The sequence below is a fragment of the Vitis riparia genome, chromosome 14 (assembly GCF_004353265.1).
Source record: "Vitis riparia cultivar Riparia Gloire de Montpellier isolate 1030 chromosome 14, EGFV_Vit.rip_1.0, whole genome shotgun sequence".
In the NCBI taxonomy this organism is placed as follows: domain Eukaryota; kingdom Viridiplantae; phylum Streptophyta; class Magnoliopsida; order Vitales; family Vitaceae; genus Vitis; species Vitis riparia.
In genome coordinates, this window is record NC_048444.1 from 7,453,005 (window position 1) to 7,597,183 (window position 144,179).

The 144,179-nt window shown below is 36.0% G+C and overlaps 10 protein-coding genes and 2 pseudogenes across 12 annotated transcripts in view; 5 read left to right on the top strand and 7 right to left on the bottom strand.

The window, feature by feature from the left end:
* LOC117930094 overlaps nt 1–2,808 on the top strand; it is a 2,999-nt pseudogene extending 191 nt beyond the window's left edge.
* A 10,525-nt stretch (nt 2,809–13,333) lies between these two features.
* LOC117930409 lies at nt 13,334–15,159 on the bottom strand. Of its 2 annotated transcripts, none has more exons than XM_034851053.1 (5): nt 14,942–15,159; nt 14,787–14,848; nt 14,570–14,702; nt 14,078–14,139; nt 13,334–13,852 (listed from the first exon to the last, which is right to left on the bottom strand). In XM_034851053.1, the coding sequence occupies exons 1-5, from the start codon at nt 15,027–15,029 to the stop codon at nt 13,595–13,597; spliced, it is 603 nt and encodes a 200-aa protein (XP_034706944.1). In that variant the 5' UTR covers nt 15,030–15,159; the 3' UTR covers nt 13,334–13,594. The 2 variants fall into 2 exon arrangements, with proteins under 2 accessions (XP_034706944.1, XP_034706945.1); XM_034851054.1 differs by having other exon boundaries at nt 13,334–13,825; nt 14,942–15,154.
* Nucleotides 15,160–20,537: 5,378 nt separating this feature from the next.
* On the top strand, nt 20,538–24,687 carry LOC117930407 (GDSL esterase/lipase 7-like). The gene is made up of 5 exons (XM_034851051.1): nt 20,538–20,842; nt 20,929–21,056; nt 22,251–22,499; nt 23,636–23,888; nt 24,285–24,687. The coding sequence occupies exons 1-5, from the start codon at nt 20,575–20,577 to the stop codon at nt 24,503–24,505; spliced, it is 1,119 nt and encodes a 372-aa protein (XP_034706942.1). The 5' UTR covers nt 20,538–20,574; the 3' UTR covers nt 24,506–24,687.
* A 2,321-nt stretch (nt 24,688–27,008) lies between these two features.
* LOC117930405 (F-box/kelch-repeat protein At5g15710) lies at nt 27,009–29,466 on the bottom strand. The gene is made up of 2 exons (XM_034851049.1): nt 29,144–29,466; nt 27,009–28,821 (listed from the first exon to the last, which is right to left on the bottom strand). The coding sequence occupies exons 1-2, from the start codon at nt 29,160–29,162 to the stop codon at nt 27,506–27,508; spliced, it is 1,335 nt and encodes a 444-aa protein (XP_034706940.1). The 5' UTR covers nt 29,163–29,466; the 3' UTR covers nt 27,009–27,505.
* A 3,157-nt stretch (nt 29,467–32,623) lies between these two features.
* LOC117930095 lies at nt 32,624–33,289 on the bottom strand (annotated as a pseudogene).
* A 164-nt stretch (nt 33,290–33,453) lies between these two features.
* On the bottom strand, nt 33,454–36,338 carry LOC117930098 (cyclin-B2-2-like). The gene is made up of 4 exons (XM_034850551.1): nt 35,988–36,338; nt 34,744–34,854; nt 34,345–34,593; nt 33,454–33,675 (listed from the first exon to the last, which is right to left on the bottom strand). Exons 1-4 carry the CDS (start codon nt 36,336–36,338, stop codon nt 33,454–33,456), a joined length of 933 nt encoding a protein of 310 aa, XP_034706442.1.
* Nucleotides 36,339–53,148: 16,810 nt separating this feature from the next.
* Nucleotides 53,149–56,032, bottom strand: LOC117930104 (cyclin-B2-2-like). The gene is made up of 4 exons (XM_034850565.1): nt 55,682–56,032; nt 54,438–54,548; nt 54,040–54,288; nt 53,149–53,370 (listed from the first exon to the last, which is right to left on the bottom strand). Exons 1-4 carry the CDS (start codon nt 56,030–56,032, stop codon nt 53,149–53,151), a joined length of 933 nt encoding a protein of 310 aa, XP_034706456.1.
* An 11,537-nt stretch (nt 56,033–67,569) lies between these two features.
* On the top strand, nt 67,570–72,167 carry LOC117931371 (alpha/beta hydrolase domain-containing protein 17B-like). The gene is made up of 6 exons (XM_034852339.1): nt 67,570–68,029; nt 68,141–68,177; nt 68,879–69,115; nt 69,195–69,242; nt 71,094–71,719; nt 71,881–72,167. The coding sequence occupies exons 1-6, from the start codon at nt 67,728–67,730 to the stop codon at nt 71,951–71,953; spliced, it is 1,323 nt and encodes a 440-aa protein (XP_034708230.1). The 5' UTR covers nt 67,570–67,727; the 3' UTR covers nt 71,954–72,167.
* An 8,439-nt stretch (nt 72,168–80,606) lies between these two features.
* On the top strand, nt 80,607–97,496 carry LOC117930770 (DNA-directed RNA polymerase 2B, chloroplastic/mitochondrial-like). 2 transcript variants are annotated; one of them, XM_034851479.1, is made up of 19 exons: nt 80,607–81,758; nt 82,712–82,927; nt 83,022–83,158; nt 83,255–83,321; nt 83,650–83,708; nt 85,808–85,925; nt 86,128–86,241; nt 86,407–86,538; nt 86,622–87,038; nt 87,867–87,917; nt 88,414–88,484; nt 89,635–89,719; nt 89,927–90,079; nt 90,237–90,311; nt 95,188–95,277; nt 95,397–95,444; nt 96,059–96,173; nt 96,257–96,360; nt 96,794–97,496. In XM_034851479.1, exons 1-19 carry the CDS (start codon nt 80,814–80,816, stop codon nt 96,902–96,904), a joined length of 3,108 nt encoding a protein of 1,035 aa, XP_034707370.1. In that variant the 5' UTR covers nt 80,607–80,813; the 3' UTR covers nt 96,905–97,496. The 2 variants fall into 2 exon arrangements, with proteins under 2 accessions (XP_034707370.1, XP_034707371.1); XM_034851480.1 differs by lacking the exons at nt 82,712–82,927; nt 83,022–83,158; nt 83,255–83,321.
* A 490-nt stretch (nt 97,497–97,986) lies between these two features.
* On the bottom strand, nt 97,987–113,596 carry LOC117930424 (kanadaptin). Its single transcript, XM_034851086.1, has 12 exons — nt 112,938–113,596; nt 112,278–112,363; nt 111,812–111,891; nt 108,769–108,824; nt 107,667–107,715; nt 104,627–104,776; nt 103,894–103,989; nt 101,018–101,131; nt 100,674–100,804; nt 99,961–100,193; nt 98,585–99,412; nt 97,987–98,497 (listed from the first exon to the last, which is right to left on the bottom strand). The coding sequence occupies exons 1-12, from the start codon at nt 113,522–113,524 to the stop codon at nt 98,448–98,450; spliced, it is 2,460 nt and encodes an 819-aa protein (XP_034706977.1). The 5' UTR covers nt 113,525–113,596; the 3' UTR covers nt 97,987–98,447.
* A 1,027-nt stretch (nt 113,597–114,623) lies between these two features.
* Nucleotides 114,624–116,251, bottom strand: LOC117929746 (biogenesis of lysosome-related organelles complex 1 subunit 2). Its single transcript, XM_034850142.1, has 2 exons — nt 116,109–116,251; nt 114,624–115,075 (listed from the first exon to the last, which is right to left on the bottom strand). Exons 1-2 carry the CDS (start codon nt 116,205–116,207, stop codon nt 114,809–114,811), a joined length of 366 nt encoding a protein of 121 aa, XP_034706033.1. The 5' UTR covers nt 116,208–116,251; the 3' UTR covers nt 114,624–114,808.
* Nucleotides 116,252–120,841: 4,590 nt separating this feature from the next.
* LOC117931458 overlaps nt 120,842–144,179 on the top strand; it is a 25,827-nt gene continuing 2,489 nt past the window's right edge. The window contains exons 1-4 of the mRNA XM_034852472.1: nt 120,842–121,030; nt 121,765–121,924; nt 126,199–126,317; nt 139,563–139,608. Of these exons, the coding sequence (XP_034708363.1) occupies nt 121,829–121,924; nt 126,199–126,317; nt 139,563–139,608 (261 nt within the window). The 5' untranslated portion in view covers nt 120,842–121,030; nt 121,765–121,828. The remainder of the gene's footprint in view (nt 121,031–121,764; nt 121,925–126,198; nt 126,318–139,562; nt 139,609–144,179) is intronic.

A 144,179-nucleotide genomic window follows, 5' to 3' on the forward strand; every position in this document is an offset into this window, starting at 1 on the left:
TTCACTAATGGTAGAACTGTCGCAGATTTTATAGGTACTAATTAATTCGTGTACATAATGTTGTCATGTGATCATCCTCACCATAGAAATCTGAGCTGTATATTTTGATATTTTTTTTTCTTTCATGATCTGCAGCTGAATATCTTGGGCTGCCATTTCCTCCAACCTCCAATAGTATTCACGGGACAGTTCTAACGGGTTTGAATTATGCTTCCGGATCATGCGGCATTCTCCCGGAAACTGGAAATCATCTCGTAAGTAATTCTATCGCTAAACAATGCTCCATTTTTGGGGCTGGATAAGTGTTCTGAACTTTGAGTAAATGCTCTCCTCCCTTAGTGTTTGAAGACTAAAAAAAATAATAATTATGTTTATTATAATGGTTGAGCATTTAAGACAATAATGCGCTCCAACTACGTTCCCATGTGGGATGTGGATCATAAAATACAATCCCACGATGTTTCCACTTAGATTTGAAGAAAATTAAGAGGAGATCATCTTAGCTTTCACGTATCCATTTACTAGTAGTGCTTTGGTTTTTGCTCAAAGCAAACCATATATAATAAAGGGGGGTGTTGCAAGTGATCAGCTAGGAAAACTCTGATTGCTTTACAGGGTGGAATGCACCATTGCTAGCTGCACGATCGTGTTCATTTTCCCGGTCAATGCATGCACGTCTAATTACTATTTTTTTTTTCTTTTAAATTTTCAGGAACCAAACATAGCCTGAATTAAAATCTTAAGTAAACTAATAGGCACTTCGGTCAGGAACATGCAGTTTCGCTTTTGTTTTATTTTTATTTATGATAATTTTATTACTAATTGGGGTATAAAGGTCAGAGCTCTGCACTGATACACATCTAAACCTAATTTTGCCTTTCTGAAGCTAGACGGAATTTCGAAGAAGAAATGGTCCATCTTTCACGTTGCCATTTGTGGGTTAGCATACCATGAAGCCATTACTCATTTAGCCAAAAACAGGAGTGTGTGCGTGTGTTTTCTAGATATCATGGCTATTTGTATTCTGAAAGAATAGTTGTTTTTTTCTTGAGGAAAAAAATTATTTTGAAGAATCATTCCCACACCCTAACGATGGATATCTATACATTTGTTTTGGAGTTTGTGTTGGGTCCTATGCATAGCAAATACTCCTGAGAATAGTAGTCTTCTTTTGGGCTAATTCTACGTTTACTTTAACATGAAGAGAAGTATTCTAATTGATAGATGATACATATTTGCAGGGAAAATGCTTGAATCTGGATGACCAGATTGAGTTGTTTAAAATGACAGTTAAACAGAATTTGGCAAAAGAATATGGAAGCAAAAAAGAGCTTTCAGCATACTTGTCAAAGTCCATATTCGTGTTCTCAATAGGCAGCAATGACTACTTGAACAACTACCTCCAACCCCATCAATACAATTCAAGCCATCGCTACACTCCTCAACAATTTGCTCAGCTACTAGTAGATAAACTCTCTCAGGGTCTTAAGGTACAACGCTCTTATTGAATTATGAAGCTTGAATCACTTTTGCTATGTCCGAATCACAAACCTGAATCAGTCCTGTTTTGTATTTAGAGAGAAAAAAATCAAAGTAGAGAAAATTAAGGGTCACTACATTTCTTTTTCATTTAATTAGTGGATTTTTTAATATTGGTACACTCGTGGATCACGTATAAGATTACATTGATCTTTGAACCATGTTAAATTTGTGTCTTTCTTTATTTCTACTCATGTACATGGTTAGCTTAACACACTGTATTGGTTTGAAAGACAAGGTTGATCTAAGATTAGGTTTATTCATCATTTTGAATTAGGTTTTGCTTGAGTTAAGAAGAAGAAGGAAATGATTTAGAGATTAATTTAAGCAGGGTTCATTTACTTGGTCGTGATGTGGTAGACTGGGTATTTTTAAACTGACCTTCTACTTTCAAATAAATACATGTAGTCATCTAATCTAACATCATATAAATGGAGGGGTAGAGAAGGACGATGTGATCAAGAAAAAACCTTAAAGAAGGATCTCACTACTTTTCAAAGTACCGGAAAAGGTCGGCATGATTGTCAAACCCTTCACAGAACATTAGTGTAAACTTCCTTGGACCAACCATATTGCTATAGATATATATATATATATATATATATATATTTGATTCATTTGACTGCATGCAGAGTTTATATAACCTTGGAGCCAGGAAGGTGGTTGTATTTGAATTGGGTCCTCTCGGCTGTCTGCCATCGACCATAAGGAAATCCAGAAACGGTGGAAAATGCTCTGAAGAAACAAATGCTCTCATATCATATTTCAACAATGGGGTGGGTGCAATGCTCAAAAATTTGACATCCACTCTAAGTGGCTCAACATTCATATTTAGTCAAGTGAATTGGCTGGCTTATGATGCAATAGTGAATCCCTCAAAATATGGTAACTTCCAAACCATTAATTTAATTTTGTTTTAGGCCTCTATATCACAATGAATTAGTCACAGTAACTTCACTTATATTTCATTGCTATATTTTCATTTTTCACAGGCTTAAAGGACACAAGGAATCCATGCTGCACTACATGGTTAAATGGGACTCTCTCATGCATTCCTTTCCTAGAGCCTTGTCCTAACAGATCCGAATACTTCTTTTGGGACGCATTTCACATTACTGAAGCTGCATGTTCACTGATAGCAGCCAGGTGTACTACTGGTTCTTCCGTTTGTTTACCAATGAATATCAAGGCGCTGGTGCAGATATAAGGATGATATATAATGTCGTGTATGTATGAAGATTTCTATCAGCATGCATCAAATTTATTAATCTTAGGGAGATGAAAGATTTGTATGTTATAAATCTTTTAGTAGATTCTAAACTTGAGTAGATATAAATCACAAGGTAGAAAATTCCACAGATTGGGCATTTATACTTAAAATTAGATGATTCTTCACTTGATTGTAAAAATCCATAATGAAAAAAACAGATTAACTAACCATTTTTCTTAGGTTTATTTGAATTTCGCTTCTGTTCATACTCAAAAAATAAATGGTATTGGATGAGATCCAACTAGTCTGGGCCATGGATTTGATTCTCTTTGGGAACAGAAGGCACTAGGCTTAATCAAACGCATGCAGCCCAAGGCATTCCTGAGGGGCTGACCAAACTAGTTTGAGTTGTTGGGTAGTCCTTTTTTAGCTATGGGCCTTATATTTATATATAAAAATATTTGAAAACATATTTAATTAAATGATGATGTATATAGTTTAGATATATTTAAAAATATAGAAGATAAAATGATATATGTATATTTATTTTTTATTTTAAAATGTTCTTAATTTATTTACAATTTCATGTTTCTCTTGTAATTAGTTCCATATAAGGATATTTAAAAATCTCCTTAAAAAGATTATCATATTTAAAAATATTTGAAAACATATTTAATAAAATGATGATGTATATAGTTTAGATATATTTAAAAATATAGAAGATAAAATGATATATGTATATTTATTTTTTATTTTAAAATGTTCTTAATTTATTTACAATTTCATGTTTCTCTTGTAATTAGTTCCATATAAGGATATTTAAAAATCTCCTTAAAAAGATTATCATTCGGTTTAATAGAATTTAAAAATAAAAAAATTTAAATTTATTTATTTATTGAATTTTCATTTTTAAAAATTTTATATATTTAATATAATTTTTAAGTGTATATATCTTATGTGGAGTAATAATATGTAAATAAGTCAGACCTCCTCCGGATGCAGCTCCACAACCAAGCAAATCAGTAGCTCACCATTAGAGACGAATATGGCAATGTGCAAGGCTATTCTAATGGGTCTTCCCTCTACCATATTATGCATGCAAGGAGCTAGCCGCTAATTCATCTTCACAAAATCCTTCAACTACTGATTTGGTTTATGAAATAAGAAACTAATTCGATCTATTCTTTTCATTTGTATCAACACAGCTCAATTGATTAGCTAAGCTCAAGCTAAATCAATTGACTTGTCTTTCATTTGCTACTCATCTTTGTATATATATTTTTACACAACAATGTTAATTGAAGAAGGCATGCTATGATTTTATTCTCGTGCATAAACTATTCCTCAAACTTCCAAATGGTACCAAAGCCACATTGCCTTAGTTTCAGAACCTAGTTTCACTATTCAATCTTTTCACCAGTGTGCAAGTTTGGTATCTGTTAAGCTATCTTCTACCGATTATCTTCTTTGGAGATCTCACATTCCACCTTAATCAAGAGTCTTAGGCTTAAAAATAACTCTAGAGATGTTGGCTTGGGCTTCACCAGAAGAAATAGAGAAGAAAGATGGCAAGAAGGAAGTGAATCTGAGGTATGCAATTTGGGTGAACGATTATGGCCTCTTGATGTCTTAGCTTATGGGGCTGATGACAGAAGATATCTTGAGTATTACCATTGAAGGATAGTCTGCTCAATAGATTTGGATTTCTATTAAAGAATAACTATTACCCACAACCAAATAAAAAGAATCATGGTTGAAGGACAACTTCTATGCAATTTTGAAAGGATCAATGGAACTTGATGAATATGATAAAAAAGTTCAAAGGCATTTATGATAGCTTGGCTACCATTGGCAAAATCATTTCTTGAAGAAGACAAAAGTATTTCTATTAGTGTAAGGTATTGGTCCCAAGTATGCTGATTTCAAAACTATAATGCTCACTAAACCATCATAACTCTCATCCAATTCATTCTCGCCCTTCAAAATCATGAACAAGTAAATATTATACTTGAAGAAGAAGAAAAATATGTTTTAAACCACAATCAAGCCTTCTTTAGCCAAGAAAGGGGTGGGGTACTAGAAGAGGTGGCAGGTTCGATGGTCAAAGTACAGGTTTCTCCCATAATAAGGAAGGCAAAGGTGTTCAACAAAATAATTCTCTAGGATTCAACATTCAACATCATAATCATCCTCATCATAAGGAATGTATATTGTAGGGTAACTCACAACACGAAGGAAAAAACAACTTTAATTAAAAACAAAGATCAAATTAGAATGCTATTATGACATTTTAAATCTCTAGCAAACCAAATCACACAACTACAATATTGGAAATAATAAGATCACTAACTTTTAGAGAAAAATCTATCTTTGTGTATTTATTGGCTATAGCCCTTTACACAAGGGTTATAAATGCCTTAAACCTCAAAAAAAATGATGTCTACATCTCTAGACACGTTATCTTTGACAAGCATGAATTCCCTTTTGCTATTCAAGCTACTCATATTGTCTTTTTTGCGCAAGAACCAAGTTACATTACTTCCTCCCCTGATGCTAATGAATGGCTACACGCAAGTCATATACCATTTGATCAAGCACCTCAACACTAGTTCCTCCAGCTATCATTCCTATCAAAATAGCCTACAATTACTATCACTGCACCTCCCATCATAGATGCATCTTCTTCTTCCCTAATGAAATCCATTCTAGCCACCCTTACACTTGATCCTTCCTCTCCACCATCTCTGCACTCCACATTGGATTTAACAGCAAACCAACTATTTGTTGATATCCCAATTCTTCTTCCTTCCCTATCAACAAAACCTATGCCTATTGATCTTACACTAGTAGTTGATCCTATTGATCCACCCCCCTATAGTTATTTTAATTTTAGTTTATGTGGATGATTTTATTGTAACAAGTATCAACCTTACTATAGTCCAATAGATCAACACCAGTCTTAACACCTTGCTCTAAAAGACCTTGGCCAATTTACTCATAATTAAAGATACATAGTTTTGTGGTAGTTTATACCTTCCCAAGCAAATTATACCGAAGACCTCCTTCAGAAAGCACACATGTTAAATTGTTCTATCATAGCCACAACTATATCTGTCAGAGATTCACTAACTATAGACGATTTACAACATGTAAATCTAATTGAGTATTGCACCTTGGTTGGTAGTCTCTAATATTTGACATTCACTAGACTAGATATCACTAATGGTGTCAACAAAGTGTTCCGACACCTCCAATAGCCAACTAAGACAAATCTCAAGGCTATGAAATAAGTCTTACACTATTTAAAAGGTACCTTAAATTACGTTATTTGCTTATTGGCTAAAGTTCAATATAATTATATGTTTTTTTTGTTGATTATGATTGGGCGGGGCATATGATAACACGAAACACTACTAGTTTTTGCGTTTATCTTGGTACTAATTGTATTTCCTAATCTTCTAAGAAACTATAAAATTTGATAATTTGGCAATGGAAGCTATATTTTCTATTACTTCCTTTGGAAATTTGTACAAAAATATAGATGAGTTGTACAAAAAAAGAAATAAACAATATTCTTAGAACTTAGCTACGAAGAAGGTCAAAGAGCAATACTCGGCCTTGGTGCTCAAGCAAGTAATAGGTGCTCAAGCAAGCAATATTTGCTTGTTTCTTTAAAGGCCAAAAGATGTAATTTGCTCTAAGAAAAACACAATAACCCATGGTGATCCTTCTTGTAGTGGGGCAACCTGCACAATCAGCACCATTAAACCCGTAAAGAGATTTCGAACTAGTGGATAAGTAACAAAAACCAAAGTATTGGGTTTCGTTAAGATATCTCAAGATACGCTTTACAGCCATCAAGTGAGCCATAATAGAGTTACTAAAATATTGACAAACCTGATTAACTACATGAATAATATCTAGCCTTTTGAAAGTTAAGTATTAGAGGGCTCCGACAATACTTCATAAAGTAGTAGCATTAGTTAAAACATTGTCCAAAAGAGAAAGTTTAGTAGTTAGAACCTAAGGTGTGGTAATATGATTGCCGTGAAACATCTTAGTCCTTGAAAGTAGGTCATGTATATACTTTTGTTGAGAAAGAAAGTTTTAGAAAATAATTATACAAGCTAGCATATAGAATGATTAAAAATAAAGTATTAGATATAAAAATTATTTTTAAAACATATTTAAAAATATTAAAAACAAGTTAGAAACATTTCAAGTTCCTAAATAGACTTTTGTTCTATAAAACATCATAGAACAATTTTCAAAAACTATTTTTTAGAATTATTTTCAAAAATAGTTACTAAATAAGGCCTTAATCTCTACACCAAGAAATAATGTAAAGGGTCAAGATCTTTAATCGCAAATTCATGGTCAAGTTGTACAAAAAGACTTACAATAGATTGGTTATTATTACCTGCAATAAGAACATCATCCATATAAATGAGAATTATGATTATGTCATGAGTGCGATAAATAAACAATGATGAGTCTGATTTGTTGCAATAGAAACCAAGTTGGAGCAAAAATTGTGAGAGGCGATTGAACCAAGCATTAGGCACTTGTTTCATACCATATAATGATTTCTTTAATAGACACACATAATCAAGAAAAAAAGAATCAATAAATCCCGGAGGCTACTCCATGTAGACCATCTTCTTTAGATGCCCATGCAAGAACACATTCTTTACATCCAATTGGTGCATGCTCCAATTTAAAGAGTGAGATAGAGCTATGACAAGATGAATGGTGGTTGGTTTAACCACAGGGCTAAAAGTTTCATCATAGTCCACTCCTGATAGTACTTGTGTGAAACCTTTTGCAACCAAGCGAGCCTTAAAACGATCAATAAAACCATCTTCTTTATACTTAATACGATATACCCATTTGGAGTTGAGAACATTGATTCCAAATAGTCGAGGAACAAACTCCACGTGTTATTATCACGAAGAGCTTGAAGTTCATCTTTCATGGCATTAATCCAATGTAAATCCTTAAGAACAATCTTCAAGGTATTTGGCTTAGATGGAATGAGATCATGTACATGAGAAGAGGTTAGTGATGAAGTGGCAAGAGCAACATAATCACTGAGGTAAGAAGGTGACTTTTTGGCTCGAACGGGTCAAGTTTATGGCACTAACTCAGTTGGAGAGACTTGTTAAATGTTATTGTGTTCAAGTTGAGCTTCAATTGAAGGAAAAGAATGTGCAAGACCTTCATCCACAGTTGGAATTGAATTCTCTAAAGTTGCAGTAGATTGAACCATTGGAACAATGATAGAAATTATAAGAGAATTTGAGGTAGTTGCACCATTCAAGCTAGGTTGATTTTCTTTATTATTTCCTACAATATTTGGAATAAAATCTGCAATAAAATCAAGGTTACAACAATAAGGGAAAATATTATAACTTTCTTCTTTAGAATTTGTCAAACTTTTTGGATTTTGTGAATCAACCAATGAGGTAGTTTCCTTAATAGCTGAATTAAGCCATTTATATATCCAAATGAGGAACATCAGACATTTCCAAATTTGTAGAATTAGGGACCACATGTGAGGACTTGTAAGAAAAGGTGCCTTCATCAAAGATAACATGTCTAGAAATATAAACTTGCCTTATTTGAGGCTCCAAGCTTCTATAACCCTTGTGAATCAGGCTATATCTAAGAAAGACACACAGATAAGTCTTCTTGGTAAACTTTGAACTACTTTGATGATGTAATGATGGAAAACATTAACATCCTTGCACTCACAAGCCACTGTAGTCAAAATGCCTTCCATAGAACTTAAAGTAAGGGTTAACATTGTTAAGAGTTGAGGAGGGCAACTTGTTTGTAAGATACACAACTATAAGAAAGACTTCAACCCAAAGAGATGATGGCAAGTTGGCATGAAAAAACATGATCAATTTGGTTTCAACAATATGCCGGTGTTTTTGCTCAACTACTTTTTGTTGAGAAGTCCTATGCAAGGATGAAAATATCGGTAATCACGGATATATCGGTAATTTGATTTTACGGATATATCGAATATATCGGAGATATTTTTGGATATATCGGAGATATATCGGTGGATATTATTGGTAGGCTTAAAATTGTTAAAAACTCATGGAAATGCAAGAAAAACCTCATAATAATATAATTAGAAGTATAATAGACATTTTAAAGTTATTTTATTGAAAATTTTGATATATGTATAACATGATTTATTATATTTGATAATAATATCGTATACATCGATAAAAATATGAATTTTATAAGTGTACATTTATTATTAAATTACACCTAATATTATGATATTTGATTATAATATGTCTAATTTTAAAATATATATTAGTATTAAAATATGATCCATTTAATTCAATTGTATTAAACAATATAAAATGAATAATGATATATATATAATTTTTTAATATTTAATTAATTATTAATGATATTAAAAACATTATGAAGAAAATTATATAATTTTTATATTTTTGGTAATTAATTAAAAGACTTTGCATTTAATTATAAAATAATTATAATTAATTTGCTCTTTAAAATATTCTTATATTTTCTTTATATAATGAATTTAAGTATATATATAGTTGTTGCATAGTATATATCAAGAGAGGGCTTAGCCCAGGTGGTAAGTGGGTGAACCCCAAACCTTTTGGTTTGGGGTTCAAATCCCCTCGGCAGCACAAAATGGAGAGCTACTGTAGCGGCGTTGACCGACACTGTAGCGGAGTTGACCCGCGTTGACCGCGCGATAAATCGGCGATTTATCGTGTGTCGGCGATATTTCGCCGATTTTGGACGATTTTGGGCGATTTTTCGCCCGGCCGACTTATCTCCTAGCTGTGTCGTGTCGGCGGGCGGCGACACGCTATATATCGGCGATATTTCGCCGATTTTTACCGATTTTTTCCTCCCTGGTCCTATGACATGAAACATGTAGTTTTATTCCATTATTTCGAAGATGCTCAAAAAAAATATTAAAGCTAAATTCTCCTCCACCATTACATTGAAATGCTTTAATTTTTCGATCAAATTGGTTTTCTACCAAATTTTGAAACTTATGAAAACAAACAAAAAAAACAGATTTTCATTTCAAAGGATAAAGTCATGTGAATCCTAAATAATCATTGACAAATATCACATAAAAATGAAAATGTTGATTTTTAGTCACAATAGTCGGGCCCTAAATATCACAATGTATTTTATCAAAAGGAAATTTAGAAAGCTAATTTGAATAATGGAAAGATAAATTTGCAACTCTTCCCCATTTGACAATTAACACAAGTAGAAGGTTTAGTTACTCAATGGGTTATATCAATAACTTTCTTTTCAAGAAATAATCTTCAAATTTGGATGTTTAAATTGTTGATGCCAAATTGATGAAGTTTATTTATTGTACTAAATGTCTCTTGCTAGTTTCCATTTAAAGTATACAGTTGTCCTTTCTTATGTCCTCTTGCTATCGTCCTTTGATTTTGGTCCTTAACAACGAAACTAGATGAGGTGAATTCAAAGGTACATAAATTATTCGTAGTAAATTTTCCAACAATTAACAATTTTATTTTATTTTTTAAATCAAGAACACTAACACATCTTTTAAATCCAATTTTCCTTCATTTGTAAGAACATAAACATCCCTAATATGAGAAATAAGTAGACTATTTCCATCTCCAACATAAATAAAATTATTTTCATTATATGATTTAATATAAAAAAGTTTACCTACATCGTTTGTCATATGTGAGGTAGCATCGGAATCAACAATAAAGGACTGATTATTTGAGTCATTCATGGCAAGAAAAGTAAGAGGTTGTGGAAAATCTTCATATTGGTAGGAATAATCAAGCCTATACCAATAATTAATAGCAAAATGATTTGGTTTTCCATAAATTTGACAAGTTACTTTACTACCATTACTTAAGCTAGTAGGACGTTGTTGGTGGTGTATTTCTTTCGGTTAAGTTGTGTTGTTAGTTGACCATTTGAGAATGTTAAAATTACATTGAGGACCATGGTTTCCATTATAGCGCCCAACAAGTGTGAATCCTCTTCCATTTGAGTTGAAATTTCCTCTACCCCGACCATTTCGATCACAATTTTGTTTTCCAAAGAAATTTGGTACATGCTCTAAGAACATTTTCTCCTCCTCCTTTTGGGTGGTGAGTGATTATTCATGTCCTTAAAGAGCTAGCATAAATTGGATAAAGGAATGATAAGGTGGTTTAGTAAGCATAGCAAGTTGAAAATTTTTGTACTTTTGTCCTAAGCCATGGGCAAATTGGAAAACTTTGTCTTGGTCTGAAATTAGCTTTTTAATTGGGATAAGATTGTCACTTATATTTTTTAAGTCCCTTAAATATTCTTCAAGAGACTGTGACCCCTTTTGAGAGTCATCAACATATTTTTCAAATTCATTTCTTTTTCTACTGTAGCGAGAAGCAGTTGCTCTTTAAGAGATGTTCATACTTCATATGTCATTTCAACACTGAAGAACATGTTGAAAACATCTTCTTTCATGGTTCCAATAAACCATGAAGTGAGAAGTCCATTATTGATCCACAGTTGGTATTATGGGTTAGGACTTTTGTTTCCCTTATCATCTTTCATTTCCTCAACAAGTTTTTTTCCATTTTATAGATGATGGAGAACACCAAGGCTACGAACTAAGGGAGTGATTTGACTTCACCACAGTAAGAAATTTGTAGAGTTTAACTTGATAGAGATGAAATTAGAACATTGGTGAAATGACTTAAGATTGAGTTCAAGTTTTGTGTTTGGATTGCAAATTTATGCCTATGATACCATGTAAAATTTGATAATTTGGCAATAGCTATATTTTCTATTACTTCCTTTGGAATTTTATACAAAAATATAGATGAGTGGTACAAGGAAAGAAATAAACAATATTCCTAACATATTGGAAAGTATCCTAAAATGAAGAGAATCAAATATTGTTAATATTTGATTTCCAAATATTGTGAGAATCAAATACTATTAATATTTTATTTCCAAATATTGTAAAAATTAAATACTATTAATATTTTATTTCCAAATATTGTAAAAATTAAATACTATTAATATTTGATTTCTTTGATTTCTCTAGATTTATGAAAATATTGATGGGAGTGTTTTCCTGCTGTGCCTAGTGTCGTGTATCTCCTTGAATACTTCCTTTAACATAAACAAGGGGCAATAACACACTCTATAGCAGAGGCAAAGTACCTTTCCATGGCTGCAACTACTGTCGTTCTCTTACATGACGTTGGCCTACCACTTCCCCAACTTCCAGTTCTATGTGATAACAATAGTGCAATGCATATGGTGAAAAATCTAGTGATTCATGCAGGACAAAGCACATAGAATTAAATTATCATATTGTTGGCGAAAAAGTTGTCATGCTAAATATGTTTGTAGTCATCTTCAAATACCCGATAGTCTTACCAAACCTCTAGCCAAAAGGGCTTTCACTATGTTCCATGGGGGAGGGGGGGCTGATAGAAGTCAAACCTCCTCCAGATTTAGTTCCATAATCAGCTTCACAACCAACCAAATCAGCAGCTCACCATTAGAGATGAATATAACAGTGTGCAAGGCTATTCCAATGGGTCTTCCCTCTATCATATTATGCATCCAAGGAGCCAACGGCTGTTCATCTTGACAAAATCATTCACCTACTGATTTGGTTTATAAAATTAGAAACGAATTCTATTATTTCCATTTACATTAGCATTACTCAATTGATTAGCTAAACTCAAGCCAAATCAATTGACTTTGTCTTCCATTTTCTACTCATCTTTGTATATGTTTTTTGCACAACAATGTTGATTGAATAAGTCTTGCGATCATTTTATTCTTGTGCATAAACTATTCTTCAAACATCTATAAAGCTCTCTGCCTTGACCAATGGAGGCCAATGTTTGAGCTCCTATCACCTTATTCGACACTTAGACCTGAAATCTCCAAAAATGAGGAAATTTTCGCTGGCATGTAATTAATAGAATGGTTTCATTTTTAAATCTCTGAATTGATCTAAGACTAGAAGCAGTTCCATGCTTCGACTTTCTCCTTCAGGTTAATTTTGTCTCATTTGTTTTACCTTCTCTCACTTGGATTTTGTTTCCATTTTTTTTTTCTTTTTTTTAGACAATAAGTAATTTTGCCTAATTAACCACATAAATGTGGTATTTCCCACATATATTTGCTGGTTGCAATTCGTTTTCTTATGATTTTGCAACAATGAATAATGTGAAAAACATTATTGTGCTTCTTCAATACTATGACAAAGATAATAAAAAGGAAAAGGGAACAAGAAGAAATTAAAGCTCCAATAAATGCTCAATTTTTTCTGCAAGCTGTGTGATTATATTACCGTTTAATTCGAAACATCAGCAATCTAAGCAATGAAATGGTGCCTAATAAAGCAAGAACCCATTAAAAGTTGAATCCTCACTGCTAGATCATTTTTCGCCATACATGGACAATTGAAGCTTAAAGTACTATAATTAAGAGTGCACTAGGGACTTAGTCCCTGAACTAAAAAACACCCAACTTCATGCAGAGAAGACATTTCTCAGAGTCTTAATATAGTGGCAAATAACATTATGATATATATAATCACCTCACTTAACTAGTGTAACTTCACAGAAGAAATTAGAAGTTCCCTGAAGGCACATGTAATATACAGGATCCTATGTGTAGAAGTGTCATGTTAGAAAAAGAAACAAAGTATCCTATGCTTCATTGCCTAAACGAGAGAAACTAATATATTTTAAGTAGGTTAAAGGACTTCACATCTAAGGGAGCAAAACTGTGAGCCTAAACCTAACAAGGGCTATCAGCATTTTCTTAGTCTGAAGGTTCATGGTTGTTGATTGGTGGCTTGCGCTTAGGCTTATCAGTTCCCTTGTAGTCCTTGTGAATCAGGTTCACCATCTCATTCACGGCCTTAAGAAGCCTTTCTTCTTCATCCCTCTGAGTAGTATCAGGAGGTTCTTGAGAGACTGGTATTTTGGATTTTGAAGTACAGCCCAAGCTGGAACATTTCCATGTCTTCGGCTCCAACGTGTTGAGATTGTCCTGAGGTTGAGAGAAGCTGGAGTTAGGCTGGAAAAATAAACATGATTTAAGATAACATGAGGAAGAAAGGATACTGATATTTTGGGAAGAAAGCCCTAAAAACAAACACACACACCCAGCACTTCATCAAAAGTGGTATTTTTCCATATTTGGTTGTAAAATCCTCCCTTGCAGCATAAAGATATTATATTTCATCAAATGCTATATATGTTCATGGAACTTCGTGTGAGGTTTGGGGCTGGAGAGAGAAACCTGATCGTTCGGGGGATACCGTGATTTTCTGGCAAACTTCTCCCAAGCATAATTGTCTTTTCCTGCATTCAAGCAAATCTAAAATGAACTCTATAATTAATCCAGCCTCCTTTCCCAAAACTAATTCATAGAAATTAGAATCATATTAAGATGTGAATCACTAAAAGTACCAGCACTTCAAGCATCTTACGATAATTCCTTTTTATACATCAAAACTTTCTGCATACATACAAGTATGGATTCCTCAAAATGTTTTCACTAGGACATATACTAATCCTAAAGAGGAAAAACAGATCTTAATTGGGTTTCCACTGCTTTTTACTCAGTTGTTCTTAGGAGGGTGGCGTTTTACCAATGTATAATCAGCACTAAATGCGACAAAACTGACTACATGGAGCGTGCTAGGAATATTACTTTCATCACCAATTTTACATTTTACATCCAAACCCCCTTTCCCTTCAAGCTCACAATTTCCAACAGAATGGTTTGCACCTGAAATCTTTGAGTTTTCTTGGTTCAGTCCTTGTTCCTCGATCCCTTTTCTCGACACTCTATCCACCACCATTTTCCTTCCTCCAAGGCCTCTTGTCCTAGTGACGGCGTTGGGTTTACCATCAAGAAGTCCCTGTTAAATTTTTTATTTGGGAAATCAAAATAGGATATATGTATTACTGAAATTAATGGGCAATTGAATAACAAAGTAGGCTACCTTTTTCACCAACAGCACATTTTCTCCAGTCATTGCAAGCCCATTTCCATTCATTGCCCTATCTGCAAAGAAATATTTGAAAAATATTATCCGAAATTCCCATGGTTAACTTGCTTAGTTTTATTCAAAAACTAGTGGAAAAGAAAGCTGTTTACCTTGATGAGCTTGTGTCAGAGAGACCCTTAGAGCTTGCAAAACAAGGAGAAGTCCAAGCACTAAGCTTGTAAACTTTATGGGCACCATTTCTTGTGTTCCTTTGCTTTTCTTGGGGGTATGTTTGTCGCTCAACACAACAAAAGAGAAGAAAAATGCAAACCGCAACCAAGATTTTATAGAGAGTTCAACCCAAGTCAAAGCAATCTAGGGTTCCAACACCACCAGCTTAATAAAATAAGACACCTGGGTATATGCAGGACTTTGGAAAACTCAAATAAATAAATATTAAAAAAAAAGGACAAATGTTAGAAGATAAAATATTACTGTTCTTCATTTCAAAGTTTGAATGTGGTTTGGTGTGCTGAACTGAATTCAAATCTCAGAAAACAAGTCATACGACAGTGTTTGGAAAATCATAAGAAAGAGATATATGGGTGTTCTCCTCCTGCTTGTTCCATGCATGCAAATTTCTATGGCAGTGGTGGATGGATCATGACCAGTCACCGAGGGTCTGCACTTGATAACATATAAACAATACTTGTAGGGAACAATCTAGGGCTTTCTTTGCTGATACCATGAGATATACAAAAGTAAGTGCAGGATCACAAAGCATATATTCTGCAGGCTTTTAGAGGTTTCTCTCCTTTTGTAAGTCCATCCAGGCAGCAAGATCGAGCTTAGTTTGGCTTGACTCTAAGCTCAAGTGTCATACATATGGTTGGAAAATATAAAATTGAATAATTAAGATAAATAAACTATGGTATTTTTTCAGGTTTGTGTTCAAATATTGCGGTAAAGAAATCATACTTTTTCGATACTAATTGCAGTATTTAACCAGACATGAGCTGTAATCTTTAATCTATTACCCAAAGTAATAACTAAAACATGCTAGAGATTGAAAATTAATGAAATCAAAGGGTCAATACTCACAAAGGTCTGAGAGTCAGAGATTCGGTCCTTGTCCAAATAAGTAAAAGAATGTGGTAAAACAAAGGGCTCATCATCCCTAGGATACCATCTAGGGTTTAGGCATTTTTCTTTAAATAATTTATTGTGGAATCTTTCAGTTTGAAATCATATATATTAATCAGTATGTCTATTTGGGATTGGTTCTGAATCATTTGAGACACATTTTTCTTAAGCAGGTGTAGAAAACTTTCTTGTTAAGCTATTCCCTACATCAAGTGATGAGCCTGTGATATCATATTAAAGATGAAGAAGGAGATGAGCAATCCTGATCATTAGCTATATAGAGCTCCTGATACACATTGATGCTACATAGAATTCAGTACTTAATGAGAAATATAAACTGATACACATTGAAATTTAGTGTTGGAACAAGCTAGCTACTTTCTTTTGAAGCAAATAAAAACAAATTTTGAAGCAACTTGCCAAGTTAATCTTTTTCTTTTGGGATAAGTGCCAGGCTTATTTAAATATATTATTAGTGAGGGACAGAAAGGAAAATTTCAGTGAAAATATTGTATAGTCACATGTGAGCCATGGACAATCAGTGATAAACCAGTAGAAGTAGAAAATTAAACAATCAGCGAAATTTCTCAACTTAGTTTACTGAGGAAATTAATGGTAGAATATTGTACACTAATGACGGTTTGAGGAGGCGGTGTGGTGATTAGGGTGGCATAGTTCCCAAAGAAGCATGAGCATCAAATTAAGAGCTTGAGGAACATGGGCAAGTGATTATTGCATAGAATTACTAAACCCCTCTCAGCATTTTAATCTTACCATAATAAACTAAAGCTTAGAACTGTTAAGATTTTAGAGCACGAGGCCGTGTCCTCCAACTGGATCCCTAGTGGTGGCCCCTTGAGAACTGTGTGACATGAAACCAAGTCGGTTCCACGCTCATTCATATGGCAAATACCTAAATCCACAGGCCTGCAACACTATCAATGAGATGGTTACCGGAAACTCTTTTCTTTCAATAGGGAAACCGACCATGCAGGTGGAGTGTAGAAATGATCCAGGCAGCCCAAAAACTTTTTCATAAAGAACAAATTATACATATAAACAGCCCTATACCCTATTCATAGGAATTGAACTATATCACATGCAAAGCAAAAAACTCTCTTCTACTTTTATTTCAATCGTTTATTAAATAAGTTGAGGGAAGAATTTCCCTCTCTTCAATTACCTATATGGTACATCTTCCACTACTAGTTTAGTGAGGCGCATTTGTTGGTGAAGTACGGATTAAAGCAAGATCCTCGAGCCATGCCACCTTGATTGAGGTTGTCCAAGCATTTCGACCAAGAAAATCAATCAATATCAAGCCTTAGAGATATGTTAGGATTCCCTGGATCTTGTCAAGGATCCTCATGATTATCAAGGTGTGTACATACAAAGATAAAAAGATTGCTAAACATTTCGGGCATGGTAGTCCATGGACCCACTTCAATAGCTTAGCTAAGTTCATATTTTTCTATCTCGTGCCATTTCCTCCTATCGCCATGCGTCAGGTAGCAGCGAGCGCCACTGTTCATATCATCGTGAATTAGCAGTCAACTAATACTAATACGTGTCCCCCTGTCTTATTAATTTATCACCTCTCCATTACCAAGCTCGAAGATAAGATCATTCAGAACCCCACAGAAAGAAGCAGACACCTACATACAAACAGTGTTGTTGCGGCTCCAGTCACCAATGTTGTGCCCTTAACATAAAATTTTTTAGTAGTAATCTTCTACTAAGGAGATAACTGTGGACAGACTTTTGAGTTAGCAAACCCAAAACCCTAGTTTGTTAGAAAATTAAGCAGAAGCTTTCTCAAAGAAGAGGGTCTAGTCTAGGGTTTGTACCCCATGTGTACGGGTAATGTTGATTTCGAGGCTTTTAGACGCTCCAAAGTTTGTATGCATATGAATATTGTCATTGAGTTGGGAGCTGTTATCGTGGGAGTTTGATGTTCAATTTTCAAAGAAATCGATTTATATGTCTGCCTTTTGAGGACCACTGTCACATGTTGGCCATTGCCATTTGCCACCAACATATGATCTGCATTCTCACGAGCCCTACTTAATTCAGAATTAATATATGTGCATGATACTACCTAGAAGATAACATATTGAGAGAACCCAAGAAAAAATCCCCACATTGATGACAAGTATTTAGCTATTTAATGATAAGTAACTCAAACCTTCCCTTGGCAATATCGCCTGTGCTACAGGTGTGTTCATCTTGCTGGGCCAAAATATATTGAACTTTTGGCACAGGTTGCTAAATACCCTTTTGCCCAAACAGAATTTTCAGGGGGGTATCAATAAATATTAGTTAATCCTGCATGATATAAAAAAATTATTAAGCTTAAGCCTACATTTTCCCCTTTTACTTCTCATATTATCCAAAGGTTAAGACTTGAAATTGGCCTATCATTCTCATTTCTTTTTTCACTTCTTTCAAAAAGTGTGTATTTATAACGCAACCATCCTCGTTGAGCATCTTCTGAAGACTGGCGAAGCATTAATCGGTGGAAATTTCAGGCCCTGCTGGTGGTTGGTGTATGTTGAAACACATCATGTGGGCTGCAATATGGGACCCCTGGATGGGCCTTCTGCTCCTGCTTCAAATTTACCCTTGTGCACCCACTCCTGCATTTACACCCCAAACTGGCAGATATTTAAAATATATATATATTTTTTTAAAATATTATTGAAAAAGATTACTTGGAAAATAAATACAAAAATATGAATATTTTTTAGCATGTGCTCTCTTTCCCACGTATATATTATGCTCGCACACTAAACTTATCTTTTGAAGATATATTATAGATAGTGTTATGAGAGATTGAGAAGGTGGGCAACATGAAATTCATGGAGAGAGTCCGAGAGTGTGTGGGGTTTAAGGTTATAGATAGTGTTGTGGGAGATTGAGAGGGTGAGAAACATAAAATTGATGGAGAGTCCAAGAGATTGTGGAAGTTTTCTGTATATACTTCAAGAATGCTTGTGAATTGTGAATTTAGAAATATTGAAGTTGATAGTGTGCAAATGACATTTATTTAGGTTGTTTTGAAGTTCAAAATGACATGTACTGACTCTCCCTTTTTTGTATAGAAACATGAGAACTCTTTTATTAAAACTGTGAAATAAAATTTCTAATTATTCTTCTTCTCTAATTCTTTATATGGTATCAAAGCATTCAAACAGATTGAAATCCAACAGTGGCGTCCAACAAATAGTCCTGAAGATGATAATGATAGTAATCGAGTTGCTTAACCTATTGCAATGAAGCTCACTGACAATATTTATCTCTTATGGAAGCAACAAATCTTTGTTGATATAGAAGGATTAGGTCTAGAGGGATTCACATTAGATCTATAGTGTGTTCACCTGAATTTGCCTCAACCACTCCTGGCAACAGCTCTCAACTCAAATGCAACCTAGATTAGAGGAAAATACTCATTGATTCACTAGCTTCTGTTGGAAACATCATCTCCAAATGTGATCAAATTCTAGTTGTTGCTACAGGGTTTGATAAAGAACATGAATCCGTAGTTGTTCATATCACTTCACATCCAGATTCATACAGTCTCTCTAATGCCTCTATTCTTTTATTGGCTCATGAAAAGATAATTGAACAATATAACACTATTACTGTTAGATCTGTTATGATTACTAACTAGGCATATTAGGGAAAACAAAAGAAATTATATCCCAACTCAACAATGTTGGACAATTTGGTGGTGGCTTTAAACCTCGATGCCAACTCTATGGAAAATTTGGTCATACAGTGATAAATTGTTATCAGCATTTTAATCCCTTTTTCACTAGACTCGGCAATTCCTCGTAGAACATTGTTGGTGATGGCTCAAACGCTATGGAGGGTAAAGACCATATGATGAGAGCCATGGTTGTTGCAACTAGTATGACCAGTGACATGTCTGATGGAGCATAGTTCCCTAATGTTGGAGCTACAAACCATTTCATCAATGATTTCAACAATCTCAATGTGGGCAGTGGAGCAAGTTTAAACATTCTTCACATTAGCCTAATCTGCTTATTCTTCACCCATATCTTCCAAAACACTCAATTCTTAGGAATCCCTTACATGTTCCAAAACACACTTCTACCTGCATATATTAATGATAATAATAATGATGATGATGAATAGAATTTCTAGTTACTCTTCTTTTCCTCTGATTCTCTGTCGGAAATTTCTTTTCAAGAACTCAACTGGATGCAAGGTAAAAGGTAAAGGGGGTGATGTTAAAGTGAAAATGAGAATAGGAAGACCTCACAGACAAACCCAGCTTGACAAACCTACTTGTCAGTCTTAGCTCTGCAACAGCTTGATTGAAAAACTACTGCTCTGAACAGAAATTAAATTTCCCAACTATATGCATTTAATACCAAGGTGAAAATACAGAGTACAACCTTATGATCCACTAAAATTGGAATCAAACTTCACTCAGCAGTTACCACAATCAGAATTACACTTGGACTCACAGTCAGATACTAAGATGTAAAACGGACAGTCACTGGTGAATTCCTGGGCTGCTACTGAGGTGTGATTATGAGGCCCGTACTACATGCGTGACCACTCCCCTTCTCAAGCTCTTCTTATTATAATAAGCTCCTTGATTTGAAAGCCAAAGATAGAGGCAAAAGACAGCATGGAAATGGAGAAAGTGTGTGTGAGAGCCCATGCTGCATTCTTCCCATTACTCTCAATTCTGCTTGTGAAGCTGTCTCTGCTTGCTCATGGTCAAGCCACTGCTCCTCTCACCCCTGCAATGTTCATCTTCGGGGACTCTCTGATCGATAATGGAAATAACAACTTCTTCCCCACCATGGCACGCGCAAACTACTTTCCTTACGGGATTGATTTTGGCCTTCCAACTGGGCGGTTCAGCAACGGCCTTACAGTCGTTGATTATGGAGGTACGTATGGATTACTTGCATGCACTGACTACTCTTTGTTGTGAACAAGATTGGCTCTTGAATTCACCTTCAATTTTGAATTGCAGCGCACCATCTTGGGTTGCCGTTGATACCACCCTTTTTGAGTCCACTGTCGAAAGGAAAAAAGATCTTGAGGGGACTCAACTATGCCTCAGCGGCTGCCGGAATTCTGGACGAGACTGGCCAGCATTATGTAAGTAGTACACACTACAACCCTTTGTAAGGGGCTGGCTTCTTTTCTTTCATCTTTCTTCAAATGGTGAAGAAAACGAGGGAAAAGAAAAGCTGTTCTAGGTCGAGTAATAGTGAAATTATGGGTTTTCACTTTTCATACTTGATGAATTTGTTTCACTAGCAAGTTTCAGGAAATAGCATACATTTTTTCAACCAGTAAAGCTGGTATTGTATTCGTGATTTTGTTGCCTTTAGAGTCCGATTATTTAAATAAAAAAAAAAAAACACCTAGACTTTCTAGGCTTTAAAGCTTCCTAGAATCACTGCCAAATTTGATGGGTGTCCCAAATCTCAACCCATATATATACAGTAATTTGTTCACTGGTGTCCTTCAAGGACTAAGTGATGAGCATTTGACTACTGCAAAAGTGGCTGACAGCAACAGGAAGTTTGGAAAGACTATTTTTGGTATGTTTCAGACCCTAAAGCCTTATTCAGGGAGAAAACAATTCTGAAAAATTAGTTTTTGAAAACTATTTTTTGATATTTTATAAAACAAAAGTCTATTTGAGAATTTGAAATTGTTTTTAGTCTATTTTTAATAATTTTAAATATGTTTTAAAAATATTTTTTATGTTCATATTTTTACTTTTAATCATTATATATGTTTGTATAATTATTTTTTAAAACAGCTTTCAAAAAATAATTGAAAATAAGTTAAAACAATTAAAAGAATTTTTCTAAAAACTTTTTATTTTCTGATATTTTTATAATAGAAAACAGAAACAAAAAAAAAAGCAATTTGAAAACTTCTTATTTTCTATTTTCTAATAATAGAAAACATAAGAAAAAGTTTTTTAATTTTTTTGTTCTAAAAAATAGAAAACTATTCTTGAAAACATTTGTCAAGACCTAAACCCTTGTTAATTAGTTCTTTTTGTACCACAATGTATGACATTTATTGATGGTGAGGAGACATGATATATGTCTAAGACCGTTGAATGAATCAATGTGACCAAACCTGTCCAACAGATGCATAAAAATAGTACCATAATAAAGGGTGTAATGTAAAGCTAGGCAAATAATTTCTCATCCAAAAACAGAGGGACTTGTCTATAGTATTATACAGATTCATGACAATTGTAATGTTTCCATTTTGAGCCTAACCTTCCGAAATCATAACTGGAATATGAATTTGACTGATTCTTTTCAGGGAGGAAGGACACCATTCAATGGACAGATATCACAGTTTGCGATCACCACCTCACAGCAACTACCACCACTTTTTGGAACCCCCGGCGAGCTGACAAACTACCTTGCAAAATCAGTTTTCTTGATTAACATTGGCAGCAATGACTATATCAATAACTATCTCCTACCCAGAAGATATATCAGCAGCTACGTCTACAGTGGAGAAGCCTATGCAGATCTCCTCATTAATAACCTATCAAACCAGTTGTCGGTAAGTTCTCCCCCACATAGACCCAGTTATCCTGTTCTTCTACCCTCTTTTTGTGCTTTTTTCATTTATGGTTGGGGTGGGGGCAAAAGTGTTTTCTAGTAACAATGCAGTTGAAGAATACTGATCCATCAAAATAGGCTTTCACGAAAGTGTCTTCAGGGAGATTTAAGGATGAAGCATCTTTGCCACCAGTAAACTTGGTTTTAACATAGTTTTAGCACTGAAATTCATGGATTCCAAGCAGGCAACTCTTGGTTCAACTTGAAGTCAAAGTTCAAGAAAATGGGTCCATATATATGGCAGTAGATCGAGCCAGTGGTTAGATCAGAAATTTAAACAATTTCAGAACAATTAAGTGGGTGGGGACCCTCAAGAGTGCTAGGGGACATAGATGGTGCCACTGCAAACCTCTGCCAAGAGATTAGCCCCACCATCGGGTATATATACGTTGTCAGGGGGTGAGATTGATTTGAAAATAACATTGCCTTCTTGGTGGTGGTCCAAACCACAGAAGAAATAGGCAGTAGCGAATGGAAGCTGAACCAACCCATTCCTGAAAGTCTACAAGTAACCTTTGGAGTGTCTTGAAATGGAGGCCCAGCTGTTCATTGTTGGAGCACTTTCATTCAATTGCCCAACAACCTTTGGAGGGGGGAGGGAGGGAGAGAGGGAGAGAGGGAGAGAGGGAGACCCCTTTAGAAAAAGGAACCCAAGACATTCAAGCAACATCACACACAATAGTCCCAAACTAGGAGGCTAAATTATCACCTATCAACCAAGTGAAAGAGCCTAGAGACCCTTGTAGAAAAAGGAACACCAGATATTCAAACATCACCTACATGCAACATTCCCAAACCATGAGGTTAAACCATCACCTATCAACTGAGTGAAGGAGTCTAGCATGACTTGATCCAAAAATATTCAATAGCCGTGCATGTTGACTAGTGAGCATAGTAATATACCACAGGCAAAAAATAACATAATAAGATTCCAAAAACATGCTCTTCATTTTTATAAGAATCATCAAATACTCAAAAATAGATCAAGCAAAGGAGAGGCAATGGTGAGACAAGTTATAGATACAAAGCATTATTCAAATGTAACTCCATAATTTTAGTGGTCTCCTGTGTTTCCAGAAACTCTACAGGTTGGGTGCCAGGAAAATGGTGCTGGTTGGGATTGGTCCACTTGGTTGCATACCTAGTCAACTATCCATGGCAAGCAGCAACAATGGTTGTGTTGACCGAGTCAACAATTTAGTCACTCTGTTCAACAGCCGTCTCATTCAACTGACGAGCACTCTTAATGCAAGCCTCCCAGGATCTTTCTTCGTCTACCAGAACAGCTATAATATCTTCTCTAACATGATCAGAGATCCTTCGAAATATGGTCAGTATCAGCCTCAACTTTATCACACAATCAAGTATGGTTTAAGATAACTGTCTTTTATGGTCAGTAACCATGAGTGACTTTATTAGCTGAAATTTAATTAAACAAGTTTCAAAATTTGATGTCAAAGAAATGATTAATTAGTCTTCTGCCTTCCCAGTGATGCTAAAATGTTTTCCAAAGTTTAAACAATGAAGTCCTACTAGTATAACTGTACAAAAACATCCACAGGTTTTAACAACCAAGTTCCATATTCTTGTATCACATACCTGTCTGGGAAGCTAAATGTTAATAGATATTATAACAGCCATTAAAAAACCCTAATTACCTAAGGCAGCCAAAGTGTAACACCCTTTGTAGGGACTCTATCTAATGGCTTTCCAAATTTTGTTGCAGGGTTTACTGTACCAAACAGTGCCTGTTGTGGGAACGGAAGGTACGGAGGGGATCTAACCTGCCTTCCACTGGAGCAACCATGTAAGAATAGAGATCAGTACATCTTCTGGGATTCTTTCCATCCAACCCAAGCTGTCAATGCCATGATAGCTGAAAGCTGCTACACACAGTCTGGAACTGAGTGCTATCCTATCAGCATCTACCAGCTGGCACAACTTTAGAGAAACAAAATCTACTGTGAAACAAACCCCGGCTGTTAATGGTAGTGTATTTTCCCATAAGCGCCCATCGTTTGGAACTGAAAAGGCTATCATTGTAATTGGAAATCTATTTTTCCATAAATGGGCATTGTTGCTAAGGACTAAGTCATAATGGATACTCCTAGTATTTACTAAAAGCTTCACCAATCCAGATCCAAAGGTTGAAATCTGTTCAACACATTTGTCTATTTTTTAACAACAGCTAGCATTCTGAAAGCTTAAGAGACTGAAAACAGTATAAATTGATTTATAGACAAGTCTGAATGGACCTGTCCCATGAGACAGACTATTGGCCTTGGTGAACATTGTAGGCAAGGTCTAGCGTCATAGTTTACTAGAGGAAAACTGATGGTATAAAAGACAAAATCAATACATTTTCTTGAAAGATACAAAGAGCACCTGGACAGCCAAAAGAAATTGGGCAACTTGGGAGATTTTTAGAATGACCATTAGACCACTTTAAGCACCACATATCAGAATTAAGCAAATTCTTCCACCATAATAATTGTAAGGCCTAAAATCAGACAAGTTCCAGTATTTCCTAAGGCAAACTTGAAATCATATTTCCAGGGCTGGACAATACAGCTTCTGGACAATCTCACTACGAATTTGGCCCACTCTCCTAATCTTTTCCTGTCAAGCTTCCTAGTTAGGAGCTCAGAAAAAGCAGTAAGATCTAATCATATGATTTCATGATTTCATCTGAATATTACAATTCAGCCTAAATCCGATTTTTGAATTTTTCTGTTTTTTTCCTCTAATTAAAAGTTTCTACACCTCTTTACAGACCATATATCAGAATATTCATGATGCTTTTATGAACTAGTTTGTTGTGTAATAAAATGGATGTGCCTCCTTAATGTCATGGAACAAACTACATAGGACACAAAGAAAGCACTATCTCATGCATCAGATTAGCTGCTAGGATTCTGACTCTTAAATATGCAACTAACACATAGCTTGTAAATGGGTTATGACCACTAATATTAAATATTTCTCAGATTAAGGAAACATCTAGTACATGTGCTTTGAAAACCAGATTGACCTTTCAACACATACAATGCTACATGAACATAGGTATTCTAGCCAGGTTCACCTAGGATTGGAAGAGTGCTCAGGCCCTGTTTGCCACAGTTCTTTTACTGCCTAAAGGCTCTCTCTGACTGTTTAAGTGATCCACAGTATACTGGGTTACACTCTAAAGCACTTCAATTAGGAGATGTTCGAGGTGTAAAAGTTTTTAATATAGAAGAATCTATTTAAAGAAGCACTTCCTAAAGCTAAGCTGCTAAGCCAAACAGGCCCTCAAGCATGAAAGAAGGCCTATCTCAGGATTCTCCTAAGTAATCTGATTTCATTCCAAGATCTACAAATTGCAGCCATCATGAAACTGCACAACCCTACAAGTGGGTGATCAGAATGCAGGACATAAGCCATCTACAAGTGGGTGATCTAGATGTAGGACAAGAAGAGCCATCTAAAAATTGATGACCAAAATGCAGGATAAAAAGAGCCATTTTGTTATTGCACCAACCAGGAAAAGAAATATTCAATGCTTGCAGTTGTGAAGCATCTTTACTGGACTTCTGAAAACAGGTCAAGCAATCAAAGAGAAATCAATTGATTAAGAAACAATGGTAGGAGAGGGGGAACTAGAAGACCTTGGGGAAAGCTAGCCACTGAAGTCTGATAGTACATCTATATTTTCATACAGCTGTGATTCTTTTTCTTTGATAAAAACAGCTGTGATGTTCATAAAGAACCATTAAATTCTAGAAGACGCCAACTGTAAATCATCCACAATTTACCGATTTTTTAAAGGGAGGTAAAATCCATTTTAAGTATCACACATCCAACTACCAGATAAGTAGGTACTAGTGTTTTCCCCCTATTGAGGCTGGTTGTGGGATCAAGTCCCTGTAAAGAATGTGGTCATCAAGTAGAAGGTGATTCCCTTGTTCGGTACATTGCGCCCCTTGAACCATGTTGTATGACACTGCCAAATAAATCTAACTATTCAGCAAGTATTACCCTTTGGGTAGAACCATAAAAGTGACAGAACCCCTTTCCTATTTAGTCAGTGCTTAGATGCTACATGGTTAGACAAGCATCAAAGATCTGTGATCCCATATGTTATTGAGTAGGGGCAAGTAAGCTAAACTTTAATACTACATGCAAAGATGAAAGTATAAAATTTGTGGACCAAATTCTTGTAATACGCTACACTAAGTTACACAAATACTGATAATGGGTAAAACAGAAGTGGCAAATCAAGAACATAAACATGACAATGATAACAGAAGACATACTAGCAACAACAGCAATCAAACCTTTGCCAATCATCATGCACTGACATACAAAGTTTAAACTAACCCAAACATAAATCAAATGAGTGATGACAACACTGAGAAACTACAACTCAAGTAACAAAATTACGGTATATAATCACGTAAACAGAATCATGGAATGGCAATAAATAGATAGGCAATGAAGTAACAATTAACATAGGAAACTTGCACGTTCTAAACATTTTAAACTAGTGTACATGAATTGGAAACAAGAAACGTCTTCTTACAATTCTTTAAAGCATCAACAACAATGTAGAAAATTCTTTCATAAGCCCAACCATTATCCAATAATTGAACTACAATAGCACTCAATTTATCTACTCCAAAGAGCCTTAGTAGCAGGTGACATCACCAGTTACATGATAGAAAATCTGGCTGATGACACCAATTTTCTATGCTGCTCCCATGGTGCTGGTTCCAGAATGCAAAGCTTGAGAAACTTGAGACATTAACCAAATCAGCAGCACAAATTGCTTATAGTCCAATTATACTCGTAGATGTTTCCAAGGGGGAGTGAAGAGAATGACAGGAAAAAAAAGGATGCCAAATGGAGATGACAACCCTCATAACCCCATAATGAATAAATTAGAAACTGTAAAGCAATAGTCCCTGCTCAGTAGATGGAAGCATCAAACCTTGGCTCATAGAAACAAACCTGGCTGTTATATGACTGAAGAGCACAGCCAGCAATCCAAGACCAAACTTTCTTATCCACATCATAAAGAAGGCCCTTCCCTTGGTTCCAAGATGTAAAGCAGATCAAATTGTCCTGCCCAAAACACTCAAATCTCTCAGCCGATAACCGCAAAAGAGCTCGAAAATACTTCGGGGGCATCCTACTCATCTCCACCCACATAAATTTTGCATGATCCAACTCCCAAATTCTCATACTTTGAAGGGTGCTATAAAGACCGATCCTTCCAACCAGAAACAGCCTCTTCTGTGTACCTGCCACCAGATACCCATCCAACAAAGACCGCGGAAACTTAGCCGGTATGTGTTCCCAATAGCCTGTATCCAGCCGATACATCATCAGACCAAGCGGTGAAAGAGTTTCCAAATACAATCTAGAGTCACAAAATGCCATCTTTGAGGAGCAAAGGTTAACAGCAGGCATTATCTGATGAAGTGACCAACTGTTAAGCTTTGAATCATACACTTCAGTGGGCAATGACTTGTCACCATAAATATCACTGGTGGCTATTACTTTGAATGATCGGTCTGTCCGATCAACAACCATAATCAACTGTCTTTGCTGATTATGATGCATACTTGGTAATGTCCGCCATCTTTGTGTAAGGGGGTTACAAACTAATGTTTTGAAGGTCAATCCATCAAGCCCTGAAAAGCAAACAAGACCCCCTGAAGAACCAACCAGCCAAAATGCCCATGGAGGTAAAAACGTAAATGGAATTCTATAACACGTTTTCAATGGCAAGCTAAAAACCGAGCATTGCAGCGTCTGTGAGTTCTTCCAAAATGTGAGAAGACATGGCCCGTGAGATGGGACTTGTGAGTGAAATTTAAGAAAACTACTATCTAGAAGAATTGAATTCCACCGTTTACAAACAGAACGAAGCCTAAATATCATAAAGGGTGGAACCCTAGCCAATATTTCAATCAACAAATCCTCAGGTAACATTGCCCAAATATTATCTTCCATTTGAACATCAGGTTGAACAGCCTTACCAAATGTGGTAACAGTCTCCTCATCTAACCCTCGTGGGGTCTTAATCACCTTTTGCCTAGAAGGGCTCGTATTCCTCGATCCTACTCGACCCAGCGGGCTTGTATTCCTCGACCCACCGCCCCCAAGAGCAGAGACATGCTTAACACAACTCTCCTCTTCACGATAAAACCCATTTCTCGACAACTGGGGACCGATTTCACCAGACCCAGATTCAGAAGATCCGCCAATTGCATCCATTCCTATCAACACTCAAAATCCCAATCAACCCAGTACAATAATAAACCTTAATTCATGACTCCACAACCCAAAAGATCCAAACTTCAAGTTGATTACAGCTACCAATCACGCAAAACCCCAAATTTATAACACTATAAAATCAAAGAATCAATGAAGAGAAGCAGCATTACACTTGAGATCAAAAACCCTAACCCTTATCGGATCCAAAATTGAGAACATTGGAGATGATCAAATGACAAAAGGAAAGATCAAAATTTGAATTCGTACAACTACTCTGAGAAGACAAAATTCAAACTTGGTGGCGTAGAATGGGTTGGTGTTTACCTTGGATTCTAAACATCATCTGGTTTCCCCAAAAAAAAGAACTTGTCAGAGCGAGAGCTCAGACAAGCAGAGATAAGCCCAATACCAAACCATATGAGTCAGGCCTCTCTCTTCCCTTCCTTGACATTTGTATATTTTCTTCTTTTTTTCATCTTTCCTTTTTCATCCCCTTCAATTATTTTGTCCAGTGGTTAGAAATTTAAATCTGAAAAATGAAAATGTTTCGGGAGGGATAATCTGGTGCAACTGGAATGTCAGAAATCGATGGAGGGCTTTCGAAATTTGGAGTTGGGATGTGATTTTGGGTCAGTATGGACCATCCGATATTGGGTCCATGAAAGTTATCATGTAAGGTGCACCACTGGATTGATGAACAAGTTTGGTAAGAAAGAAAGTGGGGTATTGGTTTAATAGGTTGTTCTTGAGTTCTATTCAGCCTATATGAAATGCTTGGGCGCGTATTTGGTCGGTCCCATCTATATTTGGTCGTGGAATCTTAATCTTTAATTTTCAAAATGCAATTAATTTGAATTTTTTGTCAAATGATTAGATGATTTAATATTTTTAATAATTTATTTTGAATTAGTTATTATGAAAGTATGTTCGTAAAGGTTATTTCAAATAATGATAAAATTTTAAATTTTTCTCATTTGTTTAAATCATATGAAAGATTTTTCAATTAGCTCCGAATGAGTGTGTTTGGGAATGTTTTTATTTAAAAAGATAATAAAAATATTTTTTTTATACGCTTTTTATTTTTAAGAATCATCGTTGAGTGTTTTTTAATAAAACATTATAAATTATTTTCCACCAGTGATTTTTGTTAAATCGCTTTCACTATAATGTTTTTTAAAAAAAAATCATTTAGTATTTAAATATAATAATAATAAAAAAACTGTTTCCATAGAGTTGTTGGTAATATATTATATAACAAAAAAGTAATTTTTAAAATTTTATCAAAACAATGTTTTTTTTTAAGGAAAATGCAATTTAACTACTAAAAACAACTTTTAATTCATTTCATTATCATTCCAAATTGGCTCCAAACCTACAAATCCAATTAAAAAGAGAGCACAATGAGATTTGATAAGAGTACCTATTTGGGTGAATGCTACGGTAACAGGTCGGGGCCTTGATCACAGCAGGGAGGTAGTATTTCAAAAGGCTGATTGCTAATAACCGAAGGGTTTCATAACTTAATTCGTCCGCTCAATGAGTGGACCAATCTCCCTCCTATTAGTAGGAGTGATATCCTTTTACTAAAAGAAATAGTATATGAGCCTTACGTGATAGAGAGTAAAGTTCGATTTAAGTAATGCATGAAACTTACACTATATGTTAGATGATCAAATTACACCTCAAATGGTCAAACTACACCTAAGATAACCTTATTTACTTATAAATATTGGTTTATACTCAAGCTCCATTAATGATTCATCAATATGACTCAAACCCAACATCACTCGAACTCAACACATTCTTTACAGGTTTGGGTTAAGTATAATTAGGTTTGGATCAAATTCATGTCAACTTGCATAACCCGTTTAATAAAAAAGTAATTTTTTTCTTAACCTGCATAATATGAATTTAACCTAATTGACTCATTTGATAATCTTGTTAAATAACCTAATTATAATTTTAAATTATTTTATTTATTTTTTAAAATAAATAGGTCAATTGTCAACATTAATTAAGAAGACATAATTATTATTTGTGTTAAATTCGGAGTAATCCATGTAATAGAATGTTTAATCTTTAATATGATACAAACACAATCCACAAACACAAATTATCACCGGACCTAGACTTATACTATTTGGGCCTAATCAAACCCAACTAGGTGGGCTCAACCTTAAACAAGCGTGTTTGGCAACTTTCCTTGAGCCAGCAGAAAAATCAGCAAGGAAGGCTCCTAAAAATGGATGCTTGTAAATGGAGCTAGATTGTACTGACCGTGACCCATGCACATGTATTCACAGTAAATAGTTAATGTATTTTAATAACCTTTGGCTGCAAGCTGCAAGTGTTTATTGCCAAATTAATAATAAATAAATAAAAATCATATTTACTCATGACCAAAAGCTTATATTTAATCATAAAATATTTATATCAAATGGGTTTTCAAGGTAATCCTACTATTTTTTTTATTTATTAAAAGTTCAATATTTAAGTGGGTGTTTGGTAAACTAATTTAATAATTTAAAATAATTTAATAATTTAATTTAAGTCATTAAATATATTTGATAAAATAATTTAATAATGTGATTTAAAGGAAAAAAAATAATTTTAAATAATAAGCAGAAACAATTAACTTATTATTAAATCAATATTTTTATTTTACTTTTTTTACTTTCATTTATCTTAATTACTTTCACCATCTATTTACTATTCCACGACCTTTATTATTATTTGACCTGTTGTGGACCCCGCATTTCGGCTCAATGCGTTTCCCACTCGATGGCGAAACTCGCTTTTATTTTGAAAAATTGATTTTTATTGATTATTTAAAAATGACTTGGAGTCGCCACTTATTTTTGTTTTATTTTTAAAGGGTAAACAAAATAAGAAAGAAAACCCTAAGTGTGACTCCTTATTTTCGGAAAATGTGGTCTGCGAAAAAACCGGATCGGGTCCGGGGGTCAGGTTACTTATTGGGAAGGTACGGTAAAGACCGTAGCACCCCTCTAAGTCCCTAAAGTCGGGTCTCTACTAATAAAGTGAAGCTGACATGGCAATCAATAGGAAAAATCAATGAATATCAACATGATTACACACCAAGAATCAAAGCATGCATGAGAGATGGACAAAGTGAGGGAAAATGCGTACCTTAGCAGCAAACAACAACGCGCTATCATGAAAAAGAGATTAGTACAAAACAATGATCGCAAGATATAGCATATACGTCGCTAAACTGAATACAAAATCATTAATAGCACATATGTCATTTCACTCAATTTTATTTTAAAGAAAATTTATTTGATGTTGGGCCCCCACCAAAGCCCGTTTATTTTTAGCATGAATTAATTTCGTAAATCCCATTAATTGGAATTACAGAATTTAAATTCATGTTTATTTTAAATCATTTTAAAATCGTGAAAAATTCGAAAGTGGCTCGCCAAAAAGAAAATGGCGGCCAAATTTTATTGAAGATGGAATTTTGGTACCTAAAGCTCTAAGGATGAATATTTTGGAGTTGAGATTTATTAGAAAAGAAAGTTAGAAATTGGAGGATCATTTAAAGAATAGGATTTAGAAAGCTATTTTTAAAACCAGGAGGAAAGTGGCACGTGGTCAAAGGTGGCCATGCAAAAGGTGGCTATGCAGTGGGTGTCTTCTCCTGTAGCTCCTCTTTGCATCTTTGTAATGCACAAGAACAATATGTACTAGCTGCTCGTTAAGCGTCCAATAACCTTGTCACTGGAAATCTCATTGTTCTCCTCGTTAGCATAATTGCGATGTAGAACATCACTCTTCTAACCCTCAAACCTTGTAATGATGACCATCCTTAAAAAAAATATCTAAAAGCTTTTCAGGTGATACCGGTGCTGGCACTGAATGACTGCCTTGGGTGCAAGCATGCTTTCCTCGGTATATGATCTCGAACATGGAGGGATCTTCATCCGAACGCTGAACTTGCTTTGTTGCCCAACAGTCGTGGAGGTTTCTGTAGGTGCATCTGTAGTAGCTTCTGGGGTATTTAGCTCCAAGAATATCTTTCTGCCCATATTTTCTCCAGTTGTAGCCATCATCATGGGCCCTTCAAGCCCGGTCTCAGAACAGACTCTCACTTGATCGGTCCATGTGGGCGTTGTCTTTCTCTTCTTTGAGAAATCTTTGTGTTCCTGATGATGGTCCTTACAACCCTTGTCAAAATCCTCGCCCACAGTCCGGGGGCTTCCATTGACAGAAAGGGGAGACTGGGGGAGCATATGAAGGTGCCACTGGCTGAGGGTTTTCCACTGGCCCACTCCGTTTGACTATCAAAAGAGCCTCCTCAAATGATGCTACTATCTTATGTACCAAGAATTCTCGGGTCTAGCTCATTGAAGATGGGCTCAAATGGATCTTCAACTGCTTTGCCAGCTCCATCCCTTGAGTAAGCTCATTGACCAGAATCTTCTGCTGCCATTTCAAACCAGTGTCCATTGATTAAAGGAATTACATCCATTGATCACTGCTCTCTTCAATTGCATTTGCTTCTACAGAGCAGCGGAAGGCCCATAGAAATAATTAATTGAATTTTCGCCTTCCATCAACAGAAAAACAATGAACCAGATTGCACAATTTGCTGAGACTTCTCAAATGGATCTTCAGTGTTCACTTACCATCACAATCTTGTCATTTGCATACCCCGGATCAGCCATAAGATGAGCATCACAGTCAACTGCAACTCCCAAGTACACAACGACAACTGGAGCTCTTCGTTTCATGGCCCGTTCTAAACTCTTCATTACCAATACCCCAGCACCCATGACAGAACCATATCGATCCTTTTCCCATAGCCTTGAAACAGTTTGGAGATCATCATTTCTCTGAGATAAAACTCATGGCGGAAGTGATTTAACAGCAGCATAGTGGCGATAGTTAGAGGTAGCACAAGCAGTTGGAATTGGGTAGTTATGGGGTAGGGACTGCCACTTTCCTTTATCTAAAGCTCTGGTGATCTTTCCCTTCAAACAGATGGCACTAACCTGTATCAAAGGATGCTTTTGACAACAAATTAACAAATTCCAGCATTGAGAATAGGCTCCAAGCACTATCTGACGTTATAATGAGAACATAGGAAAGTTGTAAAATAACAAACAGCCACCACGATAGGTTCAACATGATTGTAGCCCCACTAAACCATATCCCAGTTCCAACCTCTACAATCAGCTAGGTACTGCATGTATCATCAACACCACTATCGAGGTTCAGGCTATCACAAGTGTTTTCCTCTGCGCTTGAAGGAATTTTTATATCAGAAAATTTAGCGCATGAGTGAGCAATTATGTGTTCACCAGGATAGCGTTGGGCCAATCCGTCAGGTCTTCGATTGCCCATACAGAACAGCCTTCACCTTATCCATGCCATGCTAGGGAATTCATTTTCTCCAGAAACTCCCAATGCGAGCGAGTCTTCAATCCAAGCTTCCTTATAATGTGATAAAAAAACGGAGCTGGGGTCACTGGATTCATCTTCCACTGAAGAGTAGAAAGCACCAGAAGTTCCATCCTCAGAATCGTCTTCACTTCAGGCACATATTTTGTCTCCTCAACCTGCAGGTCCAAGAGAAGAGGAACATCGGTTTTACTGGAGCTTAACTTTCTCTTCTCACGGGTATTCTCCTCATGGGGACTCTCTATCTGATATGTGGATGCAGCTGCACTTTCTCCCTCATTCTCATGGTATTCCAATCTCAAGTCTCCTTCTAAGCATTTCAGTTTGACTGCCAGATAAGGATTGAGGTTCTGATTTATCACCAGAGGCAAGACATTGTCTTGATACATTAAAAACGTTGGGAATAAACTCTCGAAATTTGACCACCTCAGCCTCATCTTGAGTGAACTCCAAAAAAAAAAAAAAAAAGGCCCAATAGCCGTGAGAGCAGCAACTCTAACATGATTGTTGGTCTCTTCCTGTAAGCACTTGAGGATCTCGGCTGCGCCCTTAGCGGTTAGAAGGCAGTAACGCATGACATAGAAGGCCTCCGTCTGCCTGTACTGAAAGAACTTCCACATAAATAACCCAACCATGATCAGAACCCATAAGCAAATAACCCCAAATTCTCCTCCGGTCCTCTTGTAGATAATACAACAGCTTCATGCTCATTCTTTGTATTAAGCCTCTTTTTCTCAACCCCTTTGAACAATGATAAACAATTTTCACTATAGCACCATCCATGTCCCGTTGTAAGCACAAAGCTCTGCATGCGAATACTCCAACTGCTGGTGCATTTTCTATATTTCACTTGGCGCCAAATCAAGATCATAAACAGGCTCATGCTGAATATTGCAAACGCGATTAGCATGCATGCGAATACTAAGAGTTTCCTCAACTTGGATAACAACAAGACTGTTACAAAGTCTTATAGCAGCTTAAGTATCTCCACCAAATGAAATCTCCAATGCCCTGATGCCATAAAACCAGTTGACCGAATCTGAATCGCTCATCCCGACCCACAATCGCGATGCTGAGACTTCATGCAGGAGAATCAATGTGTATGAAGGAGTGGATATTATTTGTGGAATGGGTATGGAAAGAGAAACGGGTAGATGAGTGATGGGTTTAATGATTTCGATGGGTTAAGGTGAGAGATATGGTAAGAAGGGGTGATGGGAAGGTTGCATTCAGTGGCAGACTGGGTGAATAAGAGGAGGTAATGAGATATGCAGCTTGGTGGGCATGAAAATGAAGTGATTAGCATGACCGGTGATGGATACGGTGATTGTGAACGGCAGCCATGGGTGCATTAAGTGAGGGATGGGTACGTGAAGATGGTGAGTTTGCATGGGATGGATTGTGGGGTGATGGATATGTAGAGATGAGAGGAGGTTCGGAGACATGGGTATGGGCTGTGGGCAATCATGCGTGTGGAGATAATGGGGATAAGTTGATGGATTAGGTAGGGGTAGGTTTGATGGGAGGTGATGTAGGGGATGGATGATGAATGGTGGATAGGATGGGTACCTGGTGGGGGATGCCATCAATGAAAAGAACAGTGGGAGATAATGGGATAGGTGTGAACGGGTTGGTCTAGGTGGGATGAGAGATAGAAGGTGATGAGATGGTGATGCTTCTTGGAATTAAAACAACTAGGATTTCTCCAACTGTTTCTAACCCAAGAGAGAAATGGATGAGATACAATTGCAGCAACAACTGGAACAGGAACCTCTTCATATTTGCACGCTAAGAGAACAACAACCAAACCAACTAATTGAAGCTTCTTTCTTGCCAACGTCTGCTGAGATAGAAATCTGTCCACGAGTGTAACAATAAGAAACAATGTCTCTTCCGTGAGTTCAAACCTATTATGCACCTCGATAAGCCCGTCAATCAGCATAGCTTTCATCTTATGGTTAATGTCAAATTGTCGAACCATATAGTCCAGAGAGACAAAGCTAGAGCTCTCCATCCTTCCATAGCTGGCATACAGCTCTTCAACATACTCAACAACTGTAAGTGGATTCCTGGTATCCGGGCCATCAATATCCATGATAAGCTTAACTTTGAAATACCAATATCAAAATCCAACCCCATTCCTCCTCCACTGCCAAAGAGATCATCTTCCAAATTTTCCAATGGGGTAGGCAACCCACTAAGATCAAAATCGTCCATGATGCCAGCTAAAAGCTCATCCCCATCATCAGTTCCATGTGGGATCCCTGCTGATCATGAGTCCATAAAAACGACTCCTCAAAATCAGGTTCTCCTGCTGATTGTTCAAATGCCATCAAATGAACCAGAAGTTGGAGATTCTCAACAACCAGATCATCTTGAGTCTGAATGAACTAAGGAAACTCACTGAGAGCCCTCACATAGCTTGTCCAGGCCAGGATGAGAAACCAGGTGCATGCCAAGAATGAGTACCAGAAAACAGAGGAAGATGGAGAAACAGAGCATAAAAGAAAAAAAGTAAATGAAGAAAATCTCAGAAAATCCACTTCATGAATCATCCATGGATTTTCCGGGCAGGTGAGTAAGCCACATCAAATGTAGACATAGGCATGAATCTTAAACATCTCATCATCACAAATGGAGGCAAAGCAAGTTAAAATCATTAATGACAAACATAAAGGCAGGATTATCTCTCAACAAACAAACCGGTGGCCTCCAATATCCACCCCAAACAACATAATATCAAAGAAAATGATAGCAATCTGAGGAAAAACAATGAACGAGGAGAAATGAAAAGATTGCAGAGTTTATACCTGCGTCCTTCAAGCAACAAAAAATGCCTACCCAAAACAGAGAATCTCTTCTTTAAAGCTCTCCTGGAATCCTTTTCCTCAGGCAAAAATCCCTCCTGCTCACCCCCTACCTAGCTTCCTGCTCCTCAATAACAGCTCTCCTTCCTCCTTCTCTGCTTCTCCCCCTTCCTTTTTTTCTTTCTCTCTCACAGCTTCTTTTTCTCTCAAAATCTCTATCTCCCTTTTTCCTGCAACTCTCTCACCCTCTTTACTTTCCCAAAGAAACTCCCCCAGAAAATCCCTCTCCTCAGAAAATCTCCTCCCCCTCTATCGGCTCCCTCTCTCTGCTCCAAACGAATTTCTTTTCCCCCCTTTCTCCCTGATTTGCCCCTCTCTCTAACTACCTGCAGCAAACCATCACAAAAAAAAAGCACCCTCCTCAGCTGCCAGCCTCCACTCTATTTCTCTCTCATCCGCTCCCATGCAGCTGGCAGGAACCTTCTAGAAGACACCCCCACGTGTCAGCCTCTGATTTGCTTCCCAAAAAGCAAGGCTGATTCCCTTGTAGCCACTAAGGAAACGACACGTGGCTCGCTGGGGCTCTTCCACGTGGCAAAACCAGCTGCAGCAAAAAAAGGCCTAAATGGGGGTCTACAAATATGCCCCTCTTCGGTAGAGTTCACGAGTGTAAGGAACATGAACAATGGAGTGAAAAGCAAGTGTGAATAGTGAGTGGAAGGAAGTGAACTCTACCGAAGAATCAAAGAGACCCCCATAGGGACATTGGTGAAACGCAAAGTCACCCAGGCTAGCAGACAAATACAAAGGCTCTAATCCTAAGAGAAAAGATGTCACAAAATGCCTCTGAAGCTACACTAAGGATCCAGACCCCCTCTAAGACGTCTCCAAAAGTGACTCGAAGAACCAAATGCTAAAGCTGAGTAATGGTCGAACCGCCCTGGAGTACAAGAAAGAATGCTCAACGGAAACTACCCTATGTGAACTACATGACGAATAGGCGATAAGCACCGGGTAACGAGGTGAGGAGGGTGAGAATAAGTGCAAATCCATGAAGGTGAGACGTGTACGCTAAACCGAGAAAGACGACGGCTCTGGAAGCCAAGCCAAAAACTAACTTTAAAAGCTAAACTAGAAAAACAACAGCTCTGAAAGCCAAACTAAAAACTAACTCTAAAAACTAAACTGAGCAAAACGACGACTCTGGAAGCCAAATCAAAAAGCTAACTCTAAACGCTAAACTAGAAAATAACAGCTCTGGAAGCCAAAACAAAAACTAACCCTAAAAGCTAAACTAGAAAACAACAGCTCTGGAAGCCAAACCAAAAACTAACTCTAAAAGCTAAACTAGAAAGCAATGGCTCTGGAAGCCAAACCAAAAACTAACCCTAAAAGCTAAACTGCTAAACTAGAAAGCAATAGCTCTGGAAGCCTAAACAAAACGATAGTAACGGCTCTGAAAGCCTAAACAAGATGGGAGAAATGGCTCTGGAAGCCTAAACAGGACAACGGTAATGGCTCTGGACGCCTAAACGAGACGACAGAAATGGCTCTGGAAGCCTACACGAGATGAGAGAAGTGACTCTGGAAGCCTAAACAAGATGACGACAATGGCTCTGGAAGCCGACACGAGATGAGAGAAATGACTCTGGAAGCCTAAACAAGGTGACGACAATGGCTCTGGAAGCCGACACGAGATGAGAGAAATGACTCTGGAAGCCTAAACAAGGTGACGACAATGGCTCTGGAAGCCGACACGAGATGAGAGAAGTGACTCTGGAAGCCTAAACAAGGTGACGACAATGGCTCTGGAAGCCGACACGAGACGAGAGAAATGACTCTGGAAGCCTAAACAAGGTGACGCCAATGGCTCTGGAAGCCGACACGAGACGAGAGAAATGACTCTGGAAGCCTAAACAAGGTGACGCCAATGGCTCTGGAAGCCAACACGAGATGAGAGAAATGCCTCTGGAAGCCTAAACAAGGTGACGCCAATGGCTCTGGAAGCCAACACGAGATGAGAGAAATGGCTCTGGAAGCCTAAACAAAGTGACAACAATGGCTCTGGAAGCCTGAATGAAGACGTAGTGACTCTGAACACTAAAACCAAGCAGTGGATGGTGGCTCTGAACGCCGAAATCGAGAATGCGACTCTGAATGTCAATCTAGGAAGTGATGACGACTCTGAACGCCGAAACCGAGAATGCGACTCTGAACGTCGATCTAGGGAATGGTGATGACTCTGAACGCCGAACTGAAAACACGGTGATGGCCCAGTGATGGTGGCTCTGAACGCCGAGAACTGAGAAGCGACAATGATGGCTCTGAACGCCAAAGCTGGGAAGTAATGATGGCTCTGAATGCCGAAGCTGAGAAGTGATGATGATGACTCTGAACGTCAAACTGAGAAGTGATAACAACTCTGAACGCCGAAACCAAGAATGCAACTCTGAACGTCTATCTGAAAACCGATGATGGCTCTGAATGCCGAAGCTGAGAAGTGATGAGGATGACTCTGAACGTCAAACTGAGAAGTGATAACAACTCTGAACGTCGAAACCGAGAATGCAACTCTGAACGTCTATCTGAAAACCGATGATGGCTCTGAATGCCGAAGCTGAGAAGTGATGATGATGACTCTGAACGTCAAAACTGAGAAGTGATGATGATGACTCTGAACGTCAAAACTGAGAAGTGATAACAACTCTGAACGTCGAAACCGAGAATACAACTCTGAACGTCTATCTGAAAACCGATGATGGCTCTGAATGCCGTAGCTGAGAAGTGATGATGATGACTCTGAACGTCAAAACTGAGAAGTGATAACAACTCTGAACGTCGAAACCGAGAATGCAACTCTGAACGTCTATCTGAAAACCGATGATGGCTCTGAATGCCGAAGCTGAGAAGTGATGATGATGACTCTGAACGTCAAAACTGAGAAGCGATAACAACTCTGAACGTCGAAACCGAGAATGCAACTCTGAACGTCTATCTGAAAGCCGATGATGGCTCTGAATGCCGAAGCTGAGAAGTGACGATGACGACTCTGAAAGTCAAACTGAGAAGTGATAACAGCTCTGAACGCCGAGAACTGAGAATGCAACTCTGAACGTCTATCTGAAAACTGATGATGGCTCTGAATGTCGAAACTGAGAAGCGATGATGATGGCTCTGAACGCCGAACTGAGAAGTGATAACAGCTCTGAACGCCGTAAACCGTGAATGATCGGTGACTCTGAGCGCCAAACTGGAAGGAAATGATGAGGGGGAAATATGCCCCAGTGTGGCAGGACGCTGCGAATCTCAAACCGCTGGAAATAATTGAACGGGACTCTACGAGTCTCGAACAACGCTCCACTGAGAGCTCATATCAATGAAGGGCTCAGGAATAATGGTCAATGAGGCGAATACAATATAACTCGGCCGAGTGATGGAAACTGTGATGGACATGTGAGAGAACGATCAACTCCATGGCTAAACGAGGGAAATATGCCCCAGTATGGCATCAGATGTATCCGATCTGCCCTGATGACCTGAGAATAACATCATGGGAATGCGTAACAAATCTGATACGTACCCCACTGAAATGATGACGCGGGAAATCTAGGTACATAAGATAACTCCGCCCAGGAATCACGTCTATATCAAAGAGTACGAATCTGGCAGAACAACTCAAGAGAGACTCCTCGGAGTATCAGGACAAAATGAAATCAACCATCAACCTGGCGTGTAGCTCATATCCGTGGATGATCATGCAAACCAATGGGGATCTATAAATCTCGATCAAGATGGGGAATATGCCCCAGTGTGGCATCAGGTCGGAAAACTAGATGTGCTCGAACCATCTGTCATCGAATGTGTGATCCAAGTCAACCATATCTACAACTGAATCAAACCCACAAAGTAAAAGGGGCGTCTCTCGGAAGGAAGCATGACGTCATCCAAGCGTCTAAAAGCGCGGGCCAGGCTAGATGGCTCTCGATAGGCCCCACTAAGGAATCATCGCGAGGATAGCGAATATATCATCAACTCTGCATATATCTCGCGAATAAGGATAAACACGCAACTCCCTCATGATCCGTAAATCTCATCCGAACGGAAATATGCCCCTGTATGGCATCGAAATGTATGATACGTCTGAGATCAGATAGCATGGAATCATCTATCCTCGAACATGTGACCTCCGTGAATATCCGTAAATCTCAATCGAAACGGAAATATGCCCCAGTACGGGCATCAGATGCGCGACAGGTCAGAAATCGAGCGACATGAAATCATCTGTCATCGAACATGTGACCTCCATGAATATCCATAAACATCATCTGAAACGGAATATGCCCCAGTATGGCATCAGACGTGCGACAAATCAGGAAAAACAGGTGACATCGAATCATCCCTCATCAAACACGTGATCCTGGTAATCCAAACACGGTCGAAACGAATCTAAACATCTGAGAAGTGTCTCCCCAGAAGAAGATGCATGGAAAATATCCAAATGTCAACCAAATCTCAAACACCTGTCCACATAGAAGCTGTAGAAGACGATATCCGATCCCATGGCCTCAGGGTGGTCTTAAGACACGGGACGTAACGTAGGCTAGGGTGATGGGGTGATAGAAACGAAAGGAAACTAAGCTCAAATACCCGATGATCAAAACCCATGCCCTCATGTATGAGATGCAACAAGTATAGTGAATCCCGTGAGCCATGGACCCAATGGTGCCTAATGTGAACATAGTGTCGATAAAGAAACAAATGGAACAGAACAACCTGATAATGAGATATACAATGGTGATGTGAAGAGAATATCAAACCCGAAAATGGGTCACTGTAAGAAAAACTAAAATGTGGAATGAAAACGATGAATCAGGAGTGAAAACAAGGGTGATGATGATGAAGCACTAAACATGAGAATGAGTGCTAATCCGCTCAAATCAAATATGCAGGGAAGTCATGTTAATAACGAACGCAATGATGGAATGGACGATGACCCAGAGCTCCTAAGAGAACGTCACTCATCTCACTCTCAAAACATATGACAAAAATAAATACAAAGAATGAAGGATCCCGGGAAGCTCACATACGAACTCTCGCCAACAAACATGATCAATCAGATGACCCTCGAACATCAACATACACAATGATAGAAAATGAATACACATAAGCGTTTTTTTTTTTTTTTTTTTTTTTTTTTTTTTACAGAAGTATACGTGCTCTGAATGCGAACCAAGAAATCCCAAAGATGACATCAGAAAAGGAGAACATACTCTCAAATGTCAATGTAACATGAACTCTCTCTGATGATGTGACTTTCTCAAACTAAGGATCCCTGGACCAACGTCCGTAGAATAGATAGTGGAAATGACATGACTACCCTCCATGTAGTGAACTGAGGAGGATCAACACTCGGGGTGGAAGAAAATGATGTAAATGAGAAGTGGATAGGATAAACAAAATGAGATGAACAACACAACCAATGAGGTGAGATGAAAGTGAAGTGATGCGATCATACGGAGAATATAATGAGGAGAATGCGCCCCTAGGTCCAAGGCTCATGAAACTCCTAAACAATGATGCATGCATACACTAAAGGGCCCCTAACCCGGTGAGAAAGTGTGAGCAAGGCAATAAGAAAGAAAGGCTATAATGCGCGTGCGAGGCTCAATGGGCTAGCAATAGTCTATATATATCAGAAGGGGAATAAAGGGATATAGCTAACCGAAATGATGGCCACCCATCCTGCGACCATGGACTCAAACATAGTACCTCTTTAGCTGATCCACATTGGTCGGCTCTGAGAACTGGTTTCCATCTAAATCCATCAGCCATGCAGCGCCCTCTGGAGTCAACTCCCTGATGAAATAGGGTCCGCTCCAACTGGGTCTGAACTTCCCTCTCGGATCTCTGATCAATCCTCTGATGACTCTCAAGACTAAGTCACCTACATGTAGTGGTCTCGGCTTGACCCGCTTTTTGAAAGCGCGGGCCATCTTCCTCTGATATGCACGAACGTGATCTGCTGCTCTCAATCTCCTCTCATCTAAGAGATTGAGCTGATCAAATCTAGCCTGAGCCCAATCCGTCTCGGGAATCTGCTGCTCTAGTGCTACTCTCAATGATCCCATCTCGATCTCAACTGGTAGCACTGCCTCCATGCCGTATACCAAAGAGTATGGTGTGGCTCCTGTAGAGGTGCGAAAAGAAGTCCGATATGCCCACAGCGCGAAGGGGAGCTTCTCTGACCAATCCCGAGAAGTCTCAACCATCTTCCGCAATATCCTCTTGATATTCTTATTCGCGGCCTGTACGCAGACGATCTATGATGCCGAATGCCGTATCTCTGTACTAAGGTGTCAACCTCTCCTCTGAAATGTACCCCTCTATCTGAAATCAACTCATGAGGAACTCCATAGCGACAGATGATGTGTGATCTAATGAAACTAGCAACTCCGGATGATGTCAATCTCGCATAGGAGGCGGCCTCCACCCACTTGGTGAAGTAATCGATGGCGACCAGGATGAACTCATGACCACTGGAAGATTTCGGCGAAATCTTCCCGATGATGTCAATACCCCATACGGAAAATGGCCATGGCGAAGTGAGTGCATGCAACTCGGAGGGCGGCACGTGAATGAGATCTCCGTGTATCTGACACTCGGGACATCTCTGGACGAACTGGCAACAATCTGTCTCTATAGTCAACCAGAAATAACCAGTCCTCATGATCTTACGGGCCAACATATGCCCTCCCATATGTGGTCCGCAGACTCCCGCATGAACCTCTCGCATCACTCTGTCGGCAGAGGCCCGATCCAAACATAATAGCAGCATCCCGTCAGGTGATCGCCTATATAGCGTCTCGCCACAAATCACGAATCGGGCGGCCAACTGTCTCAATGCCCTCCTATCCTTGGCCGTGGCGGCCTCAGGATATACGCCGAGTCTCAAAAAGTGATATATGTCATGGTACCAAGGCAAACCATCGTCTATCTCCATATCATCAATCAAACAACAGTACGCAGGAGCGGATCTCGACTCGATCAACAATGGGCGAACAGTGGCATCAATAGGTACGGCAATCATGGAAGCTAGAGTAGCTAAGGCATCAGCAAACTGGTTCTGCGCTCTAGGCAGATGGGTATATCTCAAATCGTCAAATCTCCCGACCAGTAGCTCCAAATATGCGTGATAAGGCCTAAGCTTCACATCTCTAGTCTTCCACTCGCCCTGAATCTGTCTCAATACCAGATTGGAGTCACCAAACACCTCCATCTGTCTAATGCCGAGCTCTAGAGCTGTCTCTAATCCCAAAATGCAAGCCTCATACTCAACAATGTTGTTCGTGGCCGGATGATGATCCGAGAATGCCAAACGAACAGATCTGGGAATGTGATCACCATGAGGGGATATCAACAAGACGCCTATCCCGTATCCAGAATGGTTGGCCGCACCATCAAAGTACATGCGCCAACCCGATAGACTCGTCACAGCAGCAACATCCTCATCTGGGAATCATCATCAATGGCTCTGCCATCAGAAACTGGTAAAGAAGCTAGATGATCCGCGACAATGCTCCCTCTAATGGACTTCTGAGTGACATAATGGATGTCAAACTCAGTCAGAAGTACCAACCATCTCATGAGGCGACCGACCAGGGCGGGCCTGTCAAACAAATATCTCAGAGGATCTAGACGGGATATCAAATGCACTGAATACTCGGTCATGTAATGTCTCAGTCGGCGAGTGGCCCAAACCAATGCCAAGCAGTAACGCTCAATCATGACATATCTCGTCTCATAGTCTAGCATCCTCTTACTCAGATAATAAATGGCCCGATCCTTGCCCGAATCATCGAGCTGAGCCAACATGCATCCCAAAGCAACGTCTGAGACGGATAAGTATAGGAGCAGAGGACGGCCTGGTGTAGGAGGCGCCAAGACTGGAGGTGACAACAAGTACTCTCGGATCCTCTCAAATGCGCGCTGACACTGATCATCCCAAACTGTAGGCTGACTCTTCCTCAAGAGTCGGAAAATGGGCTCACAAATGTCTGTCAATCTGGCAATGAACCTGCTGATGTACTGAAGTCTGCCCAGGAAGCCTCTGACCTCTCTCTCTGTCCTCGGTGCAGGCATGTCAAGAATGGCTCTAATCTTGTCCGGATCTACCTCTATGCCTCTCTCACTGACCATATATCCCAAGAGTTTCCCAGAAGTCACTCCAAAAGTGCACTTCTTGGGATTCAGTCTCAATCTGAACTGCCTGATCCTCTCAAAGAATCTCTCTAGAGCTGCTAGATGATCTGATCTATCTCGGGATTTCACTATCATGTCGTCTACATAAACCTCGACATCCCGATGCATCATGTCATGGAAAAGCGTGGTCGCTGCTCTCTGATAAGTGGCTCCTGCGTTCTTCAATCCGAATGGCATGACTCTGTAGCAATAAGTACCCCACTCGGTAATGAAGGACGTCTTCTCCATATCCTCTGGAGCCATCAAGATCTGACTGTACCCGGAAAATCCGTCCATAAAGGACAACATCGAATGACCTGCCGTACTGTCAACTAGCATGTCGATGTGTGGAAGAGGAAAATCATCCTTAGGACTGGCCTTGTTGAGGTCTCGGAAATCAACACAGACTCTCACCTTGCCGTCCTTTTTGGGAACAGGGACGACATTGGCCAGCCACTCCGGGTACTCAACCACTGACAAAAATCCTACACTGAGCTGCTTCTGAATCTCCTCTTTCACCTGCAAGCTCCAACGAGGATGCAATCGTCTCAACTTCTGCTTAACCGGTCTGACATGGGGCAGAAGTGGCAAACGATGCTGGACGATAGATGGGTCAAGGCCCGGCATGTCCTCATAGGACCATGCGAAAACGTCCAAGTAGGATCTGAGCAACTGGATGAGGCTGTCCCTCTCATCAACAGATAAATCCGATCCGATCCTCAACTCCCTAGGCTGACCTGCTGTGCCGAAATCAACAATCTCTGCGTCCCCTACAGCAGGTGAAACTCTCTGATCAACGGGATCCGAATCGGGATCGGGAGATGAGTCATCATCTGAATCATGCTGTGCAATCTCATCATCAATATCAAAAATCTGTGATGTGGGTGAAGGTGGTGCAGATAAAGCAATATCACGAGACGCAGGCAAATACTCAAAAATGCTCAAATCCATAGATGAATCATGGGAAACAATGTCAGAACGGGAGACGAACCCCGACAGAACGTCAAATGAAAGAGGTGAGTCCACAAAGTCGGACACTCCCTCAACAATGCCAACATGGCTATCAATCAAATCAACAACAGATATAGCATCCTCAGCAATCTCGGAGCAAGGGCAGTCTGGATCTCCTCAACGATCTCGACGAAGGATACCCCGAAAAGGTCAAAGGATGAAGCAAGCCCAGGCTGAATAGTCTCCTCAATCTGGCTCAGGCTCAGGGCGAGCATCTCGTCGGTATACTCGTCATGTGGCACAGCTCCGTCCACTCTGTCGGTGATCTCGGCAAATGCCCCATAATCATCGATCTCATCAGGGAAGCAAAGTGTCATGAGGCTCGTGCGATCTGGAGATGAAGGAGCAATCAACACAGAAGTCGAAGAACCAGGGGCTCCATCTCTCAATCGTAGCTGCTGGACAAGGCGCTGAAGCTCGGCCTCCTGAGTGGTGCTAAGTCCTCCAATGATCCCACCAGATGGTGCATGCGGCTCCGATGCCCTCACAAAATAATCTGCCAGGCTCCTGGTGTACGGGCGCACAGGGTAATAGAAAGGCGTATGAGTCAGTCGAGCCCTCACCCTCTCCTTGCGCAATCGCGCCATATAGAGATAATCGGCCTCAGTGGGGATGAACCCGAGCCCGAACGGTACATCATGATCAGGCATGGCTATGAACTCGCTCGGTCCATGCTGACGCCGACCCAATCCCATGCCAGGAAAATAGGACATGCCTCTCATCATATCAAGCACTACAGTGCTGCCATGCTGGTCAAAGGACATAGCGACGAAGTCCCGGCAAAAGTCCTCTAGCTCCACGGTCTGTACCTCATCGAAGGTGAATCCAGTCAGGAAAAGATCGTCATCGCTATGGCTGATCTGGAGCACGGGCTCAGCGGAAATGAACATGTCCCCTGCCGACTGTACGACGACTACCTGGCCCTCATGGATGAACTTCACTTTCTGATGAAGTGAAGAAGGAATGGCTCCAGCTCGGTGAATCCACGGGCGGCCCAAAAGTAGGTTAAAGGATGTAGGAATCCTCAAAACCTGGAATACGGCAACAAAAGTGGCCGGACCGATCAGCAGCTCAATCTCCAATGTACCCATGACCTCCCTCCTAGTGTTGTCATAAGCTCGGACGGTCTGAGTGGATGGGCCAAAATCGGATGGTGCGTACCCAAGAGCGATGGCGGTGGCCAGAGGACATACATTCAGGGCCGAGCCATTGTCCAGAAGGACAGATGGAACTCGGCGACCTGAGCAGCCAACAGATATATAGAGAGGACGAGTGTGGTCCGAGCCCTCAGGTGGCAAGTCGTCATCAGAAAAGACGATACAAGTGGCTCTGCCAGCCGTCATCATATGAATGAGTCCCTCGGGAGTAGTCGTGGTATCAACTCTGATCTGGCTCAGAGCTCGAGTCAGTGCATCCCGATGAGTACTGGAGGACGCTAAGAGGCTCCAAATAGAAATACGAGCCTGAGTGCTCTGCAACTGCCTCAGAATCTCATCATCCTCTGCTCTGACCTCCTCCTGGGATGCAGAGGTACCCTCGACTGGTCTAGCTGCCGCGGCTGGAGGTGGCTGTCGCATCACTCTACCCCCTCGGAGAATATACTGGACATCCGGAGTCTGAGAAATATCAATATGTGGGGCCTGAACCTCCTCGATATCAGGGATCAGAATGTACGGCGCCTGAACACTATAGCGTGTGAATGTCAGAGGCTCAGAAATAGTAGTCACATGTACTGAGGATGTCTCAGGAAATAATCGGAAAGGAGTGGGCACCTGAGGCCCCAAAGACATGCCGCTCATCTCGTAAATATCCCCCAACTCTATGGGCTCTGGATCTATGTCATCCCAGCTCATCATGCAGACATGGTCATCAGAATCAGCAAAATCCAGGAAATGAATACCTCCGTCTGGTGGAGGAACTGCATGCGTGGTATGGGCCGGTAGTGGGTTTTGGGTTACACTTGGCTGACCCAAGTGAACCAAACCCTGATCAATCAGATCCTGAATAGCGTGCCTCAAAGCGGTGCATCGATCGGTCTCATGTCCAGGCCCCTGATGATAAGCACAGTGTAAATCCATCCTGAACTGAGCTGGAATAGGCTGAGGTAGTGGCCGAGGGGTGAGTGCAGTCAACAAACCGGCCTCTATGAGCTTCCGAAGAGCCTGGCTCAACGGCATGCCAATCTGTGAAAACTGTCTCTGCGTCCTCAAAGCAAAAGGTGCAGAGGTCTGCTGAGCTCGAGGTCTAGGGTATGAAGGTGCGGGCCTCGGAGCGAACTGTGCAGCGTAGCATGGCTGTCCAGTGGCAGTATATGAAACAGGAGGCCTCTCAATGCCCTGAGCGGCATAGTAAGGCAGAGTCAATGGCTGAGCCTGATATGTCTGATCAAAAACCGGGGAAGGTGCCCGTGGCCTGAACTGCTGAGATGCATAAGAAGGATGAGGCTCGGAAAACTGTGGAATCGGCTGATGACGCCTAGGAGGCCTCTGACTGGATGAACTGATAGCACTAACATCTGTCGACCTCGGTCCTATGAATGGTTTCTTCCCCTTAACGTCACTAGGGGAAGAATCTGTCCATAAACCTCTCGAGATGCCGTCCTCGACATCATACAAAGCCATAACCAGAGACCCAAAGTCTGCGAACGGGACCCCAACCACATGTCTGGCGATCCTCGGCTGTAGGCTCCTCAAAACCATCTGAATCTGGTCTCTCTCTGATGGTCTATCCACTATCTCAGCTATCTTCCCGCGCCAGCGGGAAATGAAGGAAGAAACTGACTCCTCTGTCCTCTGCCTCAGAGCCTCGAGCTCTCTCCTCGATACGTCTACGACAGTGTTAAACGAAAACTGTCGTAGAAACTCCTGGGCCAAGTCATCCCATGTACGGCGCCTCGAAGACTCCAGAGACGCAAACCAGCGCTGAGCCGCCCCACTCAGAGATAGGGGGAAAAGAGTGATCATCTGAAGCTCGTCCAGTCCATGAGCCCTCATCACGGTGCTATACAGTCGGAGATGGATGCGTGGACAACCGATACCAGTGTACCTCTCAATATCTGGCATCCTGAACTTAGCCGGCAAACTGGCTACCGGCATACCCTCCAAATCATCCCAAACCGCGGCTCCATCAGACACTCTCAGCTGTCTCACGCGCTGCTCGATGCGGTCCATGCGTGCATGTGTGTCATCAGCAACAACGGCCTGGGCGACTACAGGTGGAGCAATCTCAGAATGGCCATGTAATACATATGGTGATGCCTGATGCACTGAAGGAATGGGTAGGGGTGGTGGAGGTGGATGCGGGTCATATGGCGTCTCATCCTGAACTGCCGGTGGTCTACCCTGCTGACCACCGATCTCCTGTCTGAGGCTAGCCAAAGCCTCCTGGATAGAAGCCATGGCGGCCGTGAACTGATCGATCGTGACGAGCTGCTGATCCATATCTGGTGTATCTGAAACCCGAACTAATCTGCCCTCAACTCTGATCCACGAAACTATACCCAGACTGAGAGTAAAAACCCTGATCCTGAAAGTACTCCTCCTCTGCTCTGATCCACAAAGGTATATCAAGACGAGAAACGAAAGTCCGATCCTGGAAAGCACGAAGAACGGAATAAGGATATGACTCGGGGAATGTATAGAAGAGAAGATAATCTGAACAGGAACAAGCAAAACATCCAAGTGAAGATGAGCGGTCCGACCGTACTCAAACTCGTCCTGATCTCAATACACTCTCAACTGGAGACTAAACAGAGGGGAAATCGGATCCAAAACTGCGGCTACAGAGGCACGGAAAGCCCTCAGATGCACCCACGTGTAGGGAGGGAATCCTAATCGAGGGATCTACGGCTCAACCTACGAGGTCAAGGTGGCTCTAAATGGATAAAGGTGGACTTTAAAATATCCCTAGCAGAAGCGATCATACCCTCCAGCGGTACGCAACCCTCTGCACGCCTCCGAAGAGACGGGGCGCTTCCATGCAAGGTGGTCATCACTTCCACACATGCACTACCTCGACATCCCAGGGGGTTTCCTATGGTGAAACCTCTCAAACCCTCAATGCTCAATAGTCAACTAGAGTGCACAGTGATGATGTGGGTGCATCCGAAAACCCTATGAAGCTAAAACGGGAAAGGAAACACACTGGCCACACAAATATCCATGAAACGTAGCTCCGGGCTATACAGGTCTTCAATGATCGGACTCCAATCGACATCAAAGTGTCGCTCTCCTCCAGAATGCTCCCGTACATCGATATAGCCCGTCGCTAGACCCTACTCCTAATCTCCGGCTCGGTCAGAGAGCAAACACACAGAAGGCCTCACACTTGCAATAGTGAGAACCGAGATGAAAGGAATGACCGAAACCAAGAGAGTTGGAGGTAGGGGGATAAAAGTGCGACCCACATAGAAAAGCAACATGCAATCAAGCAGAAGGAGGGCAGTCATGCAATCACGCAATCAGGCAAAGCTCAGATATATCATCATGTACACACAAGAAGCTGTGACTATCAGGATGAAAAGCAATACGAACATCATGCTCAACAGACAATCAAAATGATATACAAAACCATGGATCAGCATGTCGAGCCGAGTGATATACAGTGGTGAGTGTATGCATGTGAAGTGATCAGAACAAGCATGGCAAAAATCAGAATCAATGTGCTAATCGATGCGATAAGATCAATCATCAATAATACAATATGTCAATGTCTCAAACGAATATATCAATGAAACACAGAAGAAATCATGACATCAGAATCCTCAATCAAGATAAATCAATCAACAAAATAGACATGTCGAAGTCTCAAGTGGATATAAAATCCGAGCATGCATCAAAAAAACTCCCAATGTGCAATCATAAGACAGGTACTCACTGATCGACTCATCAAATGCCATGTTTGCTTCACTTTAAGTTCAAGCTTGACCCTCTAAAAATCCCCAGTGGAGTCGCCATTTTGTGGACCCCGCATTTCGGCTCAATGCGTTTCCCACTCGATGGCGAAACTCGCTTTTATTTTGAAAAATTGATTTTTATTGATTATTTAAAAATGACTTGGAGTCGCCACTTATTTTTGTTTTATTTTTAAAGGGTAAACAAAATAAGAAAGAAAACCCTAAGTGTGACTCCTTATTTTCGGAAAAGGTGGTCTGCGAAAAAACCGGATCGGGTCCGGAGGTCAGGTTACTTATTGGGAAGGTACGGTAAAGACCGTAGCACCCCTCTAAGTCCCTAAAGTCGGGTCTCTACTAATAAAGTGAAGCTGACATGGCAATCAATAGGAAAAATCAATGAATATCAACATGATTACACACCAAGAATCAAAGCATGCATGAGAGATGGACAAAGTGAGGGAAAATGCGTACCTTAGCAGCAAACAACAACGCGCTATCATGAAAAAGAGATTAGTACAAAACAATGATCGCAAGATATAGCATATACGTCGCTAAACTGAATACAAAATCATTAATAGCACATATGTCATTTCACTCAATTTTATTTTAAAGAAAATTTATTTGATGTTGGGCCCCCACCAAAGCCCGTTTATTTTTAGCATGAATTAATTTCGTAAATCCCATTAATTGGAATTACAGAATTTAAATTCATGTTTATTTTAAATCATTTTAAAATCGTGAAAAATTCGAAAGTGGCTCGCCAAAAAGAAAATGGCGGCCAAATTTTATTGAAGATGGAATTTTGGTACCTAAAGCTCTAAGGATGAATATTTTGGAGTTGAGATTTATTAGAAAAGAAAGTTAGAAATTGGAGGATCATTTAAAGAATAGGATTTAGAAAGCTATTTTTAAAACCAGGAGGAAAGTGGCACGTGGTCAAAGGTGGCCATGCAAAAGGTGGCTATGCAGTGGGTGTCTTCTCCTGTAGCTCCTCTTTACATCTTTGTAATGCACAAGAACAATATGTACTAGCTGCTCGTTAAGCGTCCAATAACCTTGTCACTGGAAATCTCATTGTTCTCCTCGTTAGCATAATTGCGATGTAGAACATCACTCTTCTAACCCTCAAATCTTGTAATGATGACCATCCTTAAAAAAATATCTAAAAGCTTTTCAGGTGATACCGGTGCTGGCACTGAATGACTGCCTTGGGTGCAAGCATGCTTTCCTCGGTATATGATCTCGAACATGGAGGGATCTTCATCCGAACGCTGAACTTGCTTTGTTGCCCAACAGTCGTGGAGGTTTCTGTAGGTGCATCTATAGTAGCTTCTGGGGTATTTAGCTCCAAGAATATCTTTCTGCCCATATTTTCTCCAGTTGTAGCCATCATCATGGGGCCCTTCAAGCCCGGTCTCAGAGCAGACTCTCACTTGATCGGTCCATGTGGGCGTTGTCTTTCTCTTCTTTGAGAAATCTTTGTGTTCCTGATGATGGTCCTTACAACCCTTGTCAAAATCCTCGCCCACAGTCCGGGGGCTTCCATTGACAGAAAGGGGAGACTGGGGGAGCATATGAAGGTGCCACTGGCTGAGGGTTTTCCACTGGCCCACTCCGTTTGACTATCAAAAGAGCCTCCTCAAATGATGCTACTATCTTATGTACCAAGAATTCTCGGGTCTAGCTCATTGAAGATGGGCTCAAATGGATCTTCAACTGCTTTGCCAGCTCCATCCCTTGAGTAAGCTCATTGACCAGAATCTTCTGCTGCCATTTCAAACCAGTGTCCATTGATTAAAGGAATTACATCCATTGATCACTGCTCTCTTCAATTGCATTTGCTTCTACAGAGCAGCGGAAGGCCCATAGAAATAATTAATTGAATTTTCGCCTTCCATCAACAGAAAAACAATGAACCAGATTGCACAATTTGCTGAGACTTCTCAAATGGATCTTCAGTGTTCACTTACCATCACAATCTTGTCATTTGCATACCCCGGATCAGCCATAAGATGAGCATCACAGTCAACTGCAACTCCCAAGTACACAACGACAACTGGAGCTCTTCGTTTCATGGCCCGTTCTAAACTCTTCATTACCAATACCCCAGCACCCATGACAGAACCATATCGATCCTTTTCCCATAGCCTTGAAACAGTTTGGAGATCATCATTTCTCTGAGATAAAACTCATGGCGGAAGTGATTTAACAGCAGCATAGTGGCGATAGTTAGAGGTAGCACAAGCAGTTGGAATTGGGTAGTTATGGGGTAGGGACTGCCACTTTCCTTTATCTAAAGCTCTGGTGATCTTTCCCTTCAAACAGATGGCACTAACCTGTATCAAAGGATGCTTTTGACAACAAATTAACAAATTCCAGCATTGAGAATAGGCTCCAAGCACTATCTGACGTTATAATGAGAACATAGGAAAGTTGTAAAATAACAAACAGCCACCACGATAGGTTCAACATGATTGTAGCCCCACTAAACCATATCCCAGTTCCAACCTCTACAATCAGCTAGGTACTGCATGTATCATCAACACCACTATCGAGGTTCAGGCTATCACAAGTGTTTTCCTCTGCGCTTGAAGGAATTTTTATATCAGAAAATTTAGCGCATGAGTGAGCAATTATGTGTTCACCAGGATAGCGTTGGGCCAATCCGTCAGGTCTTCGATTGCCCATACAGAGCAGCCTTCACCTTATCCATGCCATGCTAGGGAATTCATTTTCTCCAGAAACTCCCAATGCGAGCGAGTCTTCAATCCAAGCTTCCTTATAATGTGATAAAAAAACGGAGCTGGGGTCACTGGATTCATCTTCCACTGAAGAGTAGAAAGCACCAGAAGTTCCATCCTCAGAATCGTCTTCACTTCAGGCACATATTTTGTCTCCTCAACCTGCAGGTCCAAGAGAAGAGGAACATCGGTTTTACTGGAGCTTAACTTTCTCTTCTCACGGGTATTCTCCTCATGGGGACTCTCTATCTGATATGTGGATGCAGCTGCACTTTCTCCCTCATTCTCATGGTATTCCAATCTCAAGTCTCCTTCTAAGCATTTCAGTTTGACTGCCAGATAAGGATTGAGGTTCTGATTTATCACCAGAGGCAAGACATTGTCTTGATACATTAAAAACGTTGGGAATAAACTCTCGAAATTTGACCACCTCAGCCTCATCTTGAGTGAACTCCAAAAAAAAAAAAAAAAGGCCCAATAGCCGTGAGAGCAGCAACTCTAACATGATTGTTGGTCTCTTCCTGTAAGCACTTGAGGATCTCGGCTGCGCCCTTAGCGGTTAGAAGGCAGTAACGCATGACATAGAAGGCCTCCGTCTGCCTGTACTGAAAGAACTTCCACATAAATAACCCAACCATGATCAGAACCCATAAGCAAATAACCCCAAATTCTCCTCCGGTCCTCTTGTAGATAATACAACAGCTTCATGCTCATTCTTTGTATTAAGCCTCTTTTTCTCAACCCCTTTGAACAATGATAAACAATTTTCACTATAGCACCATCCATGTCCCGTTGTAAGCACAAAGCTCTGCATGCGAATACTCCAACTGCTGGTGCATTTTCTATATTTCACTTGGCGCCAAATCAAGATCATAAACAGGCTCATGCTGAATATTGCAAACGCGATTAGCAGGCATGCGAACACTAAGAGTTTCCTCAGCTTGGATAACAACAAGACTGTTACAAAGTCTTATAGCAGCTTAAGTATCTCCACCAAATGAAATCTCCAATGCCCTGATGCCATAAAACCAGTTGACCGAATCTGAATCGCTCATCCCGACCCACAATCGCGATGCTGAGACTTCATGCAGGAGAATCAATGTGTATGAAGGAGTGGATATTATTTGTGGAATGGGTATGGAAAGAGAAACGGGTAGATGAGTGATGGGTTTAATGATTTCGATGGGTTAAGGTGAGAGATATGGTAAGAAGGGGTGATGGGAAGGTTGCATTCAGTGGCAGACTGGGTGAATAAGAGGAGGTAATGAGATATGCAGCTTGGTGGGCATGAAAATGAAGTGATTAGCATGACCGGTGATGGATACGGTGATTGTGAACGGCAGCCATGGGTGCATTAAGTGAGGGATGGGTACGTGAAGATGGTGAGTTTGCATGGGATGGATTGTGGGGTGATGGATATGTAGAGATGAGAGGAGGTTCGGAGACATGGGTATGGGCTGTGGGCAATCATGCGTGTGGAGATAATGGGGATAAGTTGATGGATTAGGTAGGGGTAGGTTTGATGGGAGGTGATGTAGGGGATGGATGATGAATGGTGGATAGGATGGGTACCTGGTGGGGGATGCCATCAATGAAAAGAACAGTGGGAGATAATGGGATAGGTGTGAACGGGTTGGTCTAGGTGGGATGAGAGATAGAAGGTGATGAGATGGTGATGCTTCTTGGAATTAAAACAACTAGGATTTCTCCAACTGTTTCTAACCCAAGAGAGAAATGGATGAGATACAATTGCAGCAACAACTGGAACAGGAACCTCTTCATATTTGCACGCTAAGAGAACAACAACCAAACCAACTAATTGAAGCTTCTTTCTTGCCAACGTCTGCTGAGATAGAAATCTGTCCACGAGTGTAACAATAAGAAACAATGTCTCTTCCGTGAGTTCAAACCTATTATGCACCTCGATAAGCCCGTCAATCAGCATAGCTTTCATCTTATGGTTAATGTCAAATTGTCGAACCATATAGTCCAGAGAGACAAAGCTAGAGCTCTCCATCCTTCCATAGCTGGCATACAGCTCTTCAACATACTCAACAACTGTAAGTGGATTCCTGGTATCCGGGCCATCAATATCCATGATAAGCTTAACTTTGAAATACCAATATCAAAATCCAACCCCATTCCTCCTCCACTGCCAAAGAGATCATCTTCCAAATTTTCCAATGGGGTAGGCAACCCACTAAGATCAAAATCGTCCATGATGCCAGCTAAAAGCTCATCCCCATCATCAGTTCCATGTGGGATCCCTGCTGATCATGAGTCCATAAAAACGACTCCTCAAAATCAGGTTCTCCTGCTGATTGTTCAAATGCCATCAAATGAACCAGAAGTTGGAGATTCTCAACAACCAGATCATCTTGAGTCTGAATGAACTAAGGAAACTCACTGAGAGCCCTCACATAGCTTGTCCAGGCCGGGATGAGAAACCAGGTGCATGCCAAGAATGAGTACCAGAAAACAGAGGAAGATGGAGAAACAGAGCATAAAAGAAAAAAAGTAAATGAAGAAAATCTCAGAAAATCCACTTCATGAATCATCCATGGATTTTCCGGGCAGGTGAGTAAGCCACATCAAATGTAGACATAGGCATGAATCTTAAACATCTCATCATCACAAATGGAGGCAAAGCAAGTTAAAATCATTAATGACAAACATAAAGGCAGGATTATCTCTCAACAAACAAACCGGTGGCCTCCAATATCCACCCCAAACAGCATAATATCAAAGAAAATGATAGCAATCTGAGGAAAAACAATGAACGAGGAGAAATGAAAAGATTGCAGAGTTTATACCTGCGTCCTTCAAGCAACAAAAAATGCCTACCCAAAACAGAGAATCTCTTCTTTAAAGCTCTCCTGGAATCCTTTTCCTCAGGCAAAAATCCCTCCTGCTCACCCCCTACCTAGCTTCCTGCTCCTCAATAACAGCTCTCCTTCCTCCTTCTCTGCTTCTCCCCCTTCCTTTTTTTCTTTCTCTCTCACAGCTTCTTTTTCTCTCAAAATCTCTATCTCCCTTTTTCCTGCAGCTCTCTCACCCTCTTTACTTTCCCAAAGAAACTCCCCCAGAAAATCCCTCTCCTCAGAAAATCTCCTCCCCCTCTATCGGCTCCCTCTCTCTGCTCCAAACGAATTTCTTTTCCCCCCTTTCTCCCTGATTTGCCCCTCTCTCTAACTACCTGCAGCAAACCATCACAAAAAAAAAGCACCCTCCTCAGCTGCCAGCCTCCACTCTATTTCTCTCTCATCCGCTCCCATGCAGCTGGCAGGAACCTTCTAGAAGACACCCCCACGTGTCAGCCTCTGATTTGCTTCCCAAAAAGCAAGGCTGATTCCCTTGTAGCCACTAAGGAAACGACACGTGGCTCGCTGGGGCTCTTCCACGTGGCAAAACCAGCTGCAGCAAAAAAAGGCCTAAATGGGGGTCTACACCTGTTTTACCCTAATTATCATTTATGATAATAAATATGTTAATTTAATGATTTATAATAAGTTTTAAGTTAATTTTATTAAACAACCTTAATATTTAAAATAATAATTAAATAATAAATTTTAAGTTAACAACTTAAATATAATTTAACTTAAAATCAATTTAAATTATTAATTAATAAGTATTAAGTTGTACCAAACATCCTTAAGTGTCAATTAAAAAATCATATTTAATTATTTTTAGATTGTCATTTAACCAATAAAAATAATTAATATTGTAATGTAATTTTTATATTTAAATTATATAATAAAATATTATTTTAATAAAAAAAATAGAAACCTTTTTTCTTATAAGTTTTTTATTCCTAATATTTTTATAATTACTTGATTTTTTTAATTTATTGTAAATTTAAAATTAAGAAGATTAAACAAATTTTTAAAAAATATTGACTTCCATTTTCTCTCTCCAACAAGATTTTTCCTCACAAACTCAACACTTTGCATTTCAACTGAAGCTCCTTCTCATTTTGTATCATCTCCATTTCAAGTTCAAATGGAACAGACATTTCTAATTTCTTGTTGCTTTCTAGAAATTAATTTGTTTTTCATTGTTTCTCTCTCTACAAATTGAGAAACTAATATGTTTTTCTACAACAAGTTTGTAATCTTTCTAATATTTAAAATTTTTATCTTTTAAGTATTAAAAAAAATTAAAAATATTTTTTAAAATCATTATTAAATGCGTTTTTAATATAAAAGGGATTATGTTTAAAGCATTTTTATTTGTAATGCTTTTATTAATATCACTTTCATAAGAAAATTTTTAAAGAAAATTATTTAATACTTAGATATAAGCCAAAAAAAAATGTTTAGAGGGTATTTTTACTAATGCATTATATAACAATTTTTTATAAAAAAAAAAAATTATAAGTGATCAATTATTCAAAAATTATTTTCGATGATTCTCCAATTTTTTATAATTGGTTTTAAAAAATTTATCAAACACTTCAATGTCACTTCGAAGCGAGTTTGTAATTACATTAGGGTGATATAATTTTTTAAGAAAAATTCAATATGAATATTGAAATTTTTATTTTAAAATGAGGAATTTATTATTATTTTTTAAAGAAAGTGCAATGCATTGGTTTGAGAATGAAATAAAAAATATTATCTTTCACACTATGTTTTGGGGTTGTTTGGTTTTTGGCTTAATAGAAAAAAATAAAATATTTAGTTTTTTATATAAAACTAAAAGTAACATGTTGATATCAACTAATAATATAATTAAATTTTATTTTATTTTTATCTTTTTCTTTTCCAATAAAGATAAGATAGGAAATGGAAAGACAACTAGGGATGGCAATGGGAAGGAATTTTTTAGGTACCCGTCCCGTCCCTAATGAGACAGGGTTCAATTTTAATAAACGGGTTTGAGAATTTTTTTTAAAACCCGGGGTGGGTTCAGGTATTATCCCCGCCCCGATTATATATAAAATTAAATTTTAAAATTAATTTAATTTAATTTAATTAAATTTTTATTTTACTATTTTTAATATATAGATAATAAAAAAATATTTTTAATAAAATAAGTTATAAAAATATAATTATTTAATTATTTATAAAATAAATTTATTTTAATGTAATTAAAAAGTTTTAAAGTAATTTAAAAAAACTTAAAATAAAATTAAAAAAAAAAAAGTTAAACGAGACGGGACGGGGTCGGGCGGAGCGGGTATGGGAATTTATCATACCCACCCCGTCCCATTTAATTTTTTAATTGGACAGGGATGAAAATTATTTTGAATAAACGGGGCAGGGTTGGGATGGGGGCGACTCGTCCTGAACCCACCCCGTTGCCATCCCTAAAGACAACCTATTAGTCAAAGAAATAACATGGGTTTTATCATCACTTTAATTACTCATAAGACAAACATGTATTATTTTTTATTGTATTGAGTTAGAATGGAAAGATAGACATTAAAGGAATGTTTTGGTAAAATTTAATACTTATTATTTAATGACTTAAGTTGATTTAAGTTAAATTATATTTAAGTTATTAACTTAAAATTTATTATTTAATTCTTATTTTAAGTATTAAGGTTGTTTGATAAAATTAACTTAAAATTTATTTTAAATTATCAAATTGATATATTTATCTTTATAAATTATAATTATGATAAAAGAGGTTGAGTAACAATAGACGTCATAGAGTAGCAAAAGAAATTGTGGAGGTATCTAAGTAAATGAGGGTAAAAAGGTAAAATGACAATTTGGACTTAAGAATAAGTTAATTATTTTTACTTATTGTTTAAAATTGTTTTTAACTTTAAGTCATACAATTAAGTTATTTTATTAAACATAGTTAATTTACTTAATGACTTAAATTAAGTTATTAAGTCATTTTAAGTTATTAAGTTGGTTTACTAAACACCCACTTATATTATTCCTTTATAGCTTAATTTAATGCATTTGGATTGAAAATGCTTAAAATAAAATATGTGATCTAAGATGTTTGATAAATTTTTTAAAATCACTTTTAAAAATATGGGTGATCTTAATAATTATTTGAGATGATTCCTAAATAATCAATTGATTGGTAATTCTTCAAATAATAACATTTTTTTTAAATAATAAAACATTATCAAAACATTTTTTTTAAATTTATATTCAAACATTAAAGATAATGAATGATATTTTATAGAAACAATCCCAAATGAAAGGGAGAGGTTTCAATTTATTAGGAGGTACTAACTTAGCCTATTGTTCATCTTCATCCAACTCCATCAAATTTTCAAACCTAGGCACACATGTGGAGTTTTCAATGACCTTCAATGAGTTCAAAGATTCACTCACATTAGTTAACTCCAAATATTTGTTCATTGGATGCTCAATAGATTGAAATAAAAACAGTTCAAAAGAATATTTCATGCAAATAGAATCGATGTATTTCGTAACAAGAAAGTCAATCAAACATGCATTCTCTTCCTGCAAATCATCCACATCAAAAGGTTGTTTAGATAAATCAAAAATATTGAGCTCTAAATGGTAACTACATCACCCCATTCCTACCATTAATAAGCGCATTGCAAGTGGCTAGGAAAGGCCTCCTTGGGATGACTAGAACTAGATTGGTGCCACTCATGACTAGTTGGGTATCTAAAACAATTATAGGAGTAAGTTAACACATGCTCCCAAATCAAGTATTGCTCTATCAATCTTAAAAATTTCCGACCCCACAACAAATGATAGCATATCTAGGGTTTTGTATTTGATTGTCCCCTTATTTTGCAAGATTGCACTCACTTGGTCAATCAAAAAATCTTTCTTTTGCCAATTCACTTTTCTTTTTATAGTGAAAAAAATCTTTCAAGAAATGTGCATAAGAAGGCACCTAACAAATGACATCTATCAATAGGACATTAATTTTCACTTGTTAAAACATTTTAAAGATTTATGGATTTATGTTATTCTTGCTCCTGGATCGTAAAGCTTGAGGGAATAGTACATGCCTATTAAGCTAATGATGTTTCCTATCTCCTCCTACTTTTCCATCACCCAAAGTCTTATTTGTCTCCTTACTCTCCTCTTTCATTTCTTTCCCACTCACCTCCTTGTTAGTGATGTCTTTCTCAATGTTCCCATTTTGCTTATTAATCACTTTCCCATTCCTCAAAACCATAATGGTTTTAGTATGAGCAAACCATAACTCACTAGGTGTAACATCATCTAGACCAAATTGTTGTCCAAGGCCTACTTAAGGAAGCTATAAGTCCAAATAACTTCCCCATTAAGTGTTTGGAATATCTTATGGGGACCCTATGCTCCAATCTCTAAATAGGCATAAAAATGTGGTCGTTTCTTGCACCTAATGCATTTGGACTTATTTTAATCTATATAAGAATCTTTGTAGCTTAAGTACATGCTACAATTTCGAATATATATGTTGTCATTATCTGAATATCCATATAAATATGCAATAAGCAATAACGACATCCACAATAAGCTTATCGAGTCCTTTCGAAACTATTAAACTAATTAAATATCTAATTGTGATTAAGTTTATCACATAGGAATATGTTTCCTTATAGTTAACACCCAGTCACTTCAAGAAACCTTCAACTATGAGTCGCACTTTACATCTCATGATTTCATTGTCTCTTCATGTTTTCTTACAAATATTCATTTATATCTTATAGGATTGACAACTTTAAGCGTTTGGGCTATAGATTTAAATACTTCTTGTTTTTCTAACGAGTCTAATTCTACTTGGATAGTTTTCTTCCATTTTGGACTTTTTTTTTATGCCAGAATTCTTCCACACTTTGTGGTTTAAGGTTATTATAATTTCTTATGATGTTAATGACTACTAGGAAAGAGAATACATTATCCATAATAAAGTTATGTCAGATTCATTTTTTTCTTGAATGTAAATAACTAATTAAGATCTCATCATTAGTATGTACTTATATTTTTTTAAAAGCTAATTATATAATGTGTCTTTTTAGGACTACTTGTTCAATATATGTTTCTTTAAGTGCTATTTATTTTATAAATGTCTTTTCATGGGTTATTCGTTACATTTATATCTCTTCAGGGGTTACTTAGGACCAAGGATTAAAATATCGAAAATAATGAAAATATCGATCCTTGGATTTTGCAGAAATATCAATGGAAAATTTGAAAAAAAAAATATTGATAAGATTGAAATTAATCAAAATTTATAAAACTATTATCAAAAGTTTTAAAAATAATAATAAAAAGTAATAATATACATATTAAAGTTGTTCTACCAGAAAAAAAAAATCATAAATATATTTCACATAAAAATGATAATTTATATAATAATTATTTTTGTTTAAAAATGTTGATGACTTATTTATTAGTTTACATTTATATATCATGTGTTTAATTATAAAATTATTCGCTATAAAATTTATCATGATGTTGTTATATGATGTGATAATTAAAATTAACTAATATTCTCGAGAAAATGTTGAAAAATTGGCCACAATGTAGCTTCCATGACAAATTTCCTATCAATACTAATTGAAATTTGATTTTTTCAATAATATTTCATTGATAAATTTTGATTTTTTTTAATCCATGCATAGAATTCATCGGTCATTTGTGATCTCTTTGAGAGTACCAAGTTTTTAAGTGTTTTCCTTGTGTTATCCTCTTAAAGAATTGAGATTTTTGAATGGATGAATCTACCACATTTCAAGCATACCTTAGACTCATTATTTAATTGTCTTTTAGACACATCAATTTATACTGGAATATTTGCAATTGGCATAAATTGACTTTGTCATTTTCATTCCATTAGTGAAATCATCTTGTAGTTAATTTACAAGTCCTTGTACATGAATAATCTTTTAAACTTTCAATTCACATAGATTACTACAAGGATAATAATAAGTCACAATCAATGTATTTCAAATAATTTCATGTTGTTTCTTTGGAATTGGTTTTTCTCTCCATGACGGGAAAAATTGTCTCATAATAATTTGTACAATATGTCATACTACCTTTTAAGTGTATAGATAAATTAGTCATTAGATAAAAACTTCAAATTTTATAATGTAAGTCCATACAACTTTACAATGAGTTAATGCATCATTATTTACCTCAAGGGATTTATAATAAGTTGATGCATCATTATTTATCCCAATGGACCAAGTTGGTCTTGTAAGATTCTTCTGGATCTAACATAGTACAAAGTATGACAAACTCAAATGTTACTAGTGACAGTGTGAGCTCTTCTAGAGCCTTTAATCAAGTTTTTATCACCTCATATAGTATTAACATTGTTTATTATCTATATTGTACAATTAATGAGATATGAGTTTTATCAAAATGACAATTTATAAGACATGTCGTAAAAACCTTATTTTTATAGGGTTGAAGAAATTTTATTATAGAGAAAGAGTTAAAATCAGTGAAAAAACACTACTCATAAATGATGACTTAATAAGTTGTGTGAAAGCTATGAAAACATATATAACACATCAAAAAATATGTAAGAGATAATTTAAAGTTATATATCTCTCAAACATCATAAGTGTATATAATTACATGAAATAATTAAAAACTATTCCATAATTGAACTAGTTATAATGGTGGTTCAATAATTTCTATTCAAATATTATTATGATCTAAATTAATTTATAGATCAAAATTTCAAGGAAACATATCATGATTCAAAACATCTTACAATTTGTCCATGCCTCAAAACTTTTAATTAAAACATCACACATCTATCTAAAGATATGTTTAGAACAATAGTTGAACCTATTGTAATCTTAAAATTATTCTTATATATTACAATAATAAAAATACCATATTTGACAACGTGTAATAATGTAAAGCTCATAATTTTCTAAACATGAAAAAACATGTCTTATAAGAAAATTGACATATAAAATCGACTTGTTAATAATATGACTAAGTCATATATTTCACGTATGTTAAAAGAAAATTACATAATCAATATTTTCAAAAATGTCTTTAGAAAATTCAATCATAAATCAAATATAAACTTTATACATATTTCTACAAGTTTTCATATGTTTCAAATATATCAAAACAAAATCTCTATTTTTCATCAAGCATTATATTAAAATATGCATACTAATTTTTTTTTAAAAAAAATCTTACATTCATGTCATAAAATCAAAATAATATTATTTTATCAATCTCAAATCTCCAAAAATAATAAATATTCATGTACAAAATCTTATGAAATGTCATGTAAATTTTCTAAGATATACCAAAAATAATACATATTTTCAATATTAAAACATTCAAATTTGAGAAAATAAAGATTAATTTTAAATGAAAAAAACACCCAAGAGGGGTGAATTGGATTTTTAAAAATTCTTTTTAAATACAACAAATTTAAGCATAATAGAAACAAATAAATAGAGATAAAGTTAGAGAAATCAAACTCGGATTTTATAATGGTTTGACACTTCATTGCCTACGTCCATCCTCTTCAAGCTCCTAACTGAGTGAGGGTTCCACTAGCTTGAAGCTTTAACCAAGTTTCTAATCTCCTTTACACTTGGATTCCGACTCCAATGACCTCTTACACAATCTCTTCAAGATTCAACTCACTTGAAGGCTTTAACACTCAATTTACAAGAACGAACTTCTCTCAACCTAACTTAATAATTGCTCAAATATAAATCAAAACTAGGATAAATTACAAATGTGCACTAAATGATAAGCAAGTGAAGATTTAATGCACCAAGAAAGAAATGAGAGCTTTTAAGGCAATAACAAGTGGGTAGAAAAATAAATGCAGGTGTTCTCTTGGTCATAAATGAATTGGAACTCTCTATTTATAGGTTTCTAACATTATGAGCCAAGTAAATAAAAAAGTAGTCTCAATCGGTTGAGCTGGGGGTCGATTGGTTCATTAGCTGTTGGAGCATTTAATGTTTTGGTAGGTTACTGTTGTTTCGACCAGACCTCGACTGGAGGTCGACTGGGAAGAAAGATACCTCAATCGGGGAAAAAAAAAAGCTACTGGAAGAGAGAAAATGTTTTTACACTCCTCGACTGGACCTCGATCGGGCAAAGGGAACTGGTTGACCGATATCCTGGCCGGTTAAGCCGGTTGGCCCAGTGCCTCGACCAGTTCACTATTTTTGTCCCTAAAATCTATATTTTTCTAGTATTTTCTCTTCTAACACTTTGGCAAGGTATTTAGGTAAATTAATGTGTCAATTTTGAAGTGATTTGTCTAAGGTTCATTTGATAAAACTGTAATTTTAAATAATAAATCGAGTTTTTCAAAAATGCATGAAATAAGATGTAAACTCTAAGTGCACCCATGCATTCATCTTACATTTGTTTCCTATGATTAAAGATTTTCTAAAGGTCTTGATCTTGCATCTATCAGGCTCTTTGATGAATTTCTAATTAATACTTGAGATTCTTAATAATTCAAACCAATTAGTAATTTAACCATAGTTTGTTATCATCAAAACCTGATTGAGAACCCTTGGACTAACAAAAATAAAATCTTTTCATATTCAAATAAGTATCTTCAATATTCAAATAAAGAAAAACAAATATGTTAATATGTATCCAAAAAGATATTAGATTTTATAATATCTTCATATAAATATAATATTTATTTTTATATTCTTGATAAACAATATTCATAAAAAAAATAAAAAAAAATCACGTCATAATAAATGATATTTTAGAGAAAAAAATTTTCCCATATAGTTTTTAATATTTTCAACACATATTTTTAGCATTAAATTCTCAACACATAAGCTCAAACTTTCATTTTTTTGTAAAATAAAATAATGAAAAGAAGAAAATACAAAAGAATAAACATGAATGCTCAGAGAAAAATGGTATATAATTTTATTAATAGGTCTCCTCCTTAAAGTTAGGAAAATATTTATATCAATATGGATGATTATCCATAAGTTCCCACAATTCGATAAATTTTCATATTTTATAATATTATCAAATATATTATAAAATAAAATTAATATATGTATTAATATATGTTATTTTAAAAAATTGAATAACATAATATACAAAAAATTATTCATAAATTTTAAATATTTTAATCATGAATATTATTAAACATAAAAGAATTTTAATATTTTTAATAGCAAATATTGTAATTCAATATAATTTTATTTAAAAAATATCAAATATTAAAACATTTATATATATATATTATTGTATTTTTTTCATTTTACAAATTAAATATAAATATAATATAACATATCTTATTATATATATATAATCTTAAAATATCATATCCATTAGGTATAATATCTAATAATATTGAAAATAATATCTTATGATATCTATTTTCTATATAATAAGATATGATATGTGAGGTAATTTTAATAAACATTTCCCTGGTTAAAAAAAAATGGTAGAAGATAATATCTATATACATGATTGTTCCCACTTGGTTTGCCAACAATTATTCATTCAACTCTTATGACAAAAATTTCCAAAACCAGACTTCAATCAATGCCTAATGACCCATAACCAAATATGGTGATATGCATAAAACCAATACAAGACACATTAGATTGTACATTATTTATTGAAAATCATAGTATTTTTTTTTTTCCTTTTTAAGGACCTATAATGGCCCAAAACTCATGAGAGAGCCATGCATGAAGGATTTTGTCTTAGAAATTGAAGGATAGCAAGACAAAAGCACATTTTTGAGAACAGGGTTCATAATGGAAGAGTAAAGAAAGGCATAGATGTCCCATTTCAAAAGAACAAAAGGTGTGAGGTTAGGCATGAAGGATAGGCCATGAAAGCAAACTTCCAACAAAGGAAAGGATATGTGGAGCCATCCCTTTGAAAAAATTGCTTCAACCCCCACACAAAATGTCAAAAACATTAGAGGCAGTCAAAGGCAATTATGTGGGTGCGGGTTCCATCCCATCCCATCCCATCCCATCCCACTCCACCCCAATCCATATACCCTTTTCCAATTTGTCCAAAACCCCACTTGTGTGTTAAAAGCCTTAAGGCACATTGATCATAACTTCAACAAAGATTTCACTTCCATCAAATCACAAGTCAAGTCCATTTGGCACTTTCCTTCAACTCCATTGCATCTCCTTCCAAAAGCTCCCCCCACTAGACCAATTTGCAAGTACTATAGTTTAATTTTAATTTTTAAACATATGGGTATACAAATGGTGATTATAATTGCTATATAATGGTAATCAAATGATTATGGGGGTGTTGGTGATGTTCCGAAAGCTTAGAGTAAAAGTGAATTAAGTTCTAATACTATATTTAATGTTTATTAATTTTTTAAAAAAATTAATTAATTAAAAAAGATGAAATAATTATCATATTTATATTTTTATTTAAATGATAATCTATTTTTAATATAAATATCCTTAATAATTTAAGTATTTATGTATAAGTTTTAAAAGAGATAATTATTTTTATAAGGATATTTTTGTCCATGGGTTTTTAAAACCCTTTTAATCCAATGATGTTTTTTAAAGAATTGGTACTAAGCTGGAATCTTGGAAAGTACAGCTCACGCGTGAATAAACCCTATACTGACACATGTCGTACAAGTAGATGACTTCAATCATTTTACATGAGAGCCAGGTGACTGTATCATCCCCCACAACTCCATAATCTCACACGTGTTTTCCTCTTTTCCAACGCCGGAAAGTCCTCCCGTTTTCTTCATCTGATTCCCCGTTACTTTTTATCTTTGTTTTTTTGTTGGATTTGTATTTTGGTTTCGTTCTCAAAACCCCCAACTTTCCCTGAAAATCAGAACCCTAGATTCCACATTTTCTCCCTAAACAAGCACCCCTCGTAATGGGCGGGGTCAAGTCCTCCTTGGCCTCCAAGTTCGCGTTCTGCCCACCGAAGCCGCCATCGTACGGACTTGCGGTGGATGAGTCCACTGGGAGATTGACGATGTCGGGCGTGCCGTCGAGGGAAAACGTCGATATTTTGAAGCTGTGTACAAAAAGAGGGAACGAGATTGTGGCTATGTATATGAGGAACCCAGCTGCGACATTGACGCTGCTCTACTCGCACGGCAACGCGGCTGATCTGGGCCAGATGTATGAGTTGCTCAGTGAACTCAGTGTTCATCTCCCGGTTAACTTGTTAACGTTAGTGTGTTATTTCACGTTTTAGAAACTTTGAATTCAATTTACATGTGTATACTTTGTGTTCTTTTGTATGAGGAAGTGGAGATTTGACTTGTGTGTGGTTCGTTGTAGGTATGATTATTCTGGATATGGGAAGTCAACTGGGAAGGTATGAACTTTGGGATTTGGTATTTGTAGTTTTGTGCTTTGTTTGGTTCCTGAGAAACGCAGGGAAAGGAAAGAAGTTTTGGTTTTGAATATTTTTCTGTTTGATGGCTGTGAAAGTGGACGAAAAAGGAACTCCGAGGGTGTTTGGCCGCAGAAATAAAATTGGGATTTCAAAAACATTTTTATTTTTGACTGTTACCAAAAATTTTTGGAAAAAGTTTCTCATTTTTAGGAAGGAAAACAGTTTTTGGAGAACATGTTACCTAACAGAATATCTTTGTCATTTTCATTTTTTCGATTTTGAAAACAGAAAATGGTTCTTGTTTCTGCTTTCAAACAATTTCTTCTAAAGAATTTATTTTGTTTTGGAAGTGAAATCTATTGGAATATATGAAATTTTTTTATTTCAACCATTTGTTCCCACTACCCAGATTATTCATTCGGTGGGGACTAGCCTTCTCTTATCTTGGAGAATAGTTGTACAAAATTCATGGAAAATGGAATCTTATTAGCCTCAGTAGGATGGAGGTTTTTCTTCTGAGTACCAAATGATGAAAAGGTTCACTACTTTCATTGGTTTCCTGCCTTCTTTCCTTTCCTCCATTTTCTTGGCAAACAAAATGATAGTTAGTATAAACAATAGAAGTTATAGTTCTAAATTAGATAGAAGATTACTAAATTATCTGAATTTCCTTTTTGAAGCCGAGTGAGCACAACACTTATGCTGACATAGAAGCTGCATATAGATGCCTGGAGGAGATATATGGTGTGAAGGAGGAAGATGTTATCTTATATGGACAGTCACTTGGAAGTGGACCTACTATTGATTTGGCGGTCCGGTTATCAAGATTGAGGGCTGTAGTTCTCCACAGCGCAATCTTGTCTGGACTTAGAGTCCTGTATCCAGTGAAACGGACATATTGGTTTGACATTTTCAAGGTTTGCTTGCCTTTTAATGAATTCAATTGTTATGTAAGTTTGAATTTAACTTACCACTAATGGGCTATTTATGATGCAGAATATTGATAAGATACCGCTGGTCAAGTGTCCTGTTTTGGTAATTCATGTGAGTATCTCTCCCATTTTGTAGTAATGGTTTAAATTTGCATGAAATGTGTGTAAACCCCAATTTGACTGCTAGCATCATATATGCTGATGACATGACGATATGGCCACTGAAATGACTCTTCAACACATGCGCTAAGGCTCCAAGATTACACTTTATTATATCATCTGTTTCCTTTCACTCTGGCATTTGTATGGATCAAGTTCATACTAGTCCTTAACTTCAAATAGAAGATCTGTCTCTTCTAAATCTCTGATGTATGTTTCTAATGTTATTCCTCACCACCACTCCTTGAACAACGCATTCTATCTAAAAGTTTAAGTGGTTCTCACTCTCCTCTTTGCCCTAAGATCTCAGTGCCCCTTAAAAATTGGGATAATTCAACACCATGCTTTTGAAAAGTGACCAAAATACCCTTTCACAGGTGCCATGTATGCATAAAGAAGATTCATGGTGCTCAGCTGGGCTTTTATTGCTGTTTGTTTCAGCCATAACAGCCAGCCACCCAACCATGTGATGCCACTGATATCACTGCATGTTTTTAAACAAGCTTTTTCTATCATTCTCCTTCTTGTCCACCACCCCCCTCTTTTTTTCTTCAACTTTCTTTTATCAGAAAATAAAACTCTGATAATGTTACATATCAAAATAATGCTGAACTACTGATGTGATTGTGGTGAGGTTTTAGAAGGGGATTTTGATAATATTTCACTCTAAAACTGATGACTTTCTGTGTTGCAATATGATGTCCATGTTTTAGACCATGGAGATTGTAGAAAAACTCAACACTTCCAACTACCTTAAAATTGGATGCTTTTATCATATTGAAGTGTGCAGATTAGTCAATATAAGATTTAGTTTATGGATAATATCAATCTTCACATTTGCGCCATTTAAAAGTAGTCTTCTAGGACAGATCGATGGATGTGGATGTCATATACATACAATACAGACCAAAGTATGTTTTTTTGCTTGGGAGGCTACGTGGGGGAAAGTGCTTACTTTGGATAGACTACAGCTAAGAGGGGTGCAACTCCCAAACTGTTGTTTTTTGTGTGGTTGTGAAGAAGAGAATGTAAATCATATTCTTTTACACTGTATAGTGACTAGAGTCCTATGGGATATTATTTTTGGGTTGATAGATGTTAAGTGGGTCCTCCCAGAAACTGTAAAGGAGACTCTTATCTCTTGGAGGGGCTCATTTGTAGGGAAGAAAAGGAAAAAGATTTGGAAATCCATTCCGTTATGTATTTTTTGGACGGTTTGGAAGGAGAGGAATAGGTTAACCTTTAGGGGGGGTGTGTTGAATATTCAGAGATTAAAGAATTCTTTTGTCTGTAATTTGTGGAGTTGGGCCAAAGTGTATTTAGGTGAGGAGTCTTTCTCCCTTATAGGTTTTTTGGAGTGGATAGCTTCCACTTAAGGGGAGGTAGTTCTCTTTGGTCCTTTTTCTCTTTTTGAGGCTCTTGCCGTCTTGTATACTCCCTGTATGCTTTGTGGCGATTAGCCTTTTCTAATGCATATCCTGTTTACTTATCAAAAAAAAAAATATACATACAATACAGACTGAGGGTTTACACAGACAAAAAATAGGCTTGAATAATTTTGATAAACATTCATTTATGCATGTTTGGATGTGTATAAAGTATCTTGTTAAGTTTTATATGGCAGAGCCATCTGATAATAGCCAATGAGTTAATGTGGCAGATATGCCAACCTGCAGATAAGAGATACTGCCTTTTTTCCTTTAATAGGAAATTTGTTATAGATAATCCTCATAGTATCATGCAATTTATGGGAGTTTTTGAAAGCATACCCATCTGCAAAGCTGTTTATATCTCATGCTTGCAGGGAACTGCAGATGATGTTGTGGATTTCTCTCATGGTAAGCAGCTTTGGGAGCTTTGTAAAGAGAAATATGAACCATTATGGATTAAAGGAGGGAATCATTGTGACTTGGAGCTTTACCCACAGTTCATCAGGCATCTCAAGAAGTTCATATCAGCAATGGAGAAATCAGCACACCTGATAAATTGTTCAGGGCCAGTTGCAGACCTTTCAGAGAATCCCCAGAATAGCACAGATTGTATAGAAAAATCCAGACAAAGTATAGATCAGAGAGAGAAGTCCATGCCAAGCACTGACCAGATAGAAAAGCGAAGACCAAGCATAGACCACAGAGAGAAGTCTAGAACCAGTATTGACAAGAGCGAGAAGTCTAGAACCAGTACTGACAAGAGAGAGAAGTATAGAACCAGTACTGACAAGAGAGAGAAGTCTAGAACCAGTACTGACAAGAGAGAGAGGACTAGAACCAGTAATGACAAGAAAGAGAAGTCCAGAACAAGCACTGACAAGAGAGAGAAGTTGAGAACCAGTATTGACAAGAGAGATAAACCGAGAAAGAGCATGGATGGCAGGGAGAAAGCATGTGCTGGAACAGACCAACCAGAGAAAGCAAGAAAAAGCATTGATCGGTTAGATAAAACTTAGACTGGCTATTTCTTTTTTTTCTTTTTTTTTTGTTTCCTCCCCTTTTTCATTGTGTTCCTTTTTCTTTCTTCAACATTTTAACTGACACAGGATAAAATGTACACATAGAACTGATTTTTTTAACTGTTGAATTGAATGGTGGCAGCTTAGGAGGCATGATGAGATCAGTTGGATTGTGTAATATCGGTTGTTTCAAGCATAATGTATCTGGTGGCTGAGAAAGAAAGAAAGGTCAGTGCACAGATTCAGGATGTATTCTGGTTTTGATTTATTTATTGAATTGGTCATGGTAGGTGATAGGAATTCTTTTTGTTTTATATCTCCATTTTCTAGAGAAAAAAAAATGGGGAATTAATTTAACTGTGCAGATTATGCATCTCGATTGCTGTCTATCCAAGTTAATAAATCTTACTTTCTCCCTTTCTGACTCAAGTTTAGATTATGATGCCATTCAAATTAATGAAAAGAATCTGAGCAAAATATAGTTTTTCAATCCAGCATCAGCTTAGAGCCTGGAAATGAAAGGCATGCTTGGTTCAGTTTTTAAACAGTTCTCATTAAAAACATGCAGAATGTGAAAGACGCTTGGAAGTGCTTTTTAAAAATTACTCTAAAAATGGCACTGTTCTGGAAGCATTGCAAAGAAGTCCAATGATTCCCTATGTCAATCCATAAAATATTCTTTCATTTGCATTCTTAAGAAAAATAAAACACTGTAACAAAGAAATGTCCATTTTAAAAAACTTTGCCACTAACATTTTCAACATTTGGATAGTCAAAATCATGTTTTCCATAGCTTGGAAAGCCCTAAGGTTTCTCCATGAGGTAATATTTTTGTTGTTGCATGTAGACCTAGATCTCAGGGGAAACTGAACTGTATAGCAAATTATTCTAGTTGTGTATTTGCCAATGGAGCTGATTACAAATCCCTTTAGGGCTAATTTGAACCTTGATGCAGTTCCTTTAGCAACTACGATGATTAGGGAGTTTTTTTCTGTTTTTGGACTACTCGGTTGATGATAAGGATATTAAGGAATGTAAACAATACCTTTATGTTGAGGATTGAATCTTATATAGCCTTTAAACCATTAGAATATCTCAATGTGCATCAGGATTTTCCCCACCAGGATGTGAAACCCTAGTGATGACAAGTAGTCATGACTATTTTGCTCCTATTAAGCCTTGGGAGGGGGTTGTGTTAATGGCAATTGTCACTACTCACTAGTCCAAATCATGATATGCAGATTGATTCCAGGCGCTATCTATATCTGACATGCACGTCTTTGTCTGCATATTTTGTTGTCATTTTCTTCATCCTCTTCTTTTCCGCCTTTTCACAACAGTTGCCGTTTTGGAGAATTCATGGGATCCATCAGATGGGGAAGGAAAATGGTCATTTTTCCACGTTAAAGCAATATCTTTTGTTGGGAAGAATAAGAGAACATGATTATCGAAGGGAGTTAGCTCAGTTTTTGTTCATCTCTAAGATGCTGTAGAATTCTAAAGATTATGGTGGATTGATATAGTAGGAAAAATATCACTAATTCACCCAACAGTTCGTTTAGTAACTAAAAGACCAGGATGCTGCTTACTTGAGAAAGGAAATCAGGTTGCTCTGATGTTGAGTCAAATACCAAATTCACGGAGTAGTCCTTCTACTTTGGTCACTGTGTTGTTCATAGCTCTGTTAAATAACCAATGCTTGGTGACCTCTGCTTGCAATTTTTGCAATGACTGTTGTTATCCATACGAAATTCCCAGGTTGGGTGTGTTTGGTACCTGGGAATAGGAAGGAAAATAGGATGTGAAAGAAGGTGAATCACAATATCACATAGAAGAGATGAATTAGAATTCCACTAAGAATAAGAATAGTATTCAAATTATGTGGGAATTGAAACTCAGGAAATAAAATATTTTTACAAGTTGTCTAATATTTGTTGAACTGTTGTGGTGAGTATAACCTAATTAAATAGGATTTATTTGATAGGTTATTTTTCTAAAATTTCATCAAATAAAAAAAAAAATATTAATTTTACACCCAATATTTTTAAATCTTTTAGAAATCTAATGCTTGTCAAATTAAAATAAGAATAAATTATATTTTAATCACAATTTTTTACCCAAAAAAATATTAAAGTTAAGCATGAAAGTAGGGACATTTATAAATACTTAAAAAGATAAACCCGAAATTTATGACGATGTCCTAATTACAAAATAACTAAATTTTAAATTTTTAGAAATTAAATTTTAAGTTAAAATAAGCAGTTGAATTTTGAAATCAATCCATCTTTATTTCTAATTCTATATAAATAATTAAATTATTTACAAGAAAAAAAATGAGAAAAATAGTAGTTTTGTTGTACTTGTATAAAATACGAATTAAGAAAATTAATTCTTTGTTTTAAAGAATATCTTAGAAGAGTGCAGCTATATATATAATTTGTTATATTTATTCGGAGTGTAATATTTTCTTTAAATAAAAAATATAATTTAAATTATAAAAAATTTATATCTAAATTTTATATATTTTGTGAATATTAATTGTTGAAATCAATTGCTCGAATGTTACACATGATACAAGAGATATAAAGCTTTTTATATTTTATCATTCATTATTATCTTTATTTATTTAGATTTTTTTTTTTTTTTTTATCTATTCAACATTAATTCTTTATTTATCTATTAAGTAGTAAAAATAAATAAATAGCATGAAAAACAACTATTATTATTATTATATCTTAAGAGAAGGGAACAGTTTTGAAGAGAGTTAGGAGTAGTTTTTGTGCAACTATTTGAATTCTTATATTATCATTCTCACACACACAAATAGATTTATTATTGATAACCCCACGCGGTCAGACCCTTTATCTTCCTAAACTTTATCAGTGTCAAGTAATTTTGGATTATTTTCTCCTTGGTTTTTTCTGTTTGGTTCCCTAGAAAATATAGGGGGAAAAGTTGTTGAAATTTGCAACCCTAAATCTAATACTGGGTTATTTGTTCAAACTTCTATTATATCGAATAGTAACATCTATTGTACATCAACAAAATGAGAAAAAGGGCAGAAAAAAAAAACGTGGAACAGAGGAGAAGAATGAAGAAGATGAAGATGAGAGAGAGTAGAGAAGGTTGAGTTATTAAATATGAATGGACAAATGAAAACGAATGATGTAAAAGTGTTCAGTGGGACAACCGGTAAAATTTCAATTTTACAAATGAAATTTTTATTATTGCTTATTTTATATTTCTTAAAGTTCTTTCTCAACTTTTTATAAATTTTGATCAATTTTTGTGCTATCAATTTTTTTTTTCAAAATTTTTATCGATATTTTTCAATATATTTGTAAAATCCAACTATCAATATTTTTGTAAAAATTGATATTTTCATTCTTGGTCTTGACCACTCTTTAAAGGGTTAGCCTCTCGTGTTGGTTCTAACACACTTGAACTATGGTTTTTGATGAAGTGATCAATGAATCAGGTGTTGGAAAAATATTTTCATCTAGTGTTTAATAAAGAGCTTAAAAAATATTATCTAGCATACGAAGAAGAAGAAAATCACACCTGATTAATACTCCTAACTCCAATATGATTTGAAGATTTTTTTTTATCTTCTCTCTCCTACTCTCTCTTTATACACTCCTTAATGATGGGTATGAAGAAGCTTCCACTAAATTGCAAGAGTAAAGAAAGGAACCAAGAATTCCTCTATTGATGGGTGTAGGTATAGTATGGTTCTTTCCATTAATGAATCATCAATCAATTGTGAATTTCAAAATGAATCTAATTTAATTTCAATAAAATTCATACATAGGAAAATGAATCAAAATATTTAATAAAAGAAATTTTAATTTTTAACAAAAGAAAATTTAAGGTGGTCATTAAGACCACTTTTTGTTCTAACATTCTTCCACTTGGTTTGTAATGATGACTTTAAGTTCTCCCTTACTAGATTTATTAAGTAGCTATCTATAATTACAATTATCTTAAATTTCAAAATTGTACAACTTGAACAAATTAATATAATTACAAATTATTCTTTTAATATAATTTCAAACATGCAGCATAATATTAGTGTAGAGCAATTGTTGTGCATACCTAACCTCCCTAACCTTATAGTGTATTCACCCAAACGCCCACGGCAAGCACAAAGGAAGTTGATGGATGCGGCCAACCCTCTGATTTGCCAACAATCTCCCTCCCAACGACACCTCTAGGGTTTGAACCCGTGACCTCGGCTCTAATCCCCTTGATGGACGCGGCTAACCCTCTAATCTGCCAACAATCTCCCTCCCTCCCCCCCCCCCCCCCCCCCCAGCGACACCCCTAGGGTTTGAACCCGATACTACTTGTAAGACCTCCAGTGCTACCAACTCTCCTAAAAGCAATTGTTGTTAGGAAAGGCGTATTCACCCAAGCGCCCCCTCGGTCAACCCTCCGATTTGCCAACAATTAGTAATTTTTTACCTCAAACCACCTTTGATGAAGAATTTAGGCTAAAGTAACTCATACAATGAAATTATCACATAAAATTTTTAATAGCTTTGAAATAGAATTTAAAACTCAAAGCCTCGAGATGAAGTTTCTTAACCAAAGGGCATGAGAGTAGCCTCATATCATGCCACAAATTTCGCTTTCAAAATGGAGGAAGCAATTAATGATTGCTTTGAACTTTTCCATGGAACACCTCCACCAACAAACAAAAACATATATGCAAATGTTGATTTACTATTATCAAAACATCCAAACATAATATGAATCTTGATATCCAATAACTTCAAGATTTTCAAGATGTCTATATGTAAGCATTTAGTCCCTAGTTCCTTGAAGATATCACATTACTTTCTTAGTAGCAACCCAATGATCCCATCCTGGATTGCTTTGAAATCTTCCAAGCATTCCAAATGCAAAACTAATGTCAGGACAAGTGCAAGTTTAAAAGTACATTAAACTTCCCACAACATAAGTATAGGGAATCTCTCTCATTTTGCTATTCTCAATTTCATTTCTTAAGCATTGATTAGAATTGAATTTTTCTCTTTTAAACATAAGCACTACACTAATTAAGCAAATTTGAGAAATATTTTCAAATAGGAAATTTACTTGTTAAAATATTTCCATGATAAATAAGATTAAAGAAAAATATCGAAGATTTAGAAGATTAACTTTAAGACTCACCTTGCACATATGATGAGGCATGTACATGATATGTCTTGAAGTGAGGGTATTTGTAAACATAAAATTTTTTACTAGATTAAATTATTACTAAATTGATCATCAAATTGTAATTTTTTAGCTCAACAAAATTTAGGTTCAACAAGTGATGAGTTATACACATTGAACATATGAAATATAATTCAAAATGTGACATGTGAAAAAAATTTGGAAGGTTACAAAATGAAGTCTTACAAAATAAAATAAAATAGTTAAAGTCCAAAGAGAATTAGAAAGAGATATTCTCTTGGTGGGAAATTCCCTAAACAGAGGAAATAAGAAAGAGATATTCTCTTATTGGCAAATTTTCTATACAAAAGAAATGAATTTTTCGATTGATTCAATGAAGTTTTTATTTAATTAATTATATTCTTATAATTAAGCTTTTGAAGTTAAGAGAAAGTACTAGATGAATTTTTTTAAATAAATGATGGTCAAGAAATAGTTTATACACCTTTATAGAATAAAAAATGATTATTATCTTTTTTACTATTTTAACCATAATGATAAGTATAAGATTAAATTTATAAAAATAAATCATTTTCATCCATTAGTTGTTTTCATTTTCAAGTAGTTAAATTAAATTTAGTACTAAAACCAAAAGTGATATCGAAAACTTTGCCTTTTCACTAATTCACTATTGAGGTTTTTCAATACTTAATTTTTAATTTTATCAAGTACTACCTAAATAAAACTCTATAACAATTGTGAAAGATATTTTAATTAATTTTCAAATCTTTAAATTTTATGAATAAGTAATGGGTCTCTTATTTAATTTTAATACAACATGTAACAAGATGAGATATTTTAAGGGACAATTATACTTTAGTGGTAGCAAGGGTCATAATAGCCCTAAAGGGTATAAAATTTGCATTAGTGGTGTAACGGGCCAAAGGAAGTTTGTAAATTGTTGTGGGGGCATAAGCCTATTTTATCATTCGTAAATACCAAGAATATCCTTAAGAGCACTTTTTTTTTTCTTTTTTCTTTTAAAAAAAAAGATAATTAAGTACTCAAGATAATTAATATATTAAATTTTTAAGAAAAATTTGAAAATAATAAATAAAATCTTTTTTTTTTCAAAATCTATTTAATATTTATATAGTTTTTTTTTTCAAGTTACAACTATTATCTTAATTTGTTTTTTATTAGTTTAACATTCAATTATTATTTTTTATTTTTTATTTTTAAATTTTAAATTTTAATTAAATAAAAATTGTATAAGACATGGTTATTTTAATTTATTTTTCATTAATTTAACTTGCTTATTATTATTTTTTATTTTGAAATTTTGCAATTTTTTTTTATTTTTGAAATCTAATTAAATAACAATTGTATAATACATGTTTATATTAATTTATTTTTCATTAATTTCATATGGGATTATTATTATTATTATTATTATTATTATTATTATTATCTTGAAATTTAATTAAATAACAACCATATAAGACATGTTTATATTAATTTATTTTTCATTAATTTAACATTAGATTATTATTTTTTTTATTTTATATTTTCATATTTTTTTATTTTGAAATTTGATTAAACAATAACTATATAACACATAATTAAGATAAACAATAATTGTATAACACATTTATCTTAATTTATTTTTTATTAATTTAAAATTCAATTATTAGAGGTGTAAATAAAATCAGTTTGGTTGGTTTTTTAATAAAAAATGAACCAAAGTGATGTAATTGATTTTATATGTAACGATCCGTTAGATATTGTTCGCTACCCTCACGGCTTTAAAACGCGTCTACTTGGTTAAGAGGAGTCTCTACATATATAGCGCTAGCGCTAGAAACTTTTCTCTCATATCCGATGTGGAACATTACAAACACAACATCCTCGTTGTGTCCCATGGGATTGCGGGTTCAAACAGACAAACACCCCTTACGAAGCCAAACAAACCCCCACACCGGGGTCGGGGATCGACTCTAATACAATTTGTAACGACCCGCTCCCAACCGTGTAAATATTGTCCGCTATGGACCCAAATGAGTCATGACGGCTTTAAAACGCGTCTACTTGGTTAAAAGAAGTCTCTACATATATAACACCAGGAACTTTTCTCCCATATCCGATGTGGGACTTCACATTATATGTGATAAAAACACCAAATTTTGAATGAAAAACCGAACTAAACCAATCTTTTTGAGGTCTGTTCAGTTTAATTTTTATGGATTGGTTTTGACTCAATTTAACTATCTTTTTAGTCCTCAATCCAATTGTAAATTTGCGTTTATTTTGAATCCAAAATTCATTAATTTGAGTTTATATTAGGTCTTAAGTTTAATTTATTTTTAAAATTAATTGAAACCAACTTGGATTTTATATTAAAAATTTATTAAATATATTTAGAATTAATTTGACCATAATATAAAAACAATGAATTGATTTAGTAGAATTTAATATAAAAAAAACTTATTAAATATCAAACAATTATATATAAGGTTTAGAATATTAGTTTGAATTAATTTTTATTAGTTAGGAAACAAGAAAATTGAAAACCAACAAACAGAGTTGGTTTTCAAAATTCTCAAACAAACCTTTTTTATTATTGAAAATCGAACCAATATAATTAGTTTTGGTTTATTTGGATCGGCTTGTCTCGGTTTGTCGGTTTTTTCATTTTTACTTACACCCCTCTCAGTTATTATTATTTTTTTATTTTTAAAATTTAATTTTATATATATATATATATATATTCATTTTCTTTGTTTGTTTTTCATATCAAATTATTAGAAAATTCATTTACTTATATATGCATAAAATATCATATATAATTTTTTTTTCATATGTTTGCACATATTCAAGACAGTATACTAAATGTAAAAAAGATATTTTCGCATTTTATTAACTTCAAATATATTTATAATAGGTGGACTTGTACAACCAAAAACAACTAATACAAATACATAATACATTTAATTTTTGAAAATTATTTTCTAAGACAAAATTTTGTTTAAAAACCTAAAATATTTTTAAAAATAAATTTTATATCTAGTATTTTATTTTTAATCATTTTACATGTTTGTATAATTATTTCTTAAATAATCTTAAAAAAATAAGTAAAAACAATATAAAATAATTAAAAAATATTATTTGAAAACATCTTATTTTATCCTATTTTCAGTTTTAAGAACAAAAAACAAATAACGGTTTTTGATTGTAAATATATTTTATTTATTTTTTATTCTAGAGAATTCTAAAAACTGTTCCTAACTAGGGCCTAAATATCTTCAAAAATCTTACAAATGTTTTTTTAAATAGCATATATAATAGATGCTAATTTTCTATAAAAAAAAATTGCTTAAGTATGGAAATAAAAAAAATAAAATTATGGCAAGTATTTTTTCTTTATCCCAAATTTTAAAAATCAAAATTAAAACATATTATAATTATATTTTATCAAATATTGATTCTGAAAATTTTGAAGAAAAGAGACAAACTTATTGTTAATTATAACATTTTTATAATCTTTACTTCAAATAATATTTCTAACCCTAGAGATTTTACAAATTAAGAATATTGTCAAAATTAAATTTTGTATTCATTAATCATTATTCTAAAATCCTATTTATCCTTTATAAACATTTTTAGTTATATTTTCGTTTTCGTTTGAAAGTAGTGTTACAGGGCTAGACAACCAAACCAAAATCCAACAGCAGAGTGAGGTTTTGGGAGGGTTTAAGGCGGCGACTGCACATTCTCTTCCTGCTGGATTGTTCGTCTCTCTATGAATCATATTTCTCTTGTAGTTTCCTTGAACAACCAACTTCCTATGAACTCGCTGTTTTTCCAATTCCAGGTGAACCTGTGGTTTAATTTTCCAGAGAAATTCGAGATTTTTTGATGTCCAGTGGCAAAACCCCGATATTGTCAGCAAATCTTGGCAGAGATTTGGACCTTTTTGTTTCATTTGAGAAACCGACCAATTTCCGTCCAAACCCATTGAAGAAACCCACAGTTATGTGGAGAAACATCGCCAAACGGGCCATTCCAAGAGCCCCAAGAAAATGTGTTCACCTCGATTCCCAACCTTTATCACGCCGTTACAGTTTTCTGGGGTTTTCGCAGGACTTGATTTTCCCCGAGATAATGAAATTCGGGACGTTCGAGCCCAGTTCTTGTTCCAGTTCTGGGTTTTCGGAAATGGGGTTTCGTCGAATTGGTGAAATATCGTCGAGGGAAGACGCTGTGGGCAGGCCCAGTTTTGGTTGTTTGAGAAATCAGATGGGGTTTTCCGGTTTTTGCCCGAAAAGTTATGCCAGTGTCGCCGAGGCTGTGTCTTCCACCGATGTTGAGGAGGACGTGTCTGCTAGCGATGAAATTCAAGAGTTGTTGGGAGAGATGAAAAAAGAAGAGAAGAGGCAGGTCAATTTTAAACGGCGAGAGAAGCTTAAAATGGAGAGGGGAATGGAGCAAGGCAGGTACCTTCGGCTAAGGAGGAGGCAGGTGAAAATCGAGACAGAGGCATGGGAACTGGCTGCGAAGGAGTATAAGGAACTTCTGCTGGACATGTGTGAGCAGAAACTGGCACCTAATTTGCCATACATGAAGTCTTTGTTCCTCGGTTGGTTTGAGCCTTTGCGGGATGCCATTGTAAAGGAACAGGAATTGTGCCGATTAGGGAAGAACAAAGCAGCCTATGCACCTTATTTCGATCAGTTGCCAGCTGATATGATGTCGGTTATTACAATGCATAAGTTGGTGGGATTGTTGATGACTGGTGGCGAACATGGAAGCACCAGAGTGGTGCAAGCTGCTTGCGTTATAGGTGATGCCATTGAGCAGGAGGTTGGTGATCTTTAATTTCTTCCTTATCTTTCTGGCCCTTGGATTCAGCATTCTCTAAAGTTCAATAGCAGTACTAGTTATAAGACATGCTATTCTTTATAAGAGTGGACAGTCAAGAAACAACAGAGTTATCAAATTAGTAGAAATGACATCTTGATGTTCTTATCAAAAGTTAACAAATAAATAAATGAAAACAGAAAATTGAGATAGATGGCTAGAAAATAAGAATAGGATGAATAATGACTGTATTCATGGACAAGCTGAGGTAGGAACCAATTGGTCTACCTAAAGAGAGTAGCTGATGTGCATGTTCTCATGGAATGATTTTAAGCCGAAGTGTGCAAAAGAAGTAACAGTGGAAATGACAGAAATTGAGATAGTTGGAATATATGATTATTTTCCATCTGCAGGAGTATAATTGAAGATTATGATTCTTGTAACTGCCAAGTAGTTCAGATGAGGCTTTGTTGAATTTCTTATTACATGTCTAAGCCAGACAGAGACTATGCATTTTTCGTCATACATTATAATTTGAATTAAACTATAGAAAAGTAAACCTTGTTCTTTTTTCTAAAACTAATAAATCTTCTAAAAACGGTTGACAGAAATTAGAAACCTGTTTTTATTAGAATTAGAAACTTACTTTATAGATCTTGTAATAAAGTTTCTAATAAAGAAAACTTCTAGATTCTAAGGACTTAAATAAAAATATTATTTTAGACGATAGAAAACTTATAACTTATTCAAAAATTATATAACTTCCCTTCTTTTTTAATACACATTGAAGGACTCATCCCCATCAGGAACACTTTTTATCTGTGCCTTTCCCTAGCTTTATGTGGTGCCTCCCACTGTTTCACAATCTTTCCAAGCAACTAAACAAAGCTAGGAATCTCTCACACTCTCTCTCTTTGGATTAGTACTGATTAATTCATGTTTATCTAATGGATCAGGTTAGAATACACAATTTTTTGGAGAAAACAAAAAGGAAAAAGGTTGGTAAAGATAAGAATGTTGAAGGAGGTGGATTTGATCCTGTAATCCATGAACAAGAGAAATTAAGAAAAAAAGTTACTAATTTGATGAAAAAACAAAAGCTGCATGCTGCAAGGCAGATAGTGAAGGGACATGATAATTCAAAACCCTGGGGCCCAGAGGCTAAGGCTAAGGTTTGTTTTCTCTCCCATAATCACTGGTAAATTATTATTTGTTTCTACTTAATTTTGACTTCTGTTAAGGTGATATCCACATTATACTTTTCAGGTTGGAAGCCGTCTGATTGAATTATTGATGCAAACTGCTTATATACAACCTCCAGTTGATAATCAGTTAGCAGATACTCCACCTGATATTCGACCTGCATTTGTACACACTTTCAAAACTGTCATGAGAGAAGCAAAGTGTGGATCCATTCCTCTCTTTTTATGAATGGAATAGCTCTCAGTTCTTTTTTTTGCATCACTTGGAATGTTATTCTTATGATCATCTTTCAACAGGAAAATCGGAAGAAGATTTGGAGTTATTGAATGTGACCCATTAGTTAAAAAAGGTCTAGAGAGAACTGTAAGCAAATACCACAAATTTTTTCTTTTTCTTTTTTCATAAGTTTACTGCTGCATTCCATTATCTCAAGAAATTGAAATTGGATATTGGCAATTAGTGGATTAATTGCTAGAGTGGCAGTGTCTAGATTTTCATAGTCCATAGGAATCAACCATATATAAACAAGTTTTCCATGCCTTGTTGTCAGTTGAATTGAACCAGTTATTTGATGGTCCACAATCAGAATTTACCAAGTCAACATACATGAATGATGTTCTTGGGTTACTTTTGAATAGACAAAAGCTTTTGTTTCCTTTCTAATTATATAAACTATTTTGTGTTCAAACAGGCAAGGCACATGGTGATTCCTTATGTTCCAATGTTGGTGCCTCCACTTAAATGGACTGGGTATGCTGCTTGAACTCTTCTTTCTAATGTTGCTACATTTTCTTTAGTTGTATGGATATTCATTTTACTTAGGCCCTTGGCTCCAAGTTTCAAAGAAATTGGGTTTGGTTTTCTGACTGATTGGCTTGTATGACACAACGAAGTTGATCTCTTTATTTTCAGTATGTACGAGTTAAATGTGTAAAAAAAAAGGTCTAATTCATACTGGAATTGGAACTGGAATCAATAATGCAATTCTGATTTTACAAGCCCAATTGGGCAGAATAAACTTTGTGGCTTATTTAGTTGTGTTGTTATTATCAATGATTCAAAAACATGCCGGTTTGACCAGTCAAACTGTCAACTGGACCATGGTCTGGTTGGTTTTTGAGTGGGATGAGGTCTGAATCAGGCTGGCCGGAGGTTAGACCATGAAATCAGTGAACCGGTCCAGCCTGGTTCTGCCCCTTTTCTTTTCTCTTTGCCCAAAAGATTGGGCCCATGACATTGGACCACATATTGGCCTAGATTGAGCTGCTTTGATACTATCTTCATCCTACAGAGCATCCAATGTGGGATGCATTGGCTTCCAAAACTTCAAAAACTATTTGGCACCAGCAGTGATTGAACGGTGGTTCCCAAGGTCAAGGATTGGATGCCTGACCATCAGGCGACTCATAGTTTTGTTATAAAGTGCTACAAAATAGTTTATATAGTAATGTGGTTCTTAAAATATTTTCATTGTAACAAATATGAAAATAATGTAATAATTTTTTAATTAAAAAATAATAAGATATATAACTTTTGACACTCAGATATAATTAAATAATAGACTTTCTCTTCCATTTTAAATATATCTTCACATTGAAATATTATACCTATTTTACTTAATAAAATTTAAATTATTAATTTATTTATATTTAGCCTTTTCATGATTTAATTTGATAATAATTTGATAATGTCACGGATAAAAAACTATTATTAAGGTTTTTAATTTATATATAAATATATTTTTATATTTATTTTTAATTTTAATAATGTATAAATTATATATTTATGAGTCACAATTCGACCTTAGTTCGACCATCGGTCCTACCATTGAATCATGAATCGGTAATTTAAACCATCAATGATTGGTCCGGTATTGAAAACATTGGTTATTATTGCTACTATTTTTGGATGCTTGAAATTTAGATAATATTTGCAACATGCTAATCGGAGATTTTTATCGTGGCCTTTAATTGTCATCAAGGTATGAAATCCTGGATGGGAGATATTCATTTGGAGAAAATAGAAGGCTGGAGAGGTTGCTATATAGAATTTGCAATATCATACAAATTCCCAATAACCAACACATGCTTTAAAATGAGGGATTTCACTTAGTGCCTTTAATAGGGAGAAAAAGATGCAAAATGGACTTTTTTATAAATTTAAAAAAAAAAAACTTATTTTCTTCATTCACTTAGTGTCTATAAAAGGAGGAAGAGATGCACTGTAGAGTTTTTATTTAACATTCATCATCATCGTTAGTATCGTCGTTGTTGTCATCATCAAGTTATCATTGCTGTTATTATTATTCTTATTTACTGGGGGAGTGGGAGGATCTACATGCAAGGTTAGCCTGATCACACAACATGATGTGCAAAATGGAGTATCATCAAAATCAATTTCTTATTTTCTAGTCTTATTATATTTTGGTATTGTTACTCTTTTTTTAATGGTGATGAAGATATTTTGGAGTAAGCATAAATTGAGGGTTTGGGGGAAGTACTTGTGGTTATTCTAAGTTTCTAATTATCTTTGAGCGTATGTTGATCTTTTTATTCCAACAACTTAACAGACTTACAAAAGAAGTTTTCATAGTCAATTTAATGAGTTTCTGTTCCTTCTTCATAATTCTAAACTCTATATTTGTTAGTTCCTCTCACTGTTGCTGATCCATTGTAAAATTAGAATTGAATAGCATTAAGTTGGAACCAGAATATAGCCCTACGTAACTCTATTCAAGGGTTCACTATGCTTCTTGGATATTTATGGGAACATCTAACCAGGTTTTCCCTTCTTTTTGTGTGGGTACTTCCTTTTTCACTAAACCGTTGTTTATTTTTCTCCCATTGCAGTTATGACAAAGGGGCTCACTTGTTCTTACCATCTTATGTCATGCGCACACATGGAGCAAGACAACAACGTGAAGCAGTTAAGAGGGCCCCTAGGAATCAACTAGAACCAGTTTTTGAGGTTTGAATTTTTCTGTTGATTTTAGTTGGCTTTACTTCTGTTTTATATATTCTTTATGATTCCCTGCTTATCCTTTTTCTTACTTAGCTATGATTGATTGCCTTAGTTTATGACACTACATAGAATTCATCTATTTATATTCTGTTTTATTTTTTTGGGGCTCTCTGAGGAAACTTATATAATTGTTAAATAAACTGTTCAGGCTCTGAATACTCTTGGAAATACCAAATGGAGGATAAATAAGAGGTTGTTTGACGTTGTAGATAGAATATGGGCTGGTGGAGGCTGTCTTGCTGATTTGGTTGACCGCAATGATGTGAGTTACTTTATATCATTCTCTTTTATATTTTTTTCCAAAATAATGTGCTAGTCTGGGAAATCAATATTACTTGAGAAGCTGTTCAATAGCCTTCTTCCATGAGAGATGTTTGATTCATTGACAAAGATTAGTGACTGTTGAGTTCATCTTGTTGATCTACAGGTTCCTTTACCTGAGAAACCAGGTACTGAAGATGAAGCTCAACTTAGGAAATGGAAGTGGAAAGTAAAATCAGTGAAAAAGGCAAACAGTGAGAGACATTCACAGCGATGCGATATTGAACTTAAACTTGCGGTTAGATGCGTTTTACTTCCTAAGGCTGTGATCATATATCAATATTCCCAATATATACCAACTCTTCTAAATTTTGGGAGCAGGTAGCAAGAAAAATGAAGGATGAAGATGGTTTCTTCTACCCACACAACCTTGACTTTCGAGGCCGTGCATATCCTATGCACCCTTACTTAAATCATCTTGGTTCAGATCTGTGTCGGGGTATTTTGGAGTTTGCAGAGGGACGCCCTCTTGGAAGTTCAGGCTTACACTGGCTTAAAATACACTTAGCAAATCTATTTGCTGGTGGTGTGGACAAATTGTCGCACGAGGGGCGAATAACATTTACCGAGAATCACTTGGATGATATATTTGACTCAGCAGACAGACCACTTGAGGGAAAGCGTTGGTGGTTAAATGCAGAAGATCCATTTCAGTTCTTGGCTGCATGCATTAATTTGTCTGAAGCTTTAAGAAGCTCCTCTCCAGAGACGACCATTTCACACATTCCTGTACACCAGGTATATTGTCATAGCATGCCGCCAAAACTTGCTTTGATGAACCTTTCTTTGTCTATTTGGCCTTCTGTCTGATTAATTTTTACCTACCTCTGATGGAGTGGAAATAATGTTGTTGGAGCATGATATACATTGTGATTACAAAAATCCAAATATTTTAAGCTTTTAGGAAAGTCAATTACTTAAAATAGTATAGGAACTCTAGTTAACCCAAGGTTTCAGGTTCAAGTCCTCCTTCTACCATTTTTTATCTTTCTAATTATTTGTGACCACAAATTTGTGATTTGTCAGCTGCCACTGTGATTTGTCCTCTTGCACAGTTATGGTTGTTGGTTGGACCATTATACACATTATGGGCCCTATTTAAACAAGGGCGATATATTAGAACTTATCAATATTAAATTTATGCATATCTCTCCTGAAAAACAAAAAACAAAAAAACAATTATTCATGCATATCAATTCTGATAGGAATAGACATATATAGACAGAAATAAAAATAAGAAGTGTCATATTGTTTGGAGAATAGGTTTTACTCTTATGTTGAAGATCTAGAAAAGAGGTTCCAGGACTTGTTCAGGGGAGCCATGTAGAGCTCTAGCAACAACTTTTATGTATCAAATACTTAACCTTGGGTTGCTTGCCTATATTAATAGGTAATGTGGAAGATGCAACTATCTTTTATCATCCTGCCCCATTATTTTAAGATTTCTGTGTTGCCCTGAAGTTAGGGACTTCAATTTAACACAGTTCATCTTCTACTTGTGTCGAAATAATTCTGGGATTCCTTTGATTTCTTCATAATTAATTCTTGGGGTTTGTGTTTCTCTAGGATGGTTCCTGCAATGGCTTGCAGCACTATGCTGCCCTTGGAAGAGACCAGGTAATGACCTTTTACTTTTGTTCTGAGTTGATACTTTGATTTTAGCTTCTGCTTATAATACTTAGAGAAACTGTTGGATCTTTCAAAAGATCTTCATTTTGCATATTCTCTTTTTGGCTACGATATCATTGCCTGGATGGTGGCAGCATTCTGTGACAGTCATAGGGAAGGCTTTTTTTGCAAGTCCCCTACTCTCTTTGCAAATTAATTGGCAATTGGTCATTGGTGCTTCTTTTAGAGGCAATTTTTTTACATGGAACCTCTCCATCCTCAACCCAATTGGGGCTTCGTGTAGAAAACTAGAAATATAAAAATTTTCTTGTCAAAGGGCAGATAACTTTTTCTAGATGTTTTGGTTGTGTGGATTGTCTTGCATCCAAGACAGTGTGTTATGGATAAACTTTAAAATGGTACATTACTTTTTACCATTATTGATCATTACATTTACTCCATGCCTTTCTCTTACTTCTTATTTCATTGAAAAATTTCCATTCAGTTGGGAGCAACAGCTGTAAATCTAGTTGCCGGAGAGAAGCCTGCAGATGTTTACTCAGGAATAGCTGCTAGGTAAAGCCTTCTTCTTTAAAGTAGTATGCTTTCTGTGTGGGAGCATGCTATTTTTTTTTTTCATTTTTTTTTCTTTTGTAATTTACCCTTTGTCCATGTCTGAAGAAGCTTTTGCTAGGGAAGATAAAGAAAATGAAAAAGGAAAGAGGATCTAACATTAGGAAATTGAAGGAAAATGTTTTTCATTCTACTTCTATTGAAGTGGAAATATGATGAACAAAAGTAACAGAAAGGCTGGGTTTTCTAGCAAATGACATATCCTCTAACAAGGAGGGGGTGCATATACATGTTTCTGATGCAGAGCTAGCACCAAACGTTATTTAATAAAAAAAAATTGTATAGAATGTTCAATTGAAGGTGCATTTTGACCATTAAACATTTCAGGAGACATGTTAAGACACCTGGAAATCAACTTAAATGAACATAACTTTATCCCAACTACTGAGGTTTTACATGAAGCCTAACCATTCTGCTCCTGCTAGCACCTTGAAGATTACAAAGCCATCTTTGAGGCAACCTTTGTGCTCACCTCAGAGTAATGTGGTTATAGTGAATCCTGATGTTTTAAAACAAAGCATGTGATCTATGAGCATAGAAAAGTTTCTTGTGCGTTTTTATATTTCAGCCAGTGTGATGTGACCCTTCTTTAACCTTATTTTTATATTCATATATGAGTCATGGACCAGGACAACTGCATCTCAAAGTATGAATCACCAAGAGCTGTCACCCTTGTTTCACTTTGCTCCTTGACTACGGTCATTTTTTGTGTGGATCATTTCCTGTATTGATCATTTTTTGTTAATGACTTGGAAACTATAACCAAAAGTTATTCATATTTAAGTGATTGGGCCTTTGTCCCATTCTCTTAAAACTGAGGCTTGAGAACTGGAGAATTTCATACTGTTCTTGAAAACCAAAAACTAGTGAAGATGCCTAGAAGCTTATCAGGATCTGTGTAAATACAGCAGTTCTATGTTAAACTTATGTAGTGATTTAGGTATGTTTTAGGTATGTTTTAGGTGGTTTCCATCCAATGATTGAAGAAAATTTCATTTCTCTACACCCTGTATTTCTTATGATGGAACCTCATTATCTGTCTGAAGAAGTGACAAGATCATGATAAAAAAAAAATATCAAATTTTCAATGCAGAGTTCTTGATATCATGAAAAGTGATGCAGAGAAAGATCCTGCAATTTTTCCAGATGCATTGCGTGCAAGGATTCTAATCAATCAGGTTATCTACCAACTTTGATTTGTAATCTGTTTAGTATCCTGCAATGCGTATATTAGATAAGATAAAATAAGTTAAAATTGGCGTGAACAATCTATTATTTTTCTTCATGCGTCAGAAAATATATGTATGTTGCACATAATTTACAAGATGTACCATTTTGTCTGGTTATAGAAATGGTTTCCCTGCTAAAGTTTTGACCGACTCTAGGTGGATAGAAAATTGGTGAAGCAGACAGTAATGACATCAGTGTATGGTGTCACCTATATTGGTGCTCGGGATCAGATAAAGAGGAGATTGAAGGAACGCAATGCCATCGCTGATGATGTAGAGCTTTTTGGTGCTGCTTGTTATGCTGCAAAGGTAATGGCAGTAGGAATGTTAGAAATGGAGCCTCATTTCATTTTGCTAAAATGTGGTACTCCTCATGGAAGAAACTCTCAGTGGAAGAACTTACACTGACACATGAAGATCTTTTCTTTCATTTTTGTGACAAGTTTGTGTTCTATTGTTTGAGTAGATTACTTTAACTGCTCTGGGGGAAATGTTTCAAGCTGCTCGCAGTATCATGAGCTGGCTTGGTGACTGTGCAAAGGTATGTGCCACTTTATAAAATATCTGTTTTTATTGTTGTAATATTTTAGACAGAAACTGCCATACATGGAATATCAGAATGCTCATGCAAAATGAGGTTTTGGATTTATTTTATACATTGTGACGAAGTCATAGACATGATGATCCATTATTAAGTAGGGTTATGTTCAAGCTTCATTTGTCTCAATTGAGTTCATTTTGCCCTTGTTTGTTAAATAGCATGTGTAAGTATATCTAAAAATTGGATGAATCAGATATTGCTTAACAAAGTAGAATAAATTACTTAAGAGATCGGTACCCAAATCTAAATTCTGTGGAATACATGAAACAGGTACAATCTTAAACCTAAAAGGATTTTCAATTAAAAAGGATTTAAAAGTAAATTAAAGCTGAATAGCAAAAGAACTTGTCCATTTTGGCTTAAAGGTTGAATCCATGCTTGCCATTTGTGGAACGCCATAATCTACCTTTTCCCTAAAATCAAAATGGATTTTGAGCTACAAATCATCATAGTATAATTGTTAGAGTTATAGCCTATGCCAGTTTGATATATTTTGTCAGCTCCTTGTTACCTAATAGTTTAAGTTTTTAGGTTAAATCTGTAAATTAACATGGAATCAAAGTTTTGTTTTATGGGAGGTTATGATTTCAAACCTCACTGTTTCTTTCTTTGCCTTAATCACCCAACAAGGGCTACTTATAAGGTGCAATGCTAGAGTTGTAGCTCATAGTAGCTTGATATACATCATTGGCCCGCCATTACCTAATATAGCTTAAACTTTCAGGTCAAATTGGTACTAAATTACTATTATTTTCAAAACACGAAATAACTTGAGAGGATCATTAAAAATCTATAGATAAAACAATAATAAATATAATAAACTTTGTTGTTTTGCAATGTAGAAAAGAGCAGGTAGCTTTTTTTAAGGTGGATTCTTTTATGTTTTGACGTTGTTTTTGGTTTGAATATCAACTTGGAGAAAAAGTGAGTTAATCTAGATCAGAAATTTGGATGGTATTGAGGGGTTGGTCATTGAGTTGGGTTGCAGGGTGGGCAATCTTTCCAAAAAGGTTTTGGGTTTGCCCTTGGGTAATTAGCATGAATCCTCGTCAATGTGGGGCTCAGTAGAGGAAAGATTCAAGAGAATATTAGTTTCATGGAAATGTCAGTTTTTCTATGACAGAATACATTAAGTGCACACTTTCTAGTTTTCCTTGGTGTGTGTGTGTCAACCCTTGTAATTGCTAGAAAGGTGAGGAGTTGGCTGGAAAGGATTTAGAGGGCCTTTTTTTTGGGTATGAGGGCTGCTAGAGAAGAAGATTCATTTAGCGAGGTGGTGATCTAGGACAACCCTAGGATGGTTGCCTACAATCAAATAGGTGGTCTAGGGTTTTTATCTTTTAAGTTTTAAGGAGAGGAACAAGGGATAAAGTTTATGGTAGCAAAATAAAATCAAATATAGAGAAAGAAGATGGGAAGAAGAAGAGATAGAAACCTTAGAGTCTTGCTAAGGCCTTTTAGAAGTCTCACCTAAAAATAATTAATGGAATCACACCATTGAGAACTGCAACACTTGCAAAAAAAAACTAATATTATTTAATCACCAACCAATACTTTGGTTTACATCAATTAGCCTTAATTATAGGCTTCTATGTGAAATTCAAATTCTACTAGGATTTTAACAACCTATTATGACTCTAATTTTAATTCTCCTATAATCTAATTAGCTACTCCAATAAATACTAATCATAATTTAATTCCAACTAATACTAATGTCCATTCTGGTGGTCTATATGTGGTGACAAATATTTTAAGGGTTTTGGTATCTTGAGGCTAGGGCCTCTTGACAAGGCTTTTTACTGGGAAAATGTTTCTTGAGATTTGCCACTGAGAGTAAAAGTTTATGGAGAAAGGTGATTGCAGGAAAGTAAGGGATTTGAGATGGGGCTGGTGGACTATGGAGGGCAAAGAGACATATGGGTCAAGCTCATGGAATGGCCATCAATAAGGATAGGGTTAGTTTCTCATGAAGAACAAGGTTTGCCACAGGTAATAGCCTTCAGGTCATATTTTGGCATGATTCTTGACATGGTGGCAGTTCTTTAAATGATCGATTCCGGAGTCTGTTCACTCTGGCGGTCAATAGGGAGAGATGAGTGGCAGAGGGGAATTGTTAAAACCATAGATTTAGGGGGAATGATTTGGATAAATAGATGAATGCAGTATTCTCCTTGTTCTAGCCTTGGCCTCCTTCTAGTGTTGAGGATAAATTGGTTCAGAAAATTACCAAGGACTCCTTTTCCATCATATCCTACTACTTGTCTATGGTTCCTGGTGAGCTCAAAATTTTCCTTTCCAAGCTGATTTGGAATGCAAGTGTGTCCAGCAAAATGAGTTTCCCCTTCTTTTTTTTCGGTTTTTTTTTTTTTTTGGGCATGAGAAATAGAATGGGAGAAAATTCTGACTATTGAGCAACTTATGAGGAGAGATGAAGTTTAGTTAATAGGTGTTGCCTTTACAATGAGAAAAGTAACTCCTCTGTTCAGATCCTCATCCATTGCAAATAAAAGTCTTCTCTTTTTCTGGTTCATAATTGTTAGCCAAGACTCAACCATTCCCTAATTATAATGCTTTGCTTGCTTAAGGTGTGCACCTTATTAGAGGCACACCTCATCTACTTTGTGTTTCCCTTTTTAACACTTTGTTCTTCAAATTTTTTACTATGTATTAAAATTTATATAATTTCATTACTTTGTTGCTGAATGCTTCTTTAAAATGTTTGGAATCTTAAACTTTTTGTTACCTGGATTCACAGTTGGTTAATATTTTATAAAATTGATATGCATACTAAGTTGCATTTCACTTTGCTTGGGAATGATTGTGCTTCAAGTGTGCCTTGCTCCTATTAAAACTATGGTCTGGTTTTCCTGGGTCCTTCCCCATTCAGTTAAAGATATTTTCTTTAGTTGACATGTTGCTTTTATGGGAGCCGCAAGCAAATATGGAGGCTGATTCCTCCAAGTATTTTTTGAACTACTAAGAAAGAGAGGAATGGGAGAACCTTTGTAAGAGAGCCGTGATCAAGCTTGGAGACGAAGTATATGCTTCTTAAGCCTTTTGTTTTTGTGGTCCCATGGTGGTTCAGGTTTTCTTTTTGAAAATAAATAAATAAATTTTTTTGGACTTCATTGATAGTATGTGGATCAATACCTAAAAAATAAAGTGTCCTGATTGGCTTGTTTGGGTGAGGTTTCTTTTTGTTTTCAGGTGCACTGCTTGAATGGATTGTGTGTACATGGATTGGTGAACCTTGAATTTAACTTATTTACTTGTGTATTAGCAAAACCTCAGCTGCTGCAAAACCCCAATAATTTCCATTCTCAATTTTTTCTACTTGTACTGGAAGGATTTGCTAGCTACATAGAACTAGCTTAGATTTTAGTAGTGGTATTTCTGAAGTGGGTTGCTATGAACACTCCAGTTTGACCTTTTAAGTCCCCTTGAACCATCTTCAAGGACAAAAAAGTAGGACAATTTACTGAAAAGAACTTCGATTCTTTGCACTAACATTTGGATTTGTGTACTTGAGCTCTCCTTTGGGTTTTGTCTATTTTAAGTATATAATGGCATCCTAAAAATTGGAAATTTTTCCACCTTTACTTATCAAAAAAAATAATGGCATCCTAAAAATTGGAAAGTTGGTGCTTATCCCCTTTATGTTCTTCAAGGTGAGATGTATTGCTTCTAGGATTGAGTGTTCAGTATTGGCTGTTTTGGGTATTGATGTGTGTGGTACATCTGCTGTGGAGAGTAGACTCTAGCTTATTCCTATGTCCCTTGGTTTTGAATGCATTAGGAGGGTATTGAAAGCTGTTAAGGTTACAATTGACGGTCTCTGGTAATTATGTTTCTTGCACTCCTTGTCAGAATCATGGGATTATGTAAACTACCTAAGTGATCCAATTGACTAAAAATCCAGAACTGAATTGTCTCAATTAACAATTTTTTCAATGATGCTCAAACAGTGGGACATCTTGACAATTTTGGAACAGAGACTGTCAGTGAGTTATTATGATGGGCAAAAATACATTGTAATATGGTCTTGTTTTCCTCTTTCCTTAATTTTTTCTTTGTTACCACCTATAAATATTTGTAATTTAAAATAAAAGAATAATGAAAGTCTATTATAAAGCCATAATTTTATCATTTGACTCTGCTTCACCATTCTACATGTTTGTTAGATGTTACAAAATATTGTCAGGATACAGTTTTTGGTGGCAGAGTATACACCATCAGCTTATACTTACACCACCTATTTGTGCATGGTTTTTACTAATTTAAGTCATGTGTTGGACATGTTGCTTTTATTTTGTCATCTTTTGAAGTCTCAACAATGGCACCATGTTATCGTAATTTTATCAAACTCTTCTGAACAAAATATACAATGCTAAATATAAAATTTGCTGTAAATTTTTTTATTTCTGTATTGAAGCCTTTTAGAAATCAAAAGTTGATATTCTTGACTGTTTTTTAGCTGAAAATGTTTTGTTTGAATTTCCTCAGATAATTGCCTGATTTTGCATATACATGTTATAGACTTTCATGAGATGCATTAGAACCTTTTACAGAGAAATCATCAATTGATAGGTAAAGAAAATGCTGCATGAATGTTTTTAATTACTCATGCAAAATTGCACTTAAAGAGTTAAAAGACGCCCAGTGCAAATACATTAGAGTAACAAATTGCAAGGTAGTCGAAGTTTGTGAGGAAAACATTATATCATTGGGGATCCCTCTCTCTCTCTCTCTCTCCATGTGTGTGAATTATGTATATAATTGTTGTTGACTAATGACTGTAGAGTTTGAACATGAACAGATAATTGCATCGGAAAATCAGCCTGTGAGATGGACTACACCACTTGGACTTCCTGTAGTGCAACCTTACCGCAAATTAGGGAGGCATTTGGTGAGTGTAGTGATTTGTAGAAACACACAAAATAAATACCATTATATCCTTTAATGTTTATAAACTCAAACAGGCCATTGCATGTCATTTTACTTTCTTCTTTGTTAAATTGGGTGCAGATTAAGACGTCACTTCAGGTTTTAACACTGCAACGGGAAACTGAAACGGTGATTTCTACATATCTTATTTATTTGGTTTCCGATTTACATTATCTTCAATGCCTCTTGAGTGTTACTCCCCATCCTCTATTCTGATATCTCCTAAGGGTTGCACATCAATGAAGAAATTCTTAGATAACCTGCCTATAATAATGAAAAGGGTTTTCCTATCCTACCAGGCAGACATATTACTTCATCCATGTGAATAGTTCCTATAATGCGTTTTTATGCATTTTGAAACAGCTTTTTAAATATTGGAATTGACACACAAATTTTAGCTACTGCTTAACTTTCCTAGCTATCAGTTACAAACCTATTTTAGGAATGAAAATAGGACATGCTAGTTTAGTTCTTCCAAAACTGAATGTGGAGAAATCCAAGGTGGCAGAGAGCTCTTTCTTTCCTTATTTTGTTTACTGGGTTGAATTTTAGACTCATAAATGTGGTAGGGGATGGTTTTCACATCCTAATCAAATGCAATGATCTTTCGTACTAATTTCATGTCTACTGACCAGACCCTTTCAGTTTCTCAGTTTTTCAATGTGATAAATATTTCATCTTTTATAAAATACTGACCTCTCTGTCTCCCAAAACTTGAACGTGATGATTCTTGTCTATTACAGATCATGGTCAAGCGGCAGAGGACAGCTTTTCCCCCAAATTTTGTCCACTCACTTGATGGTTCACATATGATGATGACAGCAATCGCCTGCAAAAAGGCAGGCTTAAATTTTGCAGGTGCTTCTAGTGGGTTTTCTTTTCTTTCACTACCTTATTCTTTATTTTGAATTTTAATTACTATTTTTGATGTATGATTGCAGGAGTTCATGATTCTTATTGGACACATGCATGTGATGTGGATGAAATGAACAGGATACTTAGAGAAAAGTTTGTTCAACTCTATGAAACACCAATATTGGAAAATGTATGGTATCTTCACTTTTTTGAAATGCTCCTTATAAGTTTAGATATGAGAACCCCACTCTATTTCTAAAGGTCATGCTTAAAATGAAATGACAGATTTTCTTCAATTTTGTCAGCAAAACCAGATTCAAATGTTTTCGCTTAGAGATTGTTAATATATCCTTTAACTGTGTCTGCCTTCTATCAAAATGCAACATAAGTGCATCTGTATTCTTCATTTGTTTGAGTTTTAATGGAAACACCAACTTGAACATACTGATAGGGAATAAGTTATTCTTACATGATTTCATTTGAAAGTGAGAAATGGTTTTGCTACCTTGAAACCTTGATTTATTATCAGCCTGCAACTAACTTGTGAGCAACACCACCCCCAAGTCATTCTGCAAGCATTTTTGTTGTTTAACTCATCCATTTTTTCTCCCCTTTCGGTGCAGTTGTTGGAGAGCTTTCAGCAATCTTTCCCTGCTCTAGAATTTCCCCCTTTACCTGAACGGGGAGACTTTGATTTAAGAGAGGTTCTGGAGTCACCCTATTTCTTCAACTGATCCAAGGAAAGAGTTTTCTTCTCCTCTTATGCTCTAGTGATGCCATGCCTCCGCATCTGTTGTATCACTATCTTTGCCGGTTTGCCCACTACATTACTGGGCATGGCAAGTTTAATGAGGCGCATCCCAAAGATCCCCGGTGGAGCCTTCCTGCACTGCTCCTGTAAATATCCTGGAAGATGTGCTTCGCCAATGGGCAGCTCCCTTGCTGTGGTTCAACCACTGTTTGCTTGGTTGATTCTTTGATTCCGAGCCACAGACTCACTTGTATAGTCAACAAAGAAGTCATGCAGTAGTGACGAAGCTATTGTCGGCAATGCTATTGTGTAGATACATATGAAGGACGCAAACCAAAGCCATTGACTAGAACAATTTTGAAACAGGCCTGCAAGTTGTACTAACAAGAAAGACGCAAGAAGCAGCCATCATTAGAGCTTATCTATACATTGTATTGCATTGCAGTGTTGGGCAGTGTCTAATGGTGCTTGTATTAGCTTTTGCATTCGTACTACTACATGACCTCCTGAGCCCCTTGTACCAATGCCTAATTGGCTTCTTATTGGTATCAATATCTAATTGGTTTTTTTATTAATAGTTCCCCTTGTGTTAATTTTTAATGGGCTTCTTAAGTAGGAGGTCGAGAAACACTTGATAATGGTACAGTTCTGAATGGTTTTTATGATGGCATACCAGCTTGGAAAGAAAAAATATATGGATATCTTGTGGCAACTCTTTCAAGTATGAGATAAAAATGGGTGAGCTTGAAAAAAAGGGGATCCTGTTAATGGCAGACCTTTTGATACCCAGTCTTGATTTTTGGCAATTTAAATTTTATAATTTCTTTCAAGAAATTTATACAAGAATGTATTGTAAATTAAAAAAAAAAAAGTAATAATAATAAATATTCTTATGTTAAGGAAAATGAATTTTAATGGTTATATTGTTCCTCCATAGATCAAAATTTTCAATTTTTGGGAAGTATCATGATCATCTAATAAGAAAAGTTTCCATCCAAGAATTAGTCACTTGAAGAGGCTTCGATGTATCCAAAGTAAGATGGAAGTTAAAAATAAAAATAAAAATTAAAACATGCATAAGGGAGCCCATCAATATTGTATTGGTAAATTTCAGTTGGAGACTTTGACCCATCCAAGAAAGTTACAAAATAGTTAAGTCCACACTTGGATCAATTTTTCATTAGCATGGTTGAGAAACTACCTTTTGTGTGAATGTACTGATAATATAAGGATGTGCACAAATTAACCTCAAAATTCCTTTTTATACAATGGTTATGCACTAGAACCTTCAAGTCGCTTTGTTAACAAGGGAATGCCATTTGTCTCCATTGACAGACGATCCTTGGAAACATCTCAGCATCTAAAACAATAAGTATTCAAACTCAACTTCATCAATGACGTCATTGAGGTCAGGCCTGCTAATTATTGTTCGACCCAGAAACCACATATAGGTCCTCTCTGCTTCAGTCACCACTTCGGAAGGTTCTAGAGCCCATATCACAAGTAAACCAGAAGAGCATTTAAAATCAATAACCAAAGCGATCATTCAATGAGGTTCTTCCATCACCTGATTGTCCTGCATAGAGCATCACTTGCTCAAAATCAGTATCAGAGTATAGAGATTTTAATACCATGTTTTCAGAAATAAAGTTATTGTATTTACCTTCAGGAGGCACCCATGTTTCATAATCTGAACCACCATCAAGAAATGAAGGTCTCTCAGGACCAAGTACCCTCTTGGGTTTTTTCTTATCCTTACTGGGCTGATTCCCACCTGATATGTCTTGTTTTTCATGTCCATTCTCGTCTTCTGATGCATAATACCCTCTCGAGTGCTTCAATAGTAGTGCCACAGCATCTTCTGCCATGATATTGGGTCCTGAAGATGATGTTGACTGTTCAGGAGCTTTATCATCACTGTCTTCAGATTTCTCAACCTGCTTCCGCTTCCTTATTATTAGACCAGGAGCTGCAGTTTCGATCCCTGACTCCATCTTAACCTGTACATCGTCTACAATACCCAATGCCTTCTTTCTGTCTTTGTAGTCAACAAACTGATCAGATTCATGATTATTCACTAGTGCTGCTTCTTGTGGAGTCTCTTCTACTTCTATTTTATCTACAGCCCCAAGCCACTGAGGCTTTAATACACTATATGCGGTAGTTTTGCTTTCTTTTGCATCTAATGCGATTTTGCTAGCTTCTGGCTTCTTGCTTGACTCCATAGTCTCATCACTATCTCCCTGTTTCTGAATGGGGCCATCGGCAGGTTTTTCTGACCCACAGCTTTTCTTTTGTTTTAGAGGTGATTGTTTCACAGTGGAGGAACTGGGGATTTCAGATTTGTGAGGTTTTGGCTCCTGTCCTTTTGAATCCCTTTTCCTGGCAGTTTCTCCTGCCGGATCAGCAATTTTCAGCAAGTAGACAATCCTGTCCAATTCAGATTGGAGAGTGGACAATTCCTTTTCAAGTTGTAAGGCCTTGTCATGCACTGACAACAAATACAGGAAATCAGCAACATAAAAGGAGGATGAAATACTTTCTCAAGCATTTTAATCAGCAGTCGAAGATTCTGAAAAGCCAAAAGGGAAAACAAAACCAATAGTGTCCACATTAAGTATAGAAGATAAAGCCTTTGCAGATAATATGCAAACCAATATGTAGAAGGACCACCTTGAAATACAATTGTGTGCATACACATCATCGTATGCTTTCTCTTGCTTTTTCACCGTCCATATGGAATTGCACATGAAAATAAAAAAATAAAAAAAAGAACACATGCCTAGAAAGTCGAAACAAAGACATTTCAGTGTGTCTCTTCATCACAGTTAAATTCTTCAGAGAAAAAAATAATTAAAAATCAAACATACAATGTATCCAGGCTCACTCAGGACAGCAGCAAGCATGAGGGCAGAAAATTCTTAAATTACTTAAAAATGGATTCCATTATCAAGCTAAGTTATGCATTTTCATTTCTTTTCCATTATTTTTAACCATGAATTGAACAGAACCAAAAGAATATATATAAATGCCACCCACCAAGCTGAGATGAAAGCCCAGACATGTAAGCATCAAGTGCATCTCCAACCTCAACTTCTGGTACTATTTTGCTCTTCTCAATTGAAAGTAACTTTCTCTTCTCTTCCATATCTTTAATGATGGCATCTTTCTTATCAAGAAGAGTATCAGCAGTCTCGACCAACTGGTTTTCACCAGCTTTCTGAATAGAACGCTTCTTCGTACGGTCATAGAACTCATCATCATCATCATCACTGGAAAACGAAAAATAATTACATAGGTTATGTAAGAATGTAGCCTATAGTTCATATCATCATTTGTTACTTTTAAAATAAAACATACAGCATATTTTGGCACATTGCCTACATGTCCTCCAATGTCTAATGCTTTGGCAGTGTGGATTATGTGGGTTTTAAAGACCATGAACCATGTAAAGAACCATTTTGACAGGCCTTTTCCAATAGGCCATGTGAACCAAAAACCAATCAATAGGTAGGAACAAATTGAAGTATTGAAAAATTCTCATAAGCAAAAAAGTTCAAATATCCTAGATTATGAGACGTAATTGTCACCATAAATAAGAACTATAATTTCAACCATTATGATTAAAATATTGAGATAATAGAAGGGGGGACAATCTCACATGAAATTCAAAATTTTTTCACAAGTCATGAAATCGAATAGCTACCAATCATTTATACTTGTTGATTACTCAACAGGCAATCATTATGTACCTCAAATATTCTTCTTCATTTTCTGTTATTCCTTTCTTGGTAGTGCGAGATATCCTTCCAGAACGCGCTCCTATGCTTTCTTGGATACTTTCATTCAAGGTCTCTTCCAAGTTTTCAATTTCCTCCATAATCTAATCAATGTCATAACAAAAAGAATGTCTTGAATAAAGAAGGCATCCCATTTGCTTGATAAAAGGAACAGAGAAAAACTCATCTCCTAGCTTCTAAACCAGATGGCATAGCGAGTAAAAAGAACCACATCACACTCCTATTCATGTAAAAAATTGTTTACCTGTACATATTTTTCTTCGTTTCTGATCAAAAAAAAAAAAAAAATTGTTTACCTGTGATATTCTTTGCTCATTCCGAGCGATCTGAGTTTGTTGTCCTTGTGTCAACCCACCTTGAGCAATGTCTTTAGCACGAATAGCATCTATTTCTTTCTTCATATTAGCAACCTATAGCCAGAAATGAAGGTGTATCAGCAAATAATCAATGAATGCTATCTGGGAAGAATTTGGAGAAAGAATCATCACCAAAGTAAGGGTGCACAACCTCCGAAGAGGTACAATCCAGAGTAACTAACTAAAAATCTTAAATGAGCTCAATTTTTTATCATAGTTTTAAAGGCGCAAGGAACACCTAAGGCACAAAAATCTCCGATAGCTTAGACGCAATACAAGGCATGTGTCTGAGAAGTGAAATGTAACCTAGGATGTATATCAATTTAATAAAATATGATCCAAAATCTAATCCAATTGATAAAAAAAAAATTAAAATTCCAAACATTAAAAAGAAGCATTCAACAAAAAAAGTAATAAAATTATATAAATTTCAATATAATATGAAATTTCCAGGATTAAAGGATTTAAAAAGGAAAAGTAAAGTACAAAGGTGTGCCTCTCCAACAAGGCGCTTGCTTGGCAAGTGAAGTGCTATTACTAGGGAGTGGTGGCACCTTGCGCCTAGGTGCGCTTTAAGCATGCCTTTTAAAACTACACATGTTATTGAGCTCCTCTCACAACATCCTTACTAAAGCAGAAAATAATGCCATCAACCTTAAAACAGAAATCCAGTAAATTAATTAGTTTTTCATTCTTTATGGCAAAATTAGTTCAGACGGGAAATGAGATCAAAACAAAACTAAGGCCTTTCCAACATTTTGAAGAACTACAATGCCGTTCAAAACCAATTACTCATGCAACAAGCATAACAGCATGGATTTAACAATACAATTTTCTACGGTTGCCTTCTTCCAGACACCAATGACTTTTCCAGAACAATTGCTATTCATTTTCACCCAAGAGCAATTGAACATCAAATATTATATTCAGTTTGCAATATGACAAAATACCTTGTAGAGTGGAAGTTGTATGTAGGGCCACAACTCCCAGGGTCAAGTTGAGGGCCAACAAATTGCAGCACCGTCTTACCTCAGTTTGAAATTTTCAACCTAGGGCCAGGTTAGGTGATGTTGGGGCACAGGTTAGATGAGAAATTAGTCTTTTTTAAGTTTACATATTTTGCATTCATTGTCTCCTAAATCACATTCCCATTAATCAAGGATTTCAAAAGACAATGATCATAATAGAGCTTAAATTTTGCTGTAAAACATAACTGGTAATAAATCTTAAATAAAAATAATTATAATTTCATGTAATAGAAACAATTGAAATCAATCTCAAATAATGTTTTCTATCACGTTTTGCAAATCAGTCCATTTTAGCTTTTCTACTTTATTTTTCTGTGCTTACAGATGAGAGATCCTTCCATTCATAAGAAATACATGTAGAAAGAGAAAAGAAACAAAGAAAAATGACAAAAGAACTAAAACCCGCTGAAGACTGTGTCTAGCAGAGAAGGCCAAATGGACTGAGGACAGTAGATAATCATCACAAAAAGGAGGGACATGACTCCTGTCTCGACCAGCCTACCTTCTTCCAGTATGCCAATCTAAATTCAAGAAGGGGACCCATCACAATGGAAAGGTATGTCATCCTCAGCATCTAATTGGGACTCATCTCCATGGTGCTATCCTAAGCCATTCAAGAAAGTGCAATCACTAAGTCCACCTTGATCATTAGCTTTGAGACATCTAATGTTAGTCCTCTTCCAGCCCTTTCAATAAGGCTAGAATTTCTACTAAATGGTCAACCTAAACCTAATGGCATCAAGAAACTCCGATAATCACCTCCTCATGGTCTTGGAAGTAGCCAACAATACCCATCTCATTTTGATACACAAGGAGCACCCATCAATGTTTAGCTTCAAGCTTACCTCTAATGCAGAAACCTCTCAGACCTAACATCCAACCTCATTCTCCAAGTAACAAAGCAATTCTGAATCCATTCATTAAACCGTCATGATATGACTTTTTTTTTTTTTGATAGGAGTCATGATATGACTTATGTTCTCCCACTAATCATACTCTCCCATTAGTAAACTTTCTCAATTATCTTTTCCACAGACATATCCTTAGAGCCGAACTACATATAATCTCAATGTGCTTTTTAACTGCTTGCATTGTTTGTTTCTTTTCACCAATACAACCTTAATCTTTGTATTTGGTTCAACAGCCTCAGTAAACATATGGTCCTAGAGGCGGAGAGATAAGAATATTGAAAAAGCATATTAGATTCATGCCTACCAAATGGTTTTTGGTAATAGATTCATTAGCACACTTGGTCAATAAAGTTAAAATAACTTCCAAACTTCCATTAGATGATACTAAATATAGAACCTTCTGTTTTTCACCCACACCGTAACTTTCTTCAATTGATAGTGCAAATTTAATGGGAATGGAGATGCCCATAGCCAATAGTTTATAATGCAATGATAATAAATGAATCTTGAACTCCTATAAAATGCTTCTTATTTTATGAGATCAACATCCTGTTCTAGTTAATTGTTCTACTTGTTAAATCCAAATAGACCTCAATTTAAATAAGATGCTTTGAATCACCATAAAAATGAAGAGAAAATAGAAATGAAAACCAGTAAAATAGCACCAAAAATACAAATGGTTTTTGTCTATTGCAACAAAATATATATTCTGAAAACAACAGCATATCCTATCTTAAGAATAAGATGGTGTATTAAAAGCAAATCATGAGAGAATAACATGCACCAAGTGAATCTTAGCCAAGAGGAAAAAATATATATTTATTGAATCACACAGTTCCCTTAATAGAAAAAGGTTGCAATGATGAAACACACTTGCCTTCTCAGTTCTTTTAATAATTTTATCTCGGGTTTTTTCCTGCTTCTCTGTAAGCTGTCCTTTGTACGTTTGCCAAGTCACTTCATCAGCATCATCCTAAATATCCAGAACCACCTCAATTAGTTGGAAAACATATGACAATTGTCATTTTTATCGTTCAAGAGAAGACACTAAAATTTGGATTTGAAGAAAAAGGTCTGATAAATGAGGTAATTTTTGGGAAAATTCTAAACTGGATATGCATACAAGAAGAATGAACAAACTCAGCATCATCCTAAATATCCAGAACCACCTCAGTTAGTTGGAAAACATATGACAATTTTCATTTTTATTCTTCAAGAGAAGAAACTAAAATTTGGATTTGAAGAAAAACATCTGAAAAATGAGGTAATTTTTGGGAAAACTCTAAACCGGATATGCATACAAGAAGAATGAACAAACTGAATGAATTGACGACTTGGACAATTTACATGTGCATTCATGTGCACATACAAACATGATTTGGCACAAAGATCCATGGATTAAAAGGATGAACCATAGCATCTTTTAGTTATAGTTCTGAAAGAGAGGAAAATGGTAACCAGCTCCATGGTGACAGAAGAATACACTGGAACCTGGCCTACCACTAATATGCAATATTCCATGTCAGCGTAGATGCTCGGAACAACCTTTTTTATTAAGTGTCCAAATACTAAAAATGAAAAAAGGTAAAAGGATCATGAATCCTGCAAACCTCAGGTTCTTCAATTGCATCCTCCCCCATGCCCCATGAGATACCATCTGCAAAAGCAGCTTCCCGTCTTGCTCGTGAAAGTGAAGCTTTACGATCCTGCATCTCTTCTCTGAGGATTTTAGCTTCTCTTATCTTCTTCAAGTCAGATTCCTATTATATGAACCAAACAATAAACCTTCTCCACAAGAAATGAAAATATTATTATGTATAGAGAACAGCATTTAAAGCGAAGGAGGAGAAACCTGTCCATCTGATTGGCTTGACAAGAAGAAAAATAAAGGAAACTGTTCAATAAACTAAAGAGAACATTTTTTTTTTTTTTTTGTCAGAACTAAGAGAACATATTCATTAGCAAAAATTTAAGCAAGAGAGAGTTAAGTGGAACAAGAACTACACAGAATTTATCAAGGAATAAAAATCAAACTATTTTCTATTTAAAATCAAACAATTTATACAGTATATTGTTTTACAATTTTTCAAATGTAACAAAGGAATGAAAAGTGATTGACTTCAAATGAAGTAATGTTTTAAGCAGAAAAGAGATCAAAATGACTTTAAGAATCTCTGCCACAAGATGACGGATCGCAAACGAACAAAAACAAACAAATAAATAAATAAATAATAAAATTTAAAAACAAAAAAAAAAAAAAGGAGTGACGAAATGGGTTCACAGATCATCAAAAACCATCTTCATTTTGTAAGTTAAATAACACACATTTTAGCCTCCCAGACGGTTATATTTGCATCTTTATAAGCTGTAAGAAATGGGTTCACAGATTATGCCTTATTATTTTTTTTATCAGAATATTATGTCCTATCATAATGCACTTCAGTTTCCAAGCAGACAAAGAATGGTAGATTGTATGGATGAAGAAAGATTTATCAGAAGAAATTTTATCAGGATTGAGAGTTGTAATTCCACAGAGTCCTTTTTGCAGCATATTCACCCAATTGTCCTTTGTGAGGGTTGTGATGATAGATTACCATGGAGGATCTCTGAGAATGGTTGTTTCATGGCAAAAGTCTTTCTGCAAATACTAAGTTTGGGACTTGGGAGCCCTCTTGCTTGTTTCCGGCGGAGGGGGTATGCTATTCTATGGCTCCATTTATTGTTAGCTTCAGGCTCCATGTAGGGTTAGCCTTTTTGCTTAGGAGGTAATACGAAAGAAGGTTCTTAAGACCAATCAGCTTACAAAATGGGTTTGAACTCTAGTTAACAGCTGTTCTCTGTGCGCACTTGCAACAGAGGAAGGAGTCAGATGACTTTATTCTCATCCATTGTCAGCCAGCTTACAGTTAGTGATCTGTTTTTTTCTCCATGTTCAGGGTGTGCAAGTCCTTTCCCATCTGCTAACAGGATGTGATAAACAGGCCCTTATTCTTCCTCTTGTATGTACTCGATAGAGTGATGACATATGATTTTTATGAATGAAAGCACACAAAATTAGAATTGAAGTATCTCCCGCTAAGACTTTTGGTGTACGATTTATTCCTTTATATAGATATCATTGATGGCCTAAGCAGGGTTAGACCGTCTTGTGCCTGTTGTCAACCAGATATGAAATGGGGTTTCAATTGAGTTCTTTCTATTCACTAATTACAAAATTGTGGGACATCCTAATTTCGCAAAGGCGTTCCCTTGCATCCCTGCTTCAGAGGGATTTGCTTCCTCATAGAGTCCTAACTAAACCCACTATTTAGCTGTGTAAGATGAACCTAGTTCTGACATAAATCAACCAAATCACCACAGCATGCATATTTGAAGCAGATGCATCATTTGCAATACAGGTAAGGACTAAAGAAAATATCAAGAAGGAAAAAAAAAAAACATGTTTCTGTCTGTGGCAGATGAGAAATGCTGGACATCTCTTTTTTCTTTTTTTTTCTTTGATATGTAAGAAATGCTGGACATCTCTTTTTTTTTTTCCTTTTTTTTTTGATATGTAAGAAATGCTGAACATTTCATGCTAAGGTCTATGTCAATTTCAGCATCAAAAATATACTTGTCAGTATTGAAGCAATTTTAAAATCCAAAATTTGCACAAATACTAGAAGTTATGTAGGAGAAATGTACGATACTTTGAATAAAATAAAATAAAGTTTAAAAGGTTTAGAAAATTAGAATGAAATTTACAAAATCTAAAACTGAACAGTGAAACCTTGACATGCAGTTTAAATTTCAAAGCCTGGATAAAGCTCCCTTCCCTAAAACTTTTTAGAATAAGCATATTTAATGAAAAATTAAGAAGAAAACATTTTCTGTTGCTCACAAGGATAAAACAATGTTAAACATTCCTTGCCAGGGTTTAATTCAATTTAGGAACAAGTCTGGTCTTTTCTTGCATTACAACATATTCTAGAAGCTCTGAAAATTATGTTAAAAAACGATTCCATCTAAAAAATAAAATAAAATTATAAAATGTAAGAATCAGACTGAAACTTTGAGAATTTGAAATTGAAGTTGACCTGCATTTTAATTTCACAAAGCCTACAAAAAGATCCCCACTTCCTACCATCTTCAAAATAAGAATGTTAATACCCAAATCACATCAAGAACTTTTTCATTCATAAACAACCAAACACCAAAAAAAAAAAAAATGCAATATCTATAAGATCACCAACAGACTGTACGAGTATTTTATACTAGCCAAACATGTGATGTATGTGCTGTATAGCACATATGAGGGAATTCCAGAGAATTTTTCTGATGACTACTTTGTTAGTGTCTTCTTTACAATCAAAACTTTTTATTTTTCCTTTTCTCTCTTTCAATTGAATATAGTCATAAGACAATGCGAAATTTTAGACTTCGAGAAAAATGAAAATACAAAACTCTAATTTGGAAGGCACATTGCAGGTCCTCAAGAAACACCAACTTAGTAAAACAAGATCAATAGAGAATAAATATGATACATATCACAGAGAATGCTTCCAGTAATGAATATCAATAATAATTGAAATCGAGGAACACAAAATCTCCATTAAATAAGAATCCATCTAGAATTTTCTAAAGGAAAATGTAGTGCTAATGTGCTCTTACTGGGAGCATCAACTCAGTTGGCCCTTGGAATACGTACAAGCGAGTTGAACTGCACAATAACAAACAAAAAGGTGATCAGAAAGATGCATAAATAATCAGCATAAAGGCTGACTTGTTCTTATCAAAATGACTCTTCTCTAGACATTGATGTAAAATGATAACAATGCCAGGAGTGGACTACAGAAAATATAATATCATAATAAAACCTTAAATCACCACAAATCCAACAGTTGCAATACATTCTAGAGTATGGTAGTATGAAGTATGCTATCATTCACAGGAAATAATATTTTCTATAGTCAGTCCAAAGAATGTAATATCTCCCTTAGTTCTCGAGAACCCCTCTTTTCTCAATCTGATGAATGAAAGAGACACAAGGAATGCTAAACTGGAGTGGAAATATAAATGAAGATGTTTAAAGTAAGAAATTAGGTTAAAAGCTGGGGAAAAAACACCAAATTTTTCCACAAAATGGTCAATGTGCATAGCAAAAGAAACTTATCAACCAGAGTAAGAGTTAATGGTGTATGGTTGTCTGAGGAGGCTAAGAAAAAGGAAGGGTGTGCAGGGATTTTCAACCCCTCCTTTCTGAATCAGAAGATTGCAGACAGAGCATTCGAGGAATAAACTTTGAAGTCATGGAGAATGATGACCCTAGGAGATTGGAGGAGCCGTTTTCAAAGGAGGGGTTCTTTGCCATCTTTTCATATTTGACTGGGGAGAAGGCTCCAAGGCCATATGGTTCCACTATGGTCTTTTGGCATTCATGTTGGGACCTTGTAAAGCTCAAGGTCGCAAGGTTTTTTATGGATTTTTTTTACCGAGGCACTTTCAAAGAAGCTTAAATGTCAGTTTCCTGTTTTTTTATCCCCAAAAAGGTGTGAAAGGGCTTAAAAATTTTAGGCCTATCAGCTTAGCTAAAGTATTGACAAACAAACTCAAAAAAAAGTTGTGGGAAAAGTGGTTTAGCTTATCAAAGTGCTTTTATGGAGGACAGACAGATTATTGATGCAGTTCCTATTACTAACAAAGCCATTGATGCAAGGTTAAAGAGCAACAACATATGTACAAAGGCAAACCAGAAATTTAAGAAGTAACTCACAGTCCAAATCGAATGACATCACCAACATGCAACTCTGTGTAAACCTTTTTCTTCACCTAATTAAAAGGAAATGGAAGATCCATTAGAAAATAATATCTCACATGTTTAAATTCATCCACAGTTTAGCCTATCAAATATATATATATATATATATATATATATCAGACCAACAAAGATGTGGACTCCTTCTAAGATATTATGAAAGAAAGAAATTAGTTTTAAAAGGAAAATAAGGCATCTGATAGTAGATAAAAAAAAAACCACAAATTTCACTTGTTCGCTAGTCAAATCTAACTAAAGTGAAAATAACCTTAATGTTCTAACAATTCATCGGAGCAAAAGTCACAAAACATCCTAATATGCAAAAATTTTAGTGCTAATCATTTCAAAATGGATAAGCAAATTTGAGGTTTCCAATAGGAAGTCTAGGTCATCACTTCCATAAAATTATCACCAAATTTTCAAACTTTGAAATGTCTGATGATTTATTACTACTGCAATAATGCTTCCTTTGATAATAATGAAAAAAATGCCTGGGTTTCAAATTCATAAGAGCTTGACCCATTAGCCTCTACCAGGCATACATTTCATACTGTCTGATGATTAAAGACCACATTAAAGTAAAATGACAATGACTCTGAAAACAATTCAATTTTTTATTATTATTATCAGAAACAACATATGTATCAAATTGAGGATAAAGAAATACAAAAGAATGATGAGGAATCCTCACAAAAAATACAAAGAACTAATCAGAAAATATGTTTGAAGCCTCCAAAGTATTAAGTAGACCTATGCAACAGTAAAATACCACATGGGAATATACAAAAAACAATCCATTGCCCCAGTATTAGAATAATTTGCTTCCAAGCAAGAACCATTCAATGCCCCTCTCCTTGCTAATCCGCACCTTTTGATCTACACACTGAGAACCACTCAAGCTGGACCACATTAAGGGGAATGCCCTTAAATTTTATGGTGCAAGAGGCCTAAAAGAAGGCAAAGAAATGAATGATATCCCAAAGAGCATCTGAAGCTCTTGCCTTGTCCTCAAAAATCCTAACATTTCTTCCCCACCAAACAACCCAAATAGAAAATATGATGAGAAGTTAGAACCTAAAAGTTTCCCGAAAGAGCATGTCAAAACAAATCCACAACCATTGAAATTTGAAAGTGTATTGGGATGCTCATCTGTTTTCACAATTTTTTAAGCAGAAATAAAAGTTGGCAGAGTTCATGGCACATGATAACAGTAAAAACTCAGTGGAATTTGCATGCTTAAACATAATTTTTTTTTCTTTTTTATTTATCATTCTCAGAATAGTCATGCTTCCATTTTCATCTGCAGAAACAGCATGGTCATGAATCTCTAATTTGATTTTTAAACTCAAAATTCACTATTCCTAAATCCTAATAAACCTTCAGCCACAGTTTTTTATTCCAAATATAAATACATCCAAATGAGCTCTTAGATAACTAAGATGTTAAGTTTGCATTAAGCATTTTACATGTCCATTATGTCATACAACAGGGTTTTAATTGCAGATGGATTGATAAATTACAATACACAAAATAATTTCACTAGGCTCTTCCATGACTGCACTTTCCTATCTTTTAGTACAGCAGCCACAGAAATGTATTGAAATACAAAAGCAGGACCTAGTAATTCAAGCAAAAGCTCCACCCCTATGCTTCTCAAAACAAGGAATTCCAATTACAGTGAAGCACACTAAGTACAAACTAATTCCACTGATCTCAAATACCGCCAAAGGAGAAAAGGAAAATAAAAAAGAACTGTCCTAATTCCTCAAGCATATGGCTTCCAGATAAAGTCCAAAGCCATGTTTAAATTAGCACAAAAAAGAGCATGTTGATATAGTTCCCTAAAATATATAAAGGTATATACCGACCTTTATTATGGTAGAAACAACTGTCAGGAAACTGAAAGTGCATAGAATAGTTAAACGGATAATAAATGAAAATATGACTACCTTTTTTACAATAGGAAACAACAGTTAGGAAATTGATTGATGTTGGGACAACCTTAGGATGGTTATCTATAATCACATAAGGTGGCCAGGACTTCAATCTTTTAGGATTTAAGGAAGGAAACAAGAAAAAACTTATAGCAGTGGGAAAAAAAAAAAAACAAAATAAGAGACAGGAAAAGAAAAGATTTAAAAAAAAAAAAAAAAAAAAAGATAAAAAACCTTAAAATTTCACTAAAGCCTCCCGAGATTCTCACATAAAATAGAAGTAATGTGTATATCAATCATTAACCCCATTTTTCATCAATGAATCTTATTTATAGACTTTAGAAAACCCTATAAACTGAATAAAACCATAAAAAAAATAAAGCAAATCTATGCAGTAACTTATTAAGACTCTTATTCATTTCCTAAAACTATTAAATATTCTAAAAAAATTAAAGAGAACAGAGAATTTCTTTTTAGAATTAGAAACTTATTTTATAAGAACTTCTTTTCATAAAAGTTTCTAGTAAAAAAACTTCTAAATTCTACAGAGGGCTCAAATAGAAACTTTTAGAAAGAAAAAAAATTGTAAATAAAAATTAAAATAAATATATTTTAGAAAATAGAATGTTTAGAAACTTCTTTGAATAGAATTCTTAAACTTCCCAAATTCTAAAGCCTTCCTTTTTTTTTTTTTTTTTCCTTTCCTTCCTTTTCTTGAATACAACTTGAGAGGCTCGTCTCCATCAATGAAAGGGCACACAATAGTTAAATGGATGATAAATGAAAATTAACTTTTTTGCTTCTTCACTAATAAACATGATATATATATATATATAAAATACCGTACTGACACTTGCACTCTGCATCACTCATTTGATTGCCACATTAGTACTAGGGTTCCCAGCTGACATTATTGCAGCCCATTGAATATAAGTAGGATTAAGATATTCAATAACAAGTTAGAAGTTTCATCCAATACCTAACTTTTTCCTGTAAAAAATATATTCAAAAAAGGGGAACGAATTGAGGGTACATGAAACAATTAAAGACAAGTTACATGGCAATACCTGACTCTTGTTGAGAAAAGTACCATGAGTACTACCAAGATCATAAAGGTAGGCCGCTCCATTTCTCTTAAACTGTAGAACTGGCAAAGAGGACGGTAGTCAAATAATACAATCAACATCTCTGATAAAAAAAACTAATAACATCAACATCCATTCACATCATTTAGCGTTTATGTTCTATTAAAAATATCTGAAAAAATCTGCATTCTTCAACAACAGAAACATCTAGTCAATCCATGTCATATCATGACCATGATCAACCCATACACAAAAAATAGATAAACCAATATTACTACCCAGTTTCCCATGGCAATCACTAACCTCATTATAAAAATTTCTTTTTGAAATCCTTTCAAAGGCAACATAAGGATAAAATAAAAACTCAGAGAATCAAGTAACATGCATTCATTTAGTTTTTTACAATTTTCAACCATAACTAGGAAACAGGAAAAGAAAGAATATATACCAGCATGGAACCGAGAAATTGTTGGGTGCTCAAGGACAAAGTCACAGATATCTACACGTCCAAACATGTAAGCCCCCTTCTCATATCTGGATGATCACCACAGTTGAAAAGCAAATAAGTAAATAAATAAGAATACAAACAATAAAGACAAAAATGGTGAGATCATTTCCATGCAATTCCATATAAACATATCATACACCAAATTGTATTATGAGCATTGTTTCCCTACAAAATCCAAGTTCAATGCCTTTTTCAAGATTATTCTTGTACATCCTTCATCCCTTTACATCAGAATCACACTTCACTTTTAAATAATTTTTATCATGTCCAATTTCCTTGGTATTCTCCATGCAACCCAAATACGAGATTTGAGATTTCCTCCAAGATATATACACTGAAAGTGTTGTAGTTATCTGCAGTTTTGCCCAAAAACTTATTGCCAAAGTCCTTTTTTTTTCTTTTTCTTTTTTTCCTTTTTTTGGTTCATTTGCAATTTGATTGGGCATTCAATCTCAGTCCCAATTTTACTAAATCCCCGCACACTTAGAAAATTTTAAAACACTACTAAATGGTTCACTAATTAGAAGACTATGAACAGAAGAAACAACCACCACCAAAAGGAAAAAGTTCAAATGCAATTGTTCTATTTGGGAGACTTACACATCAAGTTGATCAATGATAGAGCCATCCTTAAGAACTTCCAAGTAAAAGGAATGGCCGGGAGGCTCGCTCCACGAAGGAATCGTATAAGGAACTGCAGCACTCTGAGTCTTCTGGTGGTGAGTAGAATTATTACCGGGCTGCATTGCAGAGCTTTCGGAGGCTTCAGTACTGGGTTCGGAGGCTTCAGTACTGGGTTCGGAGGCTTCAGCACTGGGTTCGGAGGCTTCAGTACTGGGTTCGGAGGCTTCAGTACTGGGTTCGGAGACTTCAGTACTGGGTTCGGAGACTTCAGTACTGGCTTCGAAGAAAGGGGTAGGGCTTGAATTTGGTTGGACGGTGGGTTGGGATTTGGGAGGTGGAGGACCCATGGGCACCTTTGGATTTGCAGAAGTTGAGGGTTCGTCTAGGGTTAGGGTTTGGGATGGTGAGTCTGCGGAGGTGGCAGGATTTTTGGGAGGCGGAGGACCCATGGATGAGATTGGTTTTGCAGAGTTAGACGGTTCGTCAAGGCTTAGAGTTTGTATTTGGGGTTCGGTGGAGGTGGTAGGGTTTTTTGAGGGTGGAGGACCCATGGCGGTCTCCATTTGGTGCAGAATGCCAGAAACAGGGGAAGATCCAGAGGGCCCTTCACGTTTGGAACGCTCAACAGGAAAGGAGATTTGAGAGAAATCAATTTTATAGTTAACGAGTTTGCATTGTATTTGTAAGGACAAAAAATTCTTTAATATGAAAATAAAATTCTATTTTTATTGGCCTTTTAATTCATATCTATTCTTAATCTATTTTTTTTTCATAATTTTGGTTTTATGATTAAATATCATGGATATTGTGACCAAATTTTGGAACTTTTTTTAAAAACTATTTTCAAAAAATAATTTTTAAAAACAATTCTTAAAAATATTTTTTAATTATTTCCAATAACAAAATATTGATTGAAAACTCAAATATGAAAACAATTTTTTACCTTCATCTTAATATTTCTAAATTTTCAAACACCACATCATTTTGTTCATTAACTTCCAATAACCTTTTCAAATTCCTTTTTCAAGCCGACCACGCCATACTACTAAATATATTGGATAGCAAATTTTTAAAAAACTGTTCATGATACAACTACTTTTTTGAATCTGTTGGTTGAATTTATGCTTAAACAAAATGTAACCAAGAAGGGTCATTAATAGAGAGTGCTGCTGAATCTGTTACATATCGTTTTGTAAAGCACTTCTCTCTACCCATTCGTAGGTCATTTGTGGCAGGCAGGAAAGGCTTGTGCAGCTGCAACGGGATTTTAAACCTGCTCTTTCTATGACCCTTTTTATCTGAGAGAAGAGATCCAATGCTTGAAGTAAGAATTTATTTGACTCCTTCCTACATATTGGTATCAAGTCATAACTTAAACACGAGCCAACTGGACCAGAAATGGAAGCGTCTCAAGATCAAGAAACTTTTCTGGTTAGAAACCAGGCACCTTGGTTAGGATCCACTTAAGGCCCTACCAGAGAAGTCACTTTTGGGGGAGAAACTACATGTTTTTTTGGAATCTGCATACTTCCTGAAAAAGACATACAACCTTAGCAATTGCACATTCAGCAGAATACATGAATCACATTCTGTAAATTCTGTGGACGGCATAGCTACCAAGATCAATAAAGTCAATTATGTCCATCCTTGAAATTTGCAAAATAAATAAATCGTGGCAAATGGACTTTTTATTCTTAGATCACCCAAAAAAAATGATGGGATTTTGCAGCCTTGGCCAGTACCATAAACCTCCCTTGTGTCCTTAATGGCAGTTCAGAATCTCTTAAACAAGACAAAGATACAGCAAATGGAACTTTGGCTACAAATGGGTGAATTAAAAGCTATATTCATTGAGGTGGAGTTTGGTACACAGATTGCAGTTTTGATTCCAGTAAAGAAACATATTTATCAAGCATGGAAATCACAGCTTCAAATTCTGTCACTTGCTGTTCTATCGCATCAATCTGCTGAACATACTCGTCAAAGTTACCACTTTTTGCCTTCAACTGCTCCACAAAAACCCTTAATCCTGAAGCCACATCACCAAAGCCTTTATACTCCTCTGCCACTCTCAGATTCATCTTCTCCAAAAGTTCCAGTAGATTATTTGTCCCCTGGAGTGTATAAACACAGGTTAGTTCTCATGAATGGTTAGGGGAATTTCTACATCATTCATGAAAAAGGAGAAAGTAGGGAGCAAGGAAAAGAAACACAAGAAAAAAGCTACAAGTGAGCAGCTCTAGCATGAATGGTGAAGTCACTTAAGAACCTGTTATTGTGTCAATCAGAAACCATTTAGAGAGACAGTATCATTTTCCTTTCAAAGTGTCAATCAGCAGGAACATGTACTCATGAAGTTTCAGAGCAAAACCTACAATGCTTTTCTATTATTAGGGACAGAGGAAAATGGAAACAAATTGGCTATCAATACACCATTTCTACCCCAAAGAAGTATCAGCAATACATTATGACAATTTCTTTACAGCAACAGCACAATGTGAATTCAGAAACCTCATATTACAACTTGATCAAAATTTGTGGGGGGTGCAGAGAATCATGTATTAATATCAAATCTAACTAGAAGTTAACGAAATAGTATGAGCACTGGTCTGAACAAAAATAGTAACCGGATATATTCATGAAAAATCTAATAACTGAAAAGTTTCACAATGTCGGTATAATTGATGGGGCTCATCAGAAAAATGATGGAAACAAATGCAACTCCTCAAACCAGTTGGAATCAACATAAGGGCATTGGTTTCTAAATCTCCAATCAAAATCTCAAGATCCCACTTCTTCACTATGTAAAAAACATCAGTTTGGATGAAATTTCCGCTTGAAATTGATCTTCTACTGCATGTAACACAGACATGGTGAGGATTGATTGCACGTTTCTAGTTTTGGCTCAGTCTGGCGTTCGTGGAGAGTAGGACCTGAAAATTGAAGCATTCTCAGTTTTCTTGAGTGTATCTTCCCTCCACATCGTGGTATTGTTTTTCTGTTTCTACAAGGAGTGGTTTTCTAGTAGCATCAATCGAATGGAGAATCCTAACCCTAGAAAAAGGCAAATTAGGGTTTCTGAGACGGAAGTAAAATGAAATAAAATTGAGGAGATTGAGGATTGGGGTTTTAGAGAGAGGGAGAGACCTGAAGTTGACCTTTGACCATGGTGGAGACGCTGGTGAAGAGATCGTTCAGAGACTCAGCGAGCGCGTCTCGCTCCTTCGCTTCCTCCTTCCCGGCCATGACTAGGGAGCTACGTGGACTGTTTTGCCCAGGGGAATGCTTAATAGGGATGACACCAGACAATGTGCTTAAAAAAGGGATAATCCTTCACCCTTTTTTTCAACGTAAAAATTATGATCCCTATCTTTTACTTGCAAACATTATCATTTATTTTAAAACACATATAAATAATAAAAATATTAAAAAGTTTTTATATCAAAAAATGAGTTATTTTTCAAATTAAAAAACGAGAGAAATTAATTTTATAAATTTATAATTTTTTTCGTCCCTTTTAATCAATTAATCCCTTAAAAAAGACTTGTAATTGTGCATATGATATATTTTCTATTCAAATAATTTTTTTTTTTAAATGACATTATACAAACTATTCATAAAAACACCACGATTTTACATGCATTAAATATATATATATATTGTCCTTCCAAAAGACAATTTAAATATTAATTATAAAGTAAAATTGGTTTTTTTTAATATATTTTATTTTTGAAATAGATTTATAATTATCATTTTTTTAGATTTTTTTTCAACACATGTAATTTTTCAAAAAATAACTACATAAGATGTCAAAAGTTGTCAAAAAAAAATGATAAATGAGGTGTTACTATGTGTATTTTTTTATTTCTAGAAATAAAGAATAATAATAACTTTTATATAAAATAAGATAAACTTTCAAAGTTTTAGCAAATACACATAATGGTATATTGTGGAATCATCTATAAAACTAATGAAATATCTGTTCCCTCCTTTTGCATCAACTTTAAATCATGAATATTGAATTAATTTTAGAAGCTTTGCATTTATTTGGATAGAATGCAAATATTTTTTTGGATAATTGGAAGACCTGGTGTGTTTTGTTAATGGAGGTTGTGATTTTTATTACTTCCCTTATAAGTTGAAACAAAAATATTTGAGTTATATACCAAAAATATCGTAAAATTAAGAGAATCAAATATAGCTAATATTTGATTTCTTTGATATTTCTAAATTTATGGAAATACTGAGGGGTGTCTTCCAACCATTTGTGTATTTACTTTTGTGTATCTATTTGAATATTTTCTAAACCCGTGTGTTTGCCTTTATTATTAGGATGAATGTGAAGGTTAGACAATAAATTTAAATTATTTAATCTAAGCAAAAAGTTAAAATTTGTGTATTTTAATTTATCGTATCATATTAGAAGAAACAAATAGGCACAAGAGCTAACTTTATTGTTATTACTAAAATCTTGTGATACAATCATTATATTCATCTTAAAAAATAAAATAAAATAAACCCTTATTTGCGACATACCCTTTGGTAAGTACAAATTTATTAGATTCAAAAACCATTTTATACACATTCTCACTCAATAATAAGTCAAATACTGAATTCTTCGAGATATCGCATGTGTAGCATATCATCGAGAGTGATTTCATTTCTCGATGTCATTTTTAGTACTATCTTTCCAATGTCTTCGACTTTGGAAGAAGTCAAATTACCCATATAAGCTCATTTCCATTTATTTGCATATGATAAGAGAACATTTTTCTATTTGAGCATACATGGCAAGTAACTTCTATGTCTACCCCCATTCCTTAGGGGTGTTCATCAGTCAAATTTGAGACATTCAATTGTCAATTTCTTTTCCTATGTCACATGTACTTTATTTTTCTTATCATACATTTAGATCAATAATCATTAACTTGATGATTTTGTTTATTGCACACATGACACTTTCTCAACAATCTTTTTGGACTTGTCTTTCTTCTTATTAAGACTTTAATTAGAGTACTACCTTCTTCTTGTCAGTTTTTACTCTACCAAGTTTGCCTCAGACTTTACAGGAAGCTTTCCTAACTTCTTGTCAAAATTCAATTGTTTTCTTTAATCCTTGATATTGCAATCAAGTCATAAAGTCTTATTTCCTTACACATGCTTCAAGTATTTTTTTTTCTAATGTTTAAAAGAGATTAGAAATTTTGGATCATAGTTGCAACTCGGAAAGACTCACTCAACACTACCTTTTTTTTCTACATGTATCTCATATAGATTGATTTGTAGCCCTTTCACTCGACTCATAACTACTTTGAAGTCTATCGTTTTGAATTCAATAAATCCGTTAAGTATTTACTACAAATTTCTTCGAGTCAACATTTTCTAACATGTAATTTTCCCATAAGGAATCCTATAGTTCCTTACTAGTCTTTATTGGACTATCCATATTGTATAGTGTCTCATACAATTAAGTTGGAATGATTTCAAACTTTGCATGTTGATTGTATTTATTTATTAGTTTCACCTTCCTTTAATGTGAAAACATCCTTGTACAAGACCCAAACAAGATTTAGAATTACGAAGATAAAAGAACATCTTTGGTTGTCACCTCCTGATGCATGTATTAGTGAACTTCTCAAGTTTTTCACCATATGCTATAGCAAGAGTTGTGATAAAAGATATAGAGACCATTTTCACCAAGAACTAATATGTAATAAAATTTAACTACAAAACTTTGAAAATTTATCTTAAGATTATTGTCCAAACTAGTACATAGATGGATGCTATTTTACAATAAAACACTAAAGTAAAATAAATAAATAAATAGTAAAACAAAACTCACAAATAATGGGTTGATCAATCTTAGAGTTTGACTCTTAAGTCCTTAAGATAAAGACAAATTTCATCATATTCAAGTGTTTATGGTATAAATGTTATTAGATCGAGCTTTTACCATATCGTATGAAAATCAACCAGTGTTTAATAAAGGTATGTTAAGCCTCTTATAATATTTGACATCATTCCTCATAGACATATTATAAGAGTAGTCATTTGGATGACTGATTATTGACCCTAAGAGCAGTGTGTTGCTAATCCCTCCTTAACATATGATGCTCTTATAACTTAAACCCGACGATCCTCACCTCTGATACCATTTATTGGATCGAGTTTGACTATCTCATATGAAAATCAATTAATGTTTAGTGATCACATGATAATATAATTTATAATCATAATAAACAATGAATCACTTGATGACTTGTACTTATTTAAGACATAAAACAAGTGATTAAATGGAAAATAAATATTCAAAACGCACAAAATAAATAAAAAAAAGTGGTCATCGAGGAGATTATTAAGACGTAAAACATATGTGTTGAAATAATTATATCTTAAAGACATACAATAAATATATTTTTTTGGAAGAAGATGCTTTTACAAAGAGTTATAATTTTTTATTCACCGATACATAGCTTTTGATCTTGCATAAGGTCAAGTCAGTGATAAGTCCACAAAAATATTTAAAAATAAGTCTAGAATTTTAGATGAATATGAGGTATGAATTGGCTGACATCATATTATAGTCATCCCATTAATCCACGGTGGATGGCCAACTAGACACCATCAACAACCCCATAGACAAATATTTAAAAATCAATCTAGCATTTAAGATGGATATGGCCTTCGAGTTGGCCAGCACTGTATCATAGTCATTCCATTAAGTCATGGTTGATGGACAACTGGACACCATTAATGACTTCCACTTAAAGGTGAATACATCAATATGTAAAGACTAAAAACCTTCAATCTCAAACCATCATTAAAATCCCACGCTTCCCGGAAGGAGTAAAGGAATATTGCCATTCTTTCATACCCTTGTCTACAACCCGTTACTTTGTCCTGGTTCATATTATGAAATTTGTTTGCCATAAGTTTAAATTTAAACAAAGCCTACATGAACAAATTTAGAACCCGTTTCACACTGATTTTAAAAAACGTTTTTAATATTTTTAATACTTGAATGATATATAATTTTTCAAATATTAAAAATATTAAAAATGTTTTTTAAAATTATTATCAAACGCACTTTTAGAATCCGTTTGACATCAATTTTAGAAAGTATTTATAATATTTATAATATTTAAATTTTTTATTATCAAAGTGTTTTCAAGATAATTACTTATGAAGTGCTTTGAAAAACATAGTATAACTAATTTCTTAAAATTTGTCAAACATTTTTTTTTTCAAAAATAAATTTTAAGTTAAAAACACTTCCTAAAATTATTGTTAAACAAACTATAAAAATGTGTTTGATTGTGTTTTTATTTCAATTTTAATAAAAATAATTTTTCTATAAATGTTTTTAAGAAAACCACTTATTAATTATTTCTCAAGAAAATACTATAAACTATATTTTAGATTTTTAAAAATATTTTCTAAATTTTACTAAACATCTAATTTATTTAAAAAACGCTTTTTAAACTTAAATCATTTCGTAAAATTACTGCTAAATAGATTTTAAGTTTTAAATATATTTTAAAAATTATTTTTATATATAGTATTTTATTTTTAATCATTTTTTATATTTGTATAATTTTTTTAAAATAATAATAAAAAAAGTGAAAATAGCTAATAATAATAATAATAATTTTTTAAATATTTTTTTTTGTTTTTAACAATAAAAAATTGTTTTTATTTTCTGACTCTTAATCAATAATTTTTTGTTTTTTTTTTTATTATGGAAAACAGAAGCCATATCAAAAGACAGCTATCTAATTGCTAAACCTTACTCATCAGCAGAGCATCGGATTAGCAAACGACGCCGTTTCAATACTTTCTCTTTTGATTCTGAGAATAATGATATTCCCGAAGTGCAGGCTCGTTTAGTATTTTCTGATGTTCTTAGAAGAAAAGGACTACGCCATCACGAAATTCACCGTTTTGCCACTTCTATAAATTTTCATTTATTGTTTTGATAATTTCCAATGGATTAATTCTGTGTTTCCTGCTGAGATCCTCCGAAGCTGTTTGCCATGGCTTCAGCTCTCGTGGCCGTTCGTGATTTTCAGGTATTTTTTTTTCCTCAATCAGGCTTTAATTTCATGTTTCAATTTTCATCCGTTTGGTTCCTTGTAAATTGGTACGGAGCAGTCAACTAATTCCGGCGAAATAGAAGATCTAAATGACCAAATTTTCCTGTTCAAAAGAAGATCCCTCTTCTTCTTCATTCTCAAACAGGAATGCATAAACAAAACTGCCACTTCATATAGATCGTTGTGGCATGAACTCATTTATGCGTTGCCCCAACTTCTGTGACCTTCTCTTGAATTCTCAAAACTTCTGTCGTTCCATCCCCGCAAGGGCAGGGAACCCGGCTGTCTCGGTGGGAAAATAGGAAAATTGAAGTGCAAAAAAAAAAAAAAAGAAAAAAAAGAAAAAAGGCGGGAATTTGATTTATTTATTCATTTATTTTTATGTTTAAAATCATAGGAACAAACCCTCGACTGTACTTTGCCAATAGGTTTTTTGCTCCTTTTGATTGCTAGGAAAAAGTAGGAAAATTTGGAATCTTAGAATTTTCATTAATGGGGATAGGGTATAATCAAAACATTAGTCGACTTGGGCCTAATGATATGGCTGTTCGGCTTTGTATCTTTTTTCAGCAACCAAATGGGAGGATGTCGGGGATTTTTTTTCCCTTTTCATTTCCTATGGGTTCTTGGCAACCAGCGTGTTAAGGTTTATTGAAATCGATGAAACTGTTATGTTAACCCCCAATTTTGGTAATTTTTTTGGTAATTAGGTGGAAAGTGAATGGGGTTTGAAGTGGAGGTGAGGTTGCAATAAGTGTTTTGTGGCTTAAAGAAATGAAGGCAGGTAGTGCGGCAAAGTTAATAGTGGATGCCCTTCTGCAGCGGTTTCTTCCGCTTGCTAGGCGTCGCATTGAAACTGCACAAGCACAGGTACAGATGGTTTACTTCTCATTCTGGGTTGTGAGGTTATATTTTATGTAAATATGTTAGTTTATGGTTCTAGGGACATGTTTATAATTTCCTGAAAAATAGAAAGGTATGCTTAAAAGTTCACATAAGCCATTTATAAAGGTTTAAGTGTTATTTTCCTTATCTTATGATTTGATATGTTGTTAGTCAAGTTATAGGACACAAATAATGTGAGGATTTGAAATGAGAGGAAGTTTAGTGAAATAAAGTGTTGTATTTGGATATTCTAGGGAAATTGAATGGGCCTATTAATTGCAATTTGAGCAAAAAATTCGTTGTGTAGAATGGGGACACTTAAAGAAACCAGGAGCTCTGACTGCAATTAATGATAGAGGATTAGTTTTAGAAAATCTTGAAATCTGCAATTGCAGATTTTGACATTATATATGAGGATGGCTATTTCTGTATCAGTTTCATTCATTATATAATTGTATAGAAATTCATTATTATGAACTCCTTTTATCTCATCTTATTTCTTTGCCTATCAAAAAGAAAAAAAAGAACATAAAACATGCATGGGAGCTCTATGACTTCCATGTGAAGTTCAAATGTGCTTTTACGCTGATGAATTGGGGGGTTTCATCTTTCATCTTTCATTAAGCACAATATCAGTTCATGGTTTATATGGTTTTATTGTAGACTCAACAAGAACGCTTGTATCGATAAATTTAAGTTATTTTCAGTGGCACTAGGGTGCACATGACCATCTGATTCATGGGAATCATTTGGTGTTTCACAACTAGAGTCTCTCATCCTCCACTCTATATAATATCGTGCTTATACTTTCATTATTTCCTTGTTAATGGATGAAATTCATCATTCAAATATCATTTTTGGTTAACATGCTACATATTATCAAGGAAAAATCTATGAAGTTTTTGATTGGTTTTTGGCCTCAATACAAATAAAAAGCAAAAAAAGAGTAGTTAGTAAGAGAAAAGTTTAGAGGAATCTACAGGAAATTGAAAGCGTTGAAGCACACTGTGACTTATAAATAAAGAATTCAGAATTTCATTGTTCAGTACACAGTAGTATGCCCGCAGCTATTGTAGTTCATAGAATTTGGGAATGGGGAACAATTGGAAAATCCAATCCCAAATTACATTAACCCGTTTAGAAATGTTGAACCGATAATAAAAAAGGGTTTATGCTTTGTCCAAGCCATAGTCATGGTTGTGATGACTGTCAATTATTCCATAGTACATTTTTTTGATAAGCAAACAATGCGAATATATATGTATATATATTAAAAAGAGGTGCCAAATAAGTGGCCTAATGAATATAGGACGTATACACCCAATGCCAAAAAGCCCAAACAATACAAGAATCTACAAGAGAGGAGGGGTAACAATACCACCACACTTAATGAGAGCCCAACTAATCATAGAAACTAACTAGAGTAAAAGAACTGTCATTTAAAAACATGTTAGTCTCCAACCGAAGAAAGCAAACAAAAGAACTTTTTAGCCTTTGGATGAAAAGCACTTCATCATAAAAAACGATCCTATTCTTTACTGTCCAAAAGAGTATAAGGGACCTGCTCTCTAAACCTTATTACGTTTTTTGTCCACAAACTAACCATACCAACCTAGGAGTGTTTCTCTAAACGACGAGGGAAGCACCCAAGACACCCTGAAAAGTGCAACGAGCAACTCCCATAAAACCCTAGTTTTTTCATAGTGCAAAAGGATGTGGTTTATGGATCTTTCCTCCACTTGGCAAAGATAACATCTATTTTCTAAAGACCACCTTCTTCTTTGAACTTGATCTAATGTTAAGGCTTTTCCGCATGTTGCCTCCCAAACAAAGAAACATACCTTAGGTTACACCCACGGGGTCCAAATAATTCTCAATGAAAAAGAAACTGAATTGCCCGACTCCCAAGAGGTTATAGAGGGATTTAATTGTAAACTTGCTGCTTTTCGTCTCTGTCCACAGCACCTTATCTTCCTCATCCCTACACACTCTCTTCCCATGCAAACACAACAAAAATCTCTCTACATAATCCACTTCCCGATCATTAAAAGATCTAGAGAAGCAAGGACTCCACCCTCCCTCCCCTCTTTCAATTGAGTGATTCCAAACATCCTCCATCCATGCCTCCTTAGAAACTACTTAAGCACACAAAGAAGGGAATGCAACACTCAAAGGATATGCACCACTTGACTCACCCAATCCACCTCTCCCTAAAACTCATTTTTTTTGTAACCGAAAGTAAGAAAGACCAATTCACATGATCATATGCCTACTCAATGTCAAGTGTGCATAGCATGCCACAATCATTACTTTTTAGAATCACATCAATGGCCTTATTAACAATAAACACTGCATCCAAAATTTGTCTTCCCTCTACAAAAACATTTTGGGCCTTGAAAACCACTTTTCCTACTACTTTTTTTAGTCTATTGGCTAACACCTGGGCCAATCACTTGTACAACCCACCTACCAAACTAATTGGCTTAAAATCCATCAAATCTTTAGTCTTTTTTTTTTTTTTTTTTTTTTTTTTTTTTTTTTTCTGGAATTAAAACTAAAAAGATTGCATTCAAGCTCTTGACAAAACTGCTATGCTCATGAAAATCCCTAAAGAAGCCCATCACCTCATCCTTCACAAACTTCCAAGAAAACTGCCAAAAAGCTATAAACAAAGCATTAGGTCTTGATAGTTTATCCCCGTTAAAGCCTGAAAGGCATCAAACACCTCCTCCTATGAGAATGGCTCCTTTAACCTTAAGGCCTCTTGAGCCTCAAAATCCTCAAACAACATTTCTGATAGATTTCCAATGCCTGACCCTATACCCATCACTCACTCCACGGGAATGCCATCCTCCCTCTTCCTCGTATTTTCCACTAATGATCTGATTTCAAAATGCTCCTCTTTTAATTGCATATTTCTAATTCCATTTGCACAAAAGAGCCTTATTCAATAAGGAAAGACATCCAACGCTCGACAACACCCTCCTCTCACTCTTCTTCGTGCACACTGTTAGCTACTTCATAAGATGCATCTTTTTCTCTGACACCTCATCTCCCCAAAGGAAGCCCCTTTGAATTTTCTCTAACCTCAATTTGACATTTCTTAGGATGCTAAACAAAGATAAAAAGTATATGTTTAGGCTAGATAAAGTACTCTTGGTCAACGTAAGTCTCCCTTCTTTAGAGATATATTACCTTTTCCATATTGAAAGCCTTTTATGAAACCTTTCTTCCACTCCATCCTAGACCATCACTGATCTAAAAGGAGCACTCGACGGAAGATCCAGAGAAGTAGACGGAAGCTTGCCTTCTTTGCACCCTAACTTCGAGACCAACTCTTGAACATGATCCACCCTATCAATAAGAATTGGCTCACTCTTATCTAAGTTAATTTTTAGCCTTGATAAAGCTTCTACATATGAGCAATCAACTTAAATGGACCATTTGATCTTAGGAAGCCTCACAAAAACAAGAGTGTAATTTGCAAACAAGAAATGAGACACCTCCTCCTCTTCACCACCTTTCCCCTTCACCTTAACTCCCATAAGGTATTCACCCTCCCTAACTCTCTTGACAAGGCAGCTAAGGGCCTCCATTGCGACAACAAATAAATAGGGAGACAAGGGGTCCCTTTGCTTCAAGGCTTTGGGGCTTTGGAGCTTTGGAAGAAACCAAAAGGGGTACCGGTAACAATCATAGAAAACCTTGTAGAAGATATGCGCCATTTAATCCATCCTACCTATTTTCAACCCATATTCATCTTTTGAAGAACTAAGATCAAGAAATTCTACTTGGCATGGTCATACGCCTTTTTAATGTCTAACTTACACAATACTCCACAAGCATTACTCTTCAAAATAGAGTCTATTGCCTTGTTTGCGATGAGCACCACATACAAAATTTATCTACCCTCTAAAAAAACATTTTAGGAATTGGAGATCATCTTGGCCACCACCATCTTTAGTCTCTTTGCTAAAACTTTTGTTAGGACTTTATACAAACGGCCTACTAGGATAATAAGCCTAAAGTCTTTTAAATCCTTTGTAGATGTTGATTTGTTATGATAGATAAAATTTGATGACTGATGATGAGGAATTTAGGGTTCATGTAGTTTCTTCTACAAGTATAAATGTACTAACACATGCCTTTTGATATCCTACATCATGTGAAATAGGGTTATTTTATTTGAACAAATGCCATTGCTATATTCATTAAATAGACTATGCATTATTTCTCATTTTTACATTGGGAATTTACAGGATGGACAGTACCTTCGGCCATCAGACCCAGCCTATGAGCAAGTATTAGATTCATTGGCTATGGTGGCACGACATACACCTGTGCCTCTTTTGGAAGCTCTTCTTAGATGGAGAGAAAGGTTGGTCATTTCTTCATTCTTTTCCATTTCATTTCCAACAATTTTTCTTTGTGAATGTTTTTTCAGATTCCAGTTATATCTTGTCTAGGGGACAAAAGCCTTCCTTTTTAGATGTTTTTGTACTCACAACAATTATGGAAAAACTATAATTTATAGGATACTTATAGTTTGATTGTGCTTGTTGGAGATTACCGGTTCATGACATATGCTTGCATATAATAAAATTTTATTTTGAAAGATTCTGTAAAGTTACATTGTCTTGCTAAGGTGTATAGCACATTTGTTACGTGAGTGCCTTAATAACTGTTTATTTTTTTTTTCTCACAGTTAAGACTTTCACTACCATTATAATTATTTCTAAGCTCTTCCTCTCTTTAGGAGCAATCGATAGAGTATCAACAATACATATATATATATATGTGTGTGTGTGTGTGTATAATACAAACATTATGTATATTTATACGTTTTTTTCAAGCATTTTCTTTTTGGATTTTACAGAAGGGATATGTATAAAATATGTAAAACAATAGTAAAAATTGTTAAGCATTTAACGAATCTTATAATTCTTTTCTAATCACAACCATAATACTTGGTTAACAATTTTAGGAATTTGTGGTTCCTATCAAATCTATTATCACTAACAAAAAAATTCCCACCAAATCTATTACCACTCTAACCAAAAAATCTATTCCCATCCTAGAGTTTGGTTATTTTTGGAATTTCTTATGAATTAATAAAAATTTATTAATACTTTAAGTGTTATTTATGGAAATTAGATTTGTTATGAATAAAGAAAGAATAAATATAGGGTGCACATGTTACTTTGATTTTTATCCTTGGAATGAGAATTAAAGGAAAAAAAAAAGCCAAGTCTAATGCATGTAAGAAATCTTAAAAAATTCTGAAATTATATGCATGTCACGTATTGTAGTATTATATTTATCCTTAGGTTATCATGGAAAGTACTAAGGAAAAGAAAAAACTGTTAAGGAAAATAATTTTCTCATGTTTGATTGTATTATAAAAAATTCTAAAGAAAATCAAATACAATTAAAATTATATAAAAACTTATGCATTTTAAAATTATTTAATCTTTATATGGAATAGTTAAAATAAGTGAAATGAGTTTTTTTTTTTTTTTTTTTTGATAGGTAAAAGGAAATTGTATTGAAAAAAAGGTATACATGATGTATACATATACAAAAACCAATAGGGGATTTATCATATACATAAAGCAACCCCATCCTATGGGGATCCTAACCAATCCACAAAATCTATCAAAGAAGTAACATTATCCCCATGTACACTCTAACCCAATCCGAAAATAGATATAAGAAAGAAGTTTGAATTGTTTGATTTAAGCTTTCCCTATCCTTAAAAGCTCTCCTATTTCTTTCCCTCTAAATGGACCAAAAAGAAAAAAAAAAAATGCATAGAGGGGCAACTTTCCAAGCCTTTTTCCTCTTTTTGCCAATCGAGAAGCCACTCCAACTTAAGAGCATGAAATAGGGTAAAAACCATCTACCACAATATGCTTGCTTTTGGATAGTGCAAAAGAATATGAACTTCTGTTTCCTCTTCAACCTTGCACATGTAGCATCTATTTGGCATCTTCCATACCTTCCTTCTGAGTTGATTTTGTTTCAATATCTTACCCCAAGTTGCCTCCTAAGCAAACAAGCTAGCTCTTGCAGGGGCCCAAGAGTTCAACACTTTACTGTGTTGGAAAGGCTCCGCACTCCTACTTGCCAAAGAGAAGTAGAAGGAATGAATTGGAAAATCTCCTTTCTTAGTCCCCAACCAAACCATGGCGTCATTAGTACCCAAAACTACGAAGCAGTTATGCAACCTCCCAAAAAAGGCATCAACATCCTCCAACTCCCAATCATTGATTGTCTAATAAATCTTAGACCCCAACCGCCCCCATCCCAAACATTGACCACTCAAGCATCCTTAGAGGAAGCAATAGCAAAAAGGCCACATCACTCAAAGGCAAATCCCTACACTACCTATCTTTCCAGAATTTCACTCCATTGCCTGAGTGAACCTAAAGACTTGTTTTATCTTTGAAGACCTCCCATCCATTTCTAATTGCCTTCCAAAGCTCTATTCCATACCTTCCTTTCACCTTCTTTGTGCGCCATCCCCGCTCCTATAACCTATACTTGCCAACAATTACCAGTTTCTAGAGAGGCTTCCTTTCCCTCACAAATTTCCAAGACCATTTCCTAAAAAGGGCCTTATTGAAGAGTGAAAGGCTTTTAAAATGCAAACCCCCTTTTTGTTTCTCCATGCAAACAATTGACTAACCAAATGAGGCTTATTCACCAAAGCCCCTCCTCCCTAGAGGAAGTTTCTTTGAATCTTTTCCAATCTAGCCGTCACTCTTTAGGGGATAACAAAAAGGGACATATAGTAAATGGGTAGACTAAATAATGTGCTCTTAATCAATGTCCGTCTTCCACCTTTCGAAAGTTATTGTCTCTTTCACAAAGCAAGCCTTTTTTGGAATTGCTCCTCCACCGCTTCCCAAACCCTATTAGACTTGTAAGGAGCACCCAAGGGGAGGCCTAAGTAAGTGGTTGGAAGAGTACCCACCTTCCAACCTAAAACCTCGGCAAACTCCTCAAAATTTGGAACGTCCCCAACGAGGATCAATTCACTTTTCTTCAGATTAATCTTTAGACCCAAGCATGCCTTAAACCACATAAAAACCCAACTTAGGTACTCTAAATTTTCCTTGTTGGCATCACAAAAAATGAGAGTGTAATTTGCAAAGAACAAATGGGAGACCTCTACTCCCGTCTCATGCCTTTCTTTAAACCTTGAACCCCTCAATAAAGCCACCATTCTTGGCCTTAGAAAACAAGCAGGAAAGGATCTCCATCCCTAAAATAAACAAATAAAGAGACAAAAGGTCTACTTGTCTCAACCCTCTAGAGTTGCTTAAAAAAGCAGAAGGAGTGCCATTGACCAAAATAGAGAAACGGACCATAGAGATACACCATCTGATCCAATACAACCACTTGGAGCCAAAACCCATTTTATCCATAACTGCAATGACACAACTCCAATTTACATGGTTGTATGCCTTTTCTATATCCAACTTGCATAAGGATCCTCTCAAATTATCTTTTAAGTCTAGAATCAATGGTCTCATTAGCTATCAATACAACATCTAAAATTTGTCTCCCACCCCACAAGAGCATGTTGAAAATCCGAGACCAAAGTGTCCACCACCTTTTTGAGTCTATTAGCTAGAACTTTAGTCAATAGTTTGTATAAACCCCTGACCAAGGTAATAGGCTTGAAGTCCTTTAGCTCTTCAGCCCCCTCCCTTCTTAAACACCAAAACTACAAAAAGTAGCATTTAAACTTCTCTCAAAGCATCCCGACTTATAGAATTCACTAAAAAAGCCCATAACCCCTCTTTTTACAACATCGTGACAACCTTGCCAAAAGGCCAAAGTAAAACCATTCAAACTCGGTGCCTTATCTTCGCCCAAACTAGACAAGGTAGAAAAAACCTCATCTTCAGAAAAAGGAAACTCCAAGGCTGCTGAATTTGCCGGTGATCGAGAGTTAAATACCAACCCCTCTATACTTGACTTCCACTTCCCCGTCTCAGAAAGCATTAGTTGAAAAGCTCCTGCTACCCCCTCTTTAATACAATTCTCTCTCACTAGTGAAACACCATTTACCCTTAACTTTTCTAGAAAATTCTTTTTTTTTTTTTTGTGTTAGCGATTTTGTGAAGAAATCTTGTATTTTTATCCCATTTTTTTAGCCATAACTCTCTTGATTTCTGCCTCCAAAACATCTTCTCAAATAATGCCCTTTTTTTAAACTCATCTATGACACTCCTTTTAACCTCAAATTCCTTCGTTGTGAGGACTCTTTCTCTTTCCTTTGCATCCTACTATCCCAATTGCGCTAGAAGCCTCAAGTTTTTTGGTAGACACATTCCCAAAACGGAGGAAGAGCGGATGTACCAAAGGTTTGTGAGTTGAGTTGGAACTGGTTTGGAGGATTAGGGTCCGTGTGTTTAATCCATGAAGATAATCAGTTGGAATACCAGGGGGTTGGGTTCAAGGAAAAAGAGAAGGGTAGTTAAAGACTTTTTGAGATCGGAAAAACCGGATATAGTGATGATTCAGGAAACAAAAAAGGCAGAGTGTGATAGGAGGTTTGTGGGTAGTGTGTGGACAGCCAGAAATAAGGAATGGGCAGTCCTTCCGGCATGTGGGGCTTCGGGGGGGATTTTGGTCATTTGGGACTCTAAAAAATTGCACAGTGAGGAGGTGGTATTAGGTTCCTTTTCGGTTTCAGTCAAGTTTGTAGTGGATGGAAGCGAACAGTTTTGGTTATCAGCCGTCTATGGCCCAAATAGCACAGCACTTAGGAAGGATTTTTGGGTGGAGCTTTCAGACATTTCTGGACTTTCTTCCCCATGTTGGTGCGTGGGCGGAGATTTCAATGTCATAAGGAGATGTTCAGAAAGATTGGGTGGTGCTAGATTGACCCCAAGCATGAAGGACTTGGATGACTTTATAAGGGAAAACGAACTGATTGATCCTCCTTTAAGGAGTGCATCATTCACTTGGTCAAACATGCAAGAGCATTCCGTTTGCAAGAGATTAGACCGTTTTCTCTACTCAAATGAGTGGGAACAATTATTCCCGCAAAGTCTTCAAGAAGTTCTTCCTAGATGGACGTCGGATCATTGGCCGATAGTCTTGGAAACCAACCCGTTTAAGTGGGGCCCAACACCATTTAGGTTTGAGAATATGTGGTTACATCATCCAAGTTTTAAGGAGTGCTTTGGAAGATGGTGGAGGGAGTTTCAAGGAGATGGGTGGGAAGGTCACAAGTTCATGAGGAAACTCCAATTCCTTAAGGCCAAATTGAAAGAGTGGAATAAGAATTCTTTTGGTGACCTAATTGAGAGGAAAAAAAGCATTTTGTTAGATATAGCTAACTTTGACTCCATGGAGCAAGAAGGGGGTCTAACCCCTGAGCTTTTAATACATAGAGCCGTAAGGAAAGGGGAGTTAGAGGAGTTGATCTTGAGGGAAGAAATACATTGGAGACAAAAAGCTAGGGTGAAATGGGTTAAGGAAGGGGATTGTAATTCAAAATTTTTCCATAAAGTGGCTAATGGCAGGAGAAATAGGAAATTTATCAAGGTGTTGGAGAATGAAAGAGGCTTGGTGATGGATAATTCAGAGAGCATCAAAGAGGAGATCTTAAGGTATTTTGAAAAGCTCTATGCTAGTCCTTCCGGAGAATCTTGGAGAGTTGAAGGCTTAGATTGGTCTCCTATATCTAGTGAGAGTGCGTCTAGATTGGAATCCCCTTTTACTGAGGATGAGATTTCTAAGGCCATTTTTCAGATGGATAGGGATAAAGCACCGGGGCCTGATGGATTCACTATGGCAGTGTTTCAAGATTGTTGGGATGTGATTAAGGAGGACTTAGTGAGAGTGTTCGATGAGTTTCACAGGAGCGGGATAATTAATCAAAGCACTAATGCGTCCTTCATAGTTCTGCTACCTAAGAAAAGTATGGCAAAGAAGATATCAGACTATAGACCCATCAGCTTGATCACAAGTCTTTACAAGATTATAGCCAAAGTGTTAGCAGGGCGTCTAAGAGGGATACTTCATGAAACTATCCATTCCACTCAAGGAGCTTTTGTTCAAGGGAGACAAATTTTGGACGCAGTCCTCATAGCCAATGAGATAGTGGATGAGAAGAAACGATCAGGGGAGGAAGGAGTTGTCTTTAAAATTGACTTTGAAAAGGCTTATGACCATGTGAGTTGGGATTTTTTGGACCATGTGATGGAAAAAAAGGGGTTCAATCCTAGATGGAGGAAATGGATAAGAGGCTGTCTGTCCTCGGTGTCTTTTGCAATTCTAGTGAATGGAAACGCTAAAGGGTGGGTTAAGGCAACTAGAGGTTTAAGACAAGGAGACCCTTTATCCCCCTTTTTGTTTACCATAGTAGCAGATGTATTGAGCAGGATGTTATTGAGAGCAGAGGAAAGAAATGCCTTAGAGGGTTTCAGGGTGGGTAGGAACAGAACAAGGGTGTCCCATTTACAATTTGCAGATGACACCATTTTCTTCTCTAGTACTCGAGAAGAGGACTTGCTAACTCTCAAGAGCGTTTTGCTGGTGTTTGGGCATATTTCTGGGCTGAAGGTTAACCTTGACAAAAGTAATATTTATGGCATTAACCTCAGTCAGGATCATGTTCTTAGGTTGGCCGAGTTGCTTGATTGCAAGGCATCTGGGTGGCCCATACTTTACCTGGGTCTACCTCTGGGTGGGAATCCCAAGTCTAGTAGCTTCTGGGACCCTGTGATTGAGAGGATTTCGAGCAGATTAGATGGGTGGCAAAAGGCATATCTTTCTTTTGGAGGTAGGATAACTCTCATTCAATCTTGTCTCACTCATATGCCTTGTTACTTCCTCTCATTGTTTAAGATTCCCGCCTCCGTGGCAGTAAGAATTGAGAGGTTGCAAAGAGATTTTTTATGGTCTGGGGTTGGGGAAGGCAAAAGAGATCATCTAGTTAGTTGGGATGTAGTGTGTAATCCGAAGACGAAAGGGGGTTTGGGTCTCGGAAGGATTTCCTTACGGAATTCCGCTCTCTTAGGGAAATGGTTGTGGAGGTATCCCAGGGAGGGTTCAGCGTTGTGGCATCAGGTCATTTTAAGCATTTATGGATCACACTCTAATGGTTGGGACGCCAACACTGTTGTTAGATGGTCACATCGTTGTCCTTGGAAGGCTATTGCACAAGTTTTCCAAGATTTTTCCAAGTTTACTCGGTTCATGGTAGGAGATGGGGAAAGAATTCGTTTCTGGGAAGACTTGTGGTGGGGGGATCAACCTCTGGGGGTCCGTTATCCAAGACTACTTAGAGTAGTAATGGATAAAAACATTCTTATTTCTTCAATTCTCGGATCCACTCGCCCCCTTCTCTTGGAACTTTAACTTCCGTCGTAACCTTTTCGATTCCGAGATAGAAGATTTAGAGAGTCTCATGCGGTCTCTTGATCTTATACATTTATCACCTTTGGTTCTAGATAAGAGATCTTGGTCTTTATCTTCTTCAGGACTTTTCACAGTCAAATCTTTCTTTCTTGCCTTATCCAAAGTTCTGGTTTGCCTTCAGTTTTCCCTTCCAAGATAGTTTGGAATTCTCAAGTCCCTTTCAAAATCAAGTCCTTTGTCTGGTTAGTGGCTCACAAGAAGGTAAATACTAATGATATGCTACAGTTGAGAAGACCCTACAAAGCACTTAGTCCAGACATTTGCATGTTGTGCATGAAGCAGGGAGAAACAGTAGATCATCTTTTTCTTCATTGCCCTCTGACGATGGGGTTGTGGTACAGACTATTTCAGTTATCACATATAGATTGGGTCCCTCCTAGGAGCATCTGTGACATGCTATCTACCAATTTTAATGGGTTTGGATCTTCTAAGAGAGGGATTGTATTATGGCAAGCTGCGTGCATTGCTTTATTATGGGTGGTGTGGCGGGAAAGAAATGCAAGGATTTTTGAGGATAAAGCAAGGAATTCAGAGAACCTATGGGACATGATTCATTTCCTTGCTTCTCTTTGGGCTTGTTGTTCTAAGGTTTTTAAGGGGATTCCACTTAATGTGATACAACTTGATTGGTTAGCGGCGTGCAACTCCATTGGGTTGGCCTAACTTATAGAAGTTGTTTGTATCTAATTTGTATTTTCTCGCATTTGTTTCATTGTAGTTTTGTTTTTCTTTGGTGGGAGGATTCCTCATCCTTCTCTTGTACTTTCCTTTTTATCAATATATGCCTTTGTCGTTTCCAATCAAAAAAAAAAAAAAACATTCCCAAAACTCTCCTTGTTCCACACTTTAAGATCTTGCTTCAAGCTTTTGAGCTTAACTGCCAAAATATGATTGTGAGACCTCTGAACACTATGCCTCTTCCACTAGTTCGTTATGAGGTCTTTGAACCCTTTCGCCTTTAACCACATATTTTCAAATTTGAATGGAATCTTTCCATTTCATATCCCTCCACCATCCAACATTATTGGTACATGATCAAAGGCTAGGTTTGGTAGGATTTTTTGAACCAATCCACCAAACTGCTCTTCCCAATCACCAGAGACTAGAAAATGATCTAGCCTAAAGGCTAAAGTGTTATTTAAACCACCACACCACGTATACTTACCATTAGATAAGGGAAGGTCTTTGAGGCGCAGCTTGTCGATAATCTCTAAAAAACGCCTCATGGTAGCTGAAAGACTCGTATAACCCCTCATTTCCTTCGAAAATCTTACCACATTGAAATCCCCCGTAATACACCACAAGTCATTTCCAAAACCTCAAATAACACTCAACTCAGCCCAAAAATCTTTTCTCTCCTTAGCCAAAACAGGCTTATAAACTCCTGAAAACATCCATACAAAATTACCCTTGCAATTTCTAAAACGACATGAAACTAAAAAAGGACCTACCTCCATTTCAAAAAGCTCCATCCTTCAAGATCAAGGATGGAGGGCCATTTCTAACACCTGTTTCCAGTGGCGAATCCTCTCTATCTGACAACACCATGTCTCCTTAGCAAATCAAACCCATATCCCAACGAGCCTCCCTGAAAGCCCCAAAGAGAGGAGTAGAAGAAAGAGTCCCTTCCCCTGAGTCGGGAATAGAAATAGACATTGTACCTTGAAAACGCACTATCTTTGACATCAAAACTTCATCCACAAGAGATAGGACATCTCCCAACAGCCACCAACCATGCTCTTCAACCGGCGACACCCCCCACTTAAGGAGTAAAATAACACCACCGTAAGAACAAGAACAAAGTTGGGCTTTAAACCCTTCCTTCTATGTTGCTTCTGCATGGATTGGGCCCAGTAGACTATCGTGGGCCAAAATAAAAGGGTAAACTTAGGCCTTTTTAACCACCTTGGGCCCACTAACAATAAGCTGGCTTAGCCACCCTTCTTTGGGCTGGACCTTTTCTCCAAAGGGCCGAACCGCATCACCCATGGGTTCCATATTCAAAGAAGAATTGGCTTTTGCCTCTGTGAACCCCTGTAAAGCTGGCTTAGCAGTAGACGACTAAAAACCCTCCTCCCATGCTATGCTTGCAATCTCTTGCTCCCGCCTTTCCTGTTGCAGCCTTTCCACGAAAGGTACCGGAGAAGCCGCCCCTTCTACAGGTCTTTTCCATAGTTTTAAAAGGCTCAAGGCGCACCAAGGCACAAAATAATCTTAGAGCCTAAGGCACGAGCTTTAGTGAAGTGAGGCGCACCCTAATTTACATATATTTTTCCTTTATTTTTCCTTTTCTTCGTCTTCTTCACTTCTCTACTACATGACTGAGACTAGGGCAAAATTTGGGAGAGTTGTCGGGTTGAAAACAACCAAAAAAAGGGGTTGGAAGAGAAAGTAGGGCCAAAATGTCGTTTTGACCTGTTTTTTATTTTAAAGGAATAGGCTCCAAAACGGCGTCGTTTTGGCCTGTTTTTTTTTTAAAATAAAAAGGGCCAAAACGACGTTGTTTTGGTAAATAAAAAATAAAAAATAAAAATTAAGGCTTCTCTCTGCCCTTTGCAACCCGACGCCGGAAAAGAAGAAAAGGAGAAGAAGAAGAAGAAGAAGAAAAAGAAGGAGAAGGAGAAAAAGGTAGAGGATCGAGCCGCACCTATGGACCATGTTGCGCCTTGCACGCCTAAGCGGCCCCTTCGTGAAGGGGTGTCGCCTGCCTTCAGGCGAGGTGCCGGAGGGTGGCGTTGAGCCGCTCGGAGCCTAGGCGCGCCTTTCACAACTATGGTCTCGTCCTATCAAAAGACAACACCTCTTCTACTAGTTTTTGTCCAGTGATCCTCACATGAACAGTTGCGCATGGTTCACCACTCTTCTTCTCCCTTGTCTTCAATCTCTCAACTCGGCGAACCATTGGAGCAGCTCAAGGAGGAGTCTCCCATCACAAATTCACCAAATAACATAGATCTCCTACCACTACCTGTAACTTCCTCATCGACCCCTAAGTAATCGTAACCCCCACAAGCATCGCCCAGTTGTTTAAAGAAAACCTTATGCCACAGACAAAGCGGGAGTCTCACTATACTCACCTAGAAGGAATTTGGTTGAGCGCTCTCACTTAGACAGCCTACTGTTGGACTGCATCTTTCCAGCTTTAGTGGCCTTTGCTTGTAGACTCTCAAACCTTCTTGCAACACCTTTTCTGCCTCCCTTGCCAACTTGAATTCAAACAAAATCAAGGTCTCTCCCAAGGGGAATAACAATAGATTCCCTTTCAACCTCCAATGGTATCTAGCCCAACTCTCCAGAGATGATAACAACGGGCCCTCCTTTGAGACATCCCCCAGTTTCCCACTAAGCATTGATTAAGGAAATGCATTTTGTTAAAAGAATTGACATCCCCATAGTGCAACCACACTTTTTCACTCTCTGTTCCTTGTTCAGCCAAGGGAATGGCCTCCAATGGCACACGACTCTTCCCAGCTTTCACCTTAAAGGTATCATTCCTTCTTTCTCGGGGCTCTATTCCAGTAGTCTTAAATTTTTAAGCAAGAACAAACCACCCCCTCGACAATCCCTTCCCCTTCAGAAAAATCAACACAAAACAATTTGCTAACATAGAAAACCCCGAACATAGCAAGTATCTTCCTGCCTCATTGCTGCGCAACTGAAGCTAATAGCTCCTTCCTCCCTCCGCCCAAAAGTTTTTGAACTCCTTCAAGCTCTCCTTTTGGCAACATTCTTCCACTCCTTCCAAGAATAAAGACAAACCCCTCTCTTTGAATCTAATCCAACTAGAAAAGTTTCGACCCCTCTCTATAATAACTCTAGACAACTTCCCTTTGAATAGTTCCATTGAAATCTTAAAGGACTTGGACTCAATCCCAAACCAAGCCCTTCCTCCAACCTTCATCTCTTCAACTCCTATTACCCCCCATTTAAGTATGAATCTTTTTTATGATATCAGAATGGCATCCTAGTTGATATAGAGTATCATCAAGTGAAATGAGCTTGAAGTAGTATATAAAAACAATTTATTGATTTTAAACTTTTTTATTTTTCTTCACTTTTTCTTTCCTTCTACTTTTCCTCTCTATTTTCTTTTAATTTCATTTTCCCTCAAATTTTTCGGGAACCAAACATAACCTTAGTGTTTGTAGCATAGCATAACATAGCATCATTCAAACCAAGGCTCATGCTATAATTACTTAGGGTTTCAAATTGTTAATGTGGGTTCCAAATACCAATCTCTCTACATGATTATTCCATTATGTTGTATGTCATTTTCTATCTTACTGGAAGTGGACTGAGATCACTCATCTCTTTTTGGAATCTTCATCTTTAGTTCCACATAACTTGGATTGAAATAATTGCAGCTCCACCAACTTAGGGTGCCTTGTAAGTTGTATGCAGAGCTTGAGTGTGCTTTTGAGAGCATGTGCTGAAATTTTCCCTAGTAATTCCATTTATCGTTTCTTTTAAACATTCTGTTCATAAGTAATTTAGAAATTATTGAGTTGCTCAATAGTTGTCCAACAATCGATATTTTTTTTTTTCAAATAAAAAACAAGAGATGTATTAATCACATATAAAGAATTCATGAGAAGGATGAAAAATCCTCCCCAAAAATGCATAAACCTGATCAAAGTACAAAGAAACCTCCGCTACATAAGGAGATTTATACAAAAAGATAAAATACAAAAGAATGTACAAGGTACAATAAAGGAGAGTCTACATCATTTTTTTTTTAATGGGCAAGCTAGCATAGGTGGGTAAAGTAGGACAACCCTTGGTTGGTCGTCTACAATCACAATGTACAAGGTCCAATAAAGGGGAGTCTACATCATTTTTTCTAGGGGGGGAAAGGAGGACAACCCTTGGTTGGTTGTCTACAATCACATGGGTGAGCTAAAGCTTCAATCTATTAAGATTTAATGAGAGAAACAAGTATAAAATTACAGATGGAGAAAGTAAAATAAAATATAGAGAAAAAATATATGAAACTTTAGAGTCTTACTAAAACCTTTTAGGAGTCTCACCTAGAAGAAAAACAATAATCTCACTATTTAATATTGCATAGTATGCAAGAAATTTAATATTATTCATCATCAATCATTAATTTTGGCTTTCATCAATTGACCTTATTTATAGGTTTAGAAAACTCTAAAATCTAAATAACACTATTAAAAAATGGATCTAACTTATGGAGTAACTTATTAGGACTTTATTCCTTTCCTAAAATTATTAATTTGTTTTTAAAAATTAAAAGATATCAGAAACTTTCTTTTTATAATTAGAAACTTGCTGTATAAAAACTTTTATAATAAAGTTTCTAACAAAGGAGAGTTTTAAATTTGAAATACTTAAATAGATACTCTAAAAAGAGAAAAAAATTAATTTAGAAAATAAAAAGTTTAGAAACTTCTTTAAAGAGAGTTTAAAACTTTCTAAATTCCAAATAAAACTCAAATACTAGCTATTGACTAATTATGATGTTAGAAAACCTAAAAAACTGCAAATTACATAAATCCCTTGATAAAGTAATTTAAGATTTCTTTATTTCCTTTCATTATTTTCTTAGATATATCTTGAAGATTCTTCCTCATTAATGAATGGTTTGGGGGCTTCTTAATTGCTTTTATAGGTTAGGGGCTAAGTGTTACTCTTTTCTTATTTTAAAAATTTACTATACTATAAAAAGAGAAAGTATGTTTAAATGTTATAATTGACAGTGTTCTTAGTTTTGGAGTTTAGTATAATTTAGCTTCAAAGACAATGCAAAAGTTATGGAGAGATGCTAGTATATCCAATCAATGACAATATTTAGTGTGCATGACTTCTTGGGAGGGATATTATACAGTGATCGACTTTGATAGAGGGGTTCTAGCTGCAGTTATAAGTGGTGTAAAAATAGCATTGCTTTATACAGTTGTAACTTGTGTGACACATAAATGGATACATACAACACTATAGAAACGTATGCTTTAGATTTTGAAATGAGGATTTTAAAATCAAAGGTGTAGTAGAAGAGAAGAATCATGGAATTTTGCTTATGTCTATTTTGAAATAATATTCTTATTTTTGGTTGTTAAATATAATGCTAGAAGAGGCATGTTGGAGATTTCGTTAAGATCTTCATCAAATGAATTCATTGTTGAGTTTTTATAATTTTATGTTTCTCATTTTGTTGCAGTGAATCCCCGAAGGGTGCAAATGACGCATCTACGTTCCAGAGAAAGGTTTATATCATTACTACTAGTTACATGAGGATATTATTCCTCTTAGTAGACTCGATGATTATTTTGTATAAATATAAAATGCATGTTAAGGAATGCTAACCTATGACACTAATATATTTAATCTTTGGTTATTTGTTTATATTTTGCCATTTTATCTTGTATCTGCAAAATCAACAAGCATGTTTTTATTGCATATTTACCATTGTTTTAAAACCCGGACCAGACTATCCGGTCTGACCGTTGGCCGATGACCTTTCCGGTTTGGTCCACCCTTTTGGGCCGATGACTTATTGAACCGGCCTTGAATCGTCGAAATCGATGATTAGACTGGCGAATTGAGTGAATCGGCCGATTTGTAGTGAATCGAACAATTCATAGCATGTCTTTTTTTTTTTTCCATGAGAGATAGCGAGATGGTGGGAATGGGAGACTACTGGTCGACGATCGGTAGTCATGCTCGAGTTGTCGCCAGTGGTGAGGTGGCCGCTGGTCAAGGTAGGCGCGGGTATGGTAAGAGAGAGAAAGGGAAAGAAAGAAAATAAAAGGGAAGAAATGGAGAAGAAAAAGAGAAAAGGAGAAAAAGCAAAAAAAGGGAGCAAGCGGTTGGAAGAAGAAAGGGAGAAGAAGAAGAGAAAGAGGGAAAATGGGCGACAACTGGTGAAGAAACAAGGGGTTTTAGGGTTTTGTTTTTTAAATGAAGGGTGGAAATCAAGTATGAAAATGGATGGTGCAGATGGGTTCTTTGAAAAATGGGTGTAAATGGACCTGAAAATTGGATTATCTAAAAAATTTGGGTTTTTAAAAAAATATATTTATATTTATTTTTGTCATTTAATTTGAGATAGTAAATATAAATATGAAATATTATTAAAAATTTTAATATTAATTATATATATATATGTATATATATTTAATTACTCATAAGTATTTTTATTTTATGAAAAATTTTAATTATATATATATATTTAATTTCTTATAAATATTTTTTATTTTAATAATATTTAAATTATACATTTATGGTGTTATCGGTTTGACTGCGGTTCAACCACCGGTTCGTCCAGTGAACCGTGAATCGGTAATTTTTTCGGTTAATGACCGGTTCGGTTCTGAAAATGTTGATATTTACACTACAAGTTTTGGTTAGTCAATGCTTGTATGGATAATTAGAAATATGAATCAAAATGTTCTATTTATGTATCATCAAGATTTTAAAAATTATTCAAATCACATTATGGTGTATAGTTGAAGACACCTCATCGTGCTGATAATGTATTTCCTGTTAAATTTTTATTTTTGGTTTTGTTTTTCCTTGTTTTGTTCTGCTACAAAATTCCATTTGTTTCCCTATCATCTAAACTAGTTCATTAATTTGCAATAACTGACATATTGATACAACTTCTAATATTAACTGACTATTTCTCAGGATAAAACTAACATTATACTTTTAAACTTAATAAATTAGAAATGTGAATGGAAATTTTTTGCTTGTATGTAATTAAGTTGTAAGAAGTATTCAAATCAAAGAATTGTGCAATTCCTAGGAAAGTGAGGATCATATGAAAGAGAATTCAGAGAGACTTTTTGTGGGGAATTATGTGGGAAAGAGGAAAGATCCATTTGGTAAATTGGTTAAATGCTTGTAAGGATAAGAAGTACGGAGGACTGGGGCTAAGAAGATTGGAGGGTCTTAATCAAGCCTTGCTAGGCAAATGGTTGTGAAGGTTTTTCTTTTGAGCGAGAGAGTTTGTGGAGGAAGATCATTCGTCGAAAATCTTTTCATGTTTCACGAGGTGTTCTTCATAAAACTATTCATGTTTCACAAGGAACTTTTGTTTAAGGAAGACAAATCTTGGATGCGGTGTTGATAGCTAATGAGATAGTGAATGAGAAAAAGGTACTTTGGAGAGGAAGTGGTTGTTTTCAAAATTAATTTTGAAAAGACTTACGATCATGTGGATTGGGGTTTTCTAGACCATGTACTTGAAAGGAAGGGGTTTAGTTCTAGTTGGAGGACTTGGATGAGAGGTTGTTTGTCTTCGACAACTTTTGCAATCTTAGTGAATGAAAATGCCAAAAGTTGGGTCAAAGCAGTTAGAGGTTTAAGATAAGGAGATCCATTGTCCCCTTTCCTCTTCACCATTGTAGTCGATGTGTTAAGTAGAATGTTACTGAGAGTTGAGGATGGTGGGTTATTAGAAGGCTTCATTATGGGTAGGAGTAGGATTAGAGTGTCTCATCTGTAATTTGCAAATGACACGATATTTTTTTTAGAGCATGTTTGGAAGAAATGCAAAATCTTAAGATAATTTTATTAGTTTTTGGGGACGTATTTGGACTTAAGATCCATTTTGATAAGAGTATTGTCTTTGGTAGCAACTTGGGTCAGGATCAAATCACTAGGTTGGCCTTCTTGTTTAATTGTAATGCCTCTGATTAGCCTTTCCTTTATTTGGGTCTCCTATTTTGGGGAAATCCAAAAACATGTATATTTTGGGATTTGGTGATTAAGAGAATCTCGCAAAAATTAAATGGGCAGAAAAAATTCTTTTTGTCATTAGGTGGAAGGATAACTCTTATCCAGTTGTGCTTGTCTCATTTCCTTAGCTATTTCCTCTTCTTTTTTAAGATACCTCTATCAATGGCGTTAAAGATTAAGAAATTGTATAGGGATTTCCCTTGGTCAAGGGTTGGGCAGCACAAAAGAGACTGTCTCATTAGTTGGGACATGGTGTGTAAATCCAAGGTTGAAGGGGGCTTTGGGTTTGAGAAGATTTCTTTCAGGAATTGTGCTCTATTAGGGAAATGACCATGAAGGTTTCTTAGGGAAAGTTTTGCTCTTCGGAATAAGGTTATTCTGAGCATCTATAGGACTCATTCTAATAGGTGGGATGCTAATATTATAGTTAGGTGGTCACATTGTTGTTCTCGGAAGGCCATTGCATAGGTCTTTTAGGATTTTACTAGATATACTCATTTTGTAGTGGGTGATGGGGCACGAATTCGATTTTGGGAAGATTTTGAAATGGGGGGATCAACCTTTGTATTCTCAATTCCCAAGTCTATTCAAAATTGTGATGGCTAAAAACCTTCCTATCTCATTAATTATTGGCTTCACTTACCCTTTCTCTTAGAACTTTAATCTCTTGTTTGTATTTATCTCCATTCGTCCTAAATGTGAGAGCTTGGTTATTATCTTCATTAGAAATATTTACAGTAAAATCATTCTTTTTAGTCTTATCCAATCAATCTGATTCAGTTTCGTTCTTTACAACTAGTTTTGTTTGGAAATCTAAAGTCCCATTTAAGTTCAAGACCTTTGCTTAGTTAGTGTCATACAAGAAAGTAAACACCAATGACACAATATAGTTGAGAAGATCTTACAAAACCCTTAGTCCTGATGTTTGCTTGTTGTGTATGGAGAGTGGAAAAATGGTAGATCATATTTTCTTACATTGTCCATTGACTTGGGTCCATGGCATAGACTTTTAAGATCAACTAAGTTGGATTGTGTTCCTCTTAGGAGTATTTTTTATATGATCTCATATAAGGGATTGGGAAGCTCCATTGTAGGCAAGTTTATTTGGCAAACTGCTTGTCTCGCTTTGATTTAGGTTGTTTGGCAGTAAAGAAATGTTCAGATTTTTTAGGACAAAGCGAGGGTTTCAGAGGCTCTTTGGGATGTCATTCATTTCTTTGCCTCCTTTTGGGCTTCTTGCATGATAGCATTTAAGGATGTGGTTCAACTTGATTAGTTTTTAGTGTGTAGTTTGAAAGGTGTGGGTTAGCAAGGAGAGGTTGTTTGGAAGGAAATTATTCAATTATTGTTTTCTGTATATTCCCATGTGGTATTTTACTATTGTATAGTCTTAGTACTTTGGATGCTTCAACATATTTTATGATTAGTTCGTTGTATTTTTGGAGGTTTCCTCATTCTTTTTTTGTATTTTTTATCCTTAATTTGATACATTTGTTGTTTTTGATAAAAAAAGATAATTCATGGAAAATTTAGGGAGATGGAGGGGGGATGAACTACTAGAGGGGTGAGAGCTTCTTTTGGGATGAACATATGGAAATACATTAGAAAAAGGTGGGAAGAGTTTAGTTTCAGATTAGCTAGTCCAATTGGAAATGGTAAACAAACAAGATTTTAGTGGGACAGATGGGAGGGGGAGTTTAAGTTGAAAGACATTCCCTATGCTTTTTGGAATAGCCTCCTCCAAAAATGCTATAGTTTCGGATTAACGGGATATAGGAGGAGTCGGAGGTGGCCATTGGGAGGTTCAATTTAGAGGACCCTTCCAAGATTGGAAGATAGATGAAATGACCCAATTTTTGGAGCTTGTTTACCCATTGAAAGTGCAAGAAGGAGGGGATACTTTACTTTGGAAAGATGATAGGAGGGAAAACTTCAATATCAAGTCGTATTATAGATCCCTAAGTACTGAGAATAATTTAGTATTCCTAGCGAAAGAGATTTGGGGATCCCGTGCTCCACTTAGAATGTGTGTGTGTGTGTGTGTGTGTGTGTTTTTTTTTTCTTTCTTTCTTTGCTTGGGAAGCTGTTTGGGGAA

Coding starts and splice junctions, on each gene's coding strand:
- LOC117930407 (XM_034851051.1), top strand. CDS start 20,575: ATGGAAATGGAGAAAGTGTGTGTGAGAGCCCATGCTGCATTCTTCCCA. Junction 20,843..20,928: donor TACAGTCGTTGATTATGGAG/GTACGTATGGAT, acceptor TTTGAATTGCAG/CGCACCATCTTGGGTTGCCG. Junction 23,889..24,284: donor CAGAGATCCTTCGAAATATG/GTCAGTATCAGC, acceptor ATTTTGTTGCAG/GGTTTACTGTACCAAACAGT.
- LOC117930424 (XM_034851086.1), bottom strand. CDS start 113,524: ATGGAGACCGCCATGGGTCCTCCACCCTCAAAAAACCCTACCACCTCC. Junction 107,716..108,768: donor GATGTCATTCGATTTGGACT/GTGAGTTACTTC, acceptor GTTATTGTGCAG/TTCAACTCGCTTGTACGTAT. Junction 100,194..100,673: donor AATGAAGAAGAATATTTGAG/GTACATAATGAT, acceptor TTCGTTTTCCAG/TGATGATGATGATGATGAGT.
- LOC117930104 (XM_034850565.1), bottom strand. CDS start 56,032: ATGGATATTGATGGCCCGGATACCAGGAATCCACTTACAGTTGTTGAG. Junction 54,549..55,681: donor TTCCAGTTGTTGCTGCAATT/GTATCTCATCCA, acceptor TTTATGTGGAAG/TTCTTTCAGTACAGGCAGAC. Junction 54,289..54,437: donor AGGAAGAGACCAACAATCAT/GTTAGAGTTGCT, acceptor GTGATAAATCAG/AACCTCAATCCTTATCTGGC.
- LOC117930409 (XM_034851053.1), bottom strand. CDS start 15,029: ATGGTGCCCATAAAGTTTACAAGCTTAGTGCTTGGACTTCTCCTTGTT. Junction 14,703..14,786: donor ATGTGCTGTTGGTGAAAAAG/GTAGCCTACTTT, acceptor AAAATTTAACAG/GGACTTCTTGATGGTAAACC. Junction 14,140..14,569: donor AGAAAACTCAAAGATTTCAG/GTGCAAACCATT, acceptor GCTTGAATGCAG/GAAAAGACAATTATGCTTGG.
- LOC117929746 (XM_034850142.1), bottom strand. CDS start 116,207: ATGGCCGGGAAGGAGGAAGCGAAGGAGCGAGACGCGCTCGCTGAGTCT. Junction 115,076..116,108: donor TGGTCAAAGGTCAACTTCAG/GTCTCTCCCTCT, acceptor TATACACTCCAG/GGGACAAATAATCTACTGGA.
- LOC117930770 (XM_034851479.1), top strand. CDS start 80,814: ATGTCCAGTGGCAAAACCCCGATATTGTCAGCAAATCTTGGCAGAGAT. Junction 90,080..90,236: donor CTGCTTGTTATGCTGCAAAG/GTAATGGCAGTA, acceptor TTGTTTGAGTAG/ATTACTTTAACTGCTCTGGG. Junction 96,361..96,793: donor AAACACCAATATTGGAAAAT/GTATGGTATCTT, acceptor CTTTCGGTGCAG/TTGTTGGAGAGCTTTCAGCA.
- LOC117930098 (XM_034850551.1), bottom strand. CDS start 36,338: ATGGATATTGATGGCCCGGATACCAGGAATCCACTTACAGTTGTTGAG. Junction 34,855..35,987: donor TTCCAGTTGTTGCTGCAATT/GTATCTCATCCA, acceptor TTTATGTGGAAG/TTCTTTCAGTACAGGCAGAC. Junction 34,594..34,743: donor AGGAAGAGACCAACAATCAT/GTTAGAGTTGCT, acceptor GTGATAAATCAG/AACCTCAATCCTTATCTGGC.
- LOC117931371 (XM_034852339.1), top strand. CDS start 67,728: ATGGGCGGGGTCAAGTCCTCCTTGGCCTCCAAGTTCGCGTTCTGCCCA. Junction 69,243..71,093: donor GTCCTGTTTTGGTAATTCAT/GTGAGTATCTCT, acceptor TCATGCTTGCAG/GGAACTGCAGATGATGTTGT. Junction 71,720..71,880: donor GCAAGAAAAAGCATTGATCG/GTTAGATAAAAC, acceptor GAATGGTGGCAG/CTTAGGAGGCATGATGAGAT.